At 41.7% G+C, this 111,968-nt stretch overlaps 4 protein-coding genes across 11 annotated transcripts; 1 reads left to right on the top strand and 3 right to left on the bottom strand.

The window, feature by feature from the left end:
- Window positions 1-2,530: 2,530 nt before the first annotated feature.
- LOC100709481 (tapasin) lies at window positions 2,531-5,988 on the bottom strand (the record flags this gene model as incomplete). Its single annotated transcript, XM_019367297.2, has 5 exons — window positions 5,643-5,988; window positions 5,325-5,501; window positions 4,970-5,245; window positions 4,351-4,680; window positions 2,531-2,628 (listed from the first exon to the last, which is right to left on the bottom strand). Coding segments are annotated over exons 1-5 (930 nt in total), but the record flags the coding sequence as incomplete, so codon positions are not given.
- A 945-nt stretch (window positions 5,989-6,933) lies between these two features.
- gemin4 (gem (nuclear organelle) associated protein 4) lies at window positions 6,934-14,966 on the top strand. The gene is made up of 6 exons (XM_005465751.4): window positions 6,934-7,095; window positions 7,723-9,711; window positions 11,260-11,416; window positions 11,524-11,788; window positions 13,109-13,798; window positions 14,003-14,966. The coding sequence occupies exons 1-6, from the start codon at window positions 7,086-7,088 to the stop codon at window positions 14,222-14,224; spliced, it is 3,333 nt and encodes a 1,110-aa protein (XP_005465808.1). The 5' UTR covers window positions 6,934-7,085; the 3' UTR covers window positions 14,225-14,966.
- On the bottom strand, window positions 14,762-18,311 carry LOC100707865 (TLC domain containing 3A). The gene is made up of 4 exons (XM_003459925.5): window positions 18,044-18,311; window positions 17,555-17,638; window positions 17,283-17,457; window positions 14,762-15,285 (listed from the first exon to the last, which is right to left on the bottom strand). Exons 1-4 carry the CDS (start codon window positions 18,163-18,165, stop codon window positions 15,010-15,012), a joined length of 657 nt encoding a protein of 218 aa, XP_003459973.1. The 5' UTR covers window positions 18,166-18,311; the 3' UTR covers window positions 14,762-15,009.
- Window positions 18,312-42,768: 24,457 nt separating this feature from the next.
- usp2a (ubiquitin specific peptidase 2a) lies at window positions 42,769-108,930 on the bottom strand. Of its 8 annotated transcripts, none has more exons than XM_005465750.4 (15): window positions 108,699-108,928; window positions 106,835-107,083; window positions 106,558-106,662; window positions 90,397-91,228; window positions 53,444-53,494; window positions 51,070-51,193; window positions 50,680-50,791; window positions 50,478-50,588; window positions 49,581-49,645; window positions 49,303-49,406; window positions 47,122-47,199; window positions 45,898-45,976; window positions 45,301-45,405; window positions 44,785-44,905; window positions 42,793-43,213 (listed from the first exon to the last, which is right to left on the bottom strand). In XM_005465750.4, the coding sequence occupies exons 4-15, from the start codon at window positions 91,165-91,167 to the stop codon at window positions 43,129-43,131; spliced, it is 1,806 nt and encodes a 601-aa protein (XP_005465807.1). In that variant the 5' UTR covers window positions 91,168-91,228; window positions 106,558-106,662; window positions 106,835-107,083; window positions 108,699-108,928; the 3' UTR covers window positions 42,793-43,128. The 8 variants fall into 8 exon arrangements, with proteins under 8 accessions (XP_019223239.1, XP_005465807.1, XP_005465804.1 ...); XM_005465747.4 differs by having other exon boundaries at window positions 47,122-47,202; window positions 108,699-108,926; XM_019367694.2 differs by lacking the exon at window positions 44,785-44,905 and having other exon boundaries at window positions 42,769-43,213; window positions 47,122-47,202; window positions 108,699-108,930.
- Between the last annotated feature and the right edge of the window lie 3,038 nt (window positions 108,931-111,968).

The following is a 111,968-nucleotide window of genomic DNA, read 5'->3' as shown; positions in this document are numbered from 1 at the left end:
CAACCTAATAACCCAGACCAGAGCCCAGACAGTAAAACTAAGGCCTCAAACTAGAAACACTAAACAATTATCAGTAAACTGACACAAAGGAGCAAGTGCCATAATACCGAAATGAGATTAGGTCTGACACAAGAACACAACAGAGGCAGAACACATAATGAACTAAAGGGATACAAAATAGACTAAAAACCGCAGAAGGGAACTAGATCAGAAAAACAACTTTTCACCCATTAAACCTGTCGCTCTTGCAGCTTTTGCAATCCGAATTATGAGCCGACTCTCATGTTGTGCCAAACATATTTCGCTTGTTTATGTATTCATTTCTATTAGTGTTATTCAGTTATTACAGTGTAATAGACATTTCTAAGCTAACAGGCAGGAGAAAAAAAGCAAGTGGGAGAAAATACGAGAAAAATATCAAGATAAAAGATAGAGCACAAATAGAAAAGCCACCTGCTGCACCTGTAGTCCAGAACTGCCTGGAAGGTGGCACTCCATAAACACTAATGCACCTCTAATCTATCAGAGATGAAGGCTTTTGAACTGGGCCTGATCAAGTCTGGGAACTTGTTTTTTCCAAAAAGAATTTCTCTGTCATGGTCAATGGGAAACACTATCCGGGAGCGTTCAGGTTGCCTCGGTGGCACACCCTCGGGTTGGGCCATCAGAATCGCACCTGTATTCCATCCCTGGCAATTACCGGAAAACTGTTTCACTTACCGTGGATGACTGCTCCATGCCAGTCCTTTATTCACCGTTAACTTGGCTCTCCTAACCTCTGTGTTTATTCAAGTATTCTCTGACCCGTGTTAATATTGCGCCCTTGTGCTCAGGTCACCATCCGGCAATTGAAGACATCTCTGCCTGTTTTGCATCGAAGAGAACTCCATAGTCTCCATCTCTCCCTCCTCGGATTTTCTCCCACGGACACCCCCCTCCGAGCCCCACGGTCTGACTCTGATTGTAACCCACAGCATTCTAATTCTGGTTTAGTTTTAACTCTCTGCTTTCCTGCACACAAATAATTGTTCCCTTTCTGTGCAGCTTCCACAGTCCCCATCACGGATTCCAGGCATTTCAGTTCCCGGTTTCCTCGGCTTGAGTTATATTCTCGTTCCCCTGGTTGTTCCTGATCATTTATGTTAAGAAATAAATCTGTACATAGTTCCTGTGAATTTTGTATTAAGTCTGCTTTTGGGTCCCTACTGAGTGTAAACCTTGGTTCATGACTTTCTCATTTTGATTCATCCGACCACAGAACATTTTTTTCCTTTAGCTTCAGTCCATTTTTCATGAGCTTTGGTTAACAGAAGTTCATATTTAGATTCTTCTTTGTATGACAGAGCTTCAACCTGCATTTGTGGATGTGACCTGTGTTCACAGACACTGACTCGTAGAGGTGTTCGTGAGCTTGTGCATTGATTTCCATGACAGAATCCATGTTTTTAAAGCATGGCCCAATTCTGATTGGATATTCTGCCTTGTCTATCGTCTGTTGCCTTTCATTTGCCAGGTGGTTTATTATTTGGTTAACTATCAAATTTAATGCTTCAATGCAACTATTTAAAAAAAATTGACCTTGTCCCTTAGACACATTCTCTGAACCTTTTGACAATATTATGTACAGGAAACTATGACAGATTTAAAGTTTGCAGTTTTATGTTGAGAGCATTATTCTGAAATTGTTAAATAATTCTTAGACACTTCTGGGAAACTCTTCCCTCTAAGATGCTCTCTTTATACTCAGTCATGTTACTGACTCCAAAAATGTTTCTCCAGCTGTTTTTTCAGTACTGCAGACTTTTCCAGACTTTTCTGCCCAGCGCCAACATTTTTCTGATGTGTTGCTGCATCAAATTCAATATAGTCTAAATTTTTCTCTGTAAATTTTCTCACTTTAGTCTTTCACGTCTTCCATTTTCTTTCAACTGCAAATCATCCATTCTGTTTATTTATCTATATTAATAATTATTTTCTGTAAATAATATAATTTTCTCTGATATATGTTATTTATATTATTTTCTTTACATTTTACACACAACTTTGCAACTTTTTTTAAATTGGGGTTGAACATGCTTTATATGTCAGTTGCTCCCAACAGCAAGCGCGTGTTCCTCAGGTGTGATTTAGCTGCAAGTCTGTATCACTCACCTGAGTGCAGGTAGCGCCGCTTCACATACAACAGCAGGATCACAACAGAGCCCACAACGAGGTACAAAATCCAGTTGGCTGGCTCTGAAACAGAACACACATGAAGCTCTGCTCCTCCCAGGCTAGCTCCTAGTACTATACTGACACTCACCTTCCACAATCAGAGTGAAGCTCTTTGTGATGGGCACTTTCAGGGACTGATGGGAGACGCTGCATGTGAACTTTTTCCCAGAGTCCCTGAGCGCAGCCTGGAGGTAGAAAACACCTGACAGCGAGAAGGTCATGTCCCTATTTTCTTTGTGGCTGAACAGAACACTATGGTTCAGTGGCTTGGGATGTGGAGTGCCTGGATCCTCCTCGTACCAAATTATCTCCACATCCGAGGGTAGTAGCCATTTGCCTCACACTTAACCATCAAGTCCTTGCCCTCCTGCAATAACAGGGTGGTTCCAACATTGAGGGAGACATGGGGAGACTCTGAGGAAAGGAGAGAGAAAAATAAATAGTAATTTCAATACCTAACAGCAGACAATTATTATAGTAACTGGCCTGTTTTATTTAATTCATTTATTTTAATTTAATATTCTTTCAGGTCAAAACTGGTGACATTTAAAAGTTAAAGTTTAGATTTGGTCTGAGTTCCAGAATTATAGGAAGTCAAATTTAGTAAGATGCATTTCAGGTTACACACTTAACAGAATAATAAAAAAAATATATATATATAAAATCTCCCACCCAGGCTCCACTGAGCATGCATTTTTATCACATACAGTAAGTTCAGCACGGACACAAACAGGCACATCAAGCGTTAGATCTGGATAAAGAGAAACATAAACCTGATCATCACTTACACCAATGTATTTTGGTGTAAGTGATGGAAAAACTGAAACTGCAAGTGAATTTCATTAACATCAAACATTGTAAAGATTATAGAACATATAAGTTTTTTGCAACTTTCTATCGATCCGCCAAGGAGGTTCTGTTTTCGGTCTCGTTTATGTGTCAATCTGTCTATAAACATGAACGCTTGAAAAGTTTTAAATGAATTATGATGAACCTTGGAACTGGTGTAGTGGAGTGTAGTGGAGTAACAATCCAACAAATAGATTTAACAGTTCATTAAAATTTGCCTTCCATCCATCAATGTTAGTTGAAAATAGATTCAGAAAGCAAAAAAACAACCTAATAACTAAGAAACTGAGATTCTTAAAAGTGTGCTATATATTGACAGCATATAAAAAGTACCATATAAAGATTTCAAATATCATGTCACATTTGACCTCTTACCTTTCCTTCAAGGTCAATAGATTGATCTGAAGGTCAAAGTAATAAAATGCTATAAAGAGCTATTTAAAAATAGGTTTCTTACTCTCATTGTTTGTACTGACAACATATACAGTACCAGTCAAAGGTTCACAGTTTCTTATGGCAAGCACAATAATCAATCATTACTTTAACAACTGGAGATCAGTCAGTCTGGAAAACTGCTAAAATTTTGAATTTGTCCCCAAGTGCAGTCCCAAAAACCATCAAGCACTACGATGAAACTGGCTCACATGAGGACCGCCCCACGAAAGAAAGACCAAGAGTCACCTCTTCTGCTAAGGATAAATTCATCTGAGTCACCAGCCTCAGAAATCACGAGCTAACAGCACCTCAGATTAGAGCCCAGATAAATGCCACACAGTAGCAGACACATCTCTACATCAGCTGTTCAGTGGAGAGTGTCCGAATCAGGCCTTTGTGGTCAAATAGCTGCTAAGAAAGCACTACTAAGGAAAAGCAACAAGCAAAAGAGATTTGTTTGGGTCAAGAAACACAAGAAATGAACATTAGACCAGTGGAAATCTGTGTTTTGGTCTGATGAGTCCAAATCTGAGATGTTTGGTTCCACCCACCGTCTATTTGTGTGACACAGAAAAGGTGAACAGGTCTCTACATGCATGGTTCCCACTGTGAAGCATGGAGGAGGTGGTGTGATGGTTAGGGGGTGCTTTGCTGGTGTCACTGTTGGGGACTTATTCAAAATGGAAGGCACACTGAACCAGCATGGCTATCACAGCATCCTGTAGCAACATGCCATCCCATCCGGTTTGCTATTAGTTGGACCGTCATTTATTTTTCAAATTAAATGAGAAGGTGTGTCCAAACTTTTGACTGGTAGTATAGACATATAGGGAATGGTCCAAACCTATGTACCTTGAATCTGCAGATATATATCCACCTTGGCGAACAGTGGATTCACGGACACTGAACAAATGTAGGTCCCTTCACTGATCATCGTGGTGGAGGCGAGGATGTAGGAGGCATCTCCAGCCGCAAGGGCATGTAGTCCGACACCGCTCCCCTTGGTCTGTCCTGTGCGCCTGTTGTAACTGAAGAGCTCAGTCCTCTCACCAGGGCGGTGCCTATGCCACTCTACGGTGACCTTTGCACCCTTGTGGTCGACATCAAACTGGCAGTGGAGCTTTTGCTGGAACTTCAGGCGTGCTTTAACTGAGGGAGTCTGTGTTTTGATGACCATGGCGACTGCAGAAACAGATGTGACAAACAACACAAGTGTCCTTTACTCAAATAGGTGACAACCACTTCCTGTATCTATGACATGACAATTATTTGGCCATCCACCATTCCAAGTCAATATAACTATAACTGTCTCTCTCTATTTCTACTCTAATCTCCGAGACACAAACACAGTTTCTTTCAGCACTCTGTCCTTAAATGTCTGCTACTGCAACAGGCAGGCAATTAAATAAAACCCCTAGGAGATAGTCTGTGGGGCTCAACAAAAACACACCATCCTCACATGTGAGTTTACCTGCGGTGGTGAGTACCTCTTTGTCAGCAATGACAGACCAGTTGTGGTAGTCTGGCTGCCCTGGGGGAGGCTGGTCAGAGGGGTGTCTGAGGGAGCCAGCGACTGCGAAGCGGCCCCTGCTGTGTCTGAGGATGCAGGTAAACCAGTGGTTGTACTCCCGGGCACCGAGGACAGGCCAGCGAATGTAAGTGCCCTCTGTGCTGTATCTGTGCAGCTCACACTTCAGCTGCTCTGCCTCCACCCCCTCCACATACTGCAGCAGATCCAACTTTGATCCTAGAAGATGATAAAATAAACACTAACACATTGTTGTTGTTTTTTCAGCCTTCTTCTCATGCAGGCTGCAGTAACTCACTGGTGACCAGGAAAGTGATGGCGTTTGGGTTAACAGGAGCATCTCCTTTCTGACCAAACTGAAGTATAGCCTCTCTGGGGATGACCCGGGTTTCAGTGTGGTTGTCCTTGTTCAAATACAAACGCTCATCAATGAAGTAACAAGGCAGCCACTGGATCTGATGGACACTCCACACACCTGAATGACACGAATACTTCAGTCAGACAGCATAGCCGTTGGAATTCATGCGGTAGACTAGAATATCTATAGTCACTTTTGACCTAACACGCACAAGCTGACCTAAGCTAATCTGTGACAACGTGTTGCACTATAACTCACCTGCACTTAGATACAAGTAAAAAAGTATCCTCAAGATTAAAACCGTCATTCTTTCCCGGTGCCCTCCACTGTCGGACTCCTTGTTGTCTGATGTCCACACAAAGTTTCTCTTGATACTTTCACTTTCATTTCAAAGGAAAAAGAAAAAAGGAGTGCGATTTCTGGCGTGATGAGCAGCTCGAAAACCAAACCTTTAAAATAAAAACCCTTAATCATAATCAAAAAAGTTAATAAAATCCAGAATATATGCTAGAAAAAAAAATAAATAAATAAAAAATCAGGATACAACGTCCTAGTTCTTTTTACAGCGTTCCTGTTTTCATGTTAGACGTAACATTATTGTAGCTGGAGCCTATCCCAGCTGCCACGTGGCCAGAGGTCTGTCTGGTAGGAAGACTGTGGTAGGTGCATATTTTACTTTATCCATTACCACACAAACGGACTCTAAACTGTGAGCGGTACCCGGTGTACTTGGAGTCATGGGGCAAATGTACTCCATACTCAGGATTACTGAAATGTGACTATGTGAACCACCGCACCACACAGTTTAATAAATAGTTCACAGCAGTTCATGAGGAGTCAACAGCTTGCAACAGGTCCTTTTGCTTTTGACTTTATATAAAACTCGTAGTACTGACTTTGCCCTGAGGTGTCGCTGTGAGCGCATGACGACAGCAGCCTTACTAGTCTTTCCGACACCAGAGCTGATGGACGAGAACCATGTCACTTCCTGTTAATCTCGTTTTACAGAAATTCACTATTTAGTTCACCTGAAAGTCCTGAAATAATAGCAGTGAATGTAGCCAAAGCACTCAAATAATTATTTCTCCATGCCCGATTTTAGGTCTAACAATCTACATCATACGTTATTTAGATATTGGGAGCGTAGTTAAACCACAACAAAACCTATCATGCATATGAGAACTGCTTGTGGTGGTCGAAGGTGATTACTGTCTGGAAGTTACTGCCAGAAGTTTTCCGCGGCTGTTTGTTTCATGCCTGAAAGCAAAGTAGTCGATGCATTATGCGGCTCTTGGTGCTGTTTGTATTACACCGAAATGTTGGAATCCCATAAAAAATGTGAAAATGGAGCTATATCTATTAACTATTAAGGAAAATATTTAAAAAAAAACAACAACAACAACAATAACCAAAATTGACATTCTGGGGCTACAGAGCCATAGAACTCTATTCATTCTGCCATATGCTTAGAGCGCCCTCTATGAAACCGGAAATCCACAGAGTGGGAGTTCTTGATCATGAATTCTCTCTGGTTGTACACGCTGATGCTAACAGCGGAAGCGCTTTATACAAAGTTGGTGTCACTCTGATAGAAACCTTTGCTGGGAGGTAGTTTCGTGTTTGCTCTCTACTTCATTGGAACTAAAATTAGCAAACTAGCTTCTTAGCATCCAGGTCCACTCTGCAGCTTTGACACTAATAATGAACAAAGGTAACCGCTACACTTCTCACGTTCTCATACAGAAAACACGAGTCACAATTTCTCTTATGCTGTAGTAAATGTTGCGTGTGCTAAAAGAAAATAACAGCAAACCGTGATTTTTCGCCATAATCAAACCCCCCCCCCCAAAAAAAAAATTAAATAGTATCAGCTTTAGCAGTTTAAGAGGTAATGCTGTTCTCTAACCGCTCTGCTGCATGTGTGTGAGAATGACAGAACAGCGACATTTTATTCTATATATATTTATATAGCTTGTATTAATTCTGTGTGGAACTGAAAAATACACACTAATACCTTATTCTACAGAGTGTGGCTGTTCATATAAAAGATCACGATTTAAAATAATGAGATACAAGTAACCTCTCTGAGCTCAGGCTTCACACCATGTTCCTTCCACTGTCAACTTTAGATGAGCCAGAGTTGAACTTCAGCTTATCCCCAGTCAAAAGCCATTTTCAAAGTGGCATTTTTTGGTCTTAAGATCAAATGTGTTGTTTTTTGCGCATCTTTGCCATTTTAGGCTAATTTAAGGAGCTGAGAGGACAGTTAAAAATTAAAAAAAAAATCAATTTCCTCTGGCAAATATGAGTTTTGATGCCTTTTCTCTTGTTCTTTCAGATTCGACAGTACTTCAGGGAGCTTTCCTCCTGGCTGATAAGCTGTGTTCCCCCTCATGCCTGTCCACCATTCAGAAAGCAGACTGGAGCCGGGTGGGACATGTGATCCTGGAAGCACTCAAAGAAATCTGCAGACAGGATGAAGTCAGTGACTGTCCCAACCGAGCAGCCGAGAGCTGGAAGAAGAGGATGGTTTGTGTTGTGTGGCTGAAGCTGCTGTGCAGAGAGGCTGAGGAGAACGTTGAGTTGGCTTGGAGGGAGAACCCTTTCTTCTCTCTCCAGAACAGCCTCCCTAAGGTCAGCCGTGTCGTCCTGCTGGAGCTGGTGAAGTCAGCAGCAGCTGCGGGTGTTTTTGCCAGTTTCCTCCTGCGTCTTCCTCACGCTCAAATCTGTGCTGAGCTGGAAAGGCTGGTGGAACATGTGAGGAGCGATCCCGTAGGGGAAGACGATATCCGACTCCTTCTGGAGGTTTGGTGGGAGCTGTGGAAAGGCAGAGCGGAAGAGAAGGTTGGAGAAGAAGAGAGCATAGAGAAGATGTTTGCCAGCCAGCTTGCTCACCTCTCCTCTGAGTCCTCCAGTCTGTCCCCTCAGGCTGCAAAGAGGTTAAAGTTAGACACGCCAGATTCAGCAGATATTCTGCACATTCTCCTTCACGCGCTTAAAGGCATGAAATGTCACATATCCTCAGCTGACCTCTGCTTTCAGTCCTTATCCATTTCCCTCGATGCTCTTTACACAACCTTCCTGATAGACCAAAACGTGGTGCTTCCAGCTAAAGAGAAGTTGGACTGTTTGTGTAAAATCCTCCAAGCCAGAGAGGAGAACATGGAGAAGCTGAGTCCTGAAATGATTCAGGAAGCTCTGAAAGACTTGCGTGCTTCTCACACACCTTCTCAGTTTCAGCTGTGCCAGATGAAGCTGAGTGAAGCCCTGAAGATTATCACAGAGCTTGCACAGTTTTGGCAAAGCAGTGTTCTCAATCAATGTGACCACTCCAGTCCTAGTTACTCTGCTTTCCTGCTAGAACAAAGCATCCAGAGGGTCCTGGCTTCTCTAGAGGAAGCACCCGGAGCTGGGACTGACGACTTTGAAGGAGAGAATGATACACTCAGAGGTGTGCTGAAGTCACTGTCCCTCCCTGTAGCAGAGAGCAGCCCTGAAGTGAGCGCAGAGGTCGCTGCTGTCATTATCACCCATCACCTGGAAGACTCTGAGGACTTTGCAGTGTTGTTTGCCAGTGAGCCATCATGGGCAGAACGTGCGGATCGCTGGCTCGACTGCCTGGAAAAAAACCAGGGGGCCTTCCGGCAGCACGGTACCCTCATGAGCCTCGCCTCCACCCTAATGAGCAGACTCCATAGCAAGAGCGCTAACGTGAAGCAGTGCCACAAACTGCTGAAAATCGCTTCAGGTATTTTCTCCACACTCACATTAGAAGACCAGAACAAAGCGTTGGCTGCCATGCTGAGATTATCCAGCAGGGGGTTCTTCGAGTGCTCTGTACCTGCTGCTCTAGCTGACGGGTTTGAACAGGAGCTCAACATGGCCTTCAATTGCATCATTCAGGGGGCGGGCGGAGCTTCAGCGGGAGCTTCACAGGGCAACCTGACTACGGCAGCCTCTCTAGTTGCAAGAGTAGCCTTTCAGAACCCCGAAGCCACTTTGAGGTCCTGCTGTCATTCGGCTGTTTTTAACAAAGGAGCTTTCTCTCTAATGGCTAAGATCCTGGAACAGCTGCCAGGACTCAGAGACCAGAGGGGAAGAAGAAATGGAGGGAGAAAAAAGGTGGTGTGCAATTTACTTGGCAAGTGTTTACAGGACGTGATCCAGACCAAGTCACTGTCAGCAACTGAAAAAGAACAGTTCCTCAAGTTCCTGAGTCTGCTCATGGAGCCCGTCACTTCAGCTGAGGGAGAAGGAAAGAGGGAAAGCATTCTGTCACCTCAGGAAGTCGTGAACACCTTTGTCCTGCCTAACCTCTCAGCTACAGGTGAGTCTCACATGTTTATGTTTACCACAACCTACATTAGCTAATTTCTTAACATTTTACAGTTGTGATCAAAAGTTTAGAGCCACTCATCATGGATATGAATATCATGGCAAGTCTGGGCTTTTAACATTTTCAGGGTGGAATGATTGTACAGCATACATGTGTAATGACTTTGAAAAAAACAAAACAAGAATTGGATCCACAAGTTTTAATTTATTTTCACTGATCCTGACAGGGTCAAAATTCTAAATGTTAAATGAAAAGGTTAAGTGTACCGTAGCAAGTTGCATCTTCATCAGAAACTTTTAGTTGTTACCAATAAGCCTCTGGCATAGTTCTTGGCAGAATTGATAGGTTATTCGAAATTATTGGTTTCCAGGCATAGACCACTAGAGTTGAAGTCTGGGCTTTAGGAAGGCCATTCCAGAAGGCTACGGTGATGTCAGCCTTCTTTATCCAAGTTTCAACCATCTGACTGTTGATTTGAGCCACAGAGCATGATGCTACCACGACCATACTTGACAGCAGGTACAGCATTCTTAAGTTTGAAAGCCTCCTCTTTACTCCTCCAAACATACCTCTTGTCACTGTGGACAATTTTTGTCTCATCTGACAAATCAAACTTTTTTCCACAAGGGATCTGACTTGTCCATGTGAGCAGCTGCAAGTGTCAGTTAAGTGTGAAGGCGTTGATTTTGGAGCAGGGGCTTTTATATCGGCACCTTCTTGGTCCATGGCGATGTTAAAAAAAAAAAAACCTTCACTGTGGACAGTGATGCTGCTGTTCCAGAAGTTTCCAGTTAAAGGCAGGCTTGGTGGTGCCTGGGTTGTCCCTGAACCAATTTCATCTTATCTGAGAGTGACTGTTTGTTTTTTCCACAAATTGGAACAGCGGTTCACTTACAGTGTACTTGTTCTTACATACAGTTGTTTGAACTGGTGATCACAGAGTCTAGCTGCTGAAAGCTGGCTCCATTAAGCATCTGGAATGACCTTCCTAAAGTTCTGAACTGAACCCTATTTAAAAGTTGACCAACCAATTTAAATGAAATGTATTTAAATTAAATACAAATTCTGCCAATAAGAGTGTTTAAATAGCAGCCAGAGTTATGGCAGATGACTACTAAAAGCATCTGGTTAAAGTGTGGTTAAAGGCACATTTAATCAAATATTAGTAAGGTGCATGTATATATGAGAGCCTGTATATTAAATCTTCGCCCTGTGTGGATCAAAGAAAATCCAAAATAAATTCAAACTTGCATTCAGACATGCACCCTATTCTTTTTTCTCTTTTTTTTAAGTCATTACAGATGGATTCTATACAAGCATTCCAGCCTAGAAAAGAAACCGATCAAAGAAATCATGAAAAGCCCCAAATCACCCTGACATATATCACCATGATAAGTGGATGGAAACCTCTGACCACAGCTGTAGATCCATTTTAAGTTACATTTGGCTAATCCACCTATAACCCAAAGTTGTCACATAAATGCATTGGGGTGTAAAGTTAATTATTTGTTACTGATAGTTATTCTGTGGTTCTGCCAGCTCACTGTTCTGTGGATGCAGAGCTGAGTATGCAGCTTCTCCAGACTGCATTGTCTGTGGACATGCAGGAAGCAGCCACCACTCCTCACTGGGTGTTGGACTGCTCTCCCTTCCCCCTCCTCTACATGCTGGCCCAGCTACACAACCAGACTCTTAGGTTTGTATCATAAGTAAAGCTTTCCACTTTTTTATTTCTGAGATGTTAAACCTTTATAGCCTTTACCATCATTTGATTTCAACTGAAATCCACCTGATCCCTCCTAGATGTTGGGAGCAACCACCAGACCACCACATCTGGTCCATGGACAAGAAAGAGCTGCTGTTATCAGTGCTGACCACACTGGGGCAGGTGGTGGGTGCAGAGGTGGCAGCGGCCCCCAGCAGCTGGTCCCGAGCGCTGTTCTGGCTCCACAACAAGATGGAAGAGCTGGACTGGACGGTTCAGTTCCTGCTGAAGCCTGTGTGGGGGGAGCACTTTAAAAATGAGGTGCCCTCCTCTCTGCTGGCTGTGTGTGATCTAACTGAACAGGTACGTCCTACTGCAGAACCTGTCTACTCCTGAGTTTCTTTGAAGAACAGTGTCAGGTATCAACATCCAATCTGTGAAAATACAAACCCAGGTCTGGGTAAAACATAAATAAAACAGAATATTTGCAAACATCGTAAACGCTCATTTTATTCAAAGTACAACACTCAACGTGTCAAATGTTTAAACTGAGAAAATTTACCTTTTTTTAAAAAAAAAAGAAGAAGAAGAAAACAAAAGCTCCTTTTCAAATTGGAGGCAGAACTTTGAGACAAGGCCTCAAAAGATTGGAAAAGTCAGTGTTACTAAAACAAGTGGCTGATAACTAATTAGGTTAACTGGAAGCAAGTCAGTAACAATACAGAGTAAAAAGAGCATCTTAGAGAGGCAGTGTTTCTCAGAAGTAAAGATGGGCAGAGATTTACCAGTCTGCAAAGAAATGTAATTGCAAAGATTTTGAGTATCTCATCATCTCTGGTACATAACCTCATCAAAAAGGTTCAAAGCATCTGGAGAAATCTCTGTGGCAGAGGACAGGACCTTCAGGCCCTCAGAAAGCAATGGATTAAAGGAAAAACAGCCATGATTCCGTCATAGAAATCAGGAACGCTTCCAGAAATCACTGTTTGTGAATATGATCCAGAAAATCCGCCGTCTTCTCTGAGGCAAAGCTCATGAATGGACTGATAGATCCAAACTGTTCTGTGATCAGATAAATCAAAACTCGAAAGCTCTGAAAGGTCACTTAACTTTAAAAAAAAAAAAACAGCAAATAGAAAAATGCGTAAAAGCACAAAAACCACTACTGAAGTGTTTATGGGGACACAATAATGTGACGGACCAGCTACAGAAGTGACCAGAACCAAAACATGCACAAGATCACACTGAGACATGTTTAAAAGAAGAGGACTAGTCAGAGAAGACGATGCAGGGTAACACAAGATTCATATAAAACTGTAGATGTTGTACATGTTTGCTATTAGCTGCTAAACAGCCATCTGTCATTGTGTCCACAAAAACACTTCAATTTTTTTAATGATTTTTCTATTTGCTGGTGTTCTTTGACCTCTGCGGGCCACCGTAATGTACAGGTTTTAGGTTTTCAATCAGTACATGCTGCTCAGCCTGTAGACCTTTAAGCCATTTTTGTAGCAGGCTGTAAACCAAATTTTCAATGCTGTAAATTTAGGTATTTTAACATCGAAATCTAGCTCACAGGCTCACTTTTTGAGAAAAAAATATGTGATACTGTTATTTGTGTGGTTTCTCCACACTGAGAGTTTTTGCTCTTGGTTTGCATTGAACACTATGTCTGTCCTGTAGGAATGGTTGGGTGTGGACCTTCCCTCGTACGGCCTGGGCACAGGTCTTTTAGCCTGGATGGAGTGTTGCTCCATATCTGACTCTCTGCAGAGCACCATGCTGTCCTGTCTCACTCTGGACCAGCACAAACCTGACCACGTCAGCATGTTCAGCAAAGGCCTGCTAGTGGCTCTGACTCAGATGCTGCCCTGGTGCTCCGTCTCCCAATGGAGCAGGCTGCTGAGAGCCCTCCGTGAGCTGATCACATCCAGCCGCCTTCACGTGCCTTTCTCTCTGGAGTACGTGGACTTTCTGCCCCTACTGGACCTGAGGAAGTTTTCATGTGAACTCCGCCTGTCGGTCCTTCTGCTTCGAGTCCTGCAGCTGCTCTGTGGCTCCAGCTGCTCTGACTGGCTGTTGGCGGATGGCTGGGCACACGTGGGCAGGTTATATGCCCACGCTGTGAGGGACATGATGAATTCACTACGAGCCAAACTGCCTCTTCCTTCATCTGGTGCTTTCACTGCTTCTGCTTCAACTCCTCCTAAAACACCAGCAACCACAGACTCAAATCCAACTCTCATATGTCTAAAGTCCAGAGAAGCCAGAGACACTTCTCTGATATCAAAGGATTCACAGAAGGAGACTGCTCCGAGCCAGGAAGTTCTTTTTGTTCTGAGCCAGCTCTTCTGCCATGTTCAGCACGTCCAGGTACGACTTCTCTACACCGTTCTGTCTCTGATTGGCAAATCTTTTCCTCTTATAACCAAACAGCATGTTTGCTCAAATTTAGTGATGCACTTGGATCAGCATGTATTAGATGGCATTGTATTTGACTGCTACAAAGTTCTCTCAGTGTGTTCTTTTCCTGAGTCAGGACTACAGGCTCACTGGTGAAATGTGTCTTCCCTTCAGGTGATGATGCCAGGAGGCCAGTGTGAGCCTCTGTTCCTCTCTAGTCTGGAGATCCTCAGTCAGTACGAGGCCATTATGGCCGCCTTCCCAAACAGCTGCACCCCACTGGAGTGCGACAACACCCGCCACTTCTTCTCTACCATCTCAGACAACTTAGACAACCCAGAGATGAAGGCTGTGCTGCAGCAGAAAATTGCTCAGCTCATGTCCTCAGCAGCATGATCCACACATTGATCTATCTGCTGTATCCCACTGAGCACTTTGAGTTTGCAAAAACTCAAAATCCTGAATATGTCTGCTGATTAACAACAGTGTAATGTTAAGGTCATGTTTAATATGAGCACCTCTCTAAGAATCTGCTAATGACGTCAGTGTGTGTACAAGTTATCCCTGTGAGCCAGAAGCTCAGGCTGGAGACGGCTCTAAATAGTTTTATTTATTGGTTCTATGTGATGTGATAGAAAAGATATTTTTAATATGAGACACAGACCTGCTGTATGTGAGGGCAGGACACAAAACTACTCATGTAGGGTGCAAGAATGAAAGCATGGAGATGGAAATAAGCAGGAAATCTGTCACACTAACGAGCTTGAAATCCGTGGATTAAAAAACAAACTTAAAATCATATTTTGCAACACGTTGAGCAGTTATTACTAGTGGCACTAACACTGTAGACAGCATGCAAACTTGAGCTAAATGTATGTACTGTACACGAGGGGCACTCAGTCAGTGTGTTATTATTTCCTCCTTTATTCATTAAAGTGACTTTAATTTATACAAACAGATTCTGTGTAGTTGGGTAACATTGTTGAGGCTCTAACATATAAAAGCTGAACAGACAAAAGGAAAACCGCACTGCTGACAGACGATGTGATAGAGTCACAGTTAAACAACTATTTCCTGTTAAATCTGACTTAATTTTATTATGAAAATAATAAACTTATTTTTTCATTAACTGTAGCAATAATCTGAGGGTTTTGTGTTGTTTTTTGAAAATCATGGAGCCTTCAGTCTTTGCGAGCCGGCCCTTTCCTCTGCCTCAGGTACAGTCTGTTGGCTTTCCTCAACAGAAGGATAAACCAGTAGATCTGTGGAGCCAGGAGCACTAGGTTACCCACGTTGCATTGCAGCGGCAGGTGAAAGACCACTCTGTGCAGAGGAATCCCGAATTGCCGGCCATACATCCAGTACATGAAGGGGAAGAGCAGTATCCGGCATGTGAAGAAACTGAGCAAGACTATGATGCCGTTGATCCTGTGGAGCCTGGTGTTGTTGAGACCCAGCTGGATATGAAACATAGAAAGATGGTGAGGGGACTTCTTTAATACATCCATGTGCGTAACACAAAACGCTTTTATGCAAACATGATAAGAATTTATGCCATTTGTCGTACTCAGGGTTCGTACGGGTGCTTGAAATCCTTGAAAATGCTTGAATTCTAATGTCATCTTTTCAAGGTTTGAAAAGTGCTTGAATTTCAGATGTGGTGCTTAAAAGTGCTTGAAAATGTAACTGTATTTCATTCACAATAAATAGCTATCTGATTGAATTGTTTTCTTATCAGATAGAGAAATAAAATGAGACGCAAAAGCAAAATTTCCCCGCCTGGGCTGCCTTGCGTCTGTTTCAATATGTGACCCCGCCCCTCCCTCGGACAGTCGGGGATGAGTGCGCTGAGTGTGATGCAGTATGGCAGCGCTATTACGGAATATGCTGTGAACTTAGCTAACATTACTTAGCAGTAATATGAGTTAATTTACTCAAGTGAAAGCTTTAAACATTAGCCCGATACATAACTAGCTAACTTAAGGCTTTCTGATTAACCCTCTGGGGTCGACGGACCCAGAGTCTCCATTTCAACTTGGGTCGAACGTGTGGACTTCAAGCTATATACCAGTTTTTAAATTGTGTTGATAGGTCACGTAAAACCGATGTTTTTTTTGGGGGGGGGGGGGGTTCTGAATAAAACAGTGGCGTTTACTCCGGGAAGAAACGGTAAAAGCAGCGTTTTTTATGGAGAGCGCTAGCAAACACGCTTTGCTTGTGAGTGAAAAAAAGAAAAAACACTCCTTCCCTATTGGTGGAAAAATGTACCATGTCGACCAATCAAAAAAATGATATGGCAACATGTGGTATTTGGTTGTAGGGAAGAGGGAGAGAGCGAGTGAGCGAAAAAGAGAGTTTTGATACGTGAGAGATTTGTGATGTTTATCATGTTTGGAGTCTCAAGTTAGTGTGTTGTCTTGTGTAGTTAGTGTGTAGTGTAGTCGTTTTGTTTTGTGTGTCAGTTCTACTAGTGAACGTCACAGTTGCTGCAAAAAAGCCACCAAAGGCAGATTGCAGTGTAAACGCTGAGTGACACACCTGCTGTCAGACTTGCAGGTTTATCCCTGTGCTGTTCTCATCTGTGTTATAGTGGACACAAACTATTTATGCAACTCCAAAAAATAATTTGTGTGCCTTCTTATTTGATGCAGCACACCTGATTGTTCTGTAAATAGTTTTGAATGGTTATATAAAAAACGTCTGAGCCTTGGCTGCATTTTTAGGTAAATAGTACCATGTAACTTTGTTGTTTGCAAAACTTGTTCATATTTTTTTTTTTTTAAATGTCCAATTTCTATTTGCATTTCAAGTTATGAAAATGATTCGTTAAACATGCTTGTGGTTTTTACAGTCAAAAATATCACTTTCTACTTATATTTTAAATTTTGTCTGAATTTATGTAAAATAAATTGTACTGAGGTGATGCAAATTGATGCATTTTTTCTGGGGGGGGGGGGGGGGGGGGGGCTGGAAAAGCTTAAAAAGGGACCTTGAAAGTGCTTAAAAAGTACTTGAATTTGACCCTGAAAAAAGCGTACGAACCCTGCGTACTACAACACGATCTTTTATACATGACCATTATAAACCCTGCACGCAGGGTCCCACATTAAAAACACAGGACCAGGTAGGTTCATCATTAAAAACGGCATTTTGTATTTAATCGGATTATCTTTCTCTAACAGTAAATTTGCTTGATGATCTGAAATTGTTAGTGTGACAGATTTTCACACCCATATGTTTTGGCTAGTCTCTGGGGCCTTTGTACTGTCTGCCACTCTGGCCCTGTCAGCTGTGGGAGACTCTTCAGTCTATGGATCTGGAGCTTAGGCCCTGTTCCTGTGCTGCCAAGATCGGAGCCTCTGTGCTGTCCTTTAAGCCAGCCTTTTCTTGCCACTAGTGGGATTTCTTGATGTCAGCCTTCCTCTGTCTACTAAAGGTAAATCCCATGTATTACCTGGATGAGAATCTTTCCAATGGAGACAAAAGGAGTGCTGAACTCTGTGGTGAACAGGCAGCCGATGAAGAAGTCCCCCAGCTTCTGAGTATGGTAGTGGCTCAGATACATGGCATAGATGTCAAAGACCACGTAGGGCACTCCAAACAATACAAACCCGTTCACCAGCCAGTGACTGTGAAGTGAGACAGCAAACACTTTCACTGAACTAACAAACTGACAATCTAATGATAACTCATGTCTTCATGTGCAACAAACTATGAAACACTAACCTGTCAGTAATGACGTCCCTGCAGGATGTCATGACTGTGACTCCAGCTGCAGTAGCCAGAGATGCATGGATGGCAGAAACCAGCCTTTAGTAAGCAAAGCAACTGTTTGAGTAGATACACCAAAATGCACGTTTATTTGTTGTCTGGCTTTTTAATAGTACCCACTGCACACGTAATGAATATTCAAACCCTCACAGGCGTGCAATGTGTTGCCTTCGGCACATATCCAACAAACACATAGCCAAATATTTGTGTCAAATTCTAAAATCTAAGTCAAGCTCATATTTAACGGGAATCAGAGGATTCCTTAGGTCAAAAACGCCTCTATGGTTTGTTATGTATGTGCCGAATTTAGCTACTCTTTCGTGTTAGTAATGTGACACAGGAAGCAAATCTCCGCAGTGTGTGTAACGAGACAGATAAACAACACAACATTAAACTGGCGTTTGTGTTAACGTAGTCTGGTGAGGTACCCGTGTGGACGCTGACCTCTCACTGACACAAACCACGTCAGCGTCGCTCCACTGTGTGAAAGTGGATTTAAGGACTTTTCTGGAGCCGCAGAAAAGTCCAGGGAACACCAGAGCGCCACAGACCAGGGCAGAAAGCATTATGTTAGCCGGCCTCTTCCTGGTCGCCGGCCTCTTCCTGGTCGCCGTAACCGCTTTAACACAGTCCGCACACCAACACCTGCCGTATGGACACCGTCGTATTTCAGTAAGCTAACGGCAGCTAGCTTCTCTGATGTTTTGTTGAACTTGCGTCAACCTTTATTTAGAGGGCTATGATTGGCTGTAGGAGAAGAGCTTTAGACCAATAGAAATCCTTGACTTTAAACTACCTTTGAATTTCTCAGTCTATTCAAATCTCTTTCAATACGTTTCTACTCCTCTTTGGTGATTGAAATATGTGTAATATTTAAATACTAATGATATTTAATATTATTGAAATACTACCCATCTGTACTTGTATTATTATTTTTACAATGTCCTTTTTCCTTTTTCCATTGAAAAAGAAGCGTGGGAAGGTAATGGTGATTAAGTACTACAGGATTATATTATGTATTTATTTTTTAAAAGAGAAAGTTTTATGAAATTCTATGTTTTTAATAAAATTCTAAGAAAATGTCGTAATGAGAGTGACTTACCAATAAAAGGACATGTCAGTCCAGTCTAAGATAAATCTTCTTTTAACATTATTATGGATTCATGTCCATTTAGATTAAATAAAACACTTAAACAGTTTCCAGTATGCAGTCTGTGATACCAACATATAGTAGAACCAGCGTGTCATATATTTACAGGCAGCAAGCAGGAAAGTGTGCTTGGTTCTCACAGAGCAGGAATGCAAGGTGGCTCCGGCCTTTCTCAAGAGGCATTACAACAGAGAGAGACATGGTACTGAAAGGACCCTGGACTGGAATCTACAGTACGGAAGAATTCTGTACCGGCAAAGCTGCTGACAGAAATATAACTTCCAAGGGAAGAAAAGCTTTTTTAAAACCATATTTTGAAGAAAAGTCAGCAAAATTCTGAGTATTATTTTAACAGATTTGACTGACGATTCTGTTAATTATCTTCTTTATTTCCTCTTGCCAATTAAAATGAAAGCATGTAGCTAATGAAAGCTACATGCTTCAAATTAAGTGCCCAATAAGTGCCCAGAGAACTGCTGCCACAATGGGTGGAGCAACATGGTTTGGAGTTTCTTTGTGACCTCGGGGCAGCAGTCTTTGACCTAAAGCTTAGAAATAGTGCACACTGGCAACTTGCTAATCTCCTACATCAAGCCAGTTGTGCTGATTATGTGTGACCACGTGACATGACACAAATACATCCGTCTGATGGTGTGATAGGTGCTTGTCCCTGCATGTCACCTAATCCACACTGAGTTCATGTTTGCCTGCAGGAACGCTTGGACTGGATTCCACATGAGTCTGCTAGGACCACTTTCTTCCATTTGCGCATTATCTCTAAAATTAGAAATATGCTATCTCAGAGTGATGCTGAAAAACTAGTTCATGCATTTATTACTTCTAGGCTGGACTACTGTAATTCATTATTATCACTGTGTCCTAAAAACTCACTGAAAAGCCTTCAGTTAATTTAAAAATGCTGCAGCAAGAGTATTGACAGGGACTAGAAAGAAACAGCTTATCTCTCCTAAATTGGCTTCCCTTCATTGGTTTCACTGGCTTAAATCCTGAATTGAATCCAAAGTCCTGCTCCTCACATGCAAGGTCTTGAATAATCAAGCCACATCTTATCTTAATGACATTATAGTACCATATCACCCCATTAGAGCACTTCGCTCTTGCACTGCAGGCTTACTTGTTGTTCCTAGAGTACAGGGTGGGCCATTTATATGGATACACCGTAATAAAATGGGAATGGTTGGTGATATTAAAGTCCTGTTTGTGGCACATTAGTATATGTGAGGGGGCAAACTCCTCAAGATGGATGGTGACCACAGTGGCCATTTAGAAGTCGGCCATCTTGGATACAACTTTTGTTTTTTCAATAGGAAGAGGGCCATGTGACACATCAAACTTATTGGTAATGTCACAAGAAAAACAATGGTGTGCTTGGTTTCAACGTAACTTTATTCTTTCATGAGTTATTTACAAGTTTCTGACCACTTATAAAATGTGTTCAATGTCCTGCCCATTGTGTTGGATTGTCAATGCAACCCTCTACTCCCACCCTTCACACACTGATAGCAACACTGCAGGAGAAATGCCAGCACAGGCATCCAGTATCTGTAGTTTCAGGTGCTGCACATCTCGTATCTTCACACCATAGACAACTGCTTTCAGATGACCCCAAAGATAAAAGTCTAAGGGGGTCAGATCGGGAGACCTTGGGGGCCATTCAACTGGCCCACGACGACCAATCCACTTTCCAGGAAACTGTTCATCTAGGAATGCTCGGACCTGGCACCCATAATGTGGTGGTGCATCATCTTGCTGGAAAAACTCAGGGAACGTGCCAGCTTCAGTGCATAAAGAGGGAAACACATCATCATGTAGCAACTTCAAATATCCAGTGGCCTTGAGGTTTCCATTGATGAAGAATGGACCCACTATCGTTGTACCCCATATACCACACCAAACCCTCACTTTTGTTGTTCCAACAGTCTTGGAGGGATCCATCCAATGTGGGTTAGTGTCAGACCAATAGCGGTGATTTTGTTTGTTAACTTCACCATTCACATAAAAGTTTGCCTCATCACTGAACAAAATCTTCTGCGTGAACTGAGGGTCCTGTTCCAATTTTTGTTTTGCCCATTCTGCAAATTTTGTGCGCCGATCTGGGTCATCCTCATTGAGATGCTGCAGTAGCTGGAGTTTGTAAGGGTGCCATTTGTGAGTAGCTAATATCCGCCGAAGGGATGTTCAACTAATGCCACTCTCCAGTGACATGCGGCAAGTGCTACGCTGTGGGCTCTTGCTGAATGAAGCTAGGACAGCTGCTGATGTTTCTTCATTAGTGACAGTTTTCTTGCGTCCACATTTTGGCAAATCCAACACTGAACCAGTTTCACGAAACTTAGCAAGCAGTTTGCTAACTGTAGCATGGGAGATGGGTGGTCTCGTAGGGTGTCTTGCATTGAAATCTGCTGCAATGACCCGGTTACTGCGTTCACCAGATATCAACACAATTTCGATCCGCTCCTCATGTGTTAACCTCTTCGACATGTCAATGGCTGTGAACAAAGAGAAACTTGTAAATAACTCATGAAAGAATAAAGTTACGTTGAAACCAAGCACACCATTGGGTTTTTTTTTTGTGACATTACCAATAAGTTTGATGTGTCACATGGCCCTCTTCCTATTGAAAAAACAAAAGTTGTATCCAAGATGGCCGACTTCTAATTGGCCACCATGGTCACCACCCATCTTGAGGAGTTTGCCCCCTCACATATACTAATGTGCCACAAACAGGACTTTAATATCACCAACCATTCCCATTTTATTATGGTGTATCCATATAAATGGCCCACCCTGTATTTAAAAGTAGAATGGGGAGGTAGAGCCTTCAGTTTTTAGGCCCCTCTTCTGTGGAACCAGCTTCCAGTTTGGATTTGGGAGACAGACACTATCTCTACTTTTAAGATTAGGCTTTCCTTTTTGCTAAAGCATATAGTTAGGGCTGGATCAGGTGACCCTGAATCCTCCCTTAGTTATGCTGCAATAGGTGTAGGCTGCTGGGGGATTCCCATGATGCATTGAGTGTTTCTTCCTAAGTCACCTATCTCACTCACTATGTGTTAATAGACCTCTCTGCATTGAATCATACTTTTTAGTAATCTCTGGCTCTCATCCACAGCCTGTCTTTTGTCCTGTCTTCCTCCTCTCACCCCAACCGGTCACGGCAGATGGCCGCCCCTCCCTGAGCCTGGTTCTCCCAGAGGTTTCTTCCTGTTGAAAGGGAGTTTTTCCTTTCCACTTTCGCCAAAGTGCTTGCTCATACCCCCTATGATTGTTGGGGTTTTCTCTGTATGTATTATAGTAGGGTCTACCTTACAATATAATGCGCCTTGAGGCGACTGTTATTCTGATTTGGCACTGTATAGATAAAATTGAATTGAATGAGTCCTCCAAGTATGAAATGTGGGGCTCTTTACATTGAAGTGTTCCTAGTTGCTGGACCTTGTAATGCACAGGACGAGGTTCAGAGCAGAGAAATTAAGGCCACACGGAGCAGCAGGAAGTAAGCCATGCTGCCTAGCCTTCCACAATGATTACATGAGCGTGATAAGCTGATGACTGAGCTAACATGACTTATAGCACTGTGTAGCTCAGTCATAGGCCTGAGCTGGACTAAACTCTCAGCAGTTGGACAATACTCACCTGCAGAATCAGACTTAGATAAATGGTTCATAGTGTGCATAGTGTGTGCTTCTGACTGTCACTGTGTCCTATAACACGATGCCATTTTTGAAATCAAATGTGTTTCTTTAGAATATTACAGCACTTTCACAGGAACGCCTCACAGTTGCCTGTTTAAATAAACACACTTGAGTGTTTAATTTGACTGTTGGATTTGTACTTCAGTATACAGCACAGTATATCAATCTGAATGGTTACTTTCAGGTAGACGATACACAGTTCCACATTTTAAATTTAAAAGATATAGTTAGTTCCCTTTCAGTCGATTTACTTGGTACAACACATAAGTATGGGATATCACGCCCCCGCGTGTCCTGGCTGAAGAAACCTTTATTCACGCCTTTAAGGCAGATGACGTGTGATGACACACGCACGGCCCCACCCGCACATATAGCGGCTGTCATCATAGTCATCCCTCAGTTCTTACGCTCTTCACCTCGCTGAGAAACACCTCTGCTGAGTTGGGCTAGCTAGCTGCCGCTAGTTAGCTCCATTGTCTGCCGACTTGAACTTAGCTTAACTGCCCCTGTTGGTGTTAGCCGCCCTCCATTGCGCAGTTGTTGCGTAGGCTGCCCGCGGAGTGCTAATTTCAAGTTTTCCTGTGCAGCGTTTTGCTTTGCGTTTTGGAATGGACTTCAAACCGAAGCGAGCAAAGCAGAAATCTTCTGTTCGCCCCTGTCCTCAGGGATGCGGTTTCTCTTTGCACGACAGCAACCAGCACGAAGCCTGCCCTGTCTGCCTGGGGATCGTCCACGCTAGGAGAGCATTGACAGAGCCCGAAGCCAGTGCATTTTGTCGCCAGCTCCGGCGCTCAACCCTGGAAAGATGGGTGACGTTTGTGGGAAAAGTGCTGGGACGCTCGGTGTTCAAAGGATTTCATGACCACAGACGTCAAGGTGACAGGTCTGTAGTCATTCAGTCCTGTAATGGTGGGTTTCTTGGGAACAGGGATGATGGTGGAGCGTTTGAAGCAGGAGGGAACTTCGCACATGTTGTGGAAATTTTAACAATAACCTGCAACACACCCAGTGAGCTTGATTTGAAGTGGGTTTAATGAACACATTGCAATGTGGAGAGAGCATCCCAGTGAAACACCAGGATCATCTCTGAATTGTGGCCACCGCCCTTACATCTTATATACAGAGACACAGACAAAGAACATTCCACAAACTCTCACGTCTTACCCCCCTCTCACGGGGGGCTATACCTTCTCCCTCACAGAGAGAATTATGACCTTGTTTTCTGCTTAGCCTTCACCTAAGGATTTACATCTCTGATAAGCAAAGGGAGTCTCACTATCTGTGTAATGTCTCCCATTACAATGGCCTCACTGTGTTAACATTACACATGCATGTAAACTAGTAACAGGAGTGCTCTTACTATAGTAAAGTGAGAAAGTGATATAACTATAACTAATGTGATATGATTAAATATGTGATTAATACATGAGAAAAGAAATCTGCCACCACATTCCACCCTTTGTGATACCACAATTAAGAATTAAAAATAATTAATTAAGAATCACATAAAAACACATGGAGATTTCTTTTCTAACTACTGAACATCAGCACCATTGTGTACTCAAAGAATTCACAATGTGCATCTTCCCTATGGTCAGAAGGAAACAACAAATTTACATTTTATGGCCATCTTCGCTCCATCTGAGTCTCCACCCTTTGTTCGAAGGATGGCAGTTATATCATAAAATAAAACACAATATGAGATCATGTATAGAAATGAAACAGTGTTTGTTTTTCATCTGCAAAGAAAACTTCAACCATAGTTACATCAAGCTGCTCTCTCATAAGAACCCGTTGTTAAGATAAGGAAGTTTTTCAGTGTGTGATATATTTTCCCACTTTATCATTAAGTCTCCCAATTTATTAACTGTTTCTATAAAAGACCCTCTTCCCCAGTGTTATTAAGGGATCGAGGCACACATACCTCACCAAACATCACACCCTACTTTGTGCCATTTGCTTTGCCCTGTCCAGATGTTTGCCATCAAGGACAGTGAATATGTCTGAACCTGTAAATTAATACCACAAACATATACTAACACTGATGTTAGTGCTTCTTTTAGAGTAAAACCCAAAAGTAGCCATGAATTTCCACATAGCCATCATGTATCAAACACTTCTGAGCTACATTTTGCAACAGAATTATAGATCTTTCCACTCCATCTATGCAGTGTACTGTACTCTTTACTATTGTGGGGCCATCGGCCTGTTTAAAAGGTGTAAACCCTCTCAAGGGCATTTACAATCATCTTTACTGTCCCCACATCAGTGATTGGGGAAACCAAAACAATCACATTTAACTCTTCCAGCATGTTTGAGGTTGATTTCATTGAGATCAAAATCCCTCAATGAAATGTGATGAACCCCAAATCCTACCTTTACGGTGTCAAATGTGTCAAAATTGAGTACACATGTCAAAAGAACTCACAACTGTTGTTATTATGTTTACTCAGACAATGAGGGCCTAATGCACTTACGCATCAGGAACTGACATGCTAGATAATCAGTCTAGCTTCCCTACAAAATGCGCACAAGTTGCTGTAAAACTTGCATGCTATAATTACTCCAATCACTTCTACTCAGGCTCAGGACCCTAACAGAGTTTGTGATGTTCGGAGAGTCATGTAAATGCATATCATTTATAAAATGATTATTAACATCACACCAACGACCTCCTTAACTTAAAAACATACTAAGCTTTCCAGGGAAACTGATTGGCTGTTTAAGCAGGTGTGATCTGCATTCATTCGCTGATCCCTCTTGGGTGGCTCAGAGTCTGCTCTGCAGTCGTTGAGTTGGAGCTTGGCACGCCCTTGTTGGAGGAGGGCGCTCTTTTCACCCCTCACTCTCTCATTCCAACGCAGCTTTATGGTCATTGCTGTGGTTCTGGAATCTTCTCATGATTTTTAGTAGGGCCCCAAACCACACGACCTTTGACCTCAACCACTGCCTGGGCTGTCAGCTTTGCTATGAATGGTCCCTGTTTCTCGCTGGGTCTCTGAAGACTTCTGATCAGCACCCAGTCTCAGTCAGGAGATTCCACCCTTGGGATGATTTTTTCCAGCAATACTCTGACCACTGCACCTGTATCCCTTTATAGGAGGACAAACTTCTAACCGTTTGGAAAACATGTCAACCATCATCAAACCACATTTCCCTTCCAGTTCAGTGAAGTTTACTTATAGATCATCAAAAGCTTATCTGAACATGGAATTACGCCCTGTAGAGGTTTAATACCTGAAATGAACTGTTATCCCACAAATCACAGTAAAAAGCCATGGACAAAATCATCATGGAAAACATAGAAAGCATTGTTTCATGTTAAACCTGGAATCCCTCCTTTTGACACATGGTCTCTCCCATGAGTCAACTCATCAGAACTAGGAGAACAACAAAAGAAAATGGTTAATTAAATCATTTCTAAGACAACATCAGGGCTTCTCCTCCAGAGTAATTTCACTCCAGCCCTGTAAACCCCATTGTTAAAGAATAAAATTAGTATTAAATGTTAAGTTGGTCTAACTCTTGGCTCTGCCTGGAGCTCGAATCCACACCACAATTACATAGAAAGCAAAATCGGTGAGTAAATACAAACTTCACACTTGCAAACAACTGTAGGGTCATAGGAGCAATAAGGCATCCCACACCACAGACACAAGTGTGCCATGTGCAGTTTATTTCCCCAGATAATTAAAAACACTACTGTTGCCATAATTTACCCAAATGATGAAAGAAAAGAGAATGTAAATGTTAGCCTGCGCAGGTGTATAAACACTTTCTCACAGTGACCTCTGCATTTGGCAATACTAGGTCATAATAACACTCTGCTGGTAAATTCACAGACACAGAAAGTGGCATTTAAAAGGTTAAATCAGCACGCAGCCTAGGATGTTGCTGTCATCTTTCCACTGCTTTAAAAACAAAACAGAGAAACACACATAGATACATCCAACCTGTCGTCATGCGGAGGTGCAACCTCACTACTTTTAGCATTTATCCACCTCAGTTAAATCTATGGTCAGAGCTTTGTGACTTCCTGCACATGGCGGGCCCAATTCATGCATTCAACGGACCCGTCCGTGTTTTGATTAAAATGTTGTTTCCTAATGAAGTCAGCAGTGGGCGGGTGAAAGCCGTTCATCAGAGCATAGTTTAACTGCAGCTGATGTGGGCTGGCCTTCTCTGCACGCTCTTCAAGGCCGCTATGTGTTCTACCAACTTCTAACATTTGACATTTTCCAACAACACAGTGTGTTACTATAACCAACAAGCAGCCAGTAAAACCAGTTTCTTTCACACAAAATCAGTAAAACAGAAAAGTAGCAGCTTAAAGGTTAAGTCTGCAAGGCCCGTCCTCATTCATGTAAACCTACAGTCGCTCCTCCTCTGGTCTCTGTCATCCTTCTGCTCCTGCAAAAACAAGCAAACAAACTCACACACATCCACCTTCTTTCACTGTTTGGGTGGGTTAGGCATTAGAAGTGACTAATCCTAAAATAGGTACTGTCTTTTCAATTTCAAGTCAGTCACATTTAGTCCACATCATCAGTCCAGCCACAGTCCTCTGCATTTGCATTTATACCAGTCACATGCATTCATCCAGTCACATGCATTCATAACGATCATTGCTGACAGTGGAAAACCACGCACAAATATAAATATCCACTGACAGCAATATTTCGTCATTCCAAAAACAAAAATAATTCTTATTGCTTTTGAAGTGGATTGAATCGCTACAATCCTTTTAAACACAGGACTTACCATCTGATATGATCAGCATCCTATGTAGGTGAATTTTCTCAGAATCCAATTGTAATCTAGAGAAGCTCACCTTATATTTGCTCTCAATTAAAGTATTTTATAGCGCTTTTGCTCCCCATCTTGCAGGCCTGCTTTTAAATCATCAACACACAAAATATCACGCCCAGGGGGCGATACCTGGCAGGTTTTTTCCTAAGTGCACTGTTACAAAAAAGAAACAACAACCCCAAAATTAGGCCCGGTTCCGGGCATGTCTAAGTGTAAAAAAGCAAACAAACAAACAAAACAAAAAAACAGTCTTTCTCTTAGAAAAAGAAAAACAACCCAAACCTAACTGGCAAAATCAGCTTGGTACTAAAACAAAAACCCCAAAATTTACCGTAAAAATCACAGGAAAAGTTTTGCCTTCAGGTGAAATAACAGGCTGTATGCATTAGAACCTGCCATGCAGTGCTGCAGTCACTGCTTCTGGCTTTAATTAACAACTGGTGCTTACATGGTCTGAAATCAGACTTAAGAGTTACTACCTTTGCTCATTTTCCCCACATCATATTTACTGGTTGCCCACAAGTGCTCCAGAATATTACACAATTCTGGAAAGTCTGGGGCCAACCAACAAAGTTCCACCTGCTAAATACACAGACAACTGTCCATCCTTTTTTTATTAGCAGCTGCACAGTTCACACAACACTAATGTTCACCATTAAAAGCTTCCTAAACACTTCATATCAATGTTTTATCACTGGAATGTGAATTTCTTCCCCCTTTTCTTTCTTCCCCAAACATAAAATGTAACATGCTGTCGTGTATTTCACAAAACAAGTTTGTTCTCATGTAATCAGAGTTTATATCTGGGTGTAAGCTTCACCCATACATCAGAAACAGGAAAATCATTTCAACCCTCTGCTACATCTTATTCACTTGTTTTATAATCCAGTCATCCTTCCCTGATCTAGTAACAATCAACTAATTTGCATATCAGCTATTAACCCACCAAGTTGACAGGACAACAGAAATGCATGTTCAAAATATTATCACAAAAGAGAATTTCCTTCATACAGTAAATTACTTGTGCTGCACCAATCAAGCAGAAAGTATTTGACAATTTACTATATTAACAACTAAATTTATTGTCTGATCACTGGTTGGTCAAACCAGAATCTTTTTTCCCACAAAAGTTAAACTGTAGTCCTGCAACCTGGAGAGTTAATTGTCAGCAGTGGATACACTCAGCGTTCAATAACAAGTGTCTGTGAAATTTGTACAATTTTAACACTGATGACAGATAACAAGTTGATCTCCTTTGCATGTGTGTGTGTGTTAGTAGGCAGGTTTAATGGATGTGTGTGCAGTGGAGCTGCAGATTCAGCAGGGCATGTCCTTAGAGCTGCCTTTCCTTCACATTTATCTCTGTGTTTGTGTGTGTTTTAGTTTTACCTTTGTTGCGATCCTACGGACTTTTCTCAACCTCCACAAGACAGCCGGCCACAGTTTTCCAACCCAATTTTCATGTGTTCTCACATTAACGACAACAGACTTCATTTTTCCTCCATGCTCTCTTCTCACAGCTTCTGTCTCCCACATCTGCAGCAGTTCACAGTTGTGGTGTGTCAGGGGCCCAGTGGGCCGTTCTTCTTCAGCTTTGCCTTTTGTCTTTCACTCTTTTCAGTCTCTTCCTTTGCCATTTCAGCTCCCAGTATGGCAATGTGAAACTCAAACAGTCTTCTCAAGTCCATTCACACACAGTGATGTCACTGGGAGCGCATACTTCCATCCATCCATGGTATTTGTACATGCTGCTGAACCCTTTAAGGTTTAGGGCAGTGTTGCTGTGCGTTCACATTGTTGAGTCTTGAAGTCGACGCCGTTGCTCTCGAACTGCATTTTGTCTTTAGGGAGAGATTACCCTCGAAGCTTGTTCTTCATCGGAAGATGTACATGGAGTGAAGCTGTGTAATTTTCAGCCAAAACACGGCTGGATGTGGTTCCAATTATATTAATCTATCATTTTGCTCTGGCCGCTGTGCTTGTGGAGGACGTTGATCCAGTTCCGTAGCCACCTGTACAAAAACACTAAGACATTTATTTGATATCATTTTCATCACTGCTCATTAACACTTTCCCTCTCTTATTCTTCTGTACACATTACATCTCTTTCCATCAATCTCGGTTGTACACACACCCACAGCACGTCTTCTTTCCCATATTTCTGAAAGAGGAAAAAAAAAAAAATCACGCAATCAAAACCTGGATTTGCCCGGACCACCCGGAGGTGGCCATACTGCTGACCTCAGCTTTGTGGACAAGCGCGTTCGCCGTCCAGCCTTTTCCTTGTGGTGCAAAAGTGTTAAACACCACAAACTAAGGACAGAGTCCTTCCCACAACAGTCCTGAAATTAGGTGTCGTATTCCTGAGGTTTCCCTCCCAGTGGTCCATCCAAAACAAAAGGACAACAACAAAAGCAACAACAACTTAAGAATAAACTACAAACAAAAAAAACCCCCCTCTTATTCCTGTCAACATCTTTCTCTTACACAAAACATACTTTACCCATTTGGAGTTTTCACCCAGACCACCTCTAGGGACACAACCTCCCCACGGCTCCTGTAGCCACTTTGCTGAGCTCAGCACCCATTACAGCCGGGCGTCCCCTCTGCAGCCTTTGCTTCGGTACAAAGTGCTAAAAACCATAAACCCAAGGACAGAAGAGTCCTTCCCACGACAATCCATAATTTAGGCGTCGTTTTTTTTTTGAGGTTTTCCCTTTTTGTGGTCCACTTGAAAACTCCCCACAAATCAAAACAGCTCACTGTTGCAGATTCTTTTTCCATTTCTTTACCTCATAGTTCGTTAAATTCCTGCATGTGTCAGTCGCTGAAGGCCTCTAGCGGTTCCCCCTTTTTTTTGAAAAGAACGGTGGGACCGGGGCAATTTTTTTCCCCCAGGATGGCCAGTCACCACGTACCTGCGATTCAGCGAAACTCACGTGAGGAATCCTGTTCGTGACGCCAAATTGTTGTGGAAATTTTAACAATAACCTGCAACACACCCAGTGAGCTTGATTTGAAGTGGGTTTAATGAACACATTGCAATGTGGAGAGAGCATCCCAGTGAAACACCAGGATCATCTCTGAATTGTGGCCACCGCCCTTACATCTTATATACAGAGACACAGACAAAGAACATTCCACAAACTCTCACATGTCTTACCCCCCTCTCACGGGGGGCTATACCTTCTCCCTCACAGAGAGAATTATGACCTTGTTTTCTGCTTAGCCTTCACCTAAGGATTTACATCCCTGATAAGCAAAGGGAGTCTCGCTATCTGTGTAATGTCTCCCATTACAATGGCCTCACTGTGTTAACATTACACATGCATGTAAACTAGTAACAGGAGTGCTCTTACTATAGTAAAGTGAGAAAGTGATATAACTATAACTAATGTGATATGATTAAATATGTGATTAATACATGAGAAAAGAAATCTGCCACCACACACAGCTCCAGGGATCTGTTGAAGATGCGGGTAAAGATGGGAGCCAGCTGTTCAGCGCAGGTTTTGAGGCAGGAGGGTGAAACACCGTCTGGTTCGGGGGCTTTCCTGGGGTTCTGTTTCTGAAACAGTCGGCTCACATCCTCAGTGTGTATTCTGAGTTTCAGGGAGGAGGAAAGGGGGGTGAGAGTTGTGATGGAGGTCGTTGAGTCTGTACGGGGGAGGGTGGTGGTGGTCATTGAGTCTGGATTGGGGAGGGTGAGGTGGGAGAGTGAGGTGTGAGAGGTGTGTTGGGGGTCAGTGTCTGAAACAATGGCTCTGGGGAGGGGAGGGTGAGGTGTGGGAGTCTGTCCGTCTCAAACCTGCTGTAGAATGTATTTAGCTCGTTGGCCAGGTCTTTGTTTGCTTCAACAGTGGGTGGGGGGCATCTGTAGCTGGTGATTTCCTGCAGGCCCTTCCACACTGATGCAGGGTCGTTGGCTGAGAGCCGTTCTTTCAGCTTCTGGGAGTAGATCCTTTTGGCTGCTTTGATATCCTTTGTCAGTGTGTTTCTGGCCTGCTTGTACAGGGCCCTGTCACCACTTCTGTAGGCATCCTCCTTGGCCTTACAAAGATGTTGGAGTTTAGGAGTGAACCATGGTTTATTGTTGTTGTATGTGCAAAAGGTCTTGGTTGGCACACACACATCTTCACAGAAACTGATGTATGATGTCACAGTGTCCATGAGCTCATCCAGGTTCTCAGATGCAGCTTCAAAAACAGTCCAATCAGTGTAGTCAAAACAGTCCTGCAGTTCCTGCTTTGCTGCGTTAGTCCACTTCTTCACAGTTTTGACTACAGGCTTGGCACGTTTGAGTTGTTGCCTATAAACTGGAATAAGATGGACCAGGCAGTGATCAGAATGTCCCAAAGCTGCCCGGGGCACAGAGCAATAGGCATCTTTTAAAGTGGTGTAACAGTGATCCAGTGTGATGTTGTCCCTGGTGGGGCAGTCTATATGCTGTCTGTATTTGGGGAGTTCGTGGTTAAGGTTTGCTCTGTTAAAATCCCCAAGGATAATTGTAAAGGAATCCGGGAATTTCCTTTCCAGGGTGGTGATCTGGTCAGCCAGCTCGCACAGTGCGTTGTTCACATTGGCCTGAGGAGGGATGTAAACTCCGACCAGCATGAAGGAAGAAAACTCCCGCGGTGAATAAAATGGTTTACAGTTGATGAAAAAAGTTTCCAAGTTTGGACTGCAGTATTTCTGTAACACTGTGACATCAGTACACAGTATCTGGCCCCGTCCCATAACCATGGTGTCGGCGGCCCCGCAACTCTGCCGTCCAAGCACTGCAGTTTCTCTGCTTCGCAGCTGGAGAAGATTTATCAGGCTCAGGCCGGCACTGCTCGCACCATGAGCTCCGTCACTGGTACGTCTCGGATCGCTGGTTCCTGATGACAGCCCGCTGGCACCTCTTCTTAACGAGGTCAGAGTCGCCACAGACTACATCCTCCGTGCGTCCCGCTGTGCAGACAGCCGCATGTAACTACGACAGTGTTTGCTAGTTCACCTTACATGCATTAATTTAATAACGTGGTTAGCCTACTTAACGTAAATTACACACGAACAACATTAAGCTACTCACCCAGAGAAGAACGGCTGCTGCTGCCATCATCATCCGTCATCATTTCTGCTACACTGGCAGGGCTAGGGCCATCCCCCAAGAACTCTTCGGGTTCTTGGGGGATGTTGCTAACTCCGGGTCCTATAACGGGCACCACACCCGCAGTAGATGTGCTCGGTGTGAGGTCTTGCAGCAAGCTATCAAATACGGTGGATTTCTCGGCTTTTAAAAAAACGCTATGCGTCGCCAGGTGTTTCATCAGATTCAAGGTGTTACCTCCTTTGCACAGTATCACCTTAAAGCACTTGTTGCAGGCTGCTGAGTTTGCATCTTTTGCTGTGAAGTACAGCCAGACTTTTGACCGCTTCGCCTTGGGCATTTTTAATCTGTAGCTCTGCTCTAAAAGAACATACGTCCTTGGCCCCGCCTACTATCCTTGGAAAGGTAAAATGATTGGCTAGAATCCAAAGTGTATGACATCTCAAGAAAAAAAAAAAGCACCGAAATAAAGCACCGAAATGTGCGCTGCTTTTCGGTCTATGTCAGAACCGGTGCCATATGGCACCGGATACCGGTACCCATCCCTACCTGTGGCTGACCCTCTCTGACGTCCCGGATAGGGACAGAGTTGTATATCTGGACGAACCAGTGTCTGCGGCTGGGTTATTCGGACATTCACTCGAAGCCATTCAGGCTAGATTTGATCTGAGGAAGAAGCAGACGGAAGCTCTGCGCGACATCATCCCCAGACGTCAGGCGAAGCCCAAGCCCGCAGCTAGCTCTCACAGGCCCGCCGCTCCTCTGCCGACTGGCAAGAGACCGGCGCCCACTGCTGCAGTGGGTGTGCCACCAGCGGGAGCACATCCTCTGGCCCGAGCTCCACGCCAGTCAGCCTGGAGCAAAGGCCCACCCTCGGGCCCCCAGCGGGACCCGACAGCCAGGAGGAAGAAGCCTCAGCCCTCCTAGCTGTGGTTTTGAGTGGAGAAGGGGCCCAGCGGCAGGGAGCTTTTACCTCTCTGTTGCCGCACATGAGGTGCCGCTTAAGTTCTGTTCAGGTTGTCAGCCCCAGAAGGCGCTGCACTTTCCTAACACTGTCTCCCAAGCACAAACCCCCTGCACAGAAAATGCCTCAGGTTGTAACTCCCTGTTCAGGTGTGCAGTGTTGGGAAGGTTACTTTTAAAATGTATTCCATTACAGAATACTGAATACATGCCCCAAAATGTATTCTGTAACGTATTCCGTTACGTTACTCAATGAGAGTAACGTATTCTGAATACTTTGGATTACTTAATATATTATCGTGCTGTTTACAACTACGTGAATGTACTATTGCTGTGATTTATTACTGATACTGAAGGTCCGCGGCTCCGAACCGCAGTAAAGGGACCTCTGGCTAATACGGTGGGTTCCGTGTCGGGCTGGTAGCCGAAAAATAGCTTTACTTTGTTGTCTGGGTCAACTTTGCTTGCCAGAGACAGAGAGAGGCGTTGAAAGGCTGCTCCAACGGAACTTATTTTTTCCGGAGGAAAACACGAACACAGTGTACAGTTGAGTCTTAATAGCTTACTTACAACTGGGCTCGTCAGGCACTCTTTTTGGCTGCAGTGGTTATTATTATATTTACATGCTTCCAGCTCCTGTTTTTGCTCCGTGGCAGCTCGGACTTTTCCTTTCTCTCCCTCCCTCGCTCACAGACACATAACGTGTATGGTAGTCCATTCTCGCTGCAGCACGGTCTACACTGCCCATGAGGCTACATTCTTTAGGGCCATGCCTGTAGCATTCTGCCTTTTAGCTTAGCACAACAACAACAACAACAACAAAAAAGCGCTCTCTCACCCAGGAAACACGCAGATAGAGAGCGTCACCCTGTAACCATGGCAACCGTAACGCTGCCCCTGGAACAACATTACGTAGCTGTCAAACAAACCCAAACAGTCCTGACCTGCGACAATATGAAACAGGGAAGTACCGCCGTGTAATCCATTTATTTCAACAAAGTAACTGTATTCTGAATACCACCTTTTTAAACGGTAACTGTAATGGAATACAGTTACTCATATTTTGTATTCTAAATACGTAACGGCGGTACATGTATTCCGTTACTCCCCAACACTGCAGGTGTGTTAAATGTTCAGGTGACCACATCAAGTGTTCCCGCTGTTTTTCATTGTTGTGCCCCAGGAAAGGTGCCTCCAACAAAATGTATGAATGTACAAACCGGATTCCAAAAAAGTTGGAACACTAAACAAATTGTGAATAAAAACTGAATGCAATGATGTGGAGATAGCAAATGTCAACATTTTATTCAGAATAGAACATAAATCACGGAACAAAAGTTGAAACTGAGAAAATTTATCAACTGAAGGGAAAAATATGGTGATTCAAAATGTCATGGTGTCAACAAATCCCAAAAAAGTTGGGACAAGGCCATTTTCACCACTGTGTGGCATCTCCCCTTCTTCTTACAACACTCAACAGACGTCTGGGGACTGAGGAGACCAGTTTCTCAAGTTTAGCAATAGGAATGCTCTCCCATTCGTGTCTAATACAGGCCTCTAACTGTTCAGTCGTCTTGGGCCTTCTTTGTCGCATCTTCCTCTTTATGATGCGCCAAATGTTCTCTATAGGTGAAAGATCTGGACTGCAGACTGGCCATTTCAGTACCCGGATCCTTCTCCTACGCAGCCATGATGTTGTGATTGATGCAGAATGTGGTTTGGCATTATCTTGTTGAAAAATGCAGGGTCTTCCCTGAAAGAGATGACGTCTGGATGGGAGCATATGTTGTTCTAGAACCTGAATATATTTTTCTGCATTGATGGTGCCTTTCCAGACATGCAAGCTGCCCATGCCACACGCACTCATGCAACCCCATACCATCAGAGACGCAGGCTTCTGAACTGAGCGTTGATAACAACTTTGGTTGTCCTTGTCCTCTTTGGTCCGGATGACATAGCGTCCCACATTTCCAAAAAGAACTTCGAATCGTGACTCGTCTGACCACAGAACAGTCTTCCATTTTGCCACCACACTCCATTTACATGATCCCTGGCCCAGTGAAAACGCCTGAGCTTGTGGATCTTGCTTAGAAATGGCTTCTTCTTTGCACTGTAGAGTTTCAGCTTGTTGGGTCTTAACTCAGACCCCGCTGTATCCAGGACTTATTCCCATGAAAGAAAAACAAGGCAACAGTGTTCGATCGATTACTTGCACAAGGGAGGCCTCATCTGTGTCCAGCACGAAAATGACCCCAAATCCGGCCTCCTCTCGCTGCCTTTTATTGAGAGACAGTTCACACAAAACACAGCAAAGCAACGCCCACATGGTTCTAAGGCATTGTATGTATATGTGTGAACTTTTATATGTAAGTAGGAATGTGTGTGTGTGTGTGTGTGTGTGTGTGTGTGTGATTTTGGGGGTGCATTTGTGTGACCTCCTGCTGACCAAAAGGGTCATAAAAGCAGGAAGCTTACAACACAAGAAACAGATCTTTCAGATAGGATGTATCTACAATAAACCCTCCCCCAACACAAAGTGGTTAGAGGTGCTCAGGATCAAAGGAATGGCTTTGATAATACTGCTTGAACTAAGACTGTACAAATTTAAGAAACACAATGGCAACATTCAACAATTAGACCTAACACAGCTGGCAACGGCGGATGGCACGGTGGATTGTGTTCACTGACAATGGTTTCTGGAAGTATTCCTGAGCCCATTCTGTGATTTCCTTTACAGTAGCATTCCTGTTTGTGGTGCAGTGTCGTTTAAGGGCCCGGAGATCACAGGCGTCCAGTATGGGTTTACGCCCTTGACCCTTACGCACAGAGATTGTTCCAGATTCTCTGAATCTTCGGATGATGTTATGCACAGTTGATGATGATAAGTGCAAAGTCTTTGCAATTTTTCGCTGGGTAACACCTTTCTGATATTGCTCCACTATCTTTCTGCGCAACATTGTGGGAATTGGTGATCTTCTACCCATCTTGGCTTCTGAGAGACACTGCCACTCTGAGAAGCTCTTTTTATACCCAATCATGTTGCCAATTAACCTAATTAGTGTTAATGGGTCTTCCAGCTCTTCGTTATGCTCAAATTTACTTTTTCCAGCCTCTTATTGCTACTTGTCCCAACTTTTTTGGGATTTGTTGACACCGTGAAATTTTGAATCAACATATTTTTCCTTTAAAATGATACATTTTCTCGGATTAAACTTTTGATCTGCCACCTACGTTCTATTCTGAATGGAATATTGACATTTGCCATCTCCACATCATTGCATTCAGTTTTTATTCACAATTTGTTTAGTGTCCCAACTTTTTTGGAATCCGGTTTGTACATGTTCCCATATTACAATCAATAAAGAGTGTTGTTTATTCTCAAACGATCACAAATCACATTCTGAGATGTGATTTGCAGAATGAGCCAGGTCAGGCAGGTGATGCATTCCCCTGCAAACACACTGGGGGGCGACAACACCCCGCTGACAGTGCTGCAGGTCAGCCGGCTGGCTGCTCACTTCCCTCAGTGGCGCTCTTGCGCCCCCTCCCCGTGGGTGCTGCGAACCATTGCCATGGGTTATCAGTTGCAGTTCCGGGTCAAGCCGCCTCGTTTCCAGAGAGTCGTAAACACGACTGTCGGCACCGAGGCGGCCATGATACTCAGAGAGGAAATAAAGGCGCTATCCGGTCTTTAAGTGATGACGTGACGAATCCTGCTTCCGGGCCCAAACTACCCTGCGTTTAATAAGGTTTTTGTGTTTTTAACATGTTTTAATGCTTTGTATCTTGTTCTATTTAATCGCAAAACGCCCCTAAAAACAGTCAGTGATCACTGTCAGCCTCTCTCGGTTTTTATTATCGCTATTCATTTTAAAGCTCAGTTTTTAAAACCTTACCATGTAACTACAGCCCAGCCCATGAATGACTAACCTCGTATTGTGGATCGATTATCTCAGTTGTTCTCCTGACTGAAGTTCGGTCCATTTACAGCATCCTGCTATATGATTGCATTTGTCCCTGACCACCGAGAATCCTCCCGTTAACTTTTATCAAGTGGAAAAAAGTTAGTGTTCATCCTTCAGCTTCCCTGTTCATATTACGCTAACATAGCTGTGTCACCAGCGATCACGTAACACATCGTTATATACCAGGTAGCCAAACTTCAGCAACCCTACAAACGTCACTGTTGTTTAGTTTTCTGTCTTCATTTATGTCGGAAGTGATAGCAGAGCTGTACACCTTAATTTGTTTCCGAAATCCCTCAGTCAGGACAGGCTATATTGTGTTTAGATGGAAGCTAGCGAGCTAACTCCCTGCTAACTTGTAACTCCGTTAAATGTCATAAATTCCATTTTCATGGATGCCTGGATTGAATTGCTACACCTGGTAGAGCAGCAACGCTGATCATTTTATTACAGATGAAAGGATTTAGACAGCTTTTAACTCTCAATGATGCCATACTGATCGCTTGACTTATGGACCTGCAGCGGAGTTTGGGCCCAGACACGGCTAATGACGTCAGACTTAAAGACCGGATAACAGAAAAGAGCAATATGAGTGGTCCCCACTTCGGAGACAGACAAAAGTTGGTACAGCAGTTATTTTGTTGTTCCGAAAAAAGGGGGAGGGCTTCGTCCCATCCTCGACCTGCGAGTCTTGAACACGTATCTACAAACGTACAAGTTCAAGATGCTAACACTCAAGCAGCTCTTGAATGCAGTCGGCCCGGGAGATTGGTTTGCAACAATCGATCTAACAAATGCTTATTTTCATGTGGCTATACACCTGAAACACAGGCAGTTTCTGAGGTTTGCATTCGAGGACATTGCCTACGAATACCTAGTGCTGCTGTTTGGGCTGTCGCTGGCTCCTCGCACCTTTGCAAAATGTGCTGAAGCAGCGCTTGCGCCCCTCAGAGAGAGAGGCATCCGCACCTTAGCCTACCTAGACGACTGGGCTCTCGTAGCTTGCTCCAGAGAGCAGGCGGAGACACAGCTGTCACTGGTTCTGTCACACATTCAGACACTGGGGTTCTCTGTGAACTTTCAAAGGAGCTCGCTAATCCCGAGTCAGCAGATTTCTTTCCTCGGTTTGGAAATATGCTCGCTTTCCAGCCGCACATGTTTGTTGGAGCACAGAGTGGCCGCGTTTCATCGCTGCCAGACAATATTACATTTGTTGGGCATGATGGCATCTATGATCGCTGTAGTGCCACTTGGACTGTTGAAAATGAGAGCGTTTCAACGCTGGACTCTCTCTCACCGCCTGTGTGCATCGCGTCACCACCGGAGGAGGTTGACGGTAACCGCATCTTGCATGCTAGCTCTCCGTCCTTGGAGGGAGCCCGGGCTGCTGCATCAGGGCTCTCGGATTGGGAGGGTGTTGTTTCGCAAGGTGGTGTCCACAGATGCTTCCCTAAGAGGGCGCGGAGCACTGTGCGAGGGTGCATCAGTGAGAGGGATTTGGTCCGCAGCCCAGTGCGAGCTGCACATCAACCACTTAGAGCTGTTAGCAATGTTCTTAGCTCTAAAACATTTCCGTCCAGTCCTGGAAGGCCAGCATGTCTTAGTCAGGATGGACAATTCAACAGTGGTGTCTTACATAAACAGGGCAGGGAGGAACATGCTCTCTTCCCCTGTTGAAGCTGTCTCGCTCTCTGCTGTTATGGTGCAGTGTTCATTTTCTGTCTCTAAGACCTGCCCATGTCCCGGGCCACCTGAACCTGGGGCCGGACCTTCTCTCCAGGGGGGGTCCTCTGGTGAGAGAATGGAGGTTACACCCTTTAATAATGGCTAAGATTTGGGATCTATTTGGCAAGGCGCAAATAGATCTTTTTGCTTCCAGGGTAAATACTCACTGCCCCCTGTTCTTCTCCATAATCGACCACGATGTACCCTTGGTCATGGACGCGCTAGCGCACCAATGGCCAGACATGCTCCTGTATGCATTTCCCCCAGTGGAAATGATATCTCCAGTTCTAGAGAGAGTGCGTTGGCATTCCCTCTCTCTGATTCTAGTGGCCCCTTGGTGGCCCACAAGGTCGTGGTATGCAGAGATAATCAGCCTGCTAGCAGCGAGTCCTTGGCAGCTTCCTCTCCGCAGGGACCTCCTCTCTCAGGCAGGAGGGGAAGTGGTTCATCCGCGCCTGGATCTGTGGCGCCTTCATGCTTACCTGCTGAGAGGTTAAACTTGATTGCTAAGGGTTTGCCACCTAGTGTGATAGCGACAATTCAGAGCACCAGGGCCTCATCTACTAGAGGCTTGTACGCTTACAAATGGCGAGCCTTTGAGCAATGGTGCCAGGACCGCCACACTCTCCCATTTCAGTGCTCTATTGTGGATGTTTTGACACTCCTGCAGGAGCTGCTGGATAAGGGCCTTTCATTTTTGACAATTAAGGTTTATTTAGCAGCTATATCTGCTTGTCATATTGGCTTTGACGGGATGACACCAGGTGCACATTCCCTTGCCATACGTTTCCTGAAAGGGGTTCGCCGGCTGAGACCCGTGCTTAAGTCCAGTGTCCCTGCTTGGGACTTGTGTTTGGTGCTGGAGGCCCTTTCTAGCCCCCCGTTTGAACCCATTGAGTCTGTGGATATGAAATTTCTTTCATATAAGACTGCATTACTTCTCACTTTGGCTTCGGCAAAGCGAGTGGGTGACCTTCATGCGCTGTCTGTGCATCCCTCCTGCACACAGTTCTCTCCTGATGGCCATAAGGTTGTATTGCATCCAAATGCTGCCTATTTTCCCAAGATCATGCCTGCATCTTATAGCTCAATGGAGTTTGAGCTGCTGAGCTTTTGCTCCCCTCCTTTTGCATCTGAGGAGCAGAGGAGGATGCATTCTCTTTGTCCAGTGCGTGTGCGACGCACCTACATTGAGTCCACTCAGAATGTGCGTTTATGTGACCAGCTGTTTGTTTGCTTTGCTAATCCAAATAGAGGTAGAGCTCTGTCTAAACAGAGGCTGTCCCACTGGATTATAGAAGCTATCTCACTAGCATACAGCACCAAAGGTCTTGCTTTGCCGCAGGGGGTGAGAGCTCATTCCACCAGGGGGATGGCAACCTCATGGGCTCTTTTTAAAGGGGTGCCCTGTAGGTGATATTTGTGCGGCAGCTAGTTGGGCATCACCGTTACAGCCCCTTCGGTGGCTCATACTGTCCTTTCTGCTGGGCCTACCAGTCACTAAGGATGCGGTGGTCCGATTCCGGTTCGGTGGCTGCTCTGCTGGGCGTGTATATATGTCCCATACTTATGTGTTGTACCGAGTGAATCGACTGAAAGGGAACGAATAGTTATGTCTATAACTTCTGTTCCCTGAAGGAGAGGAACGAGGTACAACACAAGGTGGCCCCACTGAGCAGTTTGGCTCGGTGAAGAGCGGCTATTGAACTGAGGGATGACTGTGATGACAGCGGCTATATGTGCAGGCGGGGCCGTGCGCGTCATCACACGTCATCTGCCTTAAAGGCGTGAATAAAGGTTTCTTCAGCCAGGACACGCGAGGGTGTGATGTCCCATACTTATGTGTTGTACCTCGTTCCTCTCCTTCAGGGAACAGAAGTTATAGACATAACTATTCTATTCAGTTAATGCTGCAGTGTGCAGGTCACTCGATCAGTGATTTGTGTTACTAAATTGTGATTTGTTGTGCTTTCATGTACTGAAGGTAAATAAGTATTGAACATGCTTACTGAATGTATTTAATACTCCATACAAAAGCCTTTGTTGGTGATGCCAGCTTCAAGACGCCTACTGTATGGAGAAACCAGTCACATGCATTTCTAAATGTGATTCTGTCTTCAAATCCTGAAGGTTCCAGGATTTCTGATTCTGATCATTTTCACTCCTCTGTCTGAAATCTGGCGTGGGAAGCACACTGCTCACTGGAACCTTCAGTAGTTTAGAAATCCTTCTGGAACCAATGCCATCTGTATGTTTTGCAAGAATAATGTTGTGAAGGTCTTGAGGGAGCTCACTGGTTTTACCCATCATGAGATGTTGCTTGTATGACACTGTTTTGTAATGCATCAGCTGGGACTGAACTAGCTGATATCAATTTCCACCAAGTGGCAGGGTTGCTTTCTAATTACTGATAGATTTCAGCAGCTGTCATGACTTTCTGCACTTCCCCGTGTTCAATACTTTTTCCCTGTTCCCATTTCTCATTATTACACATAATTTATGGACATCTACGGTTTGTTTTCTTTGCATGTGTGGATTGGATGGGTTGTTACCAACATCTGGTGAGAATTTCATGTCAGTAGCACCTTTAGAAATGTATTTACTTAGCAAACTTATTTTACCTGCTTAATGTGCTGGTTATAATGGCCGTACTGGTAGTGACTAGAACAAATGTTCTCTTTGGGAACAACAAACTTTATGGTAGCTATCTCTGTCTTAACTATCAGACCAGTGTCAGGCAGCTGCAGACTCTCTAGCAGAGACCAAAAAAAGACAAAGACACAAAGTAAAAGTACTGTTGCGCTCACTTTTATTCATACATATATATATATATATATATATATATATATATATATATATAGTCATGTGTTTGACTGCCATCGTTAAAAAGTGTGACTCATCACATTATCACCTGTAAGCATAAATAATGACTTTTTTTTCTCTCTTGAAACCTGGTAAATAAACCAACTGAAAACAGTTACGGGTCATTTTCAGCACCATTGAATAGTACATTCTCTATATTGCATCAGGATATAAAAATAAACAGATATAGTGTTTTTAAAACATTCTTTCCATGTTGTTCAATGGCATGAAACAAGAGAGGAAGAAAAGACCCCATACTGACAATGTTGATTATTACCATTATCGTCTGTATTATTAATCTGTAGCCGATCCTTAGCGGACCGTGCACTCATCCGTTCACAGCACTTTTAAAACATCAGTAGGAGCCACACGTGGGAGAAACAAATGAAATAAAACACGAGTAAGAGGCAGACTTCTTCTCTGTAACATTTCACACTCACAGTGCCACCGACCCTCCCAACCACTTTTAGAGGACAAAAGAAAAACAGGAGAGTGAAGGAGATGCTAACAGAGACCTGGGAGTGCTGCAGGGTTGTGGGAGGGTAAACCAAGCAGGCCGCTGGGCTGCAAGCTTCCCGTAACCATGACCAGTCCAGTTACAGTCATGCTCTAAACACAGTACATCCACAGTCCAGGATGGTAACGATGCTAGGGGCCTCTGCTAACCCCCACTCCGCCCCAAAAACCATCAATAACCCCCCCCTCACCAACATGAATTCAAAGCAGAAAAACGTGATGAAAGAAAGCAAGAAAAAAAATTAAATAAACTGCGTCGTCTCAGTTTTAATGGTTTGAGGCAAACAAGAAGATCACAAAGAGAAGACGAAGAAGAAGGAAAGGCGTGGTCAGGACCAGAATTCAGTTTGCAGTGCATAGAGAGGGGCTTCTGAGATGGAGACTGAGTCACCTGGTTGGTTCAATCAGATGGGATTATTGCCCTCTGTCAAACACACACACACGCACACATACACAGAGTAAACGCACATCCACCCACAACCAGCAACATGTGGGAGTACAAACGGAGAGCAGAATTAAAAAAGCCAGTGGTTTCCAGCCTGTCCCCCCATCCAGCAATCTCTGCGAAGTGATGTGTGTGTGTGTGTTTGTGTGAGCCATGTAATGTATGTCCACTTAAAATTTCCAAACAGGCCAGGCTCCAACAGCACTCTCATGTGTTGCGTGTCCATCCGTCCAGTGTCTGTCTGTGAGTCAGAGTGGTGCTGTGGCCTGCCCTCCTCTACGACGCTTCACATCCGCGAGGAGCAAGCCAGCTCGTAGAACAAGACGTAGGCGTCGCTGCTGCGCACTTGGCTGGAGGACATTGGCGTTACTCTGAAAGGAAAGCAAGAGAGGAGAGTATATAAAGTATATAAATAAAATAAAATTGAGCCATTGAACACTTGATTATAACGTATCATTTATATATTTTATTCAAGCAAAGATTATCTCATCATCCTCTGAGTGAGTTAGCGTGTCTTTACAGATATTAACTATAATCGCAGTCTGTTTGAGCAATTAGTATTCAGTAGGATGCCATAGAGTGTAACTTCTATCTTACTCTAATAGAAGTTACAACATGATAAATGAGATAAAAAGTCAAACTGAAAGTTAGTGCACGAAGGGAATGAAGCTGTCAGGCACTATAGTTGCTACTTCAGTCACACACTGCTGGCTAAAACATCCAACCCAGACTTTGAATGTAATTACTGAGTTAGCTGGAAGCTCCACCTGAGCCACATTTGTGTGTGAGCACCGTATTAAAAGCAGAATGTCTGAATTTGGTGATTTTGAGATGAGATGTGAAGTCTGAGGGAGACCACGTGCTAACATGGTTTCCAAATGGATTAATTCTGTTGGCTAGTGCTGATGCCAGGAGGATGTGTAACAAATGATGTATGCCTTCCAGGCACGACTTTGATGCTTGATTTATAGGAGAGCATTAAATCAACGCTGCAGCCTGACATACGCCTTCCCTTAAACATCTGTTTAGTTGTGTGAGTGTAGAATACAGTACTGTTAAATGTAACACAGTTGTAATTGTTTCTAGCTTGCTCATTATGCTGATGCAGCAATGTGGAACAGTGTCGAAATCTATGAGCGTTCTTGTTTTCTGAGCTTGAAATCATGTGTGTGCACTCAGTCAGCTCTGTCTTCTGTTTCAGTAAAAGTTACTGTTGTTCAAGATTTATCAGCTCCAACGTGTACAGCTCAGTTTCAGATGTAATGTCAGAACAAAGCAGACACACACGGGTAGAAAAGCAAACGACACTAACGATTCACTGCCTCTTTATGGATGGTGGCTTCACAGGGTTAATCTTACTTTGCAGTAATGCATATGTGTATATACTGTATGCATGCTGGTGTATGAGGAAGTAAAGGAAACAAATTCACTTAGTTAATCTAATTTGCTTTGTTTCCATACTGGAGTAACTTTCAGAATCATCATCAATTCATTTATCTTTCATGAAGCTATCAAATGGTTTCAGTGCCAGCGTGCATGCTGTACACTCCCAAACACACACACAGAACAGCGTGAGTTATGTGTAGTCATCAGGGTACAACCCCCAAAGAGTGATGGAGAACCAGCATCAGACCTAACGACAGTGTTGAGTAAGAGGCACCGTGGAAGGTTATGAATGAGTGCAGCGCAGCAGGAAACAGCCTGGAGTGACGAACGGGATGCTGAGCAAAGCAGATAGCACCCGCAACTCTTACTATTACTCCTCAACTCTGTTATCTTAAGCAGGGGGTGTTTGTGTGCTTGTGAGAGCAATAACAGCCTGTAAAATTATCATTATCAACGAGCTGACTTCTTCACACAGCTCCTATGATCTTCTACACGAACAGTGAACTGTCATAGTAACACTAAGTGTGTGTGTGTGTGTGATTTGTGGCAAATCTACCTGGAGTCATTGAACGTGTACCATTCTCCCGAGCTGGGATTGCGACAGTAGGCTGTGTAGTGGCCGCCCATAGTGGTGCCTGAGTGGTTGGACACTGCGTATAGGTTGTACACTGCATTTACTGCAAGGCGACAAAACACATGTTTAAAGGGACAGTTCACCCTAAAATCAAATCTACATATTGTCTCACTAGCCTGTAGTGATTGCTCACCACAATGGGCCATGACTTTAATACGGGGCCATCTAGTTCCATTATACTCCATTAAAGTATAATGTAACTAGAAAAAAAAATTTTGAATGGAGAATAGTTTCATGTAGAAACTATTTTTTTAATGTTGTAGATCTGGGGCAGTGGCTTGAACTGCTGCCTCACAGCACAAAGGCAGATATCTCCACTAGCTCACACCTAAACACTGAATAAACTTCACTGTGAGCCAAAGAGAAAAGTTCTACATTTAGTGTGAACATAGCGTTCTGTGACAGTCCGCTCGTGGCGAGTACAAGTTCATTACTTACTGCTGTTTTCAGAGGCAAACTCCCGCAGGTCAAGATCCTTCATGGGGAAGTTAACAAATGTGGACAGTTTGCTGGTTCTTCGTGCCTCAGAGAAGCGCTTAAGGTCTTTAGAGGAAAGGGAGTCAAGGAACAGCCGCTCTGCATACAGCAAACTGTACATCAAGCCAACATTCAACATGACTACTCGGAACGCCTTCACTCCACCGAATAACACATCCATTACCTCAGTGACTTGACAAATTCATAACAGCCAATTAGCAGCTCACTAAAACATCTGATCATGTGCGCCGTCAGCACTCACTCACTTAATTATACTGTTGGGCTTATACACATGACAGCTTCCTGCCTGCATGGCAGGGCTGTCTGCTGCTAACTGTTCACAGCACTTTTCTATTGCAGCTATGTCAGAAGCTCTTACTGCAGTCAGCTAATTACTAGAAAAACACTTTTTGCAATTCAGTAGAACAGAATACAAAGCAGTAAGTCATAAAATCTCAATAAAGCATTCAGCTACCCCACATGCCTCAGTACAGCATCACAGCAGGTGTTTAATAGAACACAGTAGTGTCACATTCTGTTGTCCAAAGCAAAGGATACGCAGCACTAAAATCTTGGGGAATTTCTGTATTGTGAACTTTTTAGTGCATCTCCTCCTGGCTTTACATCTGTAGCACGTCTGTGAGAAGAAACAGAATAAGATCAGTCAGTGTTTAAGAACAGGAATCGTAGAGGAACCACCACACAAGATAAAAAGCACAAGTTACTCACTCAGTCTAAACTATCTCTGACCATCTATGTGCAGCTTACATTTGTACTGAGCATAAAACAAACTGCAGTTTACAGATAGTTTCCCTTTTAGATGCTGTGTAAGTTCTGTGGGAAGGATTTTCTGGGAAAGAAAGCCTTTAAATTGAATTACTTTATAAGTGTTTTACAGTTTGTTGTTGAACAAGAAAATTCCAAACCAGTTTTCCTAACTTTGCTGCCTCTGCAGTTACTTTGCTCTGCCTTTGTAGGGCGGTGTAACTCCTCTAATTACATGAATTTGAAGAGTTTCTTCAGAAACTCTTCAAATTATTATTTTTATATTTGTCCTGTCAGACTGCTGGATGCTCACATTAAACATGACCAACAACACATTTACATTTGTAAAAACAGTTCTACTGTCATTTATGACAGCATCTTTATTCAGATGTAAACATATTTTTGTGCACTTTGTGCATCAAAGTATGAATTTGTTTTAAGAATTGTGTTTTTTACTTGTATATATATTGTATGGTCTACCTTACAATATAAAGTACCTTGAGGCAACTGTTGTTGTGATTTGGCACTGTAAAAATAAAATTGAATTGAATACTAGGTTTGCAGTTTGTTTTTGGAAATCCTACAATTGCAAGTTCAGGAGGAAGTCTTATGGCTTCTTTTAATAGCTTCTTTTTGTGAAAGCCAGGCGAGGGGCAGCCAATAATATAGAAGTGAAAGGGTGGCCTTAAAAGGACAGGAACTAAAGCAGCTTGTTTCAGACAGAGGATCAACTCAACTGAGTGAAGGGCAGCAACAAGCCCTGTATATGTTAATAGAGATTATTTTGAACTGTGAATCATGCAATTCTGTCATCGTCTAAGAACAAAAAAGGGGCTGAAATTAGCTTAATTATAAAGTAAACAATATCAACTCTTATAACCACAAATACGCACAAATACAACACAAATCTCATGTTCTGTGTTAGCTGTGCTAACTCAACACTGGATAGGAAAAGTATGAAGTCAAAGTGGTGATTACCATAAGTTATTTTTGTCAGTGCAAGCAATGAACACCTACCGGCTTTTCATCCCCATCAAGGACGTCTTCTTTGGTGAAGAGTCGCATGCAGTCCATCAGACTCACCTCACCATAGCCCTTCTGAGCACAAACACAGATGCATTCACATTACATTCACACACACAAAGCAAAAACAAATAGAGACAGGAAAGAAATGAAGTAGCTCATATTAGGAGCTGTGGAAAGAGGAAGTGTTGACGGAAGAGATTTCAATATTTAGTGCAAATCATCATAAAACACACACACTGCACAATAAGTACACTATACGAGGCAAATTATGTAAAGATAAGTAATACAATTCAAAAAGATTTGACTAAATGGGCTCCCCTTGTCATGGACCTTAGTTCAAGAATAGAGGCAATAAAAATGAGTGTGCTTCCTCGACTACTGTATCTATTCACTTCATTGCCAGTCCATATACCAGATGCACAATTTGTTAGATGGGATAAATTAGTTAGTAGATTCATTTGGAAAGGGGTAAAGCCAAGAATAAGATTTAAAACACTCCAATTAAGAAAAGAAAAAGGAGGACTTGCCCTCCCAAATTTCAAGGAATATTTTTATGCAGCCCAACTGAGATATATTGTTTACTGGTGCTCACCGGATTACACCTCAAAATGGAAGTGTATAGAGATAAATTATTGCTCATCATGTGATCCACAAGCAAGATTGGGAGAGGAAACTATACAGCCTACGAACGTAAATCTCATTACTGAATTCACTATTAAACTCTGGTGGATTATAGTGAAGAAATATAGAATTATAGAAGACTGTAAACTACTGATTTGGCCTGCATACTCTCAAAAATTCCAAAGTGGACAATGGGATAGTACATTCTTAAGATGGGTCAATAAAGGAATTACAGCAATGAGCACATTAATAGACGGGAAAACATTCAAATCCTTCGAGAATCTACAGAAACAATTTGGACTGGAAAAATCAGACTTATTTAGGTACTTTCAATTAAGACATTTTTACAATACAGAAATTAGGAAGAAGCTCTTGAGAGAAGGAAGCCATATAATAGAAATAATAACAGGCGCATATAAAAAACTTCCACCAAGAATTTTAACGAAATTATATAATGGTCTGCAAAATTTGAATAGGAATGAAACATTATATATCAAACAAAAGTGGGAATCTGAATTACATCTTGAGTTGTCAGAGGATGACTGGCGATCCGTATGTCTCTCACAGCATAATTCTACCAGCTCTAGACGATGGAGAGAATATGGCTGGAAAAATGTGATTAGGTTCTTTATTACTCCCCATATTAAAAGTAAGCAGCTGAAAATACCCCAACATTGCTGGAGATTATGTGGAGACCGGGACGCCAATCATTCCCATGTGTTTTGGAAGTGTAAACATATCAAACCATATTGGGAAAGTATTGCAGTAACAATGAAGAGAGTGCTGGGGTACGAAGTGCCATGTGAGGCACGAGTAATGTATTTTGGATTATGGGAAAATGTAAGAAAGGAGGACCAATACTTGTTCAAAATTATGTTGTTGTCAAGCAAAAAGGTAATAACAAAAAACTGGTTGAAAAGTGACCCTTTAAAATTGGAAGAATGGACAGATGTAATCGAGGAAATATATGTAATGGAGAAAATGACCTACACTCTGAGACTGAAATCTGACAAACATCGAAAACAGCGGGCAAAATGGATAGCCTACAAGACTTATTCAGCCCCATAAGGCGGATGGCTGAGCCCCGAGAGAATGGGGCCCCTCTATTCCCCACTTTGCACTCAAATAGGTTATGATTGTGGATGGAACCGGACCTGCCGGTGAGAGGACCGGAACTTGGGCTTTCCTGGCCCCATCTTTATATATATGCGTATATTTACTCTTTATTCTCTTTCCCCCACAGATTAGGTGTATGTTATAACTTTTAGTTTTTTTTTTTGTTTGTTTTTGGGTTTTTTTGTTTTGTTTTGTTTTTGTTTTTGTTTTTGTTTTTTTTTGGTCCTTTTTTTGTTTGTTTGTTTTTTGTTTTGTTTTTTGTTTTTGTGTTCCTTTTCAGACTTTCGTCTGCGTGTACTGTTAATTTGGAAAAGCACAAAATAAAAAGTTAAAAAAAACAAAAAAAAAAAACACACACACTGCTGCCCTTCTGGTACGCGTTATGTAAGAAGGACAAACAGACACCTGTCTGGACCTGTGAGTCTGTGCTCTAACCTTGGCGATAGGCAGAGAGAGATCCCAGAAGGGGTCGAAGACAGTGGAGCAGAAACCACAGTGGCTGCAGGTCAAAGAGCTCTTCAGCTGCCCCACAAACAGGTCTGGAGAAGCACAGATCGAAGAGTACATCAAAGAAATAGATGCGAAAGTTTATCTTCCTTTTCATTTCCATTTAACCACGTTCTGTTTATGTCTTGTTTGTGGAAGGTGAATTTTCACGTGTCCCATTTAAACATTAATGACAAATAAAACTGAGCTGCAGCCCATTTACTCACCTACTATCTTACTGTCCTCTCGCTCCAGGTATTTACTCCACATCTTCTTGCCTTTCTCCTCATCTCTGAGGGGGGAGTATGAGTTAGAAGTTAGAAAGTTTAAACCTTACATGAAGTGTAAGGCTTATACAGTCACACATGTACATATGTAGTGACTGAGCCCCCAGCAGGCAGCTGAGTTAGGAAAATGGCTAAGATGGGGGAAATCATACCGTGCTGTTGTGACACTGTAAAAGGGTTTCAAAAATAACAAAAAGCAACAAGAGAACCTGGCCTAATTTATCCTAACTACCAAGGTGTCCAAGAACCATTTTAGGGGATTAAAAAGATGCTTTACAGAAACACTTCCTCCTGTGAAACACTTTTTCATGCTGTGTGCAGATATTTTCCTACAGTTTTTAACAGTGCGGCAAAGAGGATGTGTTTTTAGGACAATACTGGGAGTTGCTGGAATTAACTCTGACCCTTAAACAAACCGTGGTTAGATAACTGATAATTATATCAATGAATAACTGGAGCATTAAGTGCTTGTGGCCCCCAGAGAGGAAACAAATCAGTATGTGAGATGAAACTATTGCACATGGCCTTGAATTAAAGCTTAATGATGAGGCCTCAATGATTAGTGCTGTCTTGGTTTGGGGCTTGTTTTCATACTGTACGCTGCACATAACCTATTCAGAGATTTGGTCCTGATGTTTTTGAATTATTAAGGTAATGTGATTCAGGGTGGTTATGTATGAGTAAAAACGCTAATAAAATACAACAAACAATTGTACTGTTCATCTGTGAAACTTTCAAACACATCCTCATCTCCAGCTAACAAAGTCCACTTTTCAAAACAGTGTTAGTGTGAGTCAGTGCAGGTACACACGCACGTGTGTCGGTCTGATTACTCACGGCAGGTGGTCGAAGTCCTCCACAGTGCCTCTCGGCCTCACAGTGACCCTGTTGACCTCGTTGTGCAGGCCGTCCAGGAGGAAGCGCAGGAACTCCTGAGCATCCTGTTGGCTGTGATACACCAAAACAGTTAGGACTACGAAAATCAACCAGAGGTCACAAAAAAACAGAAAACAAAAAAGAAAATGATTACAACGCTTACTTGTATCCCACAAATCTGGGAGCATATCTCTGGATCTGTGTTTTGAATTCAGACGGGCTGACAGCCTCACTGCTGGATGATGTCCACATGGTCTGTATCAGCTTGGCAAATTCTACCAACACAGCAGCAGCTAAGGTTATTCACACATGCTGGGACGTAAAATACTTGTGTCACAGTGGAATGAAACAAAGGTAGCACTCTTTTTCATGCAAACCCTTAAAAGACCAAGAAAAACACTCTTGTTTTTACATCTTCTAACATCCTTACAGGTCAAATGTGCAAATCTTACAGAGATGCGGAGGGTAAGGGGGGAATGAGTGTGCTGCTGGTGGACCGCTGTGAGGAGAGTTTGTTTTGGACTCTAAGGGGCCTGCATGACATATTTCTCACCTTCCATGAGGGCTGTGTTAGTGCGGCTGTTGTTGTTAAGGTCTCTGCGGTGGGAGTTGTGCAGGCAGTAGTCTCGCAGGCTTTGTGTGTTGCTGAGACACTGCAGGATACTGTTCATGAAACACTGCCAGGACAAAGCAGAGAAAACGGTTTGATTCCAGATGCTACAATCAAATCAGTTTATGCTTTTACTTAATTAATACTGTTAAGCGTATTACTATTCAAGTCATAATTAATAAGATTTAAGACCAAACTTGACATGGACATCAAAAGCAACAAACACACTGATGTCAGTTCAAAATAAGCAATAAGGTCAAATTAATACAGAAAAACTGTCTAAATGTATTTGTTAATATAAACAGACAACCACCTTGTTCACCCAAATGTCAAACTCCTGAAAGCCCGACCAATTTATCTGATATTATTGGCTGAAACCAGCTATATGCTACTAATAGTATCAACATTTATAATGGCCAAAAAATAAAACAGATGGGAGAAACACTCTTCAACCATGTTATGAGTGTTGACTTTGGACTGTTAGTCTACCACAGGGCACTCTGCAACTTCCCTGTTGGCAACATGTGTTTGGAACGCCACACTCACACCAAACAGCTGATCTGACCACAGTCGGGCAGAATGTACATGAGTAAATAAATAACTACACATAACAAATTTAGGGAAATCCTTTTGCCATGTCTAAATGGAAAAGAAATACTGCCATATATATTGGAATATGGCATTTTAAAATCACCAAATATTAGCACTAGTTTCAAAAATCCTTTATCTACCTTTGACAGGCAATGCTGCTTGTTCCAGAAACATCTGCAAGCTTTAATCATCAGGACTCAACTTTGCTATTATATCAAGCAGCACCTTCTTGTTTACTAAATGGCTGAAAATTAAGCCAATGTGGACACATGCTAAGAGTTGCAGTTGTTTTATTGGTCAACAGATGCTGGTCTCAACTGTAAGTCAATCCCCATAGACTATAATGTAACAATGTCCAGCAGCATTGATTTCTGCAGCATTGAAAATGGCACAGGAAATGGATTTAGCTGTGACAGATCAGGGGGTGAATATTTTGGAGGCTAAGGCCAACTTTCATACAAAGTCTTTGGGTTAAACCCGCAGCATCCCATGACCACAAACCAACAGGAGAGCTGCCCTTCTTCTAAAGATTTATTTTTGCCATTTACCCTTTAGTATATAAGATACAGGACAGACAAGAAAGCAGAGAGGGAGCATGGGGGAATGACACACAAGAAATGGTCTTGGGCAATCTGAACTTAAGACGGCTGAAGACTTTTAAAGGTGTTTTAATAAAAGATAATTCACACTTAAGACATTCTAGGCCTTTCTGAGGATGTGCAGGGACCCTGCATCATGTCTAACAATGATTGCTAATGTTGTTCCAATATGTTACAAAAATATATTTCTGAGCGCAATTTGCAGTGTTAAAAGATGACAAAACAGCTTAACAGCTTGAACGAATACTTCAACATTTTGAGTGATGTGCTTATTTGCCTAGAGTTAGATGAAAAAACAGCTAGCATGTATAAAGATAACAACATCTCCATATAGACACTCAAAGCTCACTGAAGAATATGCTGTCTTGTTTGATTTCTGTGTGCTCAAAGTAAGAATAAAAAGTTGGGACTTGTGATGTGTGCACTAATTCCTTGGGTGAGCACATTAAAGCTGGGTATCTGCTAACCTCCCTGTAATTACAAATGCTTGTTTTTACAACTGTTCCAAGTCTTATTGAAAAGCCAAGCAACTCAGATTTACTCCTCAGACTTGAGCATCATCAAGTTCATAAAACAAAGGCAATCAAGTGTTTTCGCCAGAACTCTGTTCACATCATTATGAAAAAAGGTGGTGTACAGTCATGTAATAAAAGCTAAATCTACAGATTATGTAAGACAGGGATTTTTCACTGTAAATGTGAAGTCATTTGATGAATGTTTAAAGGCTTGATGAATCAAAGTGAGAGAAGCAGCAGTGTAACTCCTGGGTACAAAGAAGTATCACAGCACTGTCTCATGTCACATACCCATGTGACACATGTGCAGCTTGGTAAGAACAAACCAGTCAGAGAGGGAGGGAATGAGATCTCTCTGGTCCATAGTTCAGAGCTCTTTGATTAGGTTACTGTATACAAGCACACAACACAGCGCACAGTTTATTTTAGGAGTCGTCCTTATGCTTGTTGCCTGGCAGACCGAACAGATCGCAACACACTGTGCTCACAGTGACACTCACTGGATTTTTGGAAAGCTATTGCAAATCAGTTGAGAAAAAGAGGAATACCACTCAAGATGTTTGGCTCACAACAGATGTAATTAGAGGTATAGCACGTGGCTGCTGTACTTACAGTGTTTCCTAAATTCTTCAGTCCCACCAGGCCTTGGGCGCTCTTTGAATTCTGAAAATATGAATAAATAAATATCAAATTAAAAAAAGACACCATTTTCAGATCCTATGTACAGTATTTTGATCATACCAGTGAGGGCTGGTGTCTCCCAACCACCACTGACAGTGACAGTGCTAAAATGTTTCATTTTATTCCTGAAGCAACAACACTTGAAGAGCACTCCATGTAGTGGTTTGAATGAATGAACTGAAGCGTTCAGCTTTTTCTGGCAGTGTTTAGCTTTCAGGAATCTCCAAACAGAAGATTCCCATTCCCAGCATCAACATTATCTCTCGTGTCACTGTCCATGCTGCATAAGAAATACTAGTCAGTTAAATTAATAATTTGTAGTGTATTAAAGTACAACACCAGTTAACTATTGGTCACAGCCAGCTGTTTTCAGAAATGACGCTACTCAACCAAATCAATCAAAGTCCTTCTAGCTTAGTGTGGAGCTTTGTCTGCACTGGGTTAGAATGGAATGGAACAGTTTACAGTGCAAAGGCCTTAATAGTGACTAACAGGAAAGTCTTAGTGTGTGTCAGACTTTGAAAATAAAAGCCCACAGTTATACACCGGATGTTTTCAGGATCACTTATGTTAAATTTTCATAACCAAAGTGTCCGGTTCCTTCTTGGAATACCAATATTATTTAAAACATGTTAAATTCTCAAAAATAAAAGCCTCCACTGGTTGGTGGTTGTGAAATGTTAGATTTTTAAAATAGTCCAACGATCCATTACAGGAATTTGCCAGGATCCTTTGGTGTGTCCTTTTTCCACTAGACACCATCATCACATGCTGTAACTGTAAGAGTTTCAAACTAAAAGTTACCATTTATGTATAGGCATTTAGCAATACATTATAGAGTATCAGAATTTTGAAAATAAAACCAGGTAAGTAAAGCCCACAAGGTTTATTCTGTTCATCTGGATGTAGCATTTTCAATGGGTATCGTCTGAGCATGCATCAAGACACTTTCTTTGAAAACTTCTCTAATTGCTGGAATTGTTTATTTATGCAATCTTGAGTCAGCAACTTATCTTCAGCTTCTCTCAGCTAGCTGATTTTGCTAAAGATTTTTAGCCGCGAGTAGCAGACAAAGGCCAACAACAGCAATAATCCAGGTGCACTCTCTCCAGAACCTGTGTGGTCTAGTCATGCAGTGTCTTAACTAATGTGTAACCAAATGCTGGACAGGTGTGTGTGTGTGTGTGTGTGTGTGTGTGTGTGTGTGTGTGTGTGTGTATTTTAACCTTTAAGGACAGAAGGACTGAAGCCCTGCTAATCTGACATCTTGTGGATGCACTATTATGCATGGTAGATTTTTGAAACATTTCAGCAATTTTTAAATATAATGTAAGAATGCAATTAACATGGAACATGGAACTTTAAAGTTTGAACAGATAAGATTTAATACCATCTGTTACACTGTGCTCAATGCTGACTGTTTCCAATAGTTTTCTTGCTTTTAGATTAGTTAAAATGGCATTTAGATTTATTAGTAAATGTAAAAAAAAAAATCAATCAATGAGGAACCACACACACATGCACACCCACAGAATGTGATTATTTTTTTAACTGAATCCAATGGGTGAAAATCCTTACATAACTGAATATGTATCCATTAATCTGGCAGTCTTTCTACTGAATAAGCCGGGATTGTGAGCTACTTTGCGACCGCCAACAGTGCTGATGTGTTTGAGGCTGAATTTGTACTTTAATAATATCCTCATGAATCTAGAGACTCTCTGAGACATGTGACAAAGATCTGACCTTGCGCTGTGTCACTCTAAGAATGCCATATAGGAGGCATTTCCTGGTGAGCATTATCTGTAGGCAGAAGCTTGTTTTTGTGATTTCACAGCCACTTCCTCTCTGGGTAATCACTCCCAGATGGCTGAGATCTGATCAACAACAGCAAAGTCACTGTACCTCGCCGAGTTTAAATCATACTGTAACTTTCACTGTTCTTTAGGCAGGAAACTATGAAACAGACACATTTAAGCAGCAGATGGCACGGCATATTATCATGTTTTCAGAATCTTAAAATGGTCTGAAATGCTTTAAAGAACTTATGTCATCACTCGCTGCAGTTCAATTTCATTACATAAGATTACTGGTTATATAATAGTGTAACCAGAGGAAGAACTAACAAAGAAGACGGGGGTGGATAAGGAATGCACTGGTGCCCTTGGCTAAGAGGCAGAAGCATTTTTACAAAGACATGGAGGACTGAATTCACTGTGCATAATGCTCCATCAACCAGAGTGCTGCTGTACTAATCGTGTTTATAGTCACTGTGAAAACACACTCACTAAAAACGTGTGGGTAAACTTGTGTTTTTAGGCACTGAGCGAGTCGGCAGACTGACATCAGTCACCTGAGCTCACTGTTTTGTTCGGCTCATTTTTAAAATTTATATACCTAACCTTATCTTCTGCACAACCTTTACGCCAAAAACCAAAACAATTAAAGAAATAATTCTAAAACATTGGCATATCCTTCAGAATGACCCAAACTTATTAGGTACCTTTAAAGAACCACCAATGATAACCTACAGGAGAGGAAGGAATATTAAAGATAGACTTGTTAGAGCTTGCCAGGACCCTATTACTCCAGATAAAACCCTGATAACCCATAACCTACATGGTAATTTCAAGTGTGGGGCATGCATTAATTGTCAATACACCAAAAATGTTAAATCATTCAAAGACCCTATAGGTGACAAAACCATTGCCATAAAGGGCTTTATCACATGCAGAACTAAAAATGTAATCTACATGATACAGTGTGCATGCAATAAAATATATATAGGAGAAACATCCCGCCCCCTTAAAGATCGAATTAATGAACACAGAAGTTCGATCAAGAGGAATGATTTAACCAGCCCTGTTGCAAGACAGTTCAATGTTAAACATCCAAATTCACCATTATTTTTCCTAGGCATTGAAGCCATTAAACTAAACCAAAGAGGTGGCAATATAAATTTTATCCGGAAAAAAAGAGAAGCATTTTGGATATTCCGTTTTAAGAGTCTGCATCCCAGAGGTATGAATGAGGATTTTTCTATCAATGAGTTTTTATGAATTACAGGTTTTTGTTTTGTTTTTTCAAAAATAAATTTTATTTATTATTAATTTTTTATCCTAATTTTATCAGTTAAATTACTCTCACATGAGTAATGTTTTATTCAGTTAATCTTGTTATTTCAGCCAAAGGCGTAGCGTTCTAGACATCTCATCTTTAGTCTACACTTCAGTCTAAATTTTAGAGACATAAATTAGGATTTTTTAACAAATATGTTCCCATGTGTTGACGTAATCTTGTTTTCCAATTCAAACTTGCTTTTACCATTAAAGACTGCCCCTTGTTGGTTTTATTATTTTTAGTGTGAATGCTTGAAAAGCATTCACAGTATTGTTCTTCGAATCTTTATTCTATTTTATTCCGTACGTTTTTTGGCATCTAACTCCTTCAAAACCGTTCAACTTAGAAAAACCATTCAAACACCGTTAGATTCCTCTTCTTTTGGACATGACTGCTTGTATTTTTCTCATTTATAACATTTATATTTTTAAAATTATTCAACTTTTTTCAACAAAAATTTCCCATGTATTTCAATGGGGAGACCCTTCAAATTCTTCTTCAACTTACTCCTCTTTAAGCTGTATCTACTTCCACATACATTGACGTAGAGCCACCATTCAAACGTTAAAACGAAGACAAGACATTCAACCATTCAACTTGTATTTATCTTTTCAATATCTATTACACTTTTTCTTCAGTTCCACTTTAAGTTTCATGATGTTTTTTCACCCGTTTCAGATTTTATAATGGGTGTGTATGGGACGGAATGTTGGGGCTAGAGTGAGACAGCTCAACTGCTAGAGTGAGAGGAGCAAAAAAATTAATCTTAAAATCTTTTTTAAAACTGCTGCTGTGTCCGCAGCGTTTGCTCTACAGGTATGATTTTACCCTCAAAACGTAGCCATCGCTGTCCTCTTTCATTCAATGTGTTTACTATTCTACTAGGTGTTATGGTTCTTTCATAAATGTCACCAATGCACAGCCTCCTCCCTCCAACTCCTCCATAGACTCTAATGTTAAAATGGCTCAGAAGGTTCGTTTGAAAACCAGAAGTACAGGCTGTCTTTACACTGTCACCACGTCGATATAATAAGCTCCACAGACATGAAAACTGAGAATTTGGTAGACTGAACATTGCTGCCACTCACGGTGAAAGAATTATGTCAATACGACGTGTACTTTTCATTTGGGAACAATTTGTTTCGGCCTGACTTTTCTGTTCATTTTAAGCAGCAAAAGTGAGGTGCATGTCTGTGTGCGTGTGTATGGAGCCGTTGTGTGCAGTCACTATAGCAACCAGGCTCACACCTGCCTGCCTAACGAGCTCTGTCTCTCACTCTGCCAAGATTCATCTTAAACACTTCTCTTTCAACTGCTGCTGTGTCCACAGTGTTTGCTCTACAGACATCATTTTACCCTCAAATCAAAGCTATTGTTGTTCTCTATCCAACAGCGTGTCTGTGAAAGCTCACAGATGTAAACCTTTAAAACTGTGTGGATCCAAGTGGAGGGATCACATTTTAGTCATTTAGTGATTTAAAGAATATGAACTTTTACTATTCATTCAGATGTTTTCTGGCTCTAAATTTTCTTTTCTCATTTCTTAGGTTTTCCAAATTTTAATTTAAAAACTTTTCAGCTATTTTCCAACTTCTTCTGTGTGAACATCAGCTTTCAAAAGTTCAGCACTTTTGTTTTCAGGTTAAAAACTCTGTATTTTCCAGCTCATTCAACATTTTTATTTTTAACTTAAAATTCAGCAATTAATTCATTTCAGTGCATACATTCAGATTCAAGCATTCACACTGCAGTTTCTTCAGAAAATGCACTTTCTAGTTGTGTGGATGCCCTAAAAGGGCTTCCACACTATTGAGTTCCTGTTTCTCTTTATTCTTTATTTTCTTTTCAAGTTGCTTCCGTACGTTTTTTGGACGTTAACTACTCCCTCAGTTTTCACCCGATTTTCACCGTTCAAACTTTAAAAAATTCTGCTGTTTCTGCTAATGGGTGCTATGACTTTTGGTGCTCATAACTTCTATACTTTTTGAGATATTGAATTTTTTATGCAATATTTTTTGCCCATTTCTGCCACATTATCCGTGGGATCACTAGTTTTCCTTGCCGGTTTGAGCTGTGCTTTAGCTCAGTGAGATGAGCAGCCGTTCTCAGACTGGGAGGCCCGGGTTCAAATCCCGCTTGTGCCAACAATTTATTTTCAGTTCACAGTTAAACTTTTTAAACTCTTTTCAACACAAATTTAAGCATCTTCACCCCCTTTCAGCAAAATTTTCAGTTTTTTCTGCTGTTTTCAGAAAAAAACTTTTCAGCAGAAATTCTGCTCATTGACCTCTTCTGCAAAATTTTCAGCCTTTTCACCTCTTATCAGCACAAATCTCAGCTGTTTTCAGAAAAAACCTCTTGAGCAGAAATTCTGCTGATTCATGTCTTTTCAGCGCAACTTTCTGCTTCTTTACCTCTTTTCAGCAGAAATTCTGCTGATTCACCTCTTTTCTGCAAAATTTTCAGCCTTTTCACCTCTTATCAGCACAATTCTCAGCAGCTTCTGCTCATTTCAGCGAAATTGTCAGTCTCTCCATCTATTCTTTGTCAGAATGAGTTTGGCTCAGTGAGCTGAGTGGCCGCCTTGATACCAGGAGGGCCAGGTTCGAATCCTGCTCAGGGCAAAGTTTTTTTCCCACCACTTTTCAGCAAAAATTTCTCCATCTTTACCCCTTTCAGTACAATTTTTGGCTTTTCATCACTTTTCAGCAAAAATTTTCTGCTTCTTCACCTGTTTTCAGCAGAATTTTCAGTTTCTTCACTGCCCTATAACTTTTTGCAAGTTTTCAACTTTTTCAGCTTTTCAGCAGGCAACTTCAGCATTAAGGCATCCACACAGCATTTTCGCAGGAAATGCAAATTTTTCTAGTTCTTTATACTTTATTCTTCAAGTTGCTTCCGTACGTTTTTTGGACTTTAACTACTTCCACAATTTTTGTGCTATTTTCACCGTTCAAATTTTAAAATATTCTGCTATTTCAGGAGATGGGTGCTATATCTTTTGGTATTTTTTTGCTGTTATACTTTTTAAAATATTAAGCTTTTTATGCAATTTTTTGTCCCATTGAAATGAATGGAAAACTTCCGCAACTCTGCTAAAACTTGCTCGTTTTTGAAACTTAACTACTTTTTCATACTTTCACATAGAAACTCCATTCAAACTTTAAAATGTTCACAAATTATTGGGCTATTCATATGTGATTCAGCTTTTTCATATCTGTTACCATTTTCATCTTATCCCTCTTAAAGTTTTGAGTTGCAAAATTGTGATTTTTGAGAAAATACATGTGTTGTTATGGTTGCTATGCACTTGGCTTCCAGTGTGCCACTGTAGGTTTCGCAGTCTTCTCTTCATGTCCGAACAACTTCTTGCTACTTGCTTAATTTTCACTCAACTTCCACAAATTATACATCAAAACGTAGGTATTTTTGCTGGCTTTCAGAAAATGTCACCATCATTGTTGTGAGATTTATAGAATTTTGGCAAATCTCCTCAGACTAACACAAAGTCGGAAAACTCTCCATAGAAAGTCAATGGAGAGTTTGTTCAAAATCACCGCTGGATTTCTGTAATGAGAGGCATTTTCGAATCGTCATATCTCCTTAACGAAGCAAAGTTAAGACATGAGGCCTGTGCCAATATATCTTCAGACACTCCTGACGCTCACAATTCAAGAATTTTTTTCTCACCTATTACCGTTCTGAGATGAGTTACACTTGTTTGAGGGTAGGAAATTCGTCCTTCGCTCAGATTTCTTCAGATTTCAAACTCTGGAAATGAGGCAATTTTTTTCTCTCGTCATATCTTTTTGATGGATTTCCACAGAGACCTGAAAATTTCCATGACTGTTCACCAAAGCCTGCTGTCTCTTACGGTGAAAGAATGATATCGATACTCCAAATAGATTTAGAGTTAGAAAGCATTGTTTGAGGGCAGGTCAAGGCAGTTTTTGCTTCGCCTCTACTCAGTTATGGTGCATTACAAGTCAAATATCTTTAATAATTCATATTTTAATGATAAATTGTCAACACTTGAAGATTCCCCCATGTCTTCTGAACAAAACGGTGTAAGAATGACCGTTCTAGCCCCTACGGTTAGGAAATTATGGCCATTTGTTTGAGAGGAATCCTCACTATGAGAAATACACTGCAGAAATCCTGTCTCTGTGCTCTGTGTGTGTAAAAACGGCTGCACCTGTTTTGGCAGGAAAAAGTACACAGCCGCTCTGATTGGTGGATTCAAATTTAGCAGCTCCCAGGCTGCTTGACTGACCTAGAAAGTTTCTTCTCTGTCGCTCTGTGTGTGTGTGTGTGTGTGTGTGTAACAGAGAGAGAGAGCGAGAGAGAGAGCCTTTTTATGGGATGATCTCATTGTAAGATTCAAATTCAATTTATTTAGACTGGTTGACTGAATTGGATCTTGTGTGTGTGTCTCTCTGTGCATGTGTGTTTCCATATTTGTCCATATTTGTGATTGTGTGGCTGTTACATGTTTTTTTGCCGATTGTTTTCATTTAACAAGTATATTTGAGGGACCCTTAGCATGTTGAACCTTTTTTTTAGCTGTCCGTTTTGCTTTTTCAATTTTTCTGTTTAAGTTATTACTATTGTGCTGAATCATACTATTTCTGCTATTTTATAAGATTTGTGCTAAATATAGTATTTCTGCCAAATATAGTATTTCTGATTAATTATAGTTTTTCTACCAAATCATAGTACAGTACTTTTGCTTTTTATAGGATTTTTATAGGATATTTATATTGCTTAATATAGTATTTCTGCTTTTTATAGGATTTGTGCTTAATACAGTATTTCTGCTAAATTTAGTATTTATGCTTAATCATACTATTACTATATATTTCTGCCAGGTCCCCAGGCAGCCAATCCTCTGAGGACTGAGACATTCAAATTTACATATCAGGGCCTGCACGGCTTCCCAGCCAGCCAATCATATCTGAGGTCTGCCCTTTCTTCTCTCGTCATATCTCAGCGACGGATGCACAAAGAGCAATGAAAATCGCAGTCAAAGTACACCAAAGTCCGCTGATTCACCCAGTACAAGAATTATGCTTCTAGTCCACCTAGTTTTTGAGTTACACGATGTTTTGTAACTCCAAAAAACGGCGCTCTTTGCCTCTCACCGCGATCTAATTCTGACTGCTCATCACCCTGTTTTCCAGGCGCTCATTCTCTTTCCCAGTGGCACAGTTTGTAATGACACAGGTCTGCAACCCAAAGGTCGTGGGTTCAATTCCACCTTAGTCAACATGGTTTTTTACCTACAAATTAATACACTGTCACAGACCAGTAATTCATATTGATCATTTATTACAATTCTGCAAACTTTTATGATTTTAGCAGCTTTTCTAATATGAACCTCAGATTCTTGTTAACACTCCATGGCACAAATACTGTTCCCTTTAGGCTCTGTGTATGTGTGTGTGTATCAATATTTCTCCCATTTTAAAGTATTACTCCTCCATAATTGTATTTCTGTTAAATCAAAGTACTTTTACTACATCTTAGTATTTCTGCTAAATCATAGTATTTTGCCAAATCATGGTTTTTGTGCCAAATCATAACATTTGTGTTATGTTATAGTATTACTACTAAGTGGAGGAATTTCTGTCATGTTACAGTATATGTGCTGATTACAGTATTTCAGCTAAATCATAGTATTTCTACTATATTATGTTTTTCTTTCTAAATATAGCATTTCTGCTATATAATTGTATTTCTGCTACCTACACATACGGATCAGTATCTAAGGTTTGACTCTTATCATCCACTGGAGCACAAACTGGGTGTCATCAGGACGCTACAACACAGAGCGAACACCATCCCCACAGACACAGCGGCCAGGGAGGCAGAAGAACAGCACATCAAGAAGGCCCTGAGTAAATGTGGTTATCCCAGCTGGACTTTTGTCAAAGCTGGGAAGACACCCAAAGAAAGCTCCAGCCGATCCAGGAGAGAAGGACAACCGCTGCCCAGGTGAAAACCTGTAGCGATCCCATATGTGTCAGGAGTATCGGAGCAGTTGAGACGCATTTTTCGAAACACCGGGTCTCTGTGGCTTTTAAACCCCAAAACACGCTGTGCCAAAAACTGGTCCACCCCAAGGATCGGGTCCCCCAACACAAACAGAGTAACATAGTGTACGCTGTTAAGTGCCAGGAGGATTGCCAGGATTTATACATCGGGGAAACCAAACAACCTCTGGCGAAGCGGATGGCACAACACAGAAGAGCAACCTCGTCAGGCCAGGACTCTGCAGTCTATTTACACCTACAGGCCAGTGGACACTCTTTCAAGGATGAGGATGTACACATCCTGGACAGGGAAGAACGCTGGTTTGAGCGCGGAGTCAAGGAGGCCATTTACGTGAAAAGGGAAAGACCATTTCTGAATCGAGGAGGGGGCCTAAGGGTACATCTTTCGCCATCTTACAATGCTGTGATTGCAGCCATTCCCCAACTCTCTGTGAATGGTACTCATGGCCATTGATCAGTGGTCTTTGATCAGTGGGTTTTGGTCAGTGACTGTTGATCAATGGTCATGGGAATTTGCATAATTATGATTAAGGAACTGACCTCACAGCCCATTGTTCCTTCTGTGGGCTGGTTTCAGTCATTATGCAAATGTACTGTTTATAAGGTTTGGGGAAACCTGCAGTCAGCTGAGACTGAAGAAGTCACTTGGATGAGTGACGAAACGTTTCTCCCACAAAACGCTACGTCCAGATGAACTGATAAAACTTTTGGAGGTATTTCTGCTATGTTATAATATTTGTGCTAAACCAGAGTATTTCTGCTGAAACATAGTATTTCTGCCAAATGAGAGTATTTCTGTCAAATTACAGTATTTGTGCTAAAACATAGTATTCATTTAAAATTACAATATTCATAGTTCATCACAGTGTCTCTGGTAAATCACAGCATTTCTGCTATGTTGTACTATTTTTGTAAATCATAGTGTTTCTGTAATGTTTAAGTATTTTTGGCTAAATATATTCTTTCTGTTATCTTATACTATTTCTCCTAAATTCTTGTATTTTTGAGAAGTTATCATGTTTCTGGTAAGTTACAATATTTCTGCAAAGTTCTGCTATGCTATTGTATTTCTGCCAAGTATTATGTTTCCTCTAAGATACTACAGTTCTGCTAAGTTACTACATTTTAGCAAAGTTCCTTTGCTTCTGCAAAGTTTTTACAATTTCTGCAACTTTTCAGCTTTTTCAGCTAGTTTCAGCAGACAGCTTCAGCTTTAAAGCATCCACACTGCATTTTCGCAGGAAATGCAAATTTTTCTAGTTAGTGTGAATGCTTGTAAAAGCATTCACAGTATTGTTGTTGTAATTAGTGTGAATGCTTGTAAAAGCATTCACAGTATTGTTCTTCTAATCTTTATTATTAGTGTGAATGCTTGTAAAAGCATTCACAGTATTGTTCTTCTAATTAGTGTGAATGCTTGTAAAAGCATTCACAGTATTGTTCTTCTAATCTTTATTATTATTATTATATATTCCGTACGTTTTTTGGCATCTAATTCCTTCAAAACCGCTCAACTTAGAAAAACCATTCAAACACCGTTAGATTCCTCTTCTTTTGGACATGACTGCTTGTATTTTTCTCATTTATAACATTTATATTTTTAAAATTATTTAACTTTTTTCAACAAAAATTTCCCATGTATTTCAATGGGGAGACCCTTCAAATTCTCCTTCAACTTACTCATTTTTAAACTCTTATTGCTTCCACATACATTGACGTAGAGCCACCATTCAAACTTTAAAACGAAGACAAGACATTCAACTATTCAACTTGTATTTATCTTTTCAATATCTGTTATACTTTTTCTTCAGTTCCAGTTTAAGTTTCATGATGTTTTTTCAGCCGTTTCAGAGTTTATAATGGGTGTGTATGGGACGGAATGTTGGGGCTAGAGTGAGACAGCTCAACTGCTAGAGTGAGAGGAGCAAAAAAATTAATCTTAAAATCTTTTTTAAAACTGCTGCTGTGTCTGCGGCGTTTGCTCTACAGGTATGATTTTACCCTCAAAACGTAGCCATCGCTGTCCTCTTTCATCCAATGTGTTTACTATTGTACTAGGTGTTATGGTTCTTTCATAAATGTCACCAATGCACAGCCTCCTCCCTCCAACTCCTCCATAGACTCCAATGTTAAAATGGCTCAGAAAGTTCCTTTGAAAATCAGAAGAGCAGGCTGTCTTTACACTGTGCCCACGTCCATATAATAAACTCCACAGGCATGAAAACTGAGAATTTGGTACACTGGACATTGCTGGCGCTCACGGTGAAAGAATTTTGTCAATACGACCTGTACTTTTCATTTGGGAGCGATTTGTTTGGGGCTGACTTTTCTGTTCATTTTAAGCAGCAAAAGTGAGGTGCATGTCTGTGCGCGTGTGTATGGAGCCATTGGATGCAGTCACTATAGCAACCAGGCTCACACCTGCCTGCCTAACGAGCTCTCTCTCTCACTGTGCCAAGATTCATCTTAAACACTTCTCTTTCAACTGCTGCTGTGTCCACAGTGTTTGCTCTACAGCCATCATTTTACCCTCAAAACGTCGCCATCGTTCTTCTCTTTCCAACAGCGTGTCTTTCAAAGCTCATAGATACAAACTTTTTAAACTGTGTGGATCCAAGTGGAGGGATCACATTTTAGTCATTCAGTTATTCAAAAAATATGAAACTTTATTATTCATTCAGATGTTTTCTGATTCTAAATGGTCTTTTCTCATTTCTTGGGTTTTTCTAATTTGCATTTAAAACATTTTCAGCTATTTTCCAACTTCTTCTGTGTGGATTTCAGCTTTTAGCAGTTCAGCACTTTTGTTTTCAGGTGCAAATTTCTGTATTTTTCATCTCATTCAACATTTTTAACTTAAAATTCAGCAATTAATTCATTTCAGTGCATAATTCAGATTCAAGCATTCACACTGCAGTTTCTTCAGAAAATGCACTTTCTAGTCTTTATTATTATTTCATATTCCGTACGTTTTTTGGCATCTATCTCCTTCAAAACCGTTCAACTTAGAAAAACCATTCAAACACCATTAGATTCCTCTTCTTTTGGACATGACTGCTTCTACTTTTCTCATTTTTAACATTTATATTTTTAATTTTATTCCACTTTTTTCAACAAAAATTTCCCATGTATTTCAATGGAGAGACCCTTCAAATCCTCATTCAACTTACTCATTTTCAAACTGTATCTACTTCCACATACGTTGACATAGAACCACCATTCAAACTTTAAAACGAAGACAAGACATTCAACTATTCAACTTGTATTTATCTTTTCAATATCTATTATACTTTTTCTTCAGTTCCAATTTAAGTTTCATGATGTTTTTTCAGCCGTTTCAGAGTTTATAATGGGTGTGTATGGGATGGAATGTTGGGGCTAGAGTGAGACAGCTGAACTGCTAGAGTGAGAGGAGCAAAAAAATTAATCTTAAAATATTTTTTAAAACTGCTGCTGTGTCCACGGTGTTTGCTCTACAGGTATGATTTTACCCTCAAAACGTAGCCATCGCTGTACTCTTTCATCCAATGTGTTTACTATTGTACTAGGTGTTATGGTTCTTTCATAAATGTCACCAAAGCACAGCCTCCTCCCTCCAACTCCTCCATAGACTCCAATGTTAAAATGGCTCAGAAGGTTCGTTTGAAAATCAGAAGAGCATGGTGTTTTTACACTGTCACCACGTCCATATAATAAACTCCACAGGCATGAAAACTGAGAATTAGGTAGACTGGACATTGCTGCCGCTCACGGTGAAAGAATTTCGTCAATAGGACCTGTACTTTTCATTTGGGAGCGATTTGTTTCGGCCTGACTTTTCTGTTCATTTTAAGCAGCTAAAGTGAGGTGCATGTCTGTGCGTGTGTATGGAGCCATTGGGTGCAGTCACTATAGCAACCAGGCTCACACCTGCCTGCCTGCCTAACGAGCTCTCTCTCACTCTGCCAATATTCATCTTAAACACTTCTCTTTCAACTGCTGCTGTGTCCACAGTGTTTGCTCTACAGCCATCATTTTACCCTCAAAACGAAGCCATCGTTGTTCTCTTTCCAACAGCATGTCTTCAAAGCTCAGAGATGTAACCCTTTAAAAGTGTGTGGATCCAAGTGGAGGGATTACACTTTAGTCATTCAGTGATTCAAAGAATATGAACTTTTAATATTCATTCAGATGTTTTCTGACTCTAAATAGTCTTTTCTCATTACTCAGGTTTTTCTAATTTACATTTAAAACATTTTCAGCTATTTTCCAACTTCTTCTCTGTGCTTGTCAGCTTTTAGCAGTTCAGCACTTTTGTTTTCAGGTGCAAATTTCTGTATTTTTCATCTCATTCAACATTTTTAACTTAAAATTCAGCAATTAATTCATTTCAGTGCATATATTCAGATTCAAGCATTCACACTGCAGTTTCTTCAGAAAATGCACTTTCTAGTTATCTATTATTTCATATTCCGTACGTTTTTTGGCATCTAACTCCTTCAAAACCGTTCAACTTAGAAAAACCATTCAAACACCGTTAGATTCCTCTTCTTTTGGACATGACTGCTTCTATTTTTCTCATTTTTAACATTTATATTTTTAATTTTATTCAACGTTTTTCAACAAAAATTTCCCATGTATTTCAATGGGGAGACCCTTCAAATCCTCATTCAACTTACTCATTTTTAAACTCCTACTACTTCCACATACGTTGACATAGAGCCACCATTCAAACTTTAAAACGAAGACAAGACATTCAACTATTCAACTTGTATTTATCTTTTCAATATCTTTTATACTTTTTCTTCAGTTCCAGTTTAAGTTTCATGATGTTTTCTCAGCCGTTTCAGAGTTTATAGTGGGTGTGTATGGGACGGAATGTTGCTGCTAGAGTGAGACAGCTCAACTGCTAGAGTGAGAGGAGCGAAAAAATTAATCCTAAAATATTTTTTAAAACTGCTGCTGTCTCCGCGGCGTTTGCTCTACAGGTATGATTTTACCCTCAAAACGTAGCCATCGCTGTCCTCTTTCATCCAATGTGTTTACTATTGTACTAGGTGTTATGGTTCTTTCATAAATGTCACCAAAGCACAGCCTCCTCCCTCCAACTCCTCCATAGACTCCAATGTTAAAATGGCTCAGAAGGTTCGTTTGAAAATCAGAAGAGCATGGTGTTTTTACACTGTCACCACGTCCATATAATAAACTCCACAGGCATGAAAACTGAGAATTAGGTAGACTGGACATTGCTGTCGCTCACGGTGAAAGAATTTTGTCAATAGGACCTGTACTTTTCATTTGGGAGCGATTTGTTTCGGCTTGACTTTTCTGTTCATTTTAAGCAGCAAAAGTGAGGTGCATGTCTGTGTGCGTGTGTACTGAGCCATTGGGTGCAGTCACTATAGCAACCAGGCTCACACCTGCCTGCCTAATGAGCTCTCTCTCACTGTGCCAAGATTCATCTCAAACACTTCTCTTTCAACTGCTGCTGTGTCCACAGTGTTTGCTCTACAGCCATCATTTTACCCTCAAAACGAAGCCATCGTTGTTCTCTTTACAACAGCGTGTCTTTCAAAGCTCATAGATACAAATGTTTTAAACTGTGTGCATCCAAGTGGAGGGATCACATTTTAGTCATTCAGTGATTCAAAGAATATGAACTTTTAATATTCATTCAGATGTTTTTTGGCTCTAAATTTTCTTTTCTCGTTTCTTAGGGTTTTTTTATTTTAATTTAAAAACTTTTCAGCTATTTCCCAACTTCTTCTGTGTGGTTGTCAGCTTTTAGCAGTTCAGCACTTTTGTTTTCAGGTGCAAAATTTCTGTATTTTTCATCTCATTCAACATTTTTAACTTAAATTCAGCAATTAATTCATTTCAGTGCATACATTCAGATTCAAGCATTCACACTGCAGTTTCTTCAGAAAATGCACTTTCTAGTTATTATTATTATTAGGGCCCGAGCACCGAGAGTGCGAAGGCCCTATTGTATCTGCTCTGTTTATTATTATTATTATTATTATTATTAGGGCCCGAGCACTGAGAGTGCGAAGGCCCTATTGTATCTGCTCCGTTTATTATTAGGGCCCGAGCACCGAGAGTGCGAAGGCCCTATTGTATCTGCTCCGTTTCTTATCATTAGGGCCCGAGCACTTCGAGTGCGAAGGCCCTATTGTATCTGCTCTGTTTCTTAATATTATTATTATTATTATTATAAGGGCCCGAGCACAAAAGTGCGAAGGCCCTATTGTATCTGCTCTGTTTCTTCTTATTATTATTATTATTATTAGGGCCCGAGCACAAAAGTGCGAAGGCCCTATTGTATCTGCTCTGTTTCTTCTTCTTCTTCTTCTTATTATTATTATTATTTCGGCAAATGAATCGGCCTTTTGAGGGCCTAAACATGCTCGAAAACTCATGAAATTTTGCAGACCCGTCAGGTCTGGTGAAAATTTACGTATTTTAATGTCCGTAGACATGTCCAGGGAAAATTGGCTCAGTAGCGCCACCTAGAAAAATGAGAAACGCGAGCCCCCGAGATGGGTATGACCTACATGTATAAAACTCGGAACACATATCTAACGTTCGGAGACGCACATAAAAGTCTATTATTGCCATGTCATAAACCCAACAGGAAGTCCGCCATTTGGAAGTGAAGGTGACATTTTGGCTCTAATTTTGCCATTTCCATGCCTTGAACTTTTGCGAACTCCTCATTGGAATTTCATCGTACAAGCTTCATATTTGGTCAGTGTCAACTACACACCTGGGCCATGTTAAATTGCGGAGCTTTTGAGTTTTCGGGTTACTGTGAGGCCGTGGCGCCACGGCGAATTTCGATGACTCGCCATGAAAATCTTATTGCCTCTCGTTCTGTCATACATTGTCCGACCTTGACCAAAGTGGACACATATGATAAGGCTCCACCCCTGAACATATTTCAACTGCCATATTTGACACCAGGGACAGCGCCACCTAGTGGGAACAGGAAATGTCATGTTTTACACTTTGGGGTACAGTATTGTAATGGGTGACATCTGCAGCCTCAAATTTCTCCAGGAAAGCCTTAAGGAGTTGGTCTTGGGTTACAGAGAAAACTGTGAGTTTTCGCTGAAGGGTGTGACCCCAGCAGCATGGCGAACATTGAGGTCTCGCCATGAAGAAACAAATTAGTGTAACTCAATGAAATCCAATCTGATCAGTACCAGATTTTACAGGGATGATGTCAGACCCGCCCTGAACAGATTGATATGCCCATTGTCAGGAATACGTAGAGCGCCACCTAGTGGCACCAGGAAATGTCATGTCTTTCATTTTGTTGTACTGATTTTCACAGGTTCATCGTAGCCACCTCAAAAGCGGTGAATATCACCATCAGTCCCTGTTGATGCTTCAGTGAGAAAATTGTGACTATAAACTGAACGGCGCACCCTGGTGGCAACGCAGTTCACCATGAAAGATGAAGTGGCTTTTGAGGGGTTTGGAAAGTTTAAAAAGTCTTGAAATTTGGCGCACACCTCTAATGTGATGAGGGATTTCTTTTTATATGTTCATTTTCCTTGAACAGCGCAAAATGGCTCCACAGCACCCCCTACAAAATTTCAAAACAACAGCCCCTGCTCTGTGTTTTATGTATGAGTTTGAAACCTGGCAAGCTTATTGGAGATATCAAGATGTACAAAAAAGTCTCTTGGAGCAATATCCCAAATCCAACAGGAAGTCAGCTATTTTAAAATGAATGTGTAATTTTGGCGACATTTTCCCCTCTTTTCAGGCACCGTACTTTGACGAACTCCTCCCAGGGATTTCATCAGATTGACACGATCTTCAGTGTGTGGAATCTAAAGACCTTTGTGATGTTAAATTGGGAAGCTTTTTACGTTAAAGAAACGGGGTGGTCATGGCGGCACGTGGAGTTTGTCACTAATGGTTAGAGCGCCACCTAGTGGGACGACTATAACAATGGTTGAATTAGATGAAATGTTAGCTGGTGGTTAAATGCATGAATTCCATCAATGTGACATCAGATCGGACGCACTGGTTTTAGGAGTTGGGCTTGGCTCGACGTGCTGGGGTGCGAGGGCCCTCATAACGCTGCTTGCAGCTTTAATTATTTTTATTTATTTTTTTGACCTGTGTGTATATTTATAGTATCCTTCTTATGCTATTCATGCATGTATTATTTTCAGACATATGGAGGTTATGTCACCCCCCTCTCTTCCTCATCATTAATGTTCTAGTCCAACATCTACTTGGGCGTGACCTAACCAATGAACCAATACCTACTTATGATATGTCAGCTGACCTATCTGTGAAGTTTTGACTGGTTAATTTGAATTTTTTTCTGTTTCCTGTCTTGTATTTAAGCTATTTTTTTACAATGTTTTACTATGACCCTGATGAAGGCCACAAGCCGAAACGCGTTGGTCAATTATTAAAGCTGTTGGGGTGGCTGTAGCTCAGGTGGCAGAGCAGGTCAGCCACTAATCAGAAGGTCGGTGGTTCGATCCCAGGCTGCATCCTGGCTGCATGCCAAATATCCTTGGGCAAGATACTAACCCCTGTTTGCCTACTGGTGGTGGTCAGAGGGCCCGGTGGCGCCTGTGTCTGGCAGCCTCGCCTCTGTCAGTGCGCCCCAAGGCAGCTGTGGCTACAATGTAGCTTGCTATCGCCTGTGTGTGAATGGGTGAATGACTGAATGTAGTGTAAAGCGCTTTGGGGTCCTATGGACTAGAAAAGCGCTATACAAATGCAGGCCATTTACCATTTGCTGGAGTTCCTGCTTTTTAAAAATTTATATAGGACATTTGATTACAACAGCAACGTTGACCTGCTGTACAGAATTACAAAATAACTAGTACCGAATAACTCTCATACTGTATTAAAAGGCAAACACAATACAAATGTGTTTTTAGATTAGATCGGAAAAGACTAACAGTAGGAGGCTGTGTAGGGGTAGATTATTCCACAGTTTAGGGGCTACGACCCCAAACGCTCAATAGCCTCTGTGAACCAGCCTACACCTTGGTCTGGCTAAAAATAAAAGATCTTTTGATCTAAGCGATCTAGAGGGCACAAATGGCTGCAAGAGGTCAGATAAATACCCAGGAGCCTGTCCATTCAGGGCTTTGATGGCTGTGGGTATGTACTCATGTGCTGGCTGTTACCCTCACCTGTGGTGAATGAGAGTGCTATGTAACAGGACCACAACGAAAATCAGCCAAATTGCATAGAAGGCAAGCTCACCAAACCGTTTAGTGATTAAATCAAAAGCTGCATGGGAAGGAGAGTTAGCGTTCACTGATTTGGTCCAGGACACGTCAAACTTCAGGTAAAGGTGGTGTTTACAGTTCGTTACTTTAGATGTTCTCCTATTTCAGTTGCTGAAGTCTTCAAATTCCTCTCTGGGTCTGAACACAGACTAGATGATGCCTGAGAGGCCAGAGACCGCTCATCACTCACGCACACTCAATCCCGTGTTCAACTTCCCCACGACACCCTGGAATTGACCCGACAACCAATACATGAGTCACCACACTTTACACATCACGTACCTAATGACCTTCCTGAACCCAGTGACCAATCATAATGGTATCAACACTCCCTAGTCGCATGTGAACAGGCTTAACAGTCATAATGTCAGGGTTTAACTGGCAACAGGCTTAACATCATTACTACCAGAGCAGGACATTTTCTGAGAGGCTCTGAAAGGAGGCTAAAAAGTATGTATGAAGTCACAGTTGGAACTTAGTCATTTCAGGTACAGGTGAATGGGACTAGCTATCTAATACACCCTCTCTTGATAAGGTGCAACCTATCAGAAGAAAGCTAGAGGTGAGGCTGCACCAAGGCTCAGTGTATACAATAAGTAGGGCTTATTCTGAACTGTGAATGAGGTAAAGCTACGGTGTTAAGAGTCCAAGAACAGACCTATGGAGATGGAAATGAGCAGAGGCTATGCTCTTTAAATTATTATGGTGTTAACTTACACATTCAGCAGATCCATTACAGTAACACTATGATTCAGATGGTGTCAATGTTCTACCTACTTCACAGATTCAAGTCCATTATTGCCCGTCCTTTTGCTTTTTCTTTCTTTTTAGCGCTGTTTTTTCCCCCCAACAAACTCCTGAGAAATAGATTTGTTCATCAGCAAATAGCAAAAAGTGTGAAGCAGGTTCATCAGATCTTTTTTTCCCAGAAACAGCTGCTCGTTGGCACTGGAAACAAGTTTAATGAGACCACTGAGACTGAATAGGGAATCCAGAAATCTAAACAATGGCTACATTATTTTGGTCTTAATTCTCCATGGGTTCATTATAATGAGCTGTAAACACACTCTGCACACTTTGAGTCACTGTTGATAGGGGGAAAATAACTGATAGTGCATATTAAACTGATGATAAGAATACTGTAGCTGCTGATGGAAGTTTTTGCTGTTTCAGCTCTGCACAGAAGAGCTTCACTTGCAATGCATGCTGGGAGAAAGAATGCTGAATGTGACAACAGAACTCAAAGTGACTACTCCCACCCTGAGCTCTGCTGCCTTCTGTAGCTTCACATGATTGTGTACTCTGTTTGTTCACGAGTAACATGCGCCTCCAGCTCATCTTGTTATGATGCTTTTACAGGAGAAGCTCTCTGCTCTTATATAAAAAAACCCCTGCCATCTGCCTCTAATTCACCAATAACACAGTCATACAGGATGGGGAAGGGAAAATATCTGCAGTTTAATTAACTACAGCTATCTAAATCCCCCTTTCTGTAAATTCCTCTTTAGTGACTGGAACATTTTATTAGCAACGGCCATATAATATAAATACACAAACACATGCACACACTTCCTGCTGTGATTTTGCCACTGTCTCAGTGATGACAGGATGGAGGACAAATCCTCTTTGCTTGCTGCAAATTTTATTTCATAACACGCACACACACACAACTGGAATGTGGACATCTGCTGAGTAATGCCACGGTCACTACCAAAAATAGCTGCCTTGCTTTTAGTAACGGCTGCTTGTCCACTCACAATTGGCTGATGCTTTGGCCAGCCCGGTGCACCTCATGACAGTGAAATAACATCTTGGCTTTGTCACCGTGGCAACACTGTTTTTATTTTTATTTATTTTTTTGCAGAATAGAAAACTAGAGGACACTGTGACAGGACTGAGCATAGAGAGATCTCGCTCTCAGAGAGAGAGTGAGGTGTGTGTGTATGTGTGTGTGTGTTTCTGGGAGAAATGGCTTTGAATAACTTGGAGCAGATGTGCCTTTTGACAAGTTTTAGAAGCTGAAAACACAAGTGATTTAGTCTTGGTAGTCAGCGTTTCAATCCTGTCATCTGATAATAACAAAAATAATTAATATGTGTTTTCGATGAAAATATTACATGAAACATAAAATATCGGAAAGAGGCAGGAACCATGTAAGAAGGCTGGGAGGTTAAGTCATATAGTAAAAAGTGACAACACAGGGGAAAACCCCAGACTGTTTTAAAATGACATTTTGGAAGAAAATTCCTTCTATATGTAATAAAATAAAGTTGTTTAATAAAAATGATAAAATACTGTATGGTAATTAGCCAATTTCTTAAATTATTTGATATTTCTGCTTCAATTAAATGCTTTTCCTTAATTTATTCTTGTGATTATTCACAAGAATATTGGGGTTTTTTTGTTTGTTTGTTTTTTTAACCCATTGGACCTCCATAGATTCTAACTCGTGTTCTTTTAAAGGCTTTGTCTAGTGCATTATGGGACAGTAAAGCTGTCCACTAAAAGCCACGCTGATGACATTATTTTGGGTGAGTCAGAAGCTCTCCAGAGGGCAGAGTAAAGCAGCTTTTATGAACTGTTGAGGAAAATCTCCCAAATCACACTGGATTGGGGGGGATTGCAGGGTTCTCTGCTCTCTCCATTATTCAAAAGGATAATTCCAAAATATCAGTGAACGAGCACGGAGCACTGACCTCTTTGCATTATACTATGATTCTGCATTATACTGTGCAGAAAAGGCCTAATATTTTTCTTTCATCCTACAACCTGACTTCAGACTCAGTGTAAAATGCAGTTAGAATCTTAGTGACTAAACAGTGTGTGAAACAGGACCCTTTAAACATTTGTGTGTAACAGTGCAGGAATCATACCAGCCTGTAGGACCAATTTAATGACAGCTACACCCGTTCTGCTAATTCTGCTAATTCAGCGATTCTTCTCTGTGAGCACTGTACAGCAGCACAGGCTGTGAGTGTGGGATTACACTCATGGAAGGCTCTACCAGTTTCATTTACACTGTTTAACAAGCAGACAACCGACGAGGGGGCCAAATGCACAGATGTATGCATTCAATTAACAAAGCAGCTAAATGCTCAGTTAGGTGCTCATCCTATAAACATATCATAACATACAGTGTTAAGAGATAAACCAAGCTGTGACATTACCTGGAGTCTACAATACTAATTCAGTCGAAAATAGAGTAGAATTTTCTGACCACCTTGCTTCCTCCCTATTTGTTGAGTCAAATATAAATGATATTTTCACACATAATTTTCTTTTTTTCTAACGCTACAACACACACACACACTACAGGTTGTTTCACACACTTATGCTGTAGCACTAACTACTTATGACAGTAAAACAAGCCTGAAGATGCAAATCCCCTAGATCTACATACCTCCATAATCATAATTTAAATCGATATATTCATCTCACACATCACTCCCCCTCAGTACTCTTGGATTTTTGTTTCTTGCTTGCCCAGTTTGGAGCTAGTGACCTCGGGAGAACAGGTCAATGACATATATTTACATATATTTAGACTTTTCTCACTTTTTAAAAAAATCTGAATACTTTTAAGCAACATAGAGTCATCCTAAATTCACTGCACTACTCTGGTGTATTTGATAAAAACATTAAGGTGGTGTAAAAATGACACACCTGCTTTTTGTAAAGAACCAAACTAGAACAGGGAATTTCATCACAGAACCAAAGTGTGCTGTGAAGACTACAAGGATGAGAATAAAGAAAGAAACCAGAAGACCGGAGATAAAAAAACAGAGCAGGCACAGGAAAGAATATGAATCCACTCCTCATATTCCCAGTTGTTCCATGTGAGCACACTGTGCACAACAGACGCAACCCAGAGGGATAACTTTGTATAAATGCTCTATTCATAAATGTCAGAAGAAGCTCAGGCAACCAGGGGAGCTGAAATCCTACTCCTCTTATGTTAAAAAGCACCAGGAACAGGGAGGCCACTTTAAAAAGCATTCCAGAGGCCAGGTAGGACTGCTCCCTAGACATGGGAATAAGAGACACAGGAAATGAGCATTTTGGCACAAGCCCAGCTCGGTGGAGGTAAAATCTGTCCATGCACCATGCTCAATTAATTCAAAGATGTTTGGACTGCCGGGTAGGGAAGAGGAGGGTGGCTTGGGAGCAAAATGGGTCAAAACAAGGTGAGGAGGATGGAAAGGATGAATAATCCCAGATTCTGGCTCTGCTTCCCAGAATGACTTCATAGGAAGACAGAAGGTGACCAACAGAAAGAGAGATTTTTACTCCTCTGACAGGCATTCAAGAAAAAATATATCAAAGACCACATGATAAATGTAAGACATGGTCAGTATATGTGTTTTAACAATGATGAAGTTGCTCCCTATTAAGAGAGGGTTTGCATAATGATGATATTTTTCTACCCTGTATGTCTTCATCTCTGAAGAGAGTGAAACTGGGTCACCTTCTTGCAGTACACAAATTTATACAAAAATATCAATTATACCCCGGTAATATCAGGGAATAACTATTTGGGAATTCTTTATGGATAAAAATAACTACTCCTATTGTCTCCTGTCTAGCATGTATATAACATTGTTCTCATTGTTAAGTTACAACACTGTATACACTGCAGGAAAAGTTACAACAATATGAACACTACAGCAAAACCTTTGATTTGTATGTAGATATGTGTATGTAAATTCTGTGTGTCCCTTGCAAAGGTTATAGCCAGAGCTAAAGGAGTGTTGTTATGTACTCCTTTTAATCACTTGTGGGGGATTAATTATTCACATAAACATTCCTGTTTATCTACAGATACAGATTATCTTAGCTGAGGCTTGCTTTGTCACATGTAGAAGAATAGAGGAAATGAAATGTGGGCTGGCAGTAGGGCTGGGCGATATGGCCAAAAATCCATATCGCGGTATAATTTGAAGCATGTGCGGTAACGATATATATCGTGATATATTATTTTCTTCTGTACAGTATACAGTATGTTCCACAATATAAGAAAAACTTAAAATCCTTTAATTTTCTCAAAAATCGACAGTGTTCATTATAATCCGGTGCACCCTATGTATGAATTGTGGTTGTACTTACTGACCTCGAACTGATTTTATGTGGTACAAGGCGCTCAAAAATCTGTCAAAAAATGTTTTAGTATGACTTTGGCAAGCTACGAAGCTGCACCGCTTGATGGATTGTCGGAGCATTACGGCTACCGTAGTCAGGAGCCTTGTGGGGTAATCTGGGTCCAAAACTCCGTCCGCTGCAGGTCCCAAAGTCAAACGAACACTGCAGCATCACTGAGAGTTAAAAACTGTCTAAACTCTTTAATCTTTAATAAAATGATCAGCGTTTCTGCTTTATCAGGTGTAACAATCAAGTTTAACATCCAGGCATCCATGATTAAAACGAAGTTACAAGTTAGCAGGAAGTTAGCTCGCTAGTTTCCACCTAAACATGATATACCATGTTCTGACTGAGAGATTTCTGACAACATTAAAACGTACAGCTCTGCTAGCACTTCCAACATAAATGAAGACACAAAACTAAACAGCAGTGACGTTTGTAGGGTTACTGAAGTTGAGCTAGCTGGTATATAATGATATGCTACGTGATCGCTGGCAACACAGCTAGGTTAGCATAACATAAACAGTGAAGCTAGAGGATGAACGCTAACTTTTTTCCACTCGATAAAAATAACGGGAGGGTTTTGATGGTTAGGGACAAATGCAATCGCATGGCAGGATGCTGTAAACGGACCAACCTTGTCACAGTTCTGGGTCAGTGTTGACCCAGCATTTTGAGTTTCTTATATTTTGGTTTATTTTTGCATTATGGATTATTTTCTGATGTTCTGGTGCTTTGTTTATTATTATTATCATTATAGATCTGTTTCAGTTATTCTTGGTGAGGGATCAGTTCTTAGGGTTTTGGGTTCTCATGTGTATTGCAGTTTCTATTCAGTGTTTAGTCTGTCTCTCAGTGTCGTGTCTGCATCTTTGTTTAGTGGTTTCTTGTTTCTTGTTTTATTCTGAAAGTCTTTGTCTTATGTTAGTGTGTGCAGCTTTGCTCCCCCTGTCTCGTTAGCCCTGATCTCTCCCAGCTGTGTCTCCCTCCTGTTGCCCATTCCCTGATTACCACCCTGTGTATATAAGCCCTGTGTTTTCCCGTGCTTGGTGTCGCGTCGTACCATCAGATTATGCCTGTGTGTTTCTGTTCTCCGTATTCAGTGTTCTCTTCATGTTTTGTTTCTGTTTTGTTGGTGCCAGCAATAAAGCTGTGGTTTTCAGTTACATTTCCGTCTCAGAGTCCTGCACCTGGATCCACATCTCCACCTGCCCGCACACAGAGCCCTGACAAACCTTCAGTCAGGAGAACAACTGAGATAATCCATCCACAATACGAAGTTAGTCATTAATATACTGCAACAACATGGGAATAGAGCAGCTGTGAGAGAATTCAACATTAATAATTCAATGGTACGGAAGTGGAGGAAGCGCAGTTTTTGGCTTTCCACATATTCCAAAACGTGTTTTGTCTCTTTGCTATTACTGTCGCCCAGCATAATTTGCAGATGATGCGATGTTTGAACCAAAAAACGCACAGCTTGATGACACCATCAACATGCGCTATCGCGGTAGAGCGGTATAGTCAAAATCTCTACCGCTGGCCAAATTTATATCGTTTCTACTGTATACTGTTTATACCGCCCACCCCTAGCTGGCAGTGAAAAAGTCAACTCAATAACATCTTTATGATTCACAGTATCTCCCAATGTCTCTAAGTCACACCAGGACAAAGCTAAAACAAGTAGGGGCAGAAAACACTTTTAAAATGTTTGAATTAAAAGTTCTCTCAGAAGTCTCATAACTAGTCTTATCAAGCAAGCAGGTGGGTTCACCTTTGAGGACACTACCAGTGAGAACAAAGGATGACACAGTCTGAGGCAACTTTCAGCTTTAGGTGGCTTGCTGTAACACTAAAGTGGAAGAAAAACAATAATGAAATGATTTATGATTTAGCATTATGAATCCCAATACTTAATCAAAATTAACGTGATGATTCATATCTAATGACAACACGTCTCCTTGCAGCCACCACCCCTCCACTTTCTTCCCCTGTCCCCGCCATGCCTGTGTCTGCTGGGGCTGTAAACTAAACCTCACACCACCAGCAGCAGGATGCCTTGGTATACCTGGCAGTACGGAACGTCAGCAACTGATTGGCTGGCAAAGCGGCGTGAGAGAGCGCAGCAGAACAGTCTGTCCTGACCTGACTCTGTGTAAACAATCTCTCTCCATGTGATACCTCTCCTGCTACTGTCCAGTTTCTCTGGTGTGAGCGAGAATGACGTGCTCGCTCACACCACGCTCACTTTCTCGCTCACTTTCTCTACATCTGTGTGAGCGCACAGATGTAGAGAAAGTCAGCTTATTTATTTCTCCCTTCTGAAAAGCACATAGAGGGACGAATCATCAGAGAAGAGTGACTCAGTTTCAGTGACTCTCACACACACATACATACATACACACACAAACACATTTCTATGCAAACAAACAGTGAGATCTTTCTGAAAAGAATGGTTCTCTTAGAGGAAAAAAAAGAAACACAACCTGTAATCCTCTGGACCTGCCTCTTGATTTAACCTGAGAGAAGGTCCTTGATGTCTTCACCCACAGGGAGTATCACACAAAAATCCACAACTGAGTACATAACAAATAGAGTGCATGTGACCATAAAGCAGCGCTTCTTATGTAACTGCTCTGTTCATCTTCACAAACCTCCACCACTGTGTGTGTTTCACATTCAGGAGAGAAATTCTCCCTAGATGCTAACAAAGGTAGCTACCAGCTAGCAGCACTGTGTTTACATTCTCCTGAAGGCTGGGCCTCCATGCCAGCCTCCATCTCCTAAAACATCTTGAGCATCTATTCAAGATTTTGAAATCACAGTGTGATAATATAAAAATGTATTATTGGTAAGAGTTTGTGATCTAAGGGGTTTTACATATTCTTTTGTTTCATGCAGTGCAAGAGTGTACAAACACTGCAATTCCAAAGTGATGGTTTAGGAAATGTAATGATGATTATACTTTATATATTCTCATCGTGTTACTCATGTATGCAACAAACAAGCTGAAATGCAAACACACGATATAACTCTAAATGTTAAAAGTCATGAGATAGATTAAGCAAACTCACCTATATTTCTTTCACATGTGTACTTACTCAAATATACATGACATATTCTCCCTTACTGAGACTAAGTATGTTTAACTTGACCTGGTACAGGACGTTAAGAAGTCGAAAGCGGAAGCAAAGAAATCACAAAGGTTATTTCTAGAAAATCTCAGCTTTTCAAGCAGCTGCAACATCTCCTCAGTACAATCTGTGAATATCTGATCTGGGCTTCTGTACTGATATATTGTAAAACTGCTGTAACCCCCCCCTTGTCCAATAAAACCTGGCATGATTGTTCACTAGTGTTTTCAACCTGGCTGTGGCAGCAGTATCACCACTGCAAGGTTACCAATATTGAGAACTACATGACCAGTGGCAGTAGATGTGACATCACTTATGGTGTACAGTGCCATTCATGAGAGCGAGAATGACGAGCATGAACGAGCCATAACTCCTGTCCATCTTAATTAAACTGACTACAGTCTATAATCCATAATAATTCAAGGTAATCAAAGCATGAGTTTAATAAAATCAAAAACAAAGATAATGATCACAGAAATTCTAAATATTTAATTTATTAAGTTTACAAAGTTTAATCTGCATAACTACTTCGAGCATTTGGGTCTACAGTTGTTGAGGTTGTGTTTGCCCATCACCCATAACCAACATGTGTTGCTGGGTGGATGACTGTTACTGTGTTAGCACAGAGCCAGAACAGAGACGATGCTCTGTTCCTTGTAAAGACAGAAGAGCTGCTGCTCAAGCTGTCAAGCTGGTCCTGACTAAGAGTGGTGATTACCTGCCATTAAAATCTTTATGGAAAACAAAGCAGTGAGTCATGATCTCAGAGTTTCATTTAAAAAAGTAAACCAACATCACTGTTAGCAACTGAAGTCACAGAATTACACTATCACTTCTCTGAAAAGACAGATTCGTGATCACATTTTACACATGATGGTTTTCAAAGTGGCTGGATATTACTTGCTGTCGACAAACAACTTTTGAAGTTGGAATTCAGTGAGAATGAGTTGGTAAGCTGTGGTAGAAAGCAACCTTTAATCTATCAGCTGGTTCACCCTGAGCCTGCAGTGGACAAACATGTGCATGATCACAGATGACAACACACATACCCACTGTAAGCTCACGCAAACACTCCAGCATGCTCCGACACACATTTCTCAACTCTTAAACTCACACACCAGCAGAAGGGCACGACATATTCATGTGCAAGCGGTGGTCTGCAGAGACGGAGGAGGTGCTGAGCCAGAGCTGAAGGACAGGGCCAGGACGGGAGGAGCAGGTGGGATGCTGACAGCGGAACAGACAACAGAGACGAGCGCGGCAGAGCGCCGGGCTGGGCCAGCTGTAAAGTGTATTCTAATGTGATTTGCCATTACATAACAGAAGCTGGCATACAGCAGAGCCGCTCCACGCTGCAGCCCAAGAACATGCACACAGACACACACCAGCAGCAGCAAGCATCATAGCACTAAAGGTCACTCCTCTTCTGCTTGTATCAGGGCAGTTGGCAAGTCGACTTTTTAATCTCACTTTATGCATGGCGCATGTGCACCATTTTTTTTTTAACATCTCCATTCATCCACCAAGGTTGAAGACAATTATGACAGCACTGGCAGTGTCTCATGTACTGTTTGTTGCACTGACAGTATTAAAACTCTAGTTATTGATTATGTTCATTTTTGCTTAGTGGATTTGTTTAGTTCTTCACTTGGCATAAAACACACTGTGTTTTTGGCTGCATTCATCCAAAATAGAGAACACTTTTCAACTATAAAAACAACAATACACAAAGAAAACTGACAAGACCACTCGGTGAGCAAACAACACAGCCAGTGATCACATGACTGGCTGAGGAGAAAACATCAATAGCTATTTAGAGTAGAAAGTATACACCACACACTTTTTTCTCCAACAGACTGAACTGACTGTCAGAATTTTCCTCACACCTACATGTGATAGAACCCACAACAGCCAGAGGCAACCTCCTCCTTCTATACTTTGTGGTGCATGCATACAGGTCAGCCAGAATGATTTATTCCTGCATTTAACTCCACTGTAACGCTACAATGGGATTCATATGAGCAGTATAGTAAGAGCAGCTGTAGTGTATGAGGGGGATTAAACGCTGGTTATATAACCAGTGACCTGCCAGTGCAGCCCTACTGATCCTGGCACAGCAGAGTACAGCTCGGCTTAAGAGAGCGGCTTACCTCTGCAAATGATTCATTCAGCGTTAAACTTGCTTCATCTTTCACAACATGCATAACACCGGGAGTGAAGTAACATCTGTGGCCTATTTTAATGAGAAATCCTCCCACGGGAATCATTAACCCTCCAACACATCCCAGCACTTACACAGATAATAAAACATGATGATAAAACATCAAATATACACTTGCAAATTAATGAGAATTTCATACATTCAGTATAATATTAAACTTTACAAAAATATATTGTATGTTTTACTTTCTGCAGTTTGTTACAGTGGAATCCCGCAGTAGATACATATCAAATACCACATATTATTATTATACTCACATTATATAAACCACTGACAAATATACAATCTTAGCTGGAACCTTTGAAGCTCTACAAATAGAACATAATAAATATAACGGTTAAATTGTCAGATTTTTGAATGGAGTTTGGTGTGATGCACTCCCCGGCGGAGCTCAGAGATCACAGCGGGCACTCTCGCTGTCTCTTACCTTGGCTTGGTTGATGATAAGCCCCACGAACGTTGACACCAGCACCGACCCGGACATGCTGCCTTTTCTTCGCATCTCCTGCTTTAGGAACGGGAAAGCTGCGGCCGGCGGCTCCTCAGGAACTGTCACCGTGTAGGACTGTCGCATGCTCGGCATGCTGGCGGAGGAATGAAACCGATCACCGGTAGGAGTTACTCAGACAACGCCGTAGATCTCCGAGCGCTCCCGCTGACTAGATGATGAGCTTTCTATCTCAGGGAAGCCAATCACACGTTTCACCAGCTTTCTCTGTTTGTAGTCATTCATTCATCGATATAGACGACCTGTGGTTTCTCGTTCCACGCTGTGCTACTACAGACTGCAATAAACCCGCTAAACGCGACAAACACGTGGTGAAGCCGAGTGTTATAAGAGCAACTGGCCGCTGTGTCGTTCTGCGCAGGTGAGGGTCCATTCGGCGGTGTGAGTCTGTAAATGCACATAAATGCACATTGTGTTCCCATTCCGTTTTACCGGACTGCAGGCCCGCCCCCTTTGTACTCGGGTGAAAAAAAAAAATTCGGCCTACAACAAACGTCAGCGGCCGCCTCCAACCGTGCTGCCTACGTCAGTCCAGCCTTCTCCGCGCTGCTGCTACAGTCTGAAGGACTAAACGCTGTGCTCCAAGGAGACTACGCATCTCCATTTCGATCACGACACAAAAGTCACCTATAAGGGCAATTACTGTATAAAAATCAGTGTAACAGTATGATAATAGCTAAAGTGAGGAAGAAACGTCGGCTGTAAGGGAAAGACAGCATACACTCTTAATGTGATGGCAGGGACAAGTAGTTCTAAAATTAACATGTGCAGTCCTAAAAAAAAAAAAAACGGCTGTTAATGGTGTTTTCGGTGAATCACCAGCAAAGACAAAGACACATGCAAATACATATTCGGTGTTAGCTCTAGTCTGAGAGGGTGTAGTAGAATGACAGCCTAGATCTATCAGCAGTACCCAAGCAAGCACAGAGTGCAGACAGCTCAGCAGTCTGCTAAATATCCCATACAGTCCACATGTAGCAGATTAACAGCAACTAACGTCCAAATGGTACACTGTATTAGTAACAGAAGTTACAAAATGAACACCATATCACATTCTCTGGCCTGAAACTATGAATTATTCCTGTAAACCCATCACTGAAGTGTTTAATTAGGTCAGAGATCACAGGAATAACTCCTGTTGGCTATTCCAGGTCTACTTAGAGAAAAGTAACAAGGGTTATAGCGAGTATTAACTAGTGGATCAATGATGGCATTCATCAAAATACCAAAGATTACTAATATGATAACAAAACTCAAGGTAAAAATTCAAGTCTAAGGTTCAAAGTCGAGGAAACCAAAAGTAAGATGATTACAGACTAACGCTCTCAGTGTCAGAGTACACTCATGAACCTTGGTGGAGTTCACAGAAAAAGTGTTAAAGAAAAACAAGTGTTTCCATGATGGCAGTCAGGTGACACACAAAGATGGAATTATTGTGAGTAAGGAGGACTTAATGTTTTGTCACATCCTTTTTTCTAAGTGAATGATGGTCACATTTTACACTTCAGGCAACCCCAAATAGACCTGCCGTAGAAATACTGAGAGCTGCATGTTACAGTTATGCTTTTGATCACACAGGTCTGTTGACTATAAGCACCTGTGACTATAAAGTTTTGATGACAGCTCACCCGACACCTGGAATTTTATTAACGCTAAAAAGAAATTTCCCAATGAATGTAGTTAATAAAACAACCAAATGTCCTGTACCTGCCCACGTATGGGCAGTTGAATTCACCATCGCATCAAACAGGCAAATTGCTGACAAAAATAACATAAGTACCAGCTGATTTCAGCTGATCCGGTGTGTGAAGTGGAGGAAGTGCAAAATGTACCCAGCAACATTATCATAACCCAGACTCAAGTGTGTGTACACAATAAATAACCAAAGAGCACATTCCATCTGCAGACTAAACACGTGTGTGTGTCTGTGTGTGTGTCTGAGAGAGAAAGAGTCTAAATCCCTGAAGAGGAAACCTGCAATGTGAGAAAGGTCTGTATTCTGATATGTGATGCAAAAAGCTACATAATCTAAAATTGGGACAAATGTGTCTGAGCAGTGTTATCTGGGAGAAGTCAGAGTACAGTTACCTTGGGAGGACTGTTCTATTCCTTAGGCACATCAGCCTGATTATCTCCTCACTCAAATGTTTAAATTTAACCTAGGAACAACATATTTCATACTTTTTATTGCTGTTGATGTGCCGTTATTCATTCTATAGTCACGTGTCGCACAGAGCATACTTTGACTTACTAGCACTGATTCAGATTCAGAACTAAAAGAAGAATGCAGGCAATCCTTCGATATAAAGCAGCCACAAATTTTACAGCTCTGCCCTTTAATCCATCTTTCTGTCATAGTCAGATTGTCTCTAGGTTCATGTGGTATCAAATAGAATTTCAAATAGAATCCATAAACTGTATATAAAAAGTTGATAGAGTCATCTGTCTGTATTTTGAAGCCAGAAGTAAACAAGCTCTAGTTATCAGCTCAGGCTTGCTAGCTTGGTTAGGAATCTGCATGCATTATTGAGTACAGATGCCAAAGTCAGACACAAATATCTGCAAATTATATATATCATATATAAGCAGATAATAGTTTATTTATGAGATATTTAATACTGTGCCTACCTTGCCAGGGATAGAGATGGAAATTAGTTTTTAGATAAATGTGAAACAAGGCATCTTCTCTTTTCTGTCATGTTTTTTTTACATGGTTCCTCACAAATACAACATAAAACTCACATTAAACTAAAAAAATATCTAAAGTTACACAACTGGTTCAGGTGAGAAAGTTGATCTTTATGGTTTTCTAAGCTAATTCTCTCTGATAAGAAAGACTGTGAAATATGGCGGAGAGCCAGCACTAAGTAATATATGAATCTTGACTTGAGTATATTCTGTCACACTATCAGATAACTAACAAATTCAGTCAACAATCAAACACTGATGCTCATTGTTCCTATAATGGCTTGACGTAACCTCAGCATCAGATGGTGGTTGTGGAGGGAAAGCTGACCTACAAAGCAAAGCTCTTGATTTAGCGGTCTATATTCATCAATCTTTTGAGTGTACTTGTGAGATAACAATTCTAAGCTCTTGGTGAGACTCGCCAGAGATAGTCAGGGCTCAGCCAGTTGCTATGAGTGACTGTGTAGTTGAAAGAAAGATCAGAACGTCTATCAGGCACAAATGACCAGACAGTATATGCTGATATCTGCATAGCACTTTAGAAGTGGTAGTCAAACAGAACATGAATGACCAGCTGCCACAGCTGAAAACAAAACAGATGATTTACATCTGAACCATCTCTGTGTGTTAACCTCAAGGTCCAAACAGTAACAGGCCACCTTGGATTTAAAGATCCGAGTAGTGATACTCAAAAAAACCACTGCATGGTTTAGTACTGGGGCAGTGAACAGTAGCTTTAGAGTCCTGCTATAATGATTGTTCTGACAGATGTGGCACACACTGACCCACAAACCCTATCAATCAGGCAGAACCACAATAGCAGCTTATAAACCTGAGCTACTTAAAAGGCTGGCCCTTCCCTGCCAAAGAACAAGGAAAAGCTCCGTCTTGTACCAGACTGTTTCTTTTTCTCTTAAATCAAACCATAAGCTGTCTGGCCAAGGTGTCAAACCGAGAGTCAGACTGTCTAAACATACTGTTGACCCAACAAAAAGTCTAGACACAAAGCACAAACTGATCTGCTGAGGCAAAATTCAAGAAGTTTAGTCTCAAGTATGCCACAATGCCCTGTTGTGGCTGTTTGTCTCCACAAGCAAACATGGAAAAGTGTGAGTGAAAGGCCATCAGTGTCTTTTCAAAGAGCTGGCTTTAAAAAGCAGTAAGAAACTTAAAAAGTACTACCACTTTGAACAATAGACTGAAAGTGGTCTGAATCTGTGTTGTTGATGGGAGAACCACAATACACACAACTGTGGCGACAAAATGTGTCAGCATTTAGGTGATAATAATACTGTTCTCTGTTGAATATGTCTGACTAACCTAAGAGTGTGTTTAGAGCTTGGTGGCTTATTTGTATCAGATCTCACTTATGATCATGTTGAGTGAGCACTTTTAGCAAGCTTTGTGATAATGCTAATAACTGTTAGGTAGCCAAAATACAAAAGCTTGTGCCATGTGGATTGTGTCATGGGTGTTAGCTATGCCATACAAAACCTCGTAATGCAGTGCAATCTACAAGGTGGTAAAGAAGCTCTACTTCTATGACCGAGATGAATGACAAACAGGCTGGCACACCACAGATATGTTTACGTCACTTTTTTCACTTTTTTTTCTTGTAGGCGTCTTTGTGAGATTTGATCAGATTTGGATAACATGAGAAAACAGAAAAAAAACCCAAACAAAGCTGATGATAGTCATGATAACAAGCTTGCCTTACTCACAGCATAAGGCGTGCAGGACCAGGAGGCACCAGCAGATGCTATTTTTGTGTTGCAGACTTCTGAGAAACTATCAGGATTGGGTTTACTTTGCCCTGCCAACACTATTTCAACTGACCCTTCAACACTGGCAGATTTGAGCCCAAAAATCTACATCGCAACTTAAGAAAACTGGCGTTCTTCTATCTGTACGACTGGTAACACTGTTTCCACTGGACACAGGAAAACTGGAAAAACAAAACCAAATAATTAAAATACTTGCAGTTGTCAGTACTACTCCTCAGCCACCATCCGGTCACCCATGGCATACCTATGTGACCAGAAGGATACATGATCTATTAAGCCTCAATGTTTGAAAGCTCTCTTAATCACAGTGCATTCTTACCTGCATTGTCATGGCCATGCACGTATGCACCAAATAGTGATTACACTTCATTGCCTGCCTAGTTGTCAAAGTTCTATTTAAGCATATCTACTTTCACAAGAGTCACAAGATTTTCAGAAAACTTGACCTCTGACCTTGTTATCAGGTCACCCAAACTAGAACTCGTACTAGATTTTTACTAGATGCCACTATAGTATCAGTGTGAAAATCCTAGGTACCTAAGAAAAAAGTGGTCACATTCTACATAAGGAGGCTGAAAAAAGTAGATTAAAATAATGGAGGGAAATAAACAAAATTGGCTGCATTAAGATCAGTAAAAAACAATGAGTCTGGGCTGGAGGACATACACTATTTTCATACATCAAACAAGTCCAAACAACAGGAACTGTGCACTGTACTGCAAAGCAAGTTCAACATACCCATGTTATCTTTCTGTTATCAGGCTTCACTTACTGTAACATCGGCAGTCAGGCTAAGGGGTTACATCACTGTATTGACTTACCAAGTTGATAACCATGGGTTTATTAATGTAGCTATGCTTACCTTCACACAAAATAGGTGGCAATGCCAGTCTCTGGCTATCAAAAACATTACAGCAATTGTTGTGAAACTGTTTGCAGCAAACAGGGAAAAAATCTTAATCATACTTAAGCATGTGGACCAGAGGACTCGGGGCTGGATCCCAGGAAAATATTTCCTGAGATCACTGATCAAGTGGAAGTCAGTATACTTATTTTACAACTAGATTTCTTTTTGAAACCAGAGAACTCACCATTTGCTGGCCACTGGAAAGAATATAAGTTTAAGGCATTCAACATTAGCTTAACCTTCCAGACTGGGAAGCTACTTCAATTTTTTATATATAATCTATTGGTCTGATCAGTACATCCATTGTTTTGCCAATGACATGTCTAAAGCACTACACAGCTTCGTAAGTCAAAACCCACTGGGGCTGCTTTCTGCACGCTCTGCTGTTAGTGCAGACACCAAGCCCCTGGGAAGACGGTGATTATATGTGCTTGAGTTCATTAGCAATATGCACAGCCCAGCTGGTGACCTCTAGTTAAAGTCCTGCACTTTTCAGATTTTGTGTGTTAAAAAGGTGCTGATTACCTAAGGGGTTAACACGAATAACTCTAGCAAAGAACAAGGAACTCTTTATAACCAGTATTTCACCTTTGCTTTAATATAGCCTGACTTTTGTGTCTCTATAGTTAACCCAGCAGCACCATGATCCCAAGTGTTCTTTGGGAACTCTCTTTTGAAATGAGTTGGTTATCTTAGGTCATGTTTGTGATTAAAGACTTGCATGAGCTATGTTTACCCCCTGATGTCAGCAGGCAGCAGTTAGTTTCCATTGTTAAAACTCCATACTCCAGAGTGCCATTATACTGTAAAGTGTAATAAGTGTACTATTATGTCTTCTCTTTTCATTGTTCTCAATGGCAGTTAGTTTTAAAGAGCCTGTGGACGCATAGCCTATGCTGGTTATTTTAAGTAATTTGGCAGATAAGACCTCTCCTAAAGGCCATGGAGGTATACACACACACACACACACACACACACACACACACACACACACAGTACTGCAGCACCCACTATCAACCTGAGCTAAGATCTGTGTGGATGTGCAGGGTCTTGGTGACATGAAACTGTTAATATATTAAGTTATTGCTTAAAAAAAGTGCTAAAAAGTGTTAACCATACCCAGTGAGCCCTAAACCACATTCACTTCTCAGTAACACACATGGGAGTTACATACAGCTGACTGGACATTACAGGGGCCTTTGGGGCCTCTACAGTAAAGGCTGTGCTAGCTTATTTGACAGAAATGTTCTCATTACTAGAATGCAATAAAAATGCACTCTGGTATTAGTTCTGTCACCCTACTGTCAGGCTCAGCCAGCAAACCAGCTGATAGTTGAGCTGATATCCTTCTGCTTTTCCTATATGCAAATCTATGAACATGATGAGCAGAAGAACTCAGTGAATAAAGAATGTCACATTCTGGAGCATATCTGATGCAATAAAGATGACAGATTTACTCTTTCTGAAAGCCACTTTCAAACAGACTTCTCACAAATTCTCCTTAATTCCCACTCTTCCTCCTTCCATCCATGGAAGCAGTTATTGAGACTAATCCGAAGGAGAAGTGGATCAGTCATACTTTGTGACCCATGCAGAGGAAACCTGAGTCATTAATCTGGATGCTGAGAGGAGGTGAGTGGCCCACAGACCTGTCTGCTCTTTGAGAGACTGCTGGGTTTACAAAGAGCTGCCAGATAACCATCAAACTACTTTTGTACAGTACAATAAGAGAGTTAATAGAATAACTCCTTATTCTATTGTGTCCTAGTGGAGAGCTGTAACAGTAAAAACCACAGAAGAGTGTAAGGTGTGCAAGAATACTGTAAACCCAGACCTCAAGTGCACTGAAATTAATGTGAACAACAGTGCCCCCAACTGGTAGGACAAAGTGCTACTAGTAGCACCAGAGCATTGTGGGTCTTTACCATGTGCAGACTAATAAAAGGAAAGCTCTGTGGTGATGACTGCAGCTTTCGTAGCACTCAGCCTTCCTTGGCTCCTGCAAAGGATCCTGCCAAGGATCCTCTGTGGAGAAATGCTTCTCCAGTTAAAGCACAACAAGAACATGGGACTTGTTCTTACCGTAGAGTCCCTCGTTGGGGAATGGGACAGCTGGTTACTGCTTGGCTCCCATGCTGAAGAGCTGAATGCTCTGCTGCTGCTGAAGGCCTCCTGGGTGGAGCTCCGTGACAGGGTCTCCTGAGTAGTGCTTCGGGACGGGCCTGAGTAGCCGGGTCGGGAGCTACTGCCGTACGAGTCAGCCACATCACTGGTCCGACTGCGGTAGCTCCGCAGGGCACTGGTGGATGAAGAAGGGGTTGAGGAGGAGGAGGAGGCATCATTGAGGCTCAGAGAGGCCAGGTCCCTGCTCAGGTCACTCTGGGATACAGATTTTCGTCGACTGAGCGAGATGCTGGAAGCCACCGGTGAAGAGGAGAGGTAGCTGGACTGGGCTGGGGATGAAGCGTAGGAGCTATAACCAGTGTAGGCTGACCCTCCGCTTAGCCCTGACCCTCCATAGCTCTTGACCGGGGTTCTGCTGAGGCTCTCACTCCGGCGGCTGCTGCTGCTGCCAAGGATGTCAGTGCGAGGGATGGTTCGACCCCGGTCACGCTCAGGGTCCGAGGAGGTGCTGTAGTTGCGGCTGCGGACGGTGGCGCTGCTCAGATAGCTAGAGGATAAGTAACCTGAGGAGGAGGATGAAGAGGAGGAGGAGGTGGACTTGTAGGAGGACAGCCTGTCCCGCTCGCTGTAGGAGCTAAGGCCCGGGGTTAGGGAGGAGCTGTAGGAGCTGTAGTGGCTGGTGTAGGAGGGGCCAGCGTAGCGCTTTGCGGTGGAGGAGACACGGGACATACTGCTGCTGCTGCTGGTTTCTGAGCCAAGGAGAGGGAGAGCCTCTGGAAGACAGCATCGACTGCACACACAGCAAAGACACAAGAGCCCTGTATTAGTTCATCAGCAACAATCCAATCAATACCACAGCAACAACGTAGGCAGTGGGCAGGCCATCATTTACCCTCGCTCTATTGAGCATTAATTGTGTTTTAAAGAGACAAAATGATTCAAGGCTGTGCATGACTGAGTTTAAATGGCAGAAAATGAAAACAAACACTGATTAATTCACTCATCCTGACTCACTGTCCTGCCATTTAGAGAATGACATCAGCATTTTCTCATGTCTAAACTCATTTATCATAAATCGCATTTCCTTTGCATTGCAGCAGTCAATTTCCTGAGCATGCGCTAGTGTTTTTTCCACACTTACTGGACTCCAGTCGGCACTAAGAATCATCAGAACCGCCTCAGACTGAACGTTTCTTATTTCACTATAGGCAAAGGTCAAAGTTTCGTTTCTGAGTGCTACATAATGCAGTAGAAAAAAAATTAAACTCAAATGTATGGGCACTAACTCAGCTCTGTTAGCCCTCAAAAATAATGGAGCAATTTCTAAAGGTCCTAATGGTATCATAAAAGCATACTGTGGCAGAGTAGTACATGACTCCACATGCAACACTCTCTTCCATATTTAAATGGACACATCTTAAACTCCACACATACTGGATATTATATGTGCTCTTGAGTAAGTGTGTGTAGGTGTGTAGGCTGTTGCTCCAGACAGATGGAAAATTGCTGCAATATAGCAGCTGTGCTCAGTGTGTTTACATCAAACAAAGCTTACACTCACACTCTCAAGCTGTTGGATCAAATGATACCTTTCTACACATTCAATTAGCCAACTGCACTGGATGTGCTCTTTAAGCTGGCCACCATAAGCGCAGATGCTTTGCACCTGTAAGCCATTTTGCAACCCAGCTCTCTGACTTATATCGTTTATCACTGAAGCCCGCTTCATTCTGTTCTGGGTGTTGCTCTGCTCTCCATAACTGCACATAGAAAAAACATTTTCTTTAAGATGGTTTTGACTAAAATGTAATCAACAGGACCTATTTATATTTATTCCAAGCTCCAAATTTTTATCCATAGACTCTTATAGAGTAGCATCATAGTTCTAAGAAAATAATCCTCAGTACTCTTTCCGTTTCCTTTAAGTCAACCTTCTCCTGATTGGCTTGTCTTCTCAAACAGGTCAAATGCTACCTCTGACATCATAAAAAGTCAAGCGTAAAACAAACTGGGGGTTTAGACAGCCTAGGGAACTTTTGGCTGATAGGCATTACCTGTACATAGTCTGATCTCACAACCCTCATGATACGCTCACCATTCTACCAGTAAGCAGAGAGGCTTGAGAGTTACCAAATTACCCATCTTCCTATACTCTGATCCTACATCATGCAGCTCTAAGGAGCATGATATGAAATCCAGGGGAAAACCATGGTGATACAATTAACACCAGCAAGCATGCTTGCTGACACACAGTTTAGGATATCAAACGCTAAATCCCTCTCATCAACATGGAACCCTCCTCTCAACCCAGCGCTAGAAAAAATCATGGAGATTTGAGGAAATATGGAACATAATCTCTCTTGCGGAGACCCAGCAGTGCTCCTCCTGCCTGCCCTGGTCTTCCCTCTCTCTCACAGCTATACCAGGAGAGTCCAGCTTAATTCAGGCGAGCAGGACAGTGTGTTCCTGTGGCTGAGGCAGAGAGAGGCTCTTGTTCACATGTACAGCAGTGTCTAAATAAATAAAAGTATCTGGTGAGGCTGATCCGTGTTGAGTTCATTTAGGGAGGCTCCTATTTCTTTAATCTGCCTGTCTCCCCTCTTCTCTCCCCCTCCTCAGCACCTACCTCTACTGAGTGTGATTTCCTTTCCTTCGGGGTCTCTGTTGATCCCCTTCTGCTGTTCTTGTTCTCTCTCTCTGTGTGTGTCTCTCTGACCACAGCTTTATCTATAATTCAGCATATGGATCTGGAGCAGGCAGACAGGCACCGTTTGGAGAAAGACCAACTCACGGCGCTGGCCAAGACACACAGAGGGAGGCCAGGCGGCTGTGGCCACTCAGTGCAGTTCTGCTAAGCCAGCAGGACTAGCAGCAACGAGAAGCTGGCCTCGATTTCAGTCAGCCAGCTTTGTAGACCGTCAAGGTTTGTTTCAATCATTTGACAGTGCTGGTATGTGGAGGGTTATTTTGGTTGTGGCAAAGTAACATAGATGGCACAGTAAAATGTGGATTCTGTGTCTGATATCAGCCAACAGTTTTCAGACAGGATAAAACCTGGATCTGGACTTACTCTTCTTCACCGCCTTTGTCAGTTACTGGAGCCAGATAATTAAAAAGTTGGTGATTATGGTGGGAAGTACTGCTGGAAGTTAAGTGAAGAAACTCATTGGCAAAAGGGCTCATGAGACAAACCATCCCAAAACATGCACCTCTTACTATATTTCATGTCATTTGCAAACAGCATGTTTTCAATTATACTTTTTTTTTTTTTATTATTCTATGCTGGGGGAATACGTTATGTTTGTGCAACTTGTTAAGCTGGACCTTGCTAACATCAGTAATTAAGCATTATCAGTATATTTTTCATGTATTCAGCTGGTGATGCAGAAAATGTATAAATGTTTTTATACTTGGTTCTAATGTGCTGCTGAGTCTGTATTACACAGCTGGAACGGCAACTACTACACTACAGAACACGCACCAGGAATACCTGTTCAATCAACCAAATTAATTCAACTTGGATCTGCTGACAAACGCCTCCCTTATCAGGCTGTGGGACACAAAATTTTAAATGTTTATTTCACTGCTCTGTGCACTATCACTAGATTAACGATCTTCTGCAGCATTCATTTCCTGTCTTGCAGTGGTGTTATCATCTTTATAGAGTTTTATCATCACCTGATAACCTCTGATTGGAATAGGTGACACTCGTAGGGATCGTTTTATGAAGAAGAGTCTGATGTATGAAATGCCCCTTTTTGTGTGAGCACATACAGAGTCTGACACAGAAAGCCATGCTTAACAAAGCTGATAACCACCATCATGACACCTGTTAACTACTGGAGTAGTTGTCAAGCCATCTGACATAAGGAAAGCCTTAAAGCCATGTTGAAGGTCCTCGACCGTGTATCCCTCTGATCACTACTAACAAAATTTTTACACTTAACTGAATGAAATGATTTTAACTGATGCCCCCACTAACATGTGTATATCTCTTGTTCCCGAGTGTTTCCTGGTTTCTTTTCCTGCTGGCTCTATGCATTTGATGAATTGTTTGGACTTTTGTTAGCTATAGGGTTTTCCTGCCACACTAGGCTTTGCAAAAGTGCCAGGTAAAAAGTTCTTATTTTTGTCCAAAATCCCAGACCCTGTACTGCATATTAACATGACTCAAAAGGCCTACGCCCTGTACTATGACTTGAGTTCAACATACCCTGGGTATCTTACCGTTATCTGGATTCAATTACCCTAACATTGGTAGTTACATGAAGCAGAGTATCAAGTGGTTACATGAAGCAGAGTATCAAGTCTAACCACTGACTTAAATTGTTTTTATGTATTGCAACCTAATCAGTAACATATGAATATGATTTAAAAACTAATTCAGCCATTTTCAGTAATTTATATGTAGTATTCTGATTCTATTCTCTTTTTAACTCTGTTTTTCCCCCAAAAAATTTGTCTGTGCTTATGTCAGTTATTCGCATTACACACATTTGAGTAATTTGAGTGGACAATTTGTTGCCTAAAAACAAGCTAAACAAGATTTTCACAGCTCAGACCAGACTTTGATGATAGCAAAGCCATTTTTCATGAAAAAAAAATCCACTGGCATCAGCTAAAGCTGGTAAGTCCACCACATCTTTATCAGCACAGTAGCTCACACATTACTATGCGTAAACAGAAGTAATGAAAATGTAAGGGAAAATTAAATGAATGCATAGAAATTGTAAATGTAAAACAACAACGAGCACAGCTGTTTGTTTTTTTTAACTGATTCATACCATCAGACAGTTCCAAACTGCAGGAATTCTTCACACCTCTTATAACCCTTTAAGGAAATCCCCCTCTTCTTCCTGTGTCCACACTTAACTCTCACCTCTTAGTTTTTAGAGCATTCTTTTTGATGTCTTTTTTTTCATCTCATATTACAGAGTAGGCACAAGAGGAACCTTTGAGTGACATAGGTATACTGTGACTGGTACAGTAGCAAGCTTACTTTGGTCCAACATCGGTAACTGGCATATTAAAAAAAAAATCCACGCAAACATAAGCTATGTAAGCAACAGTTAGTTGCTAATAACAAAGCCCAAGTGAAATTTTTGCTGACATTTTTTCTCAGTTTGCTACGGAAGACATCCACAAAGCAAAGCAATTTGGAGTAAGGGTTAGGAACTGAAACACATCAGAAAAAAGTCAAAGATTTTTCTAACTTTGTTGTCACAAGAAAAAACAATGACACACACAAATATAGCTCTGATCATCATTCATCATATTGATGTAGTTACTGTTTTACCAGCCTCAACCTGGTTCTCACTAAAAATGTTCCTGGCAACTAATTCAAATGAGCTGGGGAAAAAAAGGCGATTAACCGACTAGTCTAAAAACAAGAAATGCTCACATATTAAGTTCATTTTTAAGACTGTTAATTGGACAATGTTAAAAAGCGTAGTAGGCCTAGTGAAAATAGCAATGATTAGTTGCCTATCAACTAGTCACGCACATTCCTAGTCCTTACATCATGCTACTGTTTGTGCTGGTAAAGTGGCTCCATGGTTTGGTGGTTAGTACATTTGCCTTACATGTGAAAGATCTCCATTTCAATTCTGGGAAGAAACACAAACCCAGTCATAAGATAGCATTCTCCTAATAACAGTACCAAATTATTACCAAATATATGGAAAGGATATGTCAAGAATATCCCTCTGGCATTAAAGCTGTGTCAAACAAACATGCAAATCCATCCACTGTGACTACTCCTCAGCTTCCTGGCAGAAAGATCTATGGTATCAAACTGAAAATCCTATGACCTCAAGGTCACTAAGATTTAAATTTGTCTGAGATTTTTAGTAGATGCACTTGTGAATTTGAAAATCCTAAAGTTGCCTTCTTCTTGAGTTGTCATATTTTCAAATGTAGGTGTCCTGGGTAGGGGTAAAAACGTATAGGTAATGTAAAAAGTTATTTAGTTCTCATGTAAGCTCCCCTGTGGGCAGTTATCCTGAGGGATTTTCCAGAATTCTTAAAGCACCTTAAAATAAATATTTCAAATGTGTTTCTGTGGTTTTACCAGTGTTGTGTGGGGCTGTGAAGTTTCCTATATAATGGCTCCCTTTCTACCTTGAACTGAACCTCTGCGTACCCATCGAATGCACGCACCTCTCTGTTATCCCACAGCTGTGTTGCAGCCAAAGACAAAGGGCAGCTGAGTGAAACAAGTTCGGGCTCGCCCACAGTGGAGTGCAAACAACAAGTCGCACCATACTTCATGGACACTGGATTGATAAGAAAATTACAGATCCCACTTCTGAAGAGATGTCTCCACGGAAACAACAACACACGCAGAGTCACGAGCAAAAACACACACAAATGCACTCTGGCTACTTCTGCATTTTTGGCCTCCCCTGAGGCTGTGATAACCAGCAGTTACCATAGCTACTGGGCAACAAGCTGCATTTGTTTGCTTGCTACCAACACATGAAGGACTTAAAAGTAACAGCAGGGCATATTCCATGGCCACTAAGTATCAGAGCTGGAGAGCTGGTGACTTAATGCTCTGCATTCTTTTCCTCCCTTTTAGAGCCACCAAGGAAGTGAAAACCCTCTGATTAACAAGTCTTTGTGCAACTGAAAAGTCAGAACGTGGTGAGATAGAATCTAATATGGGAGGCCAGAGGAAAACAACATTGTACTACCATGAAAGACTTGGCTGTTCTGGTAGGCTTCTACTAAATCTGTATTAAGAAAGCTGTCAACAGAGTAGCACAAGTGACTGCATGAGTGCAGTGCAAGAAAAGATTTCAGCAGCTGACTGCTGGCATCCTGCTGGCAAAGAACTGAAGGAGATGAGGTTTCACTTATGGGGCAGGTTTCAGAAAACCAAGCTCAAACAGGAGCTTCCTTTCACCAGAGGTAATTGAAAGATGAAAAAAATCAAATCAACTTTAACCCCCCCCCAAACTTACAACACTGATAGACAACGCCACAATTCTCCCTGCGGAAACACAGTGTCTGTGACCTCTTAGTAAAACATGAGGTTAAAGGACCACTACAGTCAGAAGAAGACCTCAACAAAAGCCTGATCTTTTTTTCTGAAGTACTTTATATTTATTGTCCTGGCTCTGTTCTGGGATCTTCCCACCTTTCCATGTGTGTACATGGAATGCATAAGGAGGGAGGAGAGCAACAACAGAACTCCTGGCACAGATCAGAGCACACATCAGCGAGATGGATGGGGTGCCATAAAAACATAAAGCCTCTGGAAATGGCTGTCGTTATTATCAAGGCGCACAAAAAACAAAACAAAAAAAACAAAAAACAAAGAAAGAAATAGGACTAAAATGTGCTCATGCTGTCATTCTAAAAGAGTCAGTGAGTAAGATCTCCTCCCACACCCACTGTCCTCTCAGGCTGTGCCCTTGGACTGGTGGAGAGGAGAAGCAATCTGAAGCTTCCGCTATCCACCAGTGTTGTTGATGATGCAGGACGCTAAAGGCACCGTGCCCTGGAGTGGTACTGCGTGAATGTAACATCAGTACAGACACTCGGGCTGATCTGGAGTGGGAGTGTGTCTGTGTGTGAGTACTGTACTGTACTGTACTGTAGTAAATGGCAGGCTGAGTCAGTGCATTTCTGAGGAGAAATCTATGTGTAAATTCTATGTGAAACTCACTGCTGGTTCAGGCCCTGTTTCCACAGACAGAAGACATTTTCTCAATTAGGATCAAACTAGTAGAAAAATATTCCACTTCCCCATATTGTTAATAAAGGATGGTGATCAATACTCATGTCCAATTAACCAGTAGGCTCACAGTGGCTGCCACATTTACAATTCAATTCAATTCAATTTTATTTATATAGCGCCAAATCACAACAACAGTCATGTCAAGGCACTTTATATTGTAAGGTAGACCCTACAATAATACATTCAGAGGAAAAACCCAACAATCATATGACCCCCTATGAGCAAGCACTTTGGTGACAGTGGGAAGGAAAAACTCCCTTTTAACAGGAAGAAACCTCTGGGAGAACCAGGCTCAGGGAGGGGCGGCCAGAAACCAAACCAGATTATTATGACCACCACCACTCCCACACCTCCTACTTCCATGTGCTATTACTGATGTCCTCATAGTCTGAATGGCAATCAGTTCTTCAGCCTGACATCTTGGTCACTGCCTCATTTAGCATCTGGGAGGGGATTAGTTTTGTTTAACTCAAACCAATCAAATATTTGTTTTACACTTATTTTCCAATTGTTGAAGCCATAGCCAAGTCATAGTCTGAGGGAGATGTACCTATTATTAGTTCCATCGACAAGACAATGATAACTATAACAGTTAATAACTTATGAATACATCAGAAGTAGGCATAAAGTAAAATGTGTTAACTTATCTAAACAAAATTGGAAAAAACAAAAAACAAAACAAAAAACCCCTCTTAATTTAGATTTACAAACATTTACAAAGAAAAGATTACCTCCAAAAATGATTTTGTTCATTCCTGGCATAAATGTTCATCATCGTGGACTTCATGGAGTAAAGTCTACAGGATGCCGGACAATCAGGAACAGCAGCTTCCATTGTCCCACTTTGTTTCATTTAGAGCAGCTCACTGCACAGGTTAGCTCAGTGGGCGGAGGTGGCCTCATGGAGTGCTCTATATGCTCACTATTGAGTTGCAAATTCATCAAAATTAGCCTTTTTTGTTGCTGACTATCTTCTGAAATTGAGGACTGAAACTTAACCAAACCAAGGAGCTGAAAGACACCAAACTGCCCCACAGAACTGATGGGAACTGAAGAGATTTTCCATCTGAACTTGACTCACTGCTAACATCAAGCTGTTCATAACCACAGCTTTAAATCAGGCTGCTGCGAATGAACAACCTATTTGAGATTTAGAAAGGAAAAAACAGACATACTGACTTTTGTCAGACCACCGTGTACATTTACAAGTAAAATATGTGAACTTAGTAAACTGAAGGCTATTTGGCCTTCACAGCAGTATATTGCAGTGTTGCCATCACCTCAGTATAAACCGACCAGCAGTAGCAGCACGAATCAGCATGTGCCAGCAGAAAACATTCACAAAATAATTTGGTTCTCAAAGGGAAAGATGTTAAGAATCAACAAGGGGACTGTGAGTGACTGTCTCTGAGCTGTGCTGGTTGCCATATATACCCTGAAATGTGAGCAGATAAGAACATGCTGATGCCACTGAAGGCCACACTGACAACCCTACCCTACCCCTTTGCCTGTAACAACTGGCTGCCAAGCATATTAAAAGAGGCTCAAGTACTCCTCCATTCCAACAGGCCATAGCTGCACCTTCGCCAGCTGTCCCTAACTAGTGGTTAGATACCATTCGTCACTTTTGTTTTGACCTCAGCCAAATCTTGTGCATATGGCAGTGCAGTACTGTGTACATGCAGCATTTAAAGCGCTGCACAAAGAAGAAAAGGAAATGAACTGGAGGAATGCACAGTGCTGGCACAAAGATGATACACTGCATAAACCATGAAATTAAAGTAGCAACTAAAAACACCTGGTTCCTGAAAATGCTATGAAAGAAGAAATGTAATATCCACAATTTTGCTTGTTCCCAGGGCCCTCCAGCTGGGCCTGTGGAAACTATGAGAGCTCTGAATTTAACATCTCAGTCACCTTTCGTTCTCCATCCTGGAACATACATGAAACACCCCAAAACAGGGCACAGCCCCAAAGCCCTGCATTCAAAGGCTGCAACTGAGGAGTCAGAGTTTCACAGTATCTGCTACCAAGCCTATGCAATATGAAAATCTGAAGAAGAGCAGACCAATTAGCATTCATCACTACTACCATCTGTGGATGACTCACACTGAGGCCATACACACAGCAGTGACCTCAAAGAGGACGGGATCTGGGCTACAGTGATTGATGCTCCAGTCTGTGCAGCTGATTGCTGTAATTCTTCATTCATTAAGCAAATTGTTTGGCCAATAAGACACTATTATTATTTCAAACACCTATCATGCTCTGACAGCCCACTGCCTGAGTGATGCTAAGTGACTCACTGGACAAGCTCAAGCGTAACTAGTTAAAGCTCACACAGCTCAAGAGTTCAAACAGAATAAAGCACTAGCACTGACAGAGCTTCCTTGGATTACTTTAGATTTGAAAGTCTTTTATCCAGTAATTCATACTGCTGATAAACACTTTATAGACTGGCTTAATTCGAGCAAAAACCAACATACTGCTACAGGGCTCTAGACTAACTTTTTGCCATGGACGCACCGGTACGCCTAACTTTAAAAATTTAGGCATACCGGCACAAAAGTTAGGCGCACTCAAATTTTTCAACCGCATCGCTTAACACCGCAGTTTTACATGTGCACTTTCTTTGGGGGGGAAGTCCATACAGACAATATTCATTTCTAAATTATTAACTAACAAACCTGTGCTTAAATTGCTTTTTCAATATTGTAGAAAATGTTAAACTTAATCATCATCTTGGCCTCCTCTGACGACCTGTTTGCTGCTGCCTGCTGCTGAAAGGCAGTGGGGAGAGGGGACAATTGGGCAGTGCATTTATTGCAGCATATAATGTGTTTCCTTGATACACTGTGCTTTTTCAGCATTCAAAGATTGATGGCACCGTGTCGGAGCTGGCTATGAATTTCAGATGGATCAGTCCTTAACTTAACACAAAAGTTATCAATAGTTCTTTTTATCTTTTCTTATTACCCACAGCTACATCCACTTCTGTCAGGCCTAGGCTGCTCACTAGGGCTGGGTATCATCACTGATTTCTATAATCCATTCGATTCTGGTTCTCAAAGTCCTGATTCGATTCAATTTAGCCTCAGACAGTCAGAAATATTATAATTCTGATCATTTATCAGTACTGATACACATGAGACTTCATCAGAATCGTGAACATCACAGCAGATGCCTTTGTGTGAAAGTAACTGAGAATAAAACACAGAAAAACATGAAGGAGATTTTTCTGGTCTGGCGTTTTATAGCAGATAACCTTAAAAATATTCTGCAATTTTGCATAATTTTAAGAAGTTTAAATTTCTTCAGTATTGAACAGCAGAAATTAGGCTTTCTTGTCCGAGGTCATTTAAGTGAAAACAAAGAAAAAGAAAAGAAAAAGACAGCAGCTGACAGCGCTGTAAACAATGGTAGACTGGTGGGTAATAAGCGAATGGATAATGCAGAAAACAGAGATTTGAGACGGGAAACTGTTCTTGATGTACAGAGAGAGAGAGAGAGAGCTGTGCATGAAGTGTGATTTTTATCGTGGTGGAAGCAAAACAGCAAAAGTCAGAGGGAATTCATGACGACATTGATCAAATGTGAAGCGTAGTTTGCTGCTTCTTTTGCTGCTGGCTCGGCGAATTTTGGTTGGAGAGACAAAACCTGCAGCTCAGAATCTAGCGCAAAAAAGACGGAAACACAGCGCGGACCCGACGCATCAGAATCGCTAAGCTCCGACAGCGTGTCCGTGTTCGGGCCGTGGGGTGAGAAAGCCGAGAAAGACAAAGCTGATTCTGATGCGTCGGGTCCGCTCTGTATTTATGTCTTTGTGTGGAATCCGTTAATGAATTGATATCGCTTTATTCAAGCTACTCACCTCTCTCTTCCACCTGCACTTTCAACTGGACCACGGCCAATCAGAGAGGTCCCGCCCCTGACTATCTCTGATTGGTTTAGTCCACGATAGGGGCATAATGTGTGTCTGTTGTTGACCACACGGAGAGTTGCAGAGATTTTTTTTTTTTTTTTGTTACCCCAAAATATTATTTTTTAGTCACACCACTGAAAAATTTGGTCGCATTTTCGACCAAATTGGTCACACTCTAGAGACCTGTGCTAAGTCTTCTGAGCAGATCCTGCTCCTTTTGGCGCTGATGTTTCACGGAAACCGAAAGTGACACATAAAAATATGTAAAAGTATGTAAAGTACTTGCAAAAGTATTCGGCCACCTTGAACTTTTCCACATTTTGTCACATTACAGCCACAAACATGAATCAATTTTATTGGAATTCCACGTGAAAGACCAATACAAAGTGGTGTACACTTGAGAAGTGGAATGAAAATCATACATGATTCCAAACATTTTTTACAAATAAATAACTGAAAAGTGGGTATACCATTATATCGGTATACCATTCACGGTATACCGGTATAATGTTAGGCAATGCTAACAAAATGAAATAACGTGATAGAATATGGGTAAAACACGCATGCGAAGTGCCTCTGTTTTCATACGCACATGGCGGAAAAGCACTAATAAAGTTGTGGAGTTGTGAAGTATTTTGTCTTGCATCTATTATGTCGTCAGTTATATCGTTATCGTAAATTTTCAAATATATATCGTGATAAATATTTTTGGCCATATTGCCCTGCCCTAATTCAAACGACCTGAAAACTACTTAAAGTCTGTTATAAAATCTGGGTTTTAAAAGAATCAGCAACCACCACTTTTGCCTTCACTGAACTCTCCCATAGGATTCAGTGAGTCTCTCATTCTATAATAATGCCATTGACACAGTTAATGTTAGTCCGGTTTAAAAATCATCTGAATAAACAGTTGTTTTCTATGGCTTTGTCGTGGTTTTATACCATTCTTTGTTCCCTCCTTTGTTCTTCTAAAATCTGAAAAAAAAATCCATACACATGTCCACAAAGTGTTGCCCTATAGAAACATATGAACATGTTACCAGCATTGACTGTAGAAAACATGAACGACGCGACAGCGCCCCAAAAATGAAGCCAAAACGTCTCTATCGCCCCCTGGTGTCTGGCTGCAGTATAGGTCATAAACCCCGCCTCCTCCATGTTAGCGGATGGGACTGGGGTCAGACTAAAATAAATTAATTCTCCTTAGATAATTTTTTTCCAAAGATTTTTTCTTTTGTTATCAATAGTTCTCATCATGCTGATTGATGTCCAAGGGGTCTCCTTTCCCATAAGTTTGATTCTAATTCCTACAGCGGCGATGTTAAAATGGGGTGAAACGTCATCATAACAGCTTTGACTGGCAGCTGCAGTCACGGAGAAACTTGCGTATCTCTGTTCGGGAATAGCAGATAGAGCGTAGGCTCTGAGAGGAGGGCCAGCGTTTACGTTACAAAGACACGACGGACTGTTTTAACGACATCCTGAGGTGCTCTTCAGTAAACTGGACTACCCGACAGAAGGACCCGAGGCCCCGCTGCACTTTTTCGGTAAGTTAAACGTGTTTGCAAGCTAATCCGTAACTACGGTCCTTAGCTAGGTCCTGAGACCTAGCTAGCTAAAATGAGCACTCGGCTTTCAGGGTTCGTTTAGCTAATCTGTGCAGGTGAATGAATTTACTAAAGAAATCAAGAGAAACGCCCCGGGCTACTCAGTCACTAATTACTGTTACTGTACTTTTATTACAAGTATTATACTGTAAAATCCAACAGGCTGCACCCTGCTGCAGCTCCTGTGCAGAGCTGAATATTAAATATGTGCAAACAGCATGTTTTCAGGCTCTTGCCACATCTGTAAAGACAGTAACATCTTTTTTTAAAAGCTTGTACTTCAGTAACTCCTCATTAATCAGGAACTATGGATTAAAGTACTGTAGTGTACTGTAATACTGAAAAAAATGTAAGAGAAGAACTTCAGATCCTGAATGTGTGAGGACAGAAGGATCAGCTTTATTTCAATTTTGAGGGATAAAATTTATATCTGAGTTTGATGGTTCTGTTCTCTCTGCCCTCAGATTCAGACCTCAGCACCACCCAGTGACAGCAGACAAATCATCCAACATGTTCACATGTTAACTGCAAAATGAACTGATGAAAACAGTACAAAGGTTAAAGTACCACATGTGCTGTAGTGAAAGCTGCAGCTTTATTGATAAAGTTAAAGACAAAAAAACAAAAGGATTAATCACTCGTGTAACTGTGTCACTATATATCAGCATTAACAGGACCTCAGTTTGGTGTTTCACAAAGCTGCTGATCTCAGACCTGCACAGCTTCCGTTTTAAACACTTGATGTACTCAGCTGCATGAAGAGCATATGAGATTTTCTCTAACACAATTAAATAAAACCTGATGAAGGTCAAACATCATCACTTGTATGTTGAACTACAAACTTGTCATCTGGAATTCTTTCACAGTGTTTTGCAGATAGTGTGTTATTTACTATAAAGTGATTCAGAGTTATTCATCCCAGAGTAACCAGAGAGGATCATATATTTTTAAATATATAAGTTTCTACAGGACTGAATATAATATCTTTATGTAAAAGTCCGGAGCCTCTGGAGAGTATCCGAGTATTTATAACATTAGACAAACCAAAGGTCTCCATCACAGTGTTCATGAAATACTGGGTTTATCCATCTCCTGGGGCGGGCCTACGGAGGAGTGCTGAAGATTTCCCTGTGAGGGAGCTGCTGGTGAAGATCATGAGTCCTGCTTGATCAATGCGATGAGCTTCAGTCTTCCTGGTGTTTCTTAAATGATGCCTCTTTCAGTGGGTCAACAGAACATCTGGCAGAGGACAGCTGTGATGAAAGAAAGAGAAGAAGTTTCTCCAAACCTCTGGACCCAGGAAACCCAGCTTGGCCTGGTGGTCACCCTCACTAGTTTCTCTCCAGGGTGAATGTAGCTGTTGATATAATATGGACTCTGTTATTAAATGAAAAGAACAAATTAGACTACATTACTGAAACGTTCTGCTGCTGTTTTTAAAGTTTCCATGTTACCAGGATGTAGAGGGCTCTGAAGATTTAAACAGTTTTAGATCCATTACTCCTCCTCCACATCGAAAGGAGCCAGTTGAGGTGGTTCGGGCATCTGACAAGGATGCCTCCTGGGCGCCTCCTGGGTGAGGTGTTCCGGGCGTGTTCCGGGCATGTCCCACCGGGAGGAGGCCCCGGGGCAGACCCAGGACACGCTGGAGAGATTATATCTCTCAGCTGGCCTGGGAACGCCTTGGTGTTCCCCCGGATAAGCTGGAGGAGGTGGCTGGGGAGAGGGAGGTCTGGGCTTCTCTGCTTAGGCTGCTGCCCCCGCGACCCGGCCTCGGATAAAGCGGATGAAGATGGATGGATGGATGGATGGATGGATGGATGGATGGATGGATGGATCCATTACACTCACAGTCTTATGTTAAAATCTCAAAGGACAGCATTATATTTTTGATATTAACAGTAACTCTGGGCTTCTGTAGAGTGTGCAGATGATCTCATCGCTGTCTAAAAATGGATAAAAAACCCCATAAGTGCTGAATCCTTCAATAACACAGACTATTAAGAGTATTAGGTGTGTAGCATCGCTAACTAGCTACCAACAAGCCTCCAACAGGTGCGTATGCTAGCGGCTAATCTAACTAACGAATTAACAACAGAGTGATTTTAGAACTATAAGATGATAAGCTGTGTGTCTTTTTTTTATAACAGTGACATGGTTGTATTTACCTTAATTAAACGAGTCGTCAGTCGTGGTAAACCAGCAAAAGAACTCGAGCAGCCGGGCTACGTAAAAAGTGTAGGGGGGCGTGTTTGCGGTCACGTCCAGCGGGTGTGTGGGCGGGAGCGTTACACAGTCGCTCCACCTCAAGTCACTACTGCGCAGACTCTGGCTCCAAATTTGCAAGATGGCAGCCTCCACAAGCGGGGTATTTTGGCTTCATTTTTGCACAATGGTAGGAGGCGGAGTCGCGTCGTCCATGTTTTCTACAGTCAATGGTTACCAGCATTGTATCACATAAAAGCTACACTGTACAGCAGTACATAAAAGCTACACAGTACAGCAGTAATGTAGTGGGAATGTGTTGAATATTGGAAGACTGTTCTATGATACTGGCGATACCTTTTAGCTGTCCCATTAGTGGCACAGTGTGCATGGTATAGTAGTACTGTAAGCTGAGAAAACACTGATGTACAACATCAATGTTCTAGTTTAGACATTTGTGTGAGTCACTGAATGAGCAGATTAAACACACCACGTAACTTATTTTTATAACTTTCCCTCACTTTCTGTCAGTAAATCTGCTGCAATGCATGTGAACCTTGCGATCGCTGACATGATAGCAGGACAGACATAGCAGCTGGGACAGAGTTGTGTGTCCAAAGGCATCTGTGTGAAGTAATTACCTGCCGTATTTGTAGCGGTGTGTGTCAGTCTCCGCAGACTGCGATGGCTCTGGGGCAGCTCATCCTACTGTTGCTATCCTACAGTCTATGCACATGCACACGCTCCTGTGGAAACACACAGGCACACAGGATTAACACCACCCTGACGCCAGAAAGAAGCATCTTGTGAGTGCGTCTGCCTCTCAAGACAAGTTGCCGCACTTTCACACAAGCTGTTCGAGCGTGACTTGAACGTGCAAGCTACCAGTCAACACATGTTCCGGATTTCATGTCTTACCATTAAAGATTGATGGCGCATTCTCCCAGTTGGACTATCAAATCCAGAAAAGTTGCTCATTATAAAGCCCAGCTAAGCTAAGACTGTCTAACTGTATATTTCTGGTGAGTGCGCTGCCAGAAGCTCTTCTACTCATGCGAGCAAACTCCAGAAGCTTCTGAAAGGTTATCCCCTATCCTCCTAGGCAAGCCTTGTTCTACAGCTGAGCGAGCAGTCCACACTGTATGTGTCAACTTTTCAAGCAGATACCTAAGAGAAGAAAAGGACGAAGAGCAACAGGTTAGGTCAGGTTTTAAGAGGCTCACCCTTGTTGTTCTGAGAGGCCAGACCAACAGACATAAGGCAACGGGGTGCCAGTTAAGTTTGGGACTCTGTGGGTAACGGAGTGCGAGGGGACAGCGTGAGCACAGCACTCCAGAATGCCACAGATCGAGTTACAGAGTCAGTAAATATAGCAGGCGCCTATGACCTCCATGGATCACTCAACACTCACTGGCATTCCACTTTGCTCTTAAGGACTAGCATTGGGGCTGGCCGGCCAGCCAGGCTCATCCATGGGCATCTCTGGGTTTCTCAGTAACAGTAACTACATTTTATATGTGTGTGTGTGTAGCAAAATGAATAGATACTGTACACAACCCCAGTAAACTGATGGCTCTTAAATAGCACCTAATAGAGGGAGACTGCTCAATATTGTTGATACTGATACCAGAGTGAGTGGCTGTCATTTTAAAGTAAATTAAAATGACAGCCACTCACTCTGACCACATGTTTATATGACACTGGTATCCAGATAACAAAAAGCTAATACGTGAGCAGCAGAGGACTAAATGAAGTGGAGTATTTTGTAGTGTGTTGACGTACGTTTGCAGGACAATGGAAAAAGACAGACGCGGCTCTGTGAGGGGTGTAGCATTACATGACACTGACACTGAGATGAGATGGCGCTGGTACCGGAGCCAGGCTCGCTGCACTGCGGTGTGGGACTGAACGTGGCTCCTGAAGGGACCAATTTGATGCAAAATATGATGTACGCGCATTTCAAATGCCGCTCATTAATAGTGGGGGATGACGTGATTAGATAACCAGTCAGACCCCGGGAGCGTTGCTCGGTAATGGAAGAGGAGGCTTGCGGTGCTGTCTGTGAAGAGAGAGGGGGTGGTGGGGTGTTTAGGGTCGATAGACAGACCGAAAACTTGCCGTCCGAGTCCTCTGAACCCAGCGGAGGCGACGCACAAACTTAATACAGCGCGTATTAACTAACCTGGATTTTCATTTCGTCTGTATATAAGCACGTGACCACGCCGTATTGGTCAGTTAATTAGCTGTCTTGCTAGCTTACTCTAGTCAACAGTAACGGTGCAGTGTAGCCAAGACAGTATCAGTGTGTCAGAGTACCGCGCCAAACTGAACAGTGTAAGCTTATTAATGCAGCAAGAACGCAAATTTCACGTGTCATGACACAGTACTTCCAAACCTACTAGGGTAGTATTCTTCGCACACGTATATCCAATAGAAAAATTAAGACTTCATTTGACGAACTTTTAGAGTTTGTTCGGGGTTATCAGCCCTGCAGCATAGCTTCGGGCATTGTGCATTCTTGTTCTAAAACTTGAAAATATACTAAAAAAAAAAAAAAAAGACAGCAGCTACGCTATCACAACTGATACTGAATATTTAACCGCCACGCCGTTACTTCTAAAATGAGCTAAATTGTTTTTAGTGCCGTTTATATGTTAATTTCCCTCGCAAAGCAAACTTAACATTGTCTGAGCTCGATGGGAGTTCGGTTTGTGCTTCTGTCTGTCTGAAAGAACAGCACCTATCAGGGTTATGGTGGTGTCAGGTAACTGCATACACTCACCCCACAATTGGAGAACATCCCGATCCAAACGGGCAGGGAAGCGCCACTCAAAAGTACCTCTGTGGTCACTTTTAGAGCATCACCATTAACATTAGACTGGAAACTTGCCCCCCAGGCGATTTAATCAAGAGTACGCTGGTATTCAGCCATATCCTCCTTCCAGTGCAGTTGTAGAGTTTCAGCAACCAAGTAACGGTTCTTTTCGCTTTAACGGTGACGTCAGTCGGTCAACGAAGCTTTTTTCTGATTGGTTCATATCTCTATTTGAGCGTCACTAGCTAACGCAGTGAACCGCCTCCTACACCGTCGTCATGGCAATGAACGTAAACATCAGAGATTTCTTTCATTGAAAAAAATGCCATGTTCAAGGGCGTCGAAGAGAGCTGGCGATACCACCCACCCGTGATTTAATCAAAAGTTAAATGCTATTCGGATAGCTTTCCAGTGGGTTTCCAACAAGTTCATTAGCCTAATGCAACTGAAGCCGTCACCTTATGATCAGAGCCCTTGAGTAAGTCAATGGCTCTGTCTATGATAGCTGAGGTGTGTTATGTAAAAGTACCCAGGAAACTGCGGTCATTTCTTGCCTTTTCTTTTCATAATGAGTGAACACGTGCTACTTTTTTATTGAGGTCATAGGGGTAATAATAAAAATTGATTTAAGTACGTAAATTCCATAAGTACAAACACACTTTAGTACCTACCTTGAAATGAAAAACAAAACCGTTATATACAGACAGTACTGGACATAAAATCTGTGAACTGCTTCAAGCTGATAGAAAGTCAACCAAAAATCAAATAGCCACTAATTACAACCAAGATTTGAGGAAGAGCATCTCTCAATGTATGTATTCAAGTATGCCTGACCTTGAAGCAGATGGGCTACAGCAGCAGAAGACCACACTGGGTGCAAACCCTTTCAGCTAAGAACTGAAAATTGAAGCTATAATTACCACTGACTCACCAATCAATCATCTTGGAGGATAGTCTGAAAAAGAGAAAATAGCCAGAGAGCTGAGCCTTTGAGCCTCCTTGGTGTGAGAGATCCGAAGAGAAGGGACAGACTGCTTTGAGCTGATAGAAAGGCAACCGAAAATAACCATTCATTACAACAAAGGTCTACAGAAGAGCATCTCTTGAAGCAGCAGGGCTACAGCAGCAGAAGACTACACTGGGTGCTACACCTGTCAGCTAAGAGCAAGGGTCTAAGGCTACAATTTTCAAAGGTGTACCAAAACTGGACAAGAGAAGACTGGAAAAACGTAGCCTGCTCTGAAGAGCCTCAATTTCAGCTGCAACGTATAGATGGTAGGGGCAGAATTTGGTGTAAGCAACATGAAAGCATGGATCCATCCCGCCTTGTACCATTCATTCAGGCTGCTGCTGGTGGTGTAAGGGTGTAGGGGATATTTTCTTGGCACACTTTAGTATCAACTGAGCATTTTGTCAATACCACAAGCAATCTCAGTGTTGTTAAGCACTATACAAATACAGGCCATTTACCATTTACCATTTTGTTGCCGAGCATGTCCATCCCTTTATGACCACAGTGTACCATCTTCTGATGCTTGCTTCCAGTATGATAATGCCCCGTGTCACAAAGCTTCCAGCATCTATGCCACGAAGGATTAATGCAGTTCTGAAGGCAAAAGAGGGTCCAACCTGGTACTACTGTGTTCAATTAGTGTAAAGAAAAACACATAAATGGCACCAGATAACTATTCAACATATGCTGAATTATAAAACAGTGGTTTCTGGTATTCTGTATTGCTTTCAAAAAATTATTTGGTATTATTTCTTATTTAATATGATCCCCACTGGCTCAGCACATATGTAGACGTCATATATTCTGATGTCCTCTGGGTGTTTGCCTGAGTCCAGTCAGTGTGTCTTTTAAATGTGCATGGATCATTTTTTGACACTGATGAAGAATTAATTTAGTTTCATTTATAAAACTCTGGACTTTAATCTTTTAAAATAGATTTCAGAGTTTTCTGTCCTCATTTCTGCATGTTCAAAACATGAACTTGAATCCTTCCAATCATCATTGTTATCTTATTAAGTATAACAGAAAACAAAACTGGGCAACACTTCCTGAAGATTGATTAGAAAACCAGCAACAACACACTTTGAAACTTTAAAAACTTGCTTGTATCTTACTGAGTTTTCAGACTAAGGGGGGAAAAAAGCCCTCGAAAAAACCTCCACCCCCTTACTTTTCTGTCTTGTCTGGTTATTGTCCCAGAGAAAAGGAGGCTGTGTTGCTGCCGACTGAGATCACATTTATACGGAGTTGTAATTGCCATCTTGTGCTGGATTTGTTTCCCCCTGTTGGTCAATAGTAATTTGCACTGATTAGAGGTTTTCAGAAAGGAACAACCTCTTTTTCTCTTTGACACATGCCTGACAAAGACATGCATCAAAACCCAGCCTTTATATAACTGTCTCGAGAATCAAAGTATAGTAACTGTAGCCAGATAATGATAGATAATTCCACGTTAATATTTTTTTCTCCTGGTCTGGCTCTTAAAAATGCTGGGATGTGCTCACACTTACTCTTTTTTCTGGTAATCAAGTCAATTATAAAACATTCAGTGGTGGTATGGATTCATTAGTCATATTTTGGGAGTGAGAGTGAAAAAAAGATGGACTTAGAGTGAGTAATGCTCCTCTGGTTCATTCATTTTTTTTAAATTGGTGGGGAATAAATGAACATGGTCTAAACCAGGCCTCAAGGGCCGGTGTCATGCAGGTTTTAGCTGTGTCCTTGATCCAACAAAACTGATTTAAATAGCTAAATTACCTCCTCAACATGTCTTGAGGTTCTCCAGAGGCCTGGTAATAAGTAGTCATTTGATTCAGGTGTGTTGACCCAGGGTGATATCTAAAACCTGCTGGACACCAGCCCTTGAGGCCTGGAGTTCCCCACTCCTGGTCTAAATAATAGCAGGGCATGTCCCCTGTGCCCCTAAGAATGGTCACTGGGATCACCTATCGATGAGGATTTGCCAGTAGATGTTGTATAATATTGTTTACTAAACTATTCCAAGTTGCTGCACTCTGGCAGCACATCAGGCTGGAGTATCAGTATCTGTATCTGTGTGAGTCATAAAATCATACTGCGGTATAACCATGAAATCATATCATGAGATACAGTTAAAACCTTTGACATGGATCCAAAGTTGTTGCTGCTGTGAATGAAGAAACGGTGTCACACACTGAGAAGGGAAACTGCCATTTAATACCATTCAGTGACGCATTCTTCCCTGC

This window comes from Oreochromis niloticus, linkage group LG14 (genome assembly GCF_001858045.2).
Source record: "Oreochromis niloticus isolate F11D_XX linkage group LG14, O_niloticus_UMD_NMBU, whole genome shotgun sequence".
Lineage (NCBI taxonomy): Eukaryota > Metazoa > Chordata > Actinopteri > Cichliformes > Cichlidae > Oreochromis > Oreochromis niloticus.
This window is presented reverse-complemented; position numbering and strand designations above follow the sequence as displayed.

Coding starts and splice junctions, on each gene's coding strand:
- gemin4 (XM_005465751.4), top strand. Junction 11,789..13,108: donor TGTGTGATCTAACTGAACAG/GTACGTCCTACT, acceptor TCTGTCCTGTAG/GAATGGTTGGGTGTGGACCT. Junction 13,799..14,002: donor GCCATGTTCAGCACGTCCAG/GTACGACTTCTC, acceptor TCTTCCCTTCAG/GTGATGATGCCAGGAGGCCA.
- LOC100707865 (XM_003459925.5), bottom strand. CDS start 18,165: ATGCTTTCTGCCCTGGTCTGTGGCGCTCTGGTGTTCCCTGGACTTTTC. Junction 17,639..18,043: donor GTGGTTTGTGTCAGTGAGAG/GTCAGCGTCCAC, acceptor TGCTTACTAAAG/GCTGGTTTCTGCCATCCATG. Junction 17,458..17,554: donor AGGGACGTCATTACTGACAG/GTTAGTGTTTCA, acceptor CTCACTTCACAG/TCACTGGCTGGTGAACGGGT.
- usp2a (XM_005465747.4), bottom strand. CDS start 91,167: ATGTCCCGTGTCTCCTCCACCGCAAAGCGCTACGCTGGCCCCTCCTAC. Junction 47,203..49,302: donor TCTCTCTGCCTATCGCCAAG/GTTAGAGCACAG, acceptor GTTTGTGCTCAG/AAGGGCTATGGTGAGGTGAG. Junction 45,406..45,897: donor CCCCAAGATTTTAGTGCTGC/GTATCCTTTGCT, acceptor TTTCCTCTAAAG/ACCTTAAGCGCTTCTCTGAG.